The sequence below is a fragment of the Hyperoodon ampullatus genome, assembly GCF_949752795.1.
Source record: "Hyperoodon ampullatus genome assembly, chromosome: 5".
Lineage (NCBI taxonomy): Eukaryota > Metazoa > Chordata > Mammalia > Artiodactyla > Ziphiidae > Hyperoodon > Hyperoodon ampullatus.
The window spans coordinates 145,221,082-145,364,486 of record NC_136918.1 but is presented as its reverse complement, the minus strand read 5'-3'; the positions used below and the strand labels follow the sequence as shown (position 1 = coordinate 145,364,486).

At 51.4% G+C, this 143,405-nt stretch overlaps 2 protein-coding genes and 1 long non-coding RNA gene across 4 annotated transcripts; 1 reads left to right on the top strand and 2 right to left on the bottom strand.

Moving 5' to 3' along the window:
* Nucleotides 1-30,624: 30,624 nt before the first annotated feature.
* POFUT2 (protein O-fucosyltransferase 2) lies at nucleotides 30,625-41,268 on the top strand (the record flags this gene model as incomplete). Its single annotated transcript, XM_079704418.1, has 9 exons — nucleotides 30,625-30,755; nucleotides 32,099-32,349; nucleotides 34,310-34,454; nucleotides 35,011-35,121; nucleotides 37,531-37,597; nucleotides 39,245-39,370; nucleotides 39,657-39,837; nucleotides 39,989-40,112; nucleotides 41,115-41,268. The coding sequence occupies 9 exons, from the start codon at nucleotides 30,625-30,627 to the stop codon at nucleotides 41,266-41,268; spliced, it is 1,290 nt and encodes a 429-aa protein (XP_079560544.1).
* Nucleotides 41,269-62,694: 21,426 nt separating this feature from the next.
* On the bottom strand, nucleotides 62,695-65,038 carry LOC307053628. The gene is made up of 3 exons (XR_013810915.1): nucleotides 64,710-65,038; nucleotides 64,494-64,603; nucleotides 62,695-62,896 (listed from the first exon to the last, which is right to left on the bottom strand). It is a non-coding gene; the product is annotated as an uncharacterized lncRNA (long non-coding RNA).
* Nucleotides 65,039-66,421: 1,383 nt separating this feature from the next.
* On the bottom strand, nucleotides 66,422-128,454 carry ADARB1 (adenosine deaminase RNA specific B1; the record flags this gene model as incomplete). 2 transcript variants are annotated; one of them, XM_079704553.1, is made up of 10 exons in its annotated part: nucleotides 66,422-66,601; nucleotides 67,415-67,586; nucleotides 84,238-84,423; nucleotides 92,021-92,189; nucleotides 93,289-93,437; nucleotides 94,058-94,226; nucleotides 96,196-96,310; nucleotides 99,777-100,711; nucleotides 104,257-104,327; nucleotides 128,408-128,454. In XM_079704553.1, 10 exons carry the CDS (start codon nucleotides 128,452-128,454, stop codon nucleotides 66,422-66,424), a joined length of 2,193 nt encoding a protein of 730 aa, XP_079560679.1. The 2 variants fall into 2 exon arrangements, with proteins under 2 accessions (XP_079560679.1, XP_079560680.1); XM_079704554.1 differs by lacking the exon at nucleotides 128,408-128,454 and adding an exon at nucleotides 116,318-116,345 and having other exon boundaries at nucleotides 104,257-104,331.
* Between the last annotated feature and the right edge of the window lie 14,951 nt (nucleotides 128,455-143,405).

Below are 143,405 nucleotides of genomic sequence, written 5' to 3'. Positions count from 1 at the left end.
CTGGGCAGGCGTGTGGTGGAGGGGGTCCCCGCATTGAAAAGCAGTGGCCCCCGGGGAGGGGTGGCCGCTGCGCAGCCCTGCGCCCGCCCCCAGCTTGGTCACCCTCTACACCCAGCCCCCGGCTCTTCTGTGGGGGGCCTGGGCCAGCTGTGAGTCAGGGAGGAGGGTTGGGGTCCGGGGCGGGGGGACGGAGGCGCCCACCAGGTGGTGTCCCAGCAGGCCAGAGGGTGGCCTGGGCCCCTCTGTGGGACATGCCTTGGGTGGGGGGCACCTGGGGACCAACGTCTCCAGGCAGAGCCCGCCGGACCGCCACTGTGGGCAGGGATCCGGGTGAGGGGCTGGGCCACGTGGGGGCCCAGCGTCCTGGGAGATGGGTGAGAGCTGGTCGCAGGCTGGTGCCGGCCGCTCGGAGATGCCGTCCCGCGTCCCCAAGAGACCGGGGCGACCCGGATGACGCCAGCCCAGGCCAGAGGCCGCTGCAGGGGGCAGAAAGCTTGCTCCAGAGAGAGGCAGGCAGGCTGGACTTGGGAAGGGGCTCGGGGTGTGGGTGATGGGAGGTTATGGGCAGCGGGGAGTGGGCGGCCCCTCGAGAGGAGGCCTGAAGCCCGGGGATGAGGGCAGCAGCGGCCGCCACCCAAACCTGGGGAACATTCCGCTTCACGCAAGGACCTGGGAGCTTCTGAAGTGGGAAGGGGCACTGTGGCCCCCAGGGCACTGTCCACGTGGGCCCCGCCCTGGACGCCGAGCCTCAAGAACCGGCCCCTGGCAGCACCCACAGGCAGTGGGCTACCTCGGAGGCTGTGGGGAGCCCCCTGATCCCCACCAGGACATGCTGCCTCTGGTGGGTTTCTCTCCGGGCCAGCCTGAAATGAGGGTCTGGTGACCATGGCCCCAGCCCCACCCTGGGCACCCTCAGCCTGATCTGAAGGGCCGGGCTTGGCCTCCGTCTCAATGCGTCCATTTCTCTCGGGGGACCCGAGAGATTGGGGTGGGGACACAGCGGCCACCCCAGGTCCCATCTGGAGGTGGATAGTGCTATCAAAGGCACAGGGTGGCAGCGTCTGGGCTAAAGCAGGTCCCCTTGACCTGAAGCCAATCCACACGAGTGGGACGGGTGAGCTTCCGGGACAAGAACTGCTTTTTCACAGCCGTGACCAGCGGGGAGGGGGGCCTGTCCTCCCACCCTCTCCCCGGGATGCTTTCCCACTCTTCCTCCTGCTCAAAACTAGGTTCTCAGGTGCCAAGCAAGAGAAGAGGGGTTCTCCCGGTGAGCACAAGCCCCCACCCCCCACATTTCCTCTTCTGTGCATCCCTCTGGTGGTGGGTATTTGTAAGGCAGCAGCAACAACGGTGGGGGGGTCCCCTTGAGGGAGCCTGGGCCTCCCTGGGGCTGGGTAGAAACGCAGCACCTGGGGTCCCACCCCGACCTGCTGAGTCAGAATCTGCACTTGACAGAGAGCTGGGGCCCGAGCGCCCAAGGATGGACACCCAGGAAGTGTCCAGTGGCACTGCCGCCGCAGTGCAGGGACGTCCATGCCGGCTCTTTCCCCAGCCTGCCTTCTCCGAGCTTGGCAGACCTGAGGGCGCATCCCAGCGGGAGTGCCAGCCCCGCCTGCTCCCCATGTGGGTGGGGCCCGCGTCTGCATTTCTAGCTGCACCCAGGGGTGCGGAGGCCTCTCGGCGCAGCCCGAGGGTGTGGATACAGAAGCTCCATTTCTGTGTCTGGAGCCAAGAACAGCTGGCTTTACACTGAGAATCAAAGAACAGGGCAGGGCAGAGTGTCTGCATGGAGAATGTGGGCACAAACACGGACATCTTTACTGCCCCCGTGGCTCCAGATACCGAGATAGAGGAGGCCCCGAGGCCGCAGTCACGGCCGGAAACCACAGGGCCACCCGACCGCCAGCCACCCGCTCTTGCCAAAGCTTCAGGTGGTCACACTTTTCCTCTGTGCTGACATCTTCCCTTGTTTCCATGAGGTTGAGGGGTCCTCAGTGTTGACAATCATCCCGTCTGTCACCTACCGCTTCCTTTGTTTATGGGGTCTTTTTTCATAAAAGTTTAACCTCTGCTGTCCTCCGGTTCACACATCTGCTCATTCCTGGCCTGTGTGGGTGTGTCCTGGCTTCGGAAAGCTGTTCCTACTCCCAGGGTCAAAACCCGGGTCTTCCCAGTTCCCTTCTGCTAGTCACGTCATTTGTTTTACATATTTTTTGAGTGATGTGAGGAATGGTCTGACTCCACATATAATTATTCCATTCTTCCATCCTCTCTCCTTATTTGAGATGCCCCTCCCCCCGTGTACAGAATTCCCACAGATGCAGGAAATGTTTTCTGCATTCTCGATTCTGTCCCATTGAGTTATTTCTTTATTCCTGTAACCAAAAAACCCTGTTTATTTACTCTGGTTTTCTTATGTGTCCAGATGTCTATTAAGACAATTTCTTCTTCTTAGTTGGTTTGTTGTTGTTGTTGTTGTTGTTTTTGGTTTTTTTTTTTAATAGGCTTTCAGGGAAGTTTTAGGTTCACAGCAAAATTGTGCAGAAGGTATGGAGATTCTCCATAGACTTCGTGCTCCCACACCCGCATAGTTTACCAAATTATCAATGTCCCCCAGCAGAGTGCAGTGTTTACAGTCAATGAACTTATATCGACACATCGTAATCATTCAGAGTCCTTAGTTTACATCAGGTTCACGCTTTTTTTTATGGCAATGACTTTTTATTTTATTTTATTTTATAATCTTTATTGGAGTATAGTTGCTTCACAATGGTGTGTTAGTTTCTGCTTTATAACAAAGTGAATCAGCTATATGCATACGTATACTCCCATATCCCCTCCCTCTTGGGTCTCCCTCCCACCCTCCCTATCCCTCCCCTCTAGGTGGTCACCAAGCACCGAGCTGATCTCCCTGTGCTATGCAGCTGCTTCCCACTAGCTATCTATTTTACATTTGGTCGTGTATATATGTCGATGCTACTCTCACTTCGCCCCAGCTTCCCTTCCCCACCCGCTGTGTCCTCAAGTCCCTTCTCTATGTCTATGTCTTTATTCCTGTCCTGCCACTAGGTTCATCAGTACCATTTTTTTTTTTTAGATTCCATATATATGTGTTAGCATATGGTATTTTTCTCTTTCTGACTTAACTTCACTCTGTATGACAGACTCTAGGTCCATCCACCTCACTACAAGTAACTCAATTTTGTTTCTTTTTATGGCTGAGTAACATTCCATTGTATATATGTGCCACATCTTCTTTATCCATTCGTCTCTCGATGGACATTTAGGTTGGTTCTATGTCCTGGCTATTGTAAATAGAGCTGCAACGAACATTGTGGTACATGACTCTTTTTGAATTATGGTTTTCTCAGGGTATATGCCCAGGAGTGGGATTGCTGGGTCATAAGGTAGTTCTATTTTTAGTTTTTTAAGGAACCTCCATACTGTTCTCCATAGTGGCTGTAGCAATTTACATTCCCACCAACAGTGCAGGGCGTTGTACATTCTGTGGGTTTTGACAAGTGTGCAATGACATGTATCTACCCTTATAGGATCCCACAGGACAGTTTCACTGCCCTAAAAATACCCTGCACTCCACTTGTTCATCCCTCCCTCCCCACAACCCTGTGGTGGCCACTGATCTTTTTACTGTCTCATAGATACGCCTTTTCCAGAATGTCATAGAATGAAATCATAAAGTATGTAGCCTTTTCATATTGGCTTGTTTCACTTAATAATATACATTCAAGTTTTCTCCACATCTTTTCATGGCCTGATAACTCATTTCTTTTTAGCACTGAATAATATTTCATTGTCAGGATGGAACACAGTTTATTTATCCATTTATCTACTGAAAGACATCTTGGTTGCCTCCTAGCTTTGAGAATTGTGAATAAAGCTGTTATAAATATCCTTGTGTATGAACATAGTTTTCAACCCTTTTGGATAAATACCATGGGGCATGATTGCTGAATTCTATATTGAGTGTGTTTAGGTTTATAGGAAACCGCCAAACTGTTTTCCAAAGTGGCTGCACCATTCTGCGTTCCCATCAGCAGTGATGAGAGTTCCTATTCCTCCACAGCCTCACCAGCATTTGATGTTGTCTGTGTTCTGGATTTTGGACGTCCTAATAGGTGTGTAGTGGTAACTCATCATTGTTTTAATTTAATTTAATTTAATTTAGTTTCCCTGATGACTGCTGATGTGGGGTGTCTTTCCATATGCTGATTGGGCATGTGTATATCTTCTTTGGTGATATATCTGTTCAGGTCTTTTGTCCATTTTTAAATCTCATCGTTGAATTTCAAGTGTTCTTAGTATATTTTGGGTAACAGTCCTGTATCTGATACATGTTTTGCAAATTTTTTCTCCCAGTCTGTGGCTTGTCTTCTCATTCTCTTAACAGTGTCTTTTGGAGAACAGAAGTTTTTCATTTTAAGGAGGTCCCACTTGTCAGTTCTTTCATTAATTATGCCTATGGTGTTGTATCTAAAAAGTCATTGCCAAATCCAAGGTCATCAAGAGTTTCTCCCATGTTACCTTCTAGGAGATTCATAGTTTTGCATTTTACATTTAGGTCTGTGATCCATTGTGAGTTAATTTTTGTGACGGGTGTAAGGTGTGAGTCTAGATATACTTATTTTTTATGTGACTTCTGGCTGTTCCAGCGCCATTTGTTGAAAAGTCTGTCTCTGCTTCTTGGTTTTGCCTTTGCTCCTTTGTCAAGGACCGGGTGACTCTATCTGTGCAGGGCGGCTTCTGGTCTCTCTGTTCTGCTCCACTGATCTACTTGCCCATCTCTCCCCAATACCACACTGTCTTGATTACGTAGTTTCGGAGCAGGTCTTGAGTCAGATACTGTCACTCCTCCAACTTGGTTCTTCCCCTTCGGTAGTGAGTTGCCTTCTTGGTTATTTTTCAGAACTGTCTTGGTTCTTCTTATATATACACTTAGTGTTTCGAATTGTTGGGTTCCATCAAAAATTGGGGGGAATTTGGCTAAGGTATGGGGGAATTATTGCTTTTAATGTATGAATCAGTATGGGGAGAGCTGATATCGCTGTAGTTAGAGTCCTGGGCTGTGGAGCAAAGTCCTCTGCTGTCCTGACCACCACACTCCCTGAAGGGAACAAGCCACCAAGGGGACATTGCAGAGTGGTCTTTGGGAGGAGTACTGGGGCAAGTGCTCTGAGCTGACAGGAGGAAGCCCCTAATCTGGACGGGACCCAGAGCTGCAGATCAGTTAGGAACGCCAGTATCCTTGAGGGGCAGGACACTTGCTCTGTTCCAGGTCCCATCGGAGGTTGGAGGAGTGGGTGGGCAGGGCCTCTGATAGGGTCTGGACCCTGAGGCTGGGCTTGTTCAGATGGGCTGGTGCAAAGCCTTCCCGCCAAGTTTCCTGGAGACTCTAAGCCTCCTGGGGCACCTTGCAGCCCCGGAAGGAACCCCTCTGCTTGATCTGATGCTTCTTGCCTCCAGGGCTTGGGGAGCCGACTCCTACTTGCTCCACGGTCAGAAGCGAGTCTCACAGGAGCCGCGGCCCACGAGGTGCCACCCTGCCCTTCCATCGTTTCGTTGTTTGCCTCTGTCTCTGGGGTGGACCAGGGCTTCTGTGGCCAACTGAGCAGCTGATAGACATCTATTTATTTTGGCAGAAAGGATTTTTCAAGAAATGAGAAGTGGACGAGGTTGTTTAGTCTTGTCCTTCTGCTGGCTCTGAGAAAGGCCAGGGTGCTGGGCCACAAAGCGGGGGTCAGCAGAAGCCAGGAAGGGAGCTCCCGGTGTGGGGGTCCTCATCCTACTCGGGACCCCGTCTCTCTCCCCAGGGCACTCAGCCAGCTCCACCTGCACCGACACACCCCGGAAGCCAGTGGTCTGGCCACTTTCAGCATCTGAAGCAGATGGAGCGTGGGCTGCCCCGCCTGCCCGGCTGTGCCCTGCACACCTGTGTTCTGTCACTCAGCCTGGAACGTCCCCTCAGCCACCTCCTCCTGTGGACACGCTGAAGGTGTGTGCATGTGCAGATGTGTGCAGGTGTGCGCAAGTGCATGCACGGGTGTGCATGCACGTGTTCACATATGTGCAGGCTTGTGTGATTGTGTGTCAGCGTGAGAACGTGTGTGTGGTTGCATGTGAGCATGTGTGCAGGTGCATGCAGGTATGTATATGTGTGTGTGTGTTCATGTGCTCATGCATGGTCCTGGAGCAGCTCCATCACCAGGACAGAGCTCAGCATCTCCAGCCAAGACAATGCTGGAGGCCTGGACCTTCCTGGAAGAGGCTGGTTTCCCTTGAGCAGCCCTTTGGCCTCAGCCAGGTTGCTGTCCCCTTTCAGGACCCTGTTCTCCCCACCTGAGGACAAGCAGGTGCAGGATGTGATGCTGGCTGCGATCAGGGACACAGATGTCCACTTGAGTTTACAGCCAGGCGGGTGTCCTGAGCCCAGCCCCCCGGGTCAGGGAGGAAGCTGGTCCACGGGGGTCAGGGGGTGTCGTGAGGCCGGTCCTGGCACCACCCGGCTCTCCTCTGGCACTGGCCTGACCAAAACAGGTCAGCAATTAATTTTCTCACATAAGAGTCAGGTGGGCCTTTCTCTGAGCAACCTGACCATCCCCTTGTCCTGTTACCTTTAGTTTAGAAGAATTCGAGCAAAATGTGTGTCTCCGGTTCAGAGGGGAGAGGTGCTCAGTGACCCACGGTCACCCCCAACGAAGACTACCAACCGCGGCTCAGACCACAGAAGTGGATCCTTGGCAGCCCTCTGTCTGGGTGTGGCGAGGCCTCTCCAGCTCCTGGGTCCTGGGCTGGGGCGTCCTCCTTTCTCCTGAGGACCCTGGTGACAGCGTCTAGCGGCCCCTGGAGAATCCCAGATGAACACATCTTGAGGGTCTTTGCTTAGCCAGGACTCTATAAGGTCACGGTCACAGGTTCCAGGGATTGAAGGTGGATACTGGGGGGTGAGGGGCAGTTTTTGGCCCACCGCAGGCTGAGGACCAGAAAGCTTTCTCCTAAGCACCCTGCTGCCCGCAGATCACAGGCCCCTTTGCAGAGGGAGGGGTGAGGCTGCCTGGAGGAGGGGGCTCGGCTAGAGGGGCGCTGGGGCTGCTCAGCTCTCCCTCAAGGGCCAGACCCCTGCCCGCTGTGCTTCATCCTTTTTCACCAGCCCAGCCGCACGAGGCAGGCGGGTTTATCCGCAGATGGCCTCAGCCTGGCCCAGGGTCCTGAGGGCGCCCACCGCCGGCCTGCAGAGACGCTGCCCTCTGAGAGCGCAGGCCCCCGGGGCCCTCGCTCCCCATGGACATTTGGACGCTGGAAAGCTCGATTTTGCAATTTTCCTGCGATGTTTACAAGAGCCTCTTCCCGTTGCCCCAGAGTGCTGTAAACACACAGGCCCGGCTCTCCGCTGCGGAATTGCGGTTTGGTGGCCGGTTCCAACAATGCACTCCCAGCCCCGTGGTTATCCGCCTCTCCGGGAAGGCGCTGGATCCGCATGCAGGGGAGCGTGGCAGCTCGCAGGACCCCCCCTTCCGGCCCTCCCGCCCCTCCCGCCGAGCCCTGGTGGCTGGGGGACGTTCCGTCCTGCTGGCCTGGCAGCATCTCGGGTCGCACTCGGGTCCCGCTCCTGAGAGCAGGGATGGAGCCTGGCCCCTCCAAGCCCCAGCCCAGGGCAGGGCCGTGCAGCGGGCAGCAGGTGGGGACGGGGCACAGCAAGCCTGATTTCACTGAGACGGAAGCTCTGCTGGGGCTTATGGGGCCGTGATGAACATGTGTGTGTGCAGGTGTGTGTGCATGTGCATGCGCACCAATATCCTTAAGGAATGGATTCCGCACCTGCCAGCGTGCACAGAATGTCCATCTTTTTGTGTATTTGTGCATGTAGGTGTTCTTGGTGTGTGTGTGCAGGTGAGTGCCTGTGTGTTCCTGCTGTGGGTGTGCGTGTGTGCACAGCTCCATCTTCCTCTGGTGCCCTGAGGGAAAGGTGACATCGGGGAGGTGGCTGGGGTTAGCTGGGTGTCAGGAAGCCCTGCAGGGAGCCAGTGCTGGGGAGGCCACCCAAGGCCCCTTTGTCCAGAATGAACGTCAAATGTCAAACACAGCCCCAAGGGAAGTGGTTCCCACAACTGATCCTGTGCTGAGAGCGAGGATGGAGGGGGTCCAGGAGCCGCAACGGGAAGGAACTAGGCCCCACTGTGCACTTGGGGCAGCTGTGGCCACGCCAGAAGCCGAGCGGACCAGCTGTCTGGCCACCCGGCTCTCTTACTTGTCACCTCAGAGTCTGAGGCCCCCCGTCATGCCAGGCCCTGCCCCTGGGCCCGCTCAGGAGCCGTGACGCTGGCTGCGGGCACGGGCCACTCCCTCCCCAGGGGAGCATTTCCAGGCCAAGATGGTCACAGATATGATCATGTCCGGTGGTTGCTCAGAGCGGCCAGAACGATTAGAAGTGGATGATTTAAATTAGCTTTGGCTGAGGCCAAGTCCCAGGGTCTGCAGACCAGCCTGGATCTGTTCTCCCCAGCGGCCTCACGGAGATCGGAGCAGAGTGACGACGTGGCCCTGCCCCTGCCCTACACCTGCCGTCCCCCTGCGGCCCCCAGAGTCTCCCCTCCTCAACTGCCGGCCTGACCGTGGGCTTTCCCGGGACCAGCAGAGCCTCTCACCCCCAGGGGTGGTGTAGGTCTAGCGTCCCCTCTTCCGCACGAGGACCTCTGCCCTCGGGTCCCCAGGTGTCTCCTTGCTGCTGAGAAGTGGGCAGGGAGGGAGTCCAGTGGGGGTCAGGCCCCCATCGGGCGGGGAGGGACGGGGCAGGGAGGAACCTGCAGGGGAGGGGGCCGCACAGACAGGGCAAAGTCAGGGGCCTGGCTACACACAGGTTGAGTGCGGGTGGGGATGCTGAGCAAAGAGCAACGTGTGGAGGCTTCTGGGACCTGGCTTCTCTCTGGTAGAGGGAAGAGTCCAGTGCAAAGGAGGGGGTCTGGGCGAGCTGTGGGTTCGAACCTGGGAAGAAAATGCTACAGACACGGGCACACATTGAAAAGACAGAGAGACCAGCCTGAAGGGACTCCCACTGGGACAAATTCGAGCATCAAAAAAAAAAACAAAGACAGTAACAGATGAGAGCCTATTACATGAAATGAGACTGTAGTGGCATAAATAGATTTAATTATTAATAAATGGGGAAAAGAGAAAGCTCTTCCCTACAGTAGAATTCCAGCTGATGAACGATGGGACTAGAAATTCACTGTCTGGTTTATATCGCATTTATAGTGATGAGTTCATGCTGTGGGAACATCGGAGGATGCTGACCAGCCATAACAGTGAACTGAACCCACCCCACGTGTTCCCGCAAAACCTGCACGAATTACAGAGAGGAGCCACCTTTCCAGGGCCATGGTCCCCACATGGCCAGGGCTGCTGCCCCAGGAGTGACATGGGGACACATCCACAGCCCGTGGACGGGATAGGACACACCCAGATGAGCTGCTACCCAGGGTCAGCCCGGGTCCAGTCTGGGAAGTGTCAGAAAACCCAAATTGGGGACTTTTCACTCTTCAGCAATGTCAAAGTCATGGAAGCCCAGGGGGGACTGGGGACGTTCCTGACTGAGGCAGGACAGAGACACGGCCCCTGGGAGCACCGCGTGAACCCAGGGTGGGTTGTCATGCTGTAAACGACGCTACCGGGACAACTGACAAAACGGAAACGGGTCTCTGGGTGAAGGAGAATTTGGTACTATTCTTGCAATTTTTCAATATGTTTGACATTGTTTCGAAATAAAAATAAAAATTTGAAGAAAAGGCAGTTGCTCTGGCGTCCGGATTCCAGGGCCTGGAATTGTCTGATCGTGCCTGCACCTGCCCGGCCCTCGGGAAGCAGGCCCACAGGGTCCGGAGGACGGCAGGGCTGGAACCCCCTCCCCGGGCCTCTGCAGGAGGAGGGAGTGGGGAGAGGGAGCAGCTCCAGCGGCAGGGACTCAGCAGGGGACTCGGAGCCCAGGGGGTGGCCCGGTGGGGAGCCAACTCCAGTGCCCACTGCCCCTCCGCAGCCCAGATGGATGGCGGGTGGCACTGAGCGCGTGCCCTAGCTCCGGGCCTCCTGTGCTCCTGCCCCACTGCCACGAAAGCCCACCGTGGACACCCACCCACCTGGGGTCCTGCTCTCACACACACACATAAACACACCCACGAACTCACAGGCACACACATGCACACACACACACACATGCATTTCCCTTGCAGGTAAGGCTGGAAAGATGCCCTGGAGAAACGTCCAAAATGCAGTCCCATCTCCAGGGTGTGTAACTGTATGCAGTTTTGATTTTCTATGGTTTGTTTATCAGCATTTTCTAAAGTGAATACACAATATTTTGTGGTGAGAATATCTAAATAATATTCTTTAAAAATAGAAAGAAGGCGAAAGATCAGGTAACAGGGCACTCTCAGTATGCTTTCCAGACGTTTATTTAAAACACAACCTCGGAAAACCCTGGTGCTGTGCCTCAGACACTCTTGGACTTGAAACGTCCTGCCGCGGGATTTTCAGCCTCTAGGAGGCTGAGTCCTGGCCAGGCCACCGGCCGTCCTGACCCTCCTTCCTCACCTTCCTGGGCCGCGTCCCATGTCACCCCCAAGGCCAGGTCCCAACACGCGTCCTGCAGGGCCAGCCAGACAGGGCCACTGCAGGTGAAGAGCACGGGAAGTGCGGAGGAGCCACGGCTCCCGAAGCCAGGGAGCAGGTGGGATGGAGGTGACCCCACGCACCTGCACCGTGAGAGGAGGGAAGGCCTCGCGCTGCAGCGGGGCTGAGACGCCATCAGCTAGACACGAACTGGGGTTTGAGCTGGAGGTCGGGGAAGTTTTTAACTACACACATAAGACGTGTACCTACACACGTACACTCACACGTCTGATGTGTTAAGTGTGTAAATCTGATCACGTCCATGCTTTTTCACAGCAGTGTTTCCCAACCTGAATGGAGGGCTGCGGAGCTGGCCTGGGACAGGACGCTGCAGACGGGCAGGAAGGCCTGAGGTCTGGCTGGCACACGGGGTCAGAGGGCATGGGGGCACACATGGCTAGAAAGGTCGTGGGACCGAGTTTGGACTTGATTCTGCACGTGGAGCGCAGCGCCGAGCTGCCTCTGCTTTTGTTCTGGGTTGTTTGGGACGAGGTGGAAACCCACAGGAGGAGCTGGTGTGCAGGTGCCTGGGACGGACCGTGGAGGCGGGATGGGGACCCAGGTCTGCCAACTGTGGCAGCAGCAAGTCCGCCGTAGGGAGCCCCGCGCTGAGGCTGGCGCCGGCCTGTGGAGAGCACACCCAGCCCCGGCTCTGCAGAGACCGGGGGCGGGGCTGGGGGGGACCGTGATGGCCCTTTGTTCCAGGCGACCTTTTCACAGCTGTCACAGGGCAGGGCAGCCTGTGCACTGTCCCCGGCAGAGTCGGTCCCTGATCCCGGCTCCGCTCCTGTAACAGACACGCGTATGGTGTCGCCTGGCCCACGCCAGGTCACCCTGTGGGGACTGGGCTCAGAGGACAACACAGAAGCCATGACTCCCTGGCTGCTGTCCTGGCTGGGAGGCACGACTGTCCTTGCCCCGGCCCAGCCACCGCGAGCGTGGGGCGGCACGACCTGTCGTCTGAGAGCCGTTGCGTGGCCCTCGGACCCCGCCCACCTCTGGGCACAGCAGACCCTGCAGATGGCGCAGAAAGGGTTAGGGTCCAGGAGTGCACGGGGCGACTCGGCACCCCACGTCTGGGAGAGAGAGTGAAAGGCGCTCGGTCCAGCAAGGGGGCTGGGGTCGGGGATGCGAGCTGCAGTCCAGCGGGGGCGGCCCGGCTGGAGCCTACACCCCTTCCTTCCGCAGACTACACGGGCGGTCCGAAAAGAGCAGCCGGCCGCCGCTGGACGTGAGCACGTTCGGGGGACACGCCAAGCTCACGGGAACAGAAGGAAAATCCATCCGGCCGGCAGACTCTCCACCGCAGACACTGATGGATTCTCCGTGCTCCTCGGGACCCCAGGGACGCATCTGGCCGCCCGCCTCTGATTAGGGAGATAACTGTTTCCCTCGGGATCGCGGAAGGCCAGTCCCCGGAGCCACATCACAGCACCGGGCGAGGCTGGGGGACACTTCCCTGGCCAAGGGCAGAGGCACTTCCTCTGAGTGGGAGGGTAGCTACTCTGCCTCATATTTTGGGGATAAAAGTACCCAGGACTGCTTCCCAGCCCCGCCTCCTGCCCCTGCGTCTGGCTGTTGTGAGGCCGAACTTTATTTTTTTTTAAACATCTTCATCGGAGTCTAATTGCTTTACAACGGTGTGTTAGTTTCTACTTTATAACACAGTGAATCAGCTATACATATACATCTGTTCCCATATCTCCTCCCTCTTGCGTCTCCCTCCCTCCCACCCTCCCTATCCCACCCCTCTAGGTGGTCACAAAGCACCGAGCTGATCTCCCTGTGCTATGCGGCTGCTTCCCAGTAGCTATCTATTTTACATGTGGTCGTGTATATATGTCCATGCCAGTCTCTCACTTCGTCCCAGCTTACCCTTCCCCCTCCCCGTGTCCTCAAGTCCATTCTTTACATCTGTGTCTTTAATCCTGTCCTGCTCCTAGGTTCTTCAGAACCACTTTTTTTTTAAGATTCCATATATATGTGTGAGCATACGGTATTTGTTTTTCTCTTTCTGACTTACTTCGCTCTGTATGACAGACTCTAGGTCCATCCACCTCACTACAAATAACTCAATTTCATTTCTTTTCGTGATTGAGTAATATTCCATTGTATATATGTGCCACATCTTCTTTATCCATTCATCTGTCTAAGGACACTTAGATTGCTTCCCTGTCCTGGCTATTGTAAATAGAGCTGCAATGAACATTGTGGTACATAACTCCTTTTGAATTATGGTTTTCTCAGGGTATATGCCCAGTAGTGGGATTCCTGGGTCGTATGGTAGTTCTATTTTTAGTTTTTTGAGGAACCTCCGTACTGTTCTCCATAGTGGCAGTAGCAATTTACATTCCCACCAACAGTGCAAGAGGGTTCCCTTCTCTCCACACCTTTTCCAGCATTTATTGTTTGTAGATTTTTTGATGATGGCCATTCTGACTGGTGGGAGGTGATACCTCATTGTAGTTTTGATTCGCATTTCTCTAATGATTAGAGATGTTGAGCATCCTTTCATGTGTTTGTTGGCAATCTGTATATCTTCTTTGGAGAAATGTCTGTTTAGGTCTTCTGCCCATTTTGGGATTGGGTTGTTTGTTTGTTTTTTTTATGTTGAGCTGCATGAGCCGTTTGTAAATTTTGGAGATTAATCCTTTGTCAGTTGCTTCATTTGCAAATATTTTCTCCCATTCTGAGGATTGTCTTTTCATCTCGTTTATGGTTTCCTTTGCTGTGCAAAAGCTTTGAAGTTTCATGAGGTCCCATTTGTTTATTTTTGTTTTGATTTCCATTCCTCTAGGAGGTGGGTCAAAAAGGATCTTGCTGTGATTTATGTCATAGAGTGTTCTGCCTATGTTTTCCTCTAAGAGTTTTATAGTGTCTGGCCTTACATTTAGGTCTTTAATCCATTTTGAGTTTATTTTTGTGTATGGTGTTAGGGAGTGTTCTAATTTCATACTTTTACATGTACCTGTCCAGTTTTCCCAGCACCACTTATTGAAGAGGCTGTCTTTTCTCCATTGTATATTCTTACCTCTTTTATCAAAAATAAGGTGACCATAGGTGTGTGGGTTTATCTCTAGGCTTTCTATCCTATTCCATTGATCTATATTTCTGTTTTTGTGCCAGTACCATACTGTCTTGATTACTGTACATTTGTAGTATAGTCTGAAGTAAGGGAGCCTGATTCCTCCAGCTCCATTTTTCTTTATCAAGATTGCTTTGCCTATTCTGGGTCTTTTGTGTTTCCATACAAATTGTGAAATTTTTTGTTCTAGTTCTGTGAAAAATGTCATTCGTAGTTTGATAAGGATTGCATTGAATCTGTAGATTGTTTTGGGTAATGTAGTCATTTTCACAATGGTGATTCTTCCAATCCAAGGACGTGGTATATCTCTGCATCTGTTTGTATCATCTTTAATTTCTTTCATCAGTGTCTTATAGTTTTCTGCATACAGGTCTTTTGATTCCCTAGGTAGGTTTATTCCTAAGTATTTTTTCCTTTTGTTGCAATGGTAAATGGGAGTGTTTCCTTAATTTCTCTTTCAGATTTTTCATCATTAGTGTATAGGAATGCAAGAGATTTCTATGCATTAATTTTGTATCCTGCTACTTTACCAAATTCATTGATTAGCTCTAGTAGTTTTCTGTTAGCATCTTTAGGATTCTCTATGTATAGTATCATGTCATCTACAAACAGTGACAGCTTTACTTCTTCTTCTCTGATTTGGATTCCTTTTATTTCTTTTTCTTCTCTGATTGCTGTGGCTAAAACTTCCAAAACTATATTGAATAATAGTGGTGAGAGTGGACAACCTTGTCTTGTTCCTGATCTTAGTAGAAATGGTTTCAGTTTTTCACCATTGAAAACGATGTTCGCTATGGGTTTGTCATATATGGTCTTTATTATGTTGAGGAAAGTTCCCTCTATGCCTACTTTCTGCAGGGTTTTTATCATAAATCGGTGTTGAATTTTGTCGAAAGCTTTTTCTGCATCTATTGAGATGATCATATGGTTTTTCTGCTTCTATTTGTTAATATGGTATATCACATTGATTGATTTGCATATACTGAAGAATCCTTGCATTCTTGGGATAAAATCCACTTGATCATGCTGTATGATCCTTTTAATGTGCTGTTGGATTCTGTTTGCTAGTATTTTGTTGAGGATTTTTGCATCTATGTTCATCAGTGATCTTGGCCTGTAGTTTTCTTTCTTTGTGACATCTTTGTCTGCTTTTGCTATCAGGGTGATGGGGGCCTCATAGAATGAGTTTGGGAGTGTTCCTTCCTCTGCTATATTTTGGAAGAGTTTGAGAAGGATGGATGTTAGCTCTTCTCTAAATGTTTGATAGAATTCGCCTGTGAAGCCATCTGGTTGGTCCTGGGCTTTTGTTTGTTGGAAGATTTTTAATCACAGTCTCAATTTCCGTGCTTGTGATTGGTCTGTTTATATTTTCTATTTCTTCCTGTTTCAGTCTCGAAAGGTTGTGCTTTTCTAAGAATTTGTCCATTTCTTCCAGGTTGTCCATTTTATTGGCATATAGTTGCTTGTAGTAATCTCTCATGATCCTTTGTATTTCTGCAGTGTCAGTTGTTACTTCTCCTTTTTCATTTCGAATTCTATTGATTTGAGCCTTCTCCCTTTTTTTCTTGATGAGTCTGGCTAATGGTTTATCAATTTTGTTTATCTTCTCAAAGAACCAGCTTTTAGTTTTCTTGATCTTTGCTATTGTTTCCTTCATTTCTTTTCCATTTATTACTGATCTGACCTTTATGATTTCTTTCTTTCTGCTAACTTTGGGGGTTTTTTGTTTTTCTTTCTCTAATTGCTTTAGGTGTAAGGTTAGGTTGTTTGTTTGAGATGTTTGTTGTTTCTTGAGGTAGGATTGTATTGCTGTAAACTTCCCTCTTAAAACTGCTTTTGCTGCATCCCATAGGTTTTGGGTCGTCATGTCTCCATTGTCATTTTTTTCTAGATATTTTTTGATTTCCTCTTTGATTTCTTCAGTGATCTCTTGGTTATTAAGTAGTGTATTTTTTCGCCTCCATGTGTTTGTATTTTTTACAGATTTTTTCCTGTAATTGATATCTAGTCTCATAGTGTTGTGGTCGGAAAAGATAGTTGATACGATTTCAATTTTCTTAAATTTACCAAGGATTGATTTGTGACCCAAGATATGATCTATCCTGGAGAATGTTCCATGAGCACTTAAGAAGAAAGTGTATTCTGTTGTTTTTGAATAGAATGTACTATAAATATCAGTTAAGTCCATCTTGTTTAATGAATCATTTAAAGCTTGTGTTTCCTTATTTATTTTCATGTTGGATGATCTGTCCATTGGTGAAAATGGGTTGTTAAGTCCCCTACTATGATTGTGTTACTGTTGATTTCCCCTTTTATGGCTGTTAGCATTTGCCTTATGTATTGAGGTGCTCCTATGTTGGGTGCATAAATATTACAGTTGTTATATCTTCTTCTTGGATTGATCCCTTAATCATTATGTAGTGTTCTTCTTTGTCTCTTGTAATAGTCTTTGCTTTAAAGTCTATTTTGTCTGATATGAGAATTGCTATTCCAGCTTTCTTTTGACTTCCATTTGCAAGGAATATCTTTTTCCATCCCCTCACTTTCAGTCTGTGTGTGTCCCTGGGTCTGAAGTGGGTCTCTTGTAGACAGCATATATTCAGGTCTTGTTTTTGTATCTATTCAGCCAGTCTATGTCTCTTGGTTGGAGCATTTAATCCATTTACATTTAAGGTAATTATCAATATGTATGTTCCTATTACCATTTTCTTAATTGTTTGGGGTTTGTTATTGTAGGTCTTTTCCTTCTGTTGTGTTTCTTGCCTAGAGAAGTTCCTTTAGCATTTGTTGTAAAGCTGGTTTGGTGGTGCTGAATTCTCTTAGCTTTTGTTGTCTGTAAAGGTTTTAATTTCTCCATCAAATCTGAATGAGATCCTTGCTGGGTAGAGCAATCTTGGTTGTAGGTTTTTCCCTTTCATCACTTTAAATATGTCCTTCCGCTCCCTTCTGGCTTGCAGAGTCTCTGCTGAAATATCAGCTGTTAAACTTATGGGGATTCCCTTGTATGTTTTTTGTTGTTTTTCCCTTGCTGCTTTTAATATTTTTTCTTCGTATTTAATTTTTGATAGTTTGATTAACATGTGTCTTGGTGTGTTTCTCCTCAGATTTATCCTGTATGGGACTCTCTGCATTTCCTGGACTTGATTGACTATTTCCTTTCTTATATTAGGGAAGTTTTCAACTATAATCTCTTCAAATATTTTCTCAGTCCCTTTCTTTTTCTCTTCTTCTTCTGGAACCCCTATAATTCAAATGTTGGTGCGTTTAATGTTGTTCCAGAGGCCTCTAAGACTGTCCTCAATTCTTTTCATTCTTTTTTCTTTATTCTGTTCTGCAGTAGTTATTTTCACTATTTTATCTTCCAGGTCACTTATCCGTTCTTCTGCCTCAGTTATTCTGCTATTGATTCCTTTTAGAGAATTTTAAATTTCATTTATTGTGTTGTCCATCATTGTTTGTTTGCTCTTCAGTTCTTCTAGGTCCTTGTTAAATGTTTCTTGCATTTTCTCTATTCTATTTCCAAGATTTTGGATCATCTTTACTATCATTATTCTGAATTCTTTTTCAGGTAGCCTGCCTATTTCCTCTTCATTTGTTAGGTCTGGTGGGTTTTTACCTTGCTCCTTCATCTGCTGTGTGCTTCTCTGTCTTCTCATTTTGCTTAACTTACTGTGTTTGGGGTCTCCTTTTCGCAGGCTGCAGGTTCGTAGTTACCATTTTTGGTGTCTGCCCCCAGTGGCTACAGTTGGTTCAGTGGGTTGTGTAGGCTTACTGGTGGAGGGGACTGGTGCCTGTGTTCTGGTGGATGAGGCTGGATCTTGTCTTTCTGGTGGGCAGGGCCACGTCCCATGGGGTGTTTTGGGGTGTCTGTGACCTTAATAAGATTTTAGGCAGCCTCTCTACTAATGTCTTGCTAGTTATTTGGCATAGGGTGTCCAGCACTTTAGCTTGCTGGTCGTTGAGTGGAGCTGGGTCTTAGTGTTGAGATGGAGATCTCTGGGAGAGATTTTGCTGTTTGATATTACGTGGAGCCAGGAGGTCTCTGGTGGACCAATGTCCTAAACTCGGCTCTCCAACTTCAGAGGCACAGGCCTGACACCTGGCCAGAGCACCGAGACCCTGTCAGCCACACGGCTCAGAAGAAAAGGGATTAAAAAAGAAAGAAAGAAAGGAAGGAAGATAAAGAAAGAAGGAAAGAAAAAGAAAGAAAGAAAGAAAGAAAGAAAGAACAGAAGTTATTAAAATAAAAAATAATTATTAAAAATAAAAAAAATTTAAGTAATTAAAAAAAGAAAAAAGAAGAGAGCAACCAAACGAAAAAACAAATCCACCAATGATCACAAGCGCTAAAAACTATACTAAAACAAACAAACAACAACAAAAACATGGACAGACATAACCGTAGGACAAATGGTAAAAGCAAAGCTATACAGACAAAATCACACAAAGAAGCATACACATACACACTCACAAAAAAAGAAAAAGGAAAATATATATATATATATATATTTTTTAAAAAGGAGGAAGAGAGCAACCAAATCAATAAAGGAATCTACCAGTGATAATAAAACTAAATACTAAACTAAGATAAACATAAAACCAGAAAAAAATTAGGTGTAGAAAGCAAACCCCAAGTCTACAGTTGTTCCCAAAGTCCACTGCCTGAATTTTGGGATGACTCGTTGTCTATTCAGGTATTCCACAGATGCAGGGTACATGAAATTGATTGTGGAGATTTAATCAGCGGCTCCTGAGGCTGCTGGGAGAGATTTCCCTTTCTCTGTTCGCACAGCTCCCGGGGCTCAGCTTTGGATTTGGCCCTGCTTCTGCGTGTAGGTCACCTGAGGGCGTCTGTTCTTCGCTCAGACAGGACGGGGTTAAAGGAGCTGCTGATTCGGGGGCTCTGGCTCACTCAGGCCGCGGAGGGAGGGGCGTGGAGGCGGGGCGAGCGTGCGTCGGCGGAGGCCGGCGTGACGTTGCGTCAGCACGAGGCGCGCCGTGCGTTCTCCCGGGGAAGTTGTCCCTGGATCCCGGGACCCTGGCAGTGGTGGGCAGCACAGGCTCCCGGGAGGGGAGGTGTGGAGAGTGACCTGCGCTTGCACACAGGCTTCTTGGTGGCGGCAGCAGCAGCCCCAGCGTCCCACGCCCGTCTCTGGGGTCCGCGCTTCCAGCCGCGCCTCGCGCCCGTCTGTGGAGCCTCCTTGAAGCAGCGCTCTGAATCCCCTCTCCTCACGCACCAGGAAACAAAGAGGGAAGGAGAAGTCTCTTGCCTCTTCGGCAGCTCCAGACTTTTCCCCGGACTCCCTCCCGGCCAGCCGTGGCGCACTAACTCCCTTCAGGCTGTGTTCACGCCGCCAGCGCGCTCTGACTGAAGCCCGAGCCTCAGCTCCCAGCCCCGCCCGCCCCGGCGGGTGAGGAGACGAGCCTCTCGGGCTGGTGAGTGGCGGTCGGCACCGGTCCTCTGTGCGGGAATCTCTCCGCTTTGCCCTCCGCACCCCTGTGGCTGCGGTCTCCTCCGCGGCTCCGAAGCTTTCCCCCTCCGCCACCCGCAGTCTCCGCCCGCGAAGGGGCTCCTAGTGTGTGGAAACCGTTTCTCCTTCACGGCTCCCTCCCCCTGGTGCAGGTCCCGGCCCTATCCTTTTGTCTCTGTTTATTCTGTTTTCTTTTGCCCTACCCAGGTACGTGGGGAGTTTCTTGCCTTTTGGGAGGTCTGAGGTCTTCTGCCAGCGTTCAGTAGGTGTTCTGTAGGGGTTGTTACACGTGTAGATGAATTTCTGGTGTATCTGTGGGGAGGAACGTGATCTCCACATCTCACTCCTCCGCCATCTTGAAGGTCTCGTGAGGCTGAACTTTAAAACATCAGCATCTCCGAGCAAATATTTTAACTGCTCAGTGCAGGCGGCACTGCCAGGATTATTAGAATTCACATCGAAACCCAAATTCCCACCCCTCCCCCGCCGTCAGAATCTTCCATTCCCCTTCCCCCCAACCCCCAAGACACATCCGTCCCTTCCCCTTGGCGACACCAATGCCTTGGATGGGCCTTGGTTACGTCCACAAGGCAGGACGGGAAGCGCCAGGCACCCACTGGGTTCACGGTGCCAGCGCTGCTTGGCTGTGGCTTCTCCCGTAGGTGTCCCAGCTGAGGGGGTCACAGCCCCTGGGCTCTGGGCTGACACTGACTCGAGCAGCAGCAGCGGCACCAGGCAGCTCCCACAGCAGGTCCCGGCTGAGCTAAAGGCTGCTCAGGGCCAGCCGGGCCCAGAGCCTGTCCCCAGCCTCGGGCAGACGGGGACCTGGGCGCCCTCTGACCCACCACAGGGCTCGGGCCCCAGCCCCAGCCCCATGCTGGAACCTGCTGGTGGGCCTCCCTGGGGGGAAGTAAGGCACCAGACAGAGAGGGAGGGCCCTGCAGGAGGGGCTGATGGATGGACGGATGGGGCCTCAGGGGGTCTGTTCTGGGGGGACGGGCAAGCTAGATGTCTGGGGGTGAATCCGGGCAGAGAAGAGTCCCAGGGCGCTGACCACCCTCAGCTGTAGGCACAGCTCCTGCTAGCTTTCAAAGGAATTTTCCTGACATTCTCATGATCTAGGCTTTCCCAGTTTCATGAGATGAAGATAGAAAGTTGTGGTTTGCTGTAAGTCGTCTGGTTAGACAATGGAAATTCCACCCCTGTGGTCTCTGATGGGATAATTCTCAAATGCCTCCAGGGGCCCAGATGGACCAGCTAGCTCTGGGAAATTCTCCCAGACCCAGACCCTCATCATTCTGGGGGGTTTGGGGGTCCCAGGAAGCTCAGTGGGGTGGTGACGGTGTGAGTATAAATGCTGGACCCACACCTCCCAGGAGCCCAGGCCCAGACCTCTGTCTCCAAAAACTTCTTATGTTCAGGAGCCTGGTGCTTACGTTACACTTTTCTTTATCTGTAAAACCAGGCGGCTTCTAAAGGCCACTGAATTCTGGCATCTCCGCCTCCTGTACGTCTGGCTCCCAGGGGTTCCATGGGGCCTCTCTACTCAGTGCTCACCCCATTCTTCTAGAAGTGTGTTCTGCCAGCTTATGTGGCTGAGCCGTGAGTGCCCCCACGGGGAGAGGAGAGAGACATGGAGAGATGGAGAGAGAGAGAGAAAGAGAGAAAGTGAGGCGGGGTTGGGGGAGAAGACAGGGGAACGGGGGAAGGGGAGGGAGACGGGGAGACAGAGGCACAGAGGACTGGGCGCGTCAGAGGGGCCCCCAGGCTTCGTTCCTCTCTCCCCCTCTGCCTGTCTGCTCTGGACCCCAGGACATTCTTCTCGTTTTAAAATTGAAGTCGAGTTGATTTACAATATTGTGTTAGTTTCAGGTGTACAGCAAAGTGATTCAGTTATGTGTATATATATATATTTTTCCAGATTATTTTCCATTATAGGTTATTATATGATATTGAATATTGTTCCCTGCGTTATATGGTAAATCCGTGTTGTTATATATAGTAGTGTGTATCTGTTAATCCCAAGTTCCTAATTTATCCCTCCCCCCACGCCTTGGTAACCATAAATTTGTCTTCTGTCTCTTTCTGTTTTGTATATAGATTCATTTGTATCATTTGTATTTGTCTTTCTCTTTCTGACTTACTTCACTTAGTATGATATTGATAATTTCTAGGTCCATCCATGCTGCTGCAAATGGCATTATTTTATTCTTTTTTATGGCTGAGTAGTATTCCATTGTATATATGTACCACATCTTTATCCATTCATCTGTTGATGGACATTTATGTTGTTTCCATGTCTTGGCTACTGTGAATAATGCTGCTATGAACATAGGGGTACATATATCTTTCTGAATTATAGTTTTTTCTGGATATATAGCCAGGAGTGGGATTGCTGGACCATACGGTAGCTCTATTTTTAGTTTTTTAAGGAAGCTCCGTACTGTTTTTCCACAGTGGCTTGCCAAGTTAACACTCCCACCAACACTGTAGGAGGGTTCCTTTTTCTCCAGCATTTATCATTTGTAGACTTTTTAATGATGGCCATTCTGACATGTGTGAGGTTGTACCTTATTGTGATTCTGGTTTGCATTTCTCTAACGATTAGCAATGTTGAGCATCTTTCCATGTTCCTGTTGGCCATTTGTATGTCTTCTTTGGAGAAATGTCTGTTTAGATCTTCTAATTGATATTGAGTTGTAGGAGTTGTTTGTATATTTTGGAAATTAACCCCTCGTCAGTCACATCGTTTGCAAATATTTTCTCCCATTCTCTAGGTCGTCTTTTTGTTTTGTTGAGGGTTTCCTTCGCTGTGCAAAAGCTTTTAAGTTTGATCAGGCAGAACATTCTTCCTTAACCTCGAGTCCGTGGGAGTTCAGGTCTGTCTTTGCAGCCAAGAGGCCTCACCAACACATGGAGGCTCAAAGACCATTGCCTGTGAACACCAGCCCCGCCAGGCATTTGACAAGCCTTTAGCACGTGTTGGCTTTTTTTTTTTTTTTTTTTTTTTGGCGGTACGCGGGCCTCTCACTGTTGTGGCCTCTCCCGTTGCGGAGCACAGCCTCCGGGCACCCAGGCTCAGCGGCCGTGGCTCATGGGCCCAGCCGCTCCGCGGCATGTGGGATCCTCCTGGACCGGGGCACGAACCCGTGTCCCCTGCATCGGCAGGCGGACTCCCAACCACTGCGCCACCAGGGAAGTCCCACGTGTTGGCTTTAATTACTGTATTCTAATACTTGATATTTGATACAAATTCTATTTGATTGTGAAGTCGCCCCAGCACCCTGCGTTCCCCGGTCCTGTCTGGGGCTCTGGCTCTAAGCCCCTTTGGAGATATTGGCCCAGATGTGACTGTCTGGTCCAGAAGGTTCCCACAGACAAGGACAGTGATAAGAGCCTGTCCTGCTTTCTCCAGCTCTGGCTCTAGCGGCTCCTGCCAGAAGCACGCTATCTTCCCCAAAGGAAACAGCTCAGGGCCCATGGTCTGCAGACCTGCCTCACCCCAGGCACCGACCACAGCTAACTGCATGCTCACACTGCCGTCTCCTTCATCTTCTGAGACCTTGTTTGTATCATGGTTTTGCAGCGTGTTAACACCACTCAGTTACCCAGATGCTGCCCAGATTTTGAACTGGTTTAGGTAGACATAACCTATTACATCCTTCTTAAAAGCACCATTCTCAGCACATTTCCATCAATTAACAAAATTCAGAGAAGGGAACTTTTCAAGTAATTTTAGACAGGTTATTATTAAAAACACTGTGTCATCTTTTAAAAATGTTCAGTAACCTCACGTTGACAATTTTTTTCCTCTGTGCCATCAGACACATTCTCTGCTGGATGTATAAGCTAAACTCTGGAATAAAGGTAACTTGGATAAATGCTGAAAACCAAAGTGACTCGGTAATTATAGCAATTTTCCTTTCAAGTTCTGCTGGGCGGAACAGGCATTAATGTGAGAGCACCCACAGAGCCCACTGGCTGCAGTTCACAATCAACCACTGTCCCTGTAACCAAATCTCACTCAGGAGACCTCGGGGGGCCACACCTGGGACACACAAACTATCCCCAGAATGAAGGGAGAAAGGAGAAAAGAAAGTGGGGGATTTAAAAACTATGAAACTATCATGTTCCAGTTTGTAGTGATAAATTTTAAAATCTAGACTAAGTGAATAATTTTCTTGGAAAATATAAAGCACAAAATTGACTCAAGTAGAAATAGGAGATCTGGTCATTCCAATGGTGGTGGGGGGCACAGAAAAAAAAAGTAGCCACAATTTCATCCTTAAAAAGTCACCAGGCACAGGCAGTTTTATGTGTTTCCAAGACCTTTAAGGTATAATCTCTCTGCAAAGGAGAGACAGAATTTAGGAATGTAAGCCCTGGAGACCAGCTGCCGAGTTCTAATTCCATCTCCACCTCCTACCAGCAAGGTGACCTTGGGATGGCCACTGGAATGCTCTGTGCCTCAGTTTCCCCATCTGTCAAATGGATGTGAAAATAGTGCCTAATTCATAGGGTTGACCTGAAGGTTATTAACTCATATAAAATATATAGAAATGCCCCTATTGCAGAGTAAGAGCTCAATACAGATGAATTGTTATAAAGAGTTAACATTATTCCGAGGCACAGAAAAGACAAAAGCATCGCAGTTTATTCTATATAGCTAGTCAAAACCCTGAAAAACCAATGGTGGGGATCACACACACACAGACACACACATGTCAATAGGGACACATGATTTATAAAGGGACGGAATTACTCTAAATAAAAGCATCGACAGAATCCAATACAATCCAATACAGGAGCAAGTAAAGCTTATCTCAGGATTGCAAGGATGAGTCGACATTATAAAATGTTAGTTCGATTTGCTACATTAAGAGATGAAAAAGAAGAAAATCCTCCATCGTCTCAAAAGACAGTCAGTCCCCCCAAAAGCATTTGGTACCAGTTAACATTCTTTACCGAATTTCAAGCATACACAGCTGCAAGATCTTCAGGAAGCCAAGAATGGGAGGAAAATTCCTCAACCTCTAACAAACATTGTGCTTAATACATTAGAATAGAAGTTTAAGAAAACTTCCATAAAGGGTCAGATAGCAAACATTTTAGGTTTAGGGGGCCACATGGTCACTCTCCCAACTATGTGACATCACTGTTACAGCACAAAGCATTAGACAATATGCAAATGAGTGCAAGTGGCTCTGTGCCAATAAAACTTCATTTAGAAAGAGAAACTACCAACCGTGGGCTGGATTTGGCCTTTTGGCCATAGTTTACAGACCCGTGCATTAGAGCCATTCACGTTACAGTCAGAAACAAAAGAAAGATACTCAATTTCATGTTAGAGTCCTAGTGAATATAATAATACCAGAATATATATATGTGAAGTACAAATACTAGAAAGGCAGAGATAAAAAATATAATTATTTGCATAATGATATGACTATTTGTCTAGAAAATCCAAAACAATCAACTGGCAAACCATCAGAATCACAAGTGACCAATTTTAAGGTCAACTTACAAAAACAATAGCATTTATTAAAACGGCAGTATATAATTATAACCTTTCATGAGAAAAAGGGTCCCATTTGTAATAGCAGCAAAACCCAGGAATAAACCAAGAAATGAGCGATTCTGACTTAAAAGAAAACTAGAAACATTACTGAAGTTCTAAACAAGTCGCCAGACAGACCCCTTCCTGAGCAGGGCTCCCTGTCACACCAACGTCAGTTTTCTAAATTGAGCCCACACACTGAGTGTGATCCCAATAAAACTGCCAACAGGGTTGGTTTGAAACAGCTAATTCTAAACTTCATGTGGAAGAGAAAATGTGCAAGGTCCATTGAGACATATTTTTAAAATGACATGAGAAGGAACTTGCTGTAAAAACCATCGTAATTCACGCACTGTCATTGTGCAGAAATTGACACATTGGTCAGCATTGAAAGACCAGAGACTGAACCACGCTTGTGGGAAGTTAGCTCATGATGAAGGTAGCGGTTCACGTCGGTGAAGAAAGGATACCTTTTTCAGTGAATGATGATATGACAATTGTCGGTGCGTCTGAAAAAAGAAAATTATAAACCCCAGAAGCACACAGGGCCCATGCCGAAGGTACCCTTCCTCACAGCCCCTGGCAGCTTCTTGAAGCGCAAGCTCGGAACCTTGAGCAAGGTGGGTTTTCTGCTGGGGGGCAGGACCCCGAAAACATCTGTGTCTCCATGGAAGCCTCCCTTCCGGCCCAGCTGGGAGGTGGGCTGCAGCGGTGGGAAACCGTGTCTCCCCCAAGCAGAGGGCTACCAGGTCGTGGGGGACAGGGGACTGTGAGAATTTGTCCTACAGCCTTTCTGGGATAAAAACACCGGCAAATGTCAAAAAGTGCGTAATTTGTTTTATCTAACAGGCTGCTTATTTACGTTGGGAGGACGGGGTTCTCTCAGATGATTGTGTCAACGGAAGCACAGGCAGAGCCAGGAGGGGGGTCTGGGGCTCCTGGCCCCAGAAGGTGAGCCTGGACCTCCAGCACCTATAGAGACAAGGCTGAGCGGGGGTGGGGACACGAACTGATGGAGAAGGGAGATCGATGGGGGGACACGGGGATGCGATGGGGGGTTGCCACGACACCAGACAGTGACAGCCACTCCATCTGGGGTGAGGAGGGAACAGAGGGAAGGAATGGGGACCATAGTGGGGGTCACCTGGGGGGTCTGGGGGGATTGTGTCTCAGCTGCAATGATTAGGCCGGGGATTCTCGGGACAAAGGCCCCTCCAACCCCTGTCCAAGTTCTCAAGGGCTGGTCTAAAAGCTGCCCCCCAAAGTCCACCCTCTGAGTTTCTGGAACTCAGCTGGAAGAATATGCAATCCAGGCCAGACGGAGAGCACAGGCCAAACAGGGCAGGGGTCACGTGGAGCTGTCACCCCATGCTCTGCGGTAGGGCCTCCTCGAGAATCCGCAGAAGTCCCCGTTCTGCCTCATTCCAAGGAGGAGCCCCAGACCCCGCTCCTGGCTCTGCCTGTGCTTCCGTTGACACAATCATCTGAGAGAACCCTGCCCTCCCAACGTAAATAAGCAGCCTGTTAGATAAAACAAATTACGCACTTTTTGACATTTGCCGGTGTTTTTATCCCAGAAAGGCTGTAGGACAAATTCTCACAGTCCCCTGTCCCCCACGACCTGGTAGCCCTCTGCTTGGGGGAGACACGGTTTCCCACCGCTGCAGCCCACCTCCCAGCTGGGCCGGAAGGGAGGCTCCCATGGAGACACAGATGTTTTCAGGGTCCTGCCCCCCACTCCTGAGGCATGGACAGGGATCCGGCATCCAGAGCCAGAACTGGGGACCCAGAACGTGACTAAATAACTTTCTGAGTCACCTGTGTTGGGAGTGACCAATTTTTGTTTCCATGAACTGACACAGCACAGCCTCTGTTTTGGGGGGACGTGACAGGCTGACTTTCACACTGGGTCTAGCTTCTCCCAACTGCACCCCAGGAAAGAGAGGCCCTTCCATCCCATGGAAAGGCCAGGTGGGGAACCCAGCCCAGCCGGGGGGCTTCTGAGGCTGCAGCATCACCCCCAGGTGCAGCATCCCTGCAGAATGGCCAGCGGGACAGCACTTCGTCTCGCTCTCACTGTGGACCCCCGGGAAGCCCCGGGGCACCCTTCCTGCACATGCTGTGAGCTGCCACCCTGGAGGGCAGGCCCCTCTGTGGGCAGGCCACCCAGGGATGCTGGGCCCACGTGCTGACCACAGGAATCCACACGCCCCCAGGAAATCCCCGGCAGCCTCACAACTTGGTCACCTGGTGGCCTGGGTCATGCGGGCGAGGTCGGCTGTCCCACTAGGGAGGTCCTGGCAGGCGACCCCCAGGTGCTCCTGTTAAGAAATGCTTCTGGCACGTGGCCTATGGCCACAGAACCCAACCCAGAAGCTCCCTGCCCAGAACTGACTCCGACAGCGGTCAGCTGCCCTGTGCCCGTCCAGGGACAAACGCCAGGACTTTGTTTCCAGGAATCGTGATGAGCAAGGGAGGCAGGATTCCACACTAAGTTCCGAAGCTCGTAACACGTGGATCTGGTAACTCACTGTGTGCCCTGGAAAGCATCGGTGAGAAATGTGTGTATTGGGGTGCCGGCGACCCCAGGAGAGCTGCTCCTCGGGATCCTGGCACCCTCCACCAAGCCTCAGGCTTCTCAGGGGTGGGGCCTAAACGTCCAGTCTCCTCCACGGGAGGAGGCTGCCCGTGTCCCGCGTCCAGGTTCACGTTATTGCAACCTTGGCATGTTCTCGTCCCTGGCTGCCTATCCTGCTCCCGGCGCCCGGCCCCGCCTTGTTCTCACTGACCCTCGGCGCCCCTACCCCGTGCAGGGCCAGGCAGCCCTGAGGCTGCCCCCTCCCCTGTCACCTTCTGCACCCCCCCACCCCTGGGCTGCCCCCAGGTGGGCTGGGGGTGTTTGTGAACATGGCCAAACTGCGGACACGACTAGACAAAGCTGGGGGGCGGTGCAGGGCACTGGGCTCCCCCCAAAGCACCATCTGCTTGCTCCCTTCTCTGAAAAGGGACCTCCCCCCACCGCGGCCGTCTGCTCGGAGCAGGGTCCCCAGCTCTGGGCAGGGACTCGCCCTGGAATCTGGTTTCCAGAAGAATCTCTCCAACCCCCTTTGGAGATTCCCAGCTCGGAGTTGCTCTTGTGTCTTCCCCAGCAGTGCCGGGACCCAGGGTGCCCAGGACTGACCCTTCTGAGACCTGTGGTGGCCCCAGAACTCACAGGACACACTTGCCTGGACCCCACGCCAAGGGCCTTCCTTCTCCCACCTCAGGTGTGGATCCTGGGCTCCTCTTTGCGGTCCGCTGGACTGGGCCATGGGGCCTGGAGTAGCTCCTGGGTTCGCTGGGCAGGGAAGACTTGGGCCAGATGGACTCACCTGGGTTCCCCTGCTGGGCCCAGCTCCAAACCCCGCTCCTTCCTCTGTGTCTGGAGGCTCCCAGGAGCCTCAGGGCGGGGCCCTTCCTCTAACTGCCTCCACGCCCTCCGACGGCCTTGGGGAAGGACTCTCTTGCCCTCTTGTGGCCAAGACGCTGTGGGTAGACAGGCTGCCGCTGGAAGGGTGGACGCACCTGGGGATGGAGTGAGAGGGAGCGCTTTCTCAGAGGTGAGGGGTCCGGAAACCTGACACCCAGTTAACAAACCTTAACCACTGGGAAGAGTGTGGTGCAGGGGGAAGAAGGAACCTACTTTCAATTACTTGTAGAAAGATTTCTTTTTTTCTCTTAAAGACTCATAAAACCTCTCCTGGGTCATTCCTGGTAAAGACCATAATCCAGGGGTCAACCAGGAGATACAGGAGGAGAGAGGAGGGGAGAGAAGGGGAGGGGAGGGGAGGGAGGGGAGGGGGAGGGGAGGGGAGGGAGGGGAGGGGGAGGGGAGAGAAGGGGAGGGGAGGGGGAGGGGGAGGGGAGGGAGGGGGAGGGAGGGGAGGGGAAGGGGAGGGGAGGGGAGGGAGGGGAGGGGGAGGGGAGGGGAGGGGAAGGGGAGGGGAGGGAGAGGAGGGGAGGGGAGGGAGGGGGAGGGGAGGGAGGGGAGGGAGGGGAGGGGAGGGGAGGGGAAGGGGAGGGGAGGGAGAGGAGGGGAGGGGAGGGAGGGGGAGGGGAGGGGAGGGGAGGGAGGGGAGGGAGGGGAGGGGAGGGGAGGGAGGGGAGGGGGGAGGGGAGGGAGGGGAGGGAGGGGAGGGGAGGGGAGGGAGGGGAGGGGAGGGAGGGGAGGGGAGGGAGGGGAGGGGGAGGGAGGAGGGGGGAGGGGAGGGAGGGGAGGGGAGGGGGAGGGGAGGGGAGGGGGAGGGGAGGGGAGGGGAGGGGGGAGGGGAGGGAGGGGGCCCATGCAGAAGAGGCGCCCCTCCCTCAGATAACGAACTGGGCAGCGGATGCCTGGCGCCCCGCGGGGCTCTCCGGTTCCCAGGACTCTTTCACCAGGGGTTGTTTCCAGAAGAAACAATGGTGGAGGGGCCAAAGAGAGCACCTAGACCTCCGCGAATAAACAACGGGGCAGTCACCATGCTGGCCCCAGGGTTCTGCAGCAGGGCCAGGACCTGCACTGGAGATCACAGGTGTTCCGGCAGCTCCGTCCCAGATGGAGCTCCAGCTCCCAACGTCCAGTGGGAGGGGTGGGGGCCGCCCTGGTCTTGTGGCCCTTGCTGGGGAGCGTTGATCTTTGGTTGCTGGGTGTTTTGTGACTCTCTAAAACCTGCTTTGGCTTCAGTTTGGGTCCAGAGCAACAGAAAAAGTGTATCCTTCATCCCTTTGCATTCAAATCTTTTCAAAAGAGCAAATATTTGCCCACAAAAATATCTGTTGCTCTTCCGACATGGCCCAAATGCCCAGCAGTGCGGGCAGTGCACTCCTGGGCAGCGATGGAGAGGGGCCAGCTGCCCTTGGCCACTTGTGGCCCGGTGTGGCTGCAGCGCTGTGGGCACCCGGCGAGGAAGGCCGGGCAGGGAATCCCACCTTGCAGGCCTCTGTGCTCTCAGGGGTGAGGGAAAGGCCCTCCCTTTCCCGGGGGGTTGCATACAGGCCACCCATCCTGGAGAGAACATGTAGGTCTGTAAGGGGGTATCTTCGGTCTTGTCCAAGGGAGGAATGTGGGTTTTGTTTGTGTCCCTGGAGAGGGGAACTCAGGGTGCTGGGGGGTTGCACACTGGAGGCTTCTGGACTTCCCAGAGCCCCCGTGGTGGTCTTTCCCGGGCCAGGGGGCTGTAGGGGCCTTGGGGTCAGGCCTGGTCTGTGGCGAGCGAGCAGGTGTGGAAGCTGCTTTCGGTCTGCATACGGCCCCCCAGTGCCCCCATCAGAGAGTGAAGCCCTGACAGGCAAGGTGGCTGCACTGGCTGGAGTCGCTGGGACCCATCCGCCGGGTGGGCCTGCCGGATCTGCGGCTCAAGTAACCCACCTGGCCAGCCGTGCGGGCCTGGGGTCGGTCCTCTGGCTTGCTCTTCCGCAGCCCGCACGCTGACCCTGTGCGCGTCCGGCGCGAGGGGAAGCAGCGGAGCCCAGGCGGAGACCCGCGTGGCCCGCCGGTCAAGGGGTCTGCGCCCTACGCCGCGTGACCCCGCCCTCGGCGCCAGCCCCGCCCCGGCCTGTACCCCGCGCGGCCCCGCCCCCGTCTCGGCCCCGCCCACATCCCGGCCCAGTCCACCCGCCCCTCGGCCGGGCCCCGCCTCGGCCCCCAGCGGCTCCGCCCGTTCTGCCGCAGCAACGCCCCGACTCGGGATCGAGCAGGACTCTTGACCTGGGTGGGCCCCGTGGCGTTGCCGTGGTACAGACGACGCTCTCCAAGAGGGCGGGCTGCACTTCCGGGGCGGGGAACGGCCACCGGAAGTACGTGACCGCCCGGGGCCATGGCGGCGCTCGGCGTCTTCTGCTTGCTGCTCGGGGCGGTATCCTGGCCGCCGGCCTCGGCCTCGGGCGAGGAGTTCTGGCCCGGCCAGTCAGCAGCCGACATCTTGTCGGGGGCGGCGTCCCGCAGACGGTAAACGTTCTCGGCTGGGCCGGTGGGCAGGGACCGGCGAACCGGGAGGCGGGGCTCGGAGGGCCGGGAGGCGGAGCCTCGGTCTCCCCTCGCCTCTCGGGACCCCTGGCCTGGGGCCGCGAGCCCCCCGGAAGGGCAGGCTGCAGGTCCGCGTTAGGGGGCAGGCCGGGGCCCCCTGTTACATGATGCGGGCCTTGCCTGGAGTTCGAGGAGCCCCCGAATCAGATGTTCGAATGGGTTGGTTCTTAAGAAAGCCCAGCTTTGTTTACCTGCAGGAGAATATCCGTCCCATCCAGGCGTTAGTTGTTTCATAGATAAGTCTCAGGAATAAGAGACAAGCGTCAGTGCCATTCAGCACTTACTGAGGGCTTGACCGAAAACAGACTGCTGGGCGCGGGATGTCAAGATGGTAGATGGGCCTCTTCCTGGCAGGCTTGGGGGATTGGAGGCTCAAGCCAGGGATCACAGCATGGCCTCGTTTGCAGTAACGGAGATGCAGAGAAGGGGGTGGTGAGGACATAGCAGAAGCTGAGGTCTCCTGCCTGGAGCTTGTGTAGAGAAGTCTTGCTTTACATAGGGCAGCCGTTCTCAAAGTGTGTCCAGGGATCCCTGAGGTGCCAGGCCATTTTTGTAGAAAGGCCAGGATATCATCTGCCTTTTGCACACACTCTCTCGAGAGTTTACTGTGGAGTTCTTCCAGAGACCACCTGGCCTGTGATACCATAACACAGGGAGTGAAGAAGCAGACGGGAGGATCCAGCAATCACCAGACCAAAAAGAGATTTTGCAGAAATTAAAACCAGTGCCGCTCTTGTCCCTCATGATTTTTGTCTTGAAAAATATACTTACTTTTCATTTGGAAATTTGGAAATACTAATGATAAAGGTAATACGTTTACTTTTGTTGTTTTTAAGGGAATTCATAAATACTTTTCTAAAGTTCTTCCTTTAAATTCTAAATCAGGAATTATCGATAGATTTAACCCACATAAACAGTAGCCTTTGGGGTCCTCGGTAATCGTTAAGAGTGTGCAGGGGTCTGTAGACTAAGAAGTTTGAGAACCCCTGGAGGGTGAGTGCTCAGATTCTGGCTGTGAGACTCTGCTGGTCTTAGCTGTGAATTATTAGCTGGTGGTTAAACGGATGCTGAGATGTCTTCTGCTGCTACTTGCGGGCTCTTTAAGTGACTGGTCCCCTAGAAACGGGTGGGCCGCTGCCTCCACATTACAGACCAGAAGCTACTGACTGTGCCTGGAGGCGGGCGCTAGGCCGTGGACGTGGGGTGTTGGGTTTTCTGTGCAGAGCCCTGGCCCTGAAGAAGCACTCTCCTGCCCTCCCTGCCAGGTATCTTCTGTACGATGTCAACCCCCCGGAGGGCTTCAACCTCCGCAGGGACGTCTACATCCGAGTTGCGTCCCTCCTGAAGACTCTGCTAAAGACTGAGGAGTGGGTGCTGGTGCTGCCCCCCTGGGGCCGTCTCTACCACTGGAAGAGCCCTGACATTCACCAGGTCCGGATTCCCTGGTCCGACTTTTTTGATCTTCCAAGTCTCAGTAGAAACATCCCCGTCATTGAGTATGAGCAGTTCATTGCAGGTGAGGCGGGTGGCGGTCCTGTAACTGGGGCTGTGCGGGCGTTGGTCTGGGCGTGAACGTCAGGCCAGGCCCGAGACCTCGGCCAGCTGGGCCGTCTCCTCTTGGGCCTTTGCTCTGCCTAGGGGCCCTGCTTCCGTTTCCCCCACTACCAGCAATTTTGACCTGTCCATAGTTTTTCTAGGGAAATAGATCTGAAGCATGTGAGCTATGTGTCCCCTTGCCTCTGAAAACCCCGGCCGCCTGGTGAGCTGGAGCTGTGATTGGGGGGGGCAGGACCACAGGCCTCCCCCTATGCAGGCCAGGCTGTTCTTACCTGAAGGAAAACATGTTGCGTGTGTGGCATTGGCTGGGTGCTGAAGGAGACGTGTGACCACACGTCCTGTCTCATTTGGTTCTGGTCAACCTTCTCCTTTTAATGTTTTTAAGAGGAAAGAGTTGACGATTTCTTAGAATGAAGGTACTTAGAGCTCACGTGTGCTTTATTCAGAGGACGTAAACAGGCAGGGACACCTCTGCCCCGATCCCTGGAGCAGCCCGGGAGAGCAAGTCACGGTTCCTGAATGGCGGCCTTAGCGCTTCTGCTGCGCGAGGGCCTGGCAGCCTGAGCGTCGCTGCTCCCGCCGAGGCCAGGCCCACGCGTCCTCCTCGTCAGGTTCTGTTCTCACCACGCCGCAGACCCTGTCCGGCGGGGACGTTCTCCGTGTGGGGCTCCGCTGTGGCTGCAGGGCCACCGGACGACCTGCTGCCGCCTGCGCTCCTGCTGGGGAGGCAAACCCTGAGGCTGGGGAGCAGCCTTCCTGACCCGACTCAGCCCTGGAAGCAGGCTCGGTCTCGTCTGCGCGGGCCCCGGCGCCCAGGGCACCGGCCCCTGGCCTGCCAGCGCGAGGTGATGGCGCCTCGGCCACGAGGGGTGCTTAGTGACGGCGGACAGCTGTCATCCCTGCCGCCCTGCAGGCCGTGTCCCTCGGGCCGGGCCGTGGGGGTGGGGACCAAGTCCCCAGGTGACACTGTGGAGGTGGCAGACCCGCCTTGACCAGCTCAGGTTTACCGCTGCAGAGGGGACAGGCATGGGGCGTCACACCCCGAAGGCCTCCAGGCCGGCGTGTCAGCCCCGGTGTTGCATCCCCCCGCCCCGCCGTAGGAGGAGCCCCAGAGCCCGGGCCTCGTGCCCAAGCCAGAGAGAGTGTGGACGAGACACCGGGTCACTCACTGTGGCTGTCTCGTCAGTGCGCTCCGTCGTTGCACCTGTGAGCACATCTTCACTTGTTGCCGAGTCGTGGCTGGGAGGCTCCAGGTGTGGGAGGAGCAGTGGGTGGGAGGGACACAGGCCCCTGCTCTCCGGGGCCTCCTGTTGGGGGCGGGGACACGCAGCGCTCGCGGCAGTGACCAGAGCCTCAGGACGAGAAAGCAGGGAGGGGTGCGGAGTGGTGGGCAGTGGCCGTGGACTGGGAAGGCATCCTTTTTGGGGAGATGCAGTTGGAGTGGCCTCACAGGGGTCAAGAACGAGCCCCGGAGGGGACGGTCCAGGCAGGTCAGCTATTCAGTGGTCCCGGGGAAGGAGCACCCCCATGGGCTCCAGGCATGACGGGGGGGCAGCTGTCGGAGAGGAGAGGGGCAGGGTGAGGGCAGCCTGCGGCCGTCGGGGGGACTGGCCCCGCCCACAGCGAAGTGGGGGTGTGGCTGGAAAGAGAAGGGGGCCCAGGCAAGGCCGGATGCTGTAAGAGGTTGGGGCGCTGAGCGGCCCAGAGGAGATGCTGGCTCCTAGACACCCACCCCAGACAGCCCTCCCATCCCCTGAGGGACCCCCATGTCCCGAGGTCACTTGTTCCATCATCTCTGCTTTTATGAGCTTCCTCCAGTCCTGTTTGGGAAGACGGTGGCGTTAAATACAGTGGTACTTCTCTGTATCGCCGCAGTGTGTGCTGTGGTCACCGTTACTGTCGGTCCTTGTCTCCTGCAGAGTCCGGCGGGCCCTTCATCGACCAGGTCTATGTCCTGCAAGGTTATGCAGAGGGCTGGAAGGAGGGGGCCTGGGAGGAGAAGATCGACAGCCGGCCCTGCATCGAGCCGCCCCTTTACTCGCAGGACAAGCACGAGTATTACAGGTGCCACCGCGTTTGGGGACTCAGGCTGGTTTAGAAATACCTGGCTGAGACACACGTACCTTTTCCCGTGTTGTTTAATGCACTTGAACGTGGTCGTGGCGGCGTTGTCACCCCAGACTGAGCTGCCGTCAGAAGAGCTGCCTGTGGAAGTGCTGCTGTGTCCTCCCCAGCCCCGCCCAAAGCGCCCCCCGCACGGGGGACCAGAGTAATCCGGTTCTAGACCTGGAGCAGCTCAGGAGCTCCTGAGAGCACAGCTGCCTTAAGGACAGTTACTGGCCCTGGCCCGTGAGCGTTCGTTCCGCCGGGCTCCTTCCGGCCCCCCCTGCTTTCCCGTCACCGTACCGTCCAGGTTCCTGAAGAGAGCTTCCGTGGTCTCGTCAGACCAGATGAAGTTTGTGGTTTCTTTAAAGATTTCCACGAGGTCACCACCTGTGATCACAACCAGTGAGCTGTGAGCTAAGAGAACTAATAGCTGGGTTTATCCAGGTCAGGCCGTGCGTCTAGACGTCACTCACTGCCCGCTCACTAACCGGGTGCCGTGGGTCTTGTTTTCCAGAGGATGGTTTTGGGGTTATGAAGAGACGCGGGGTTTACACGTCTCCTGTCTGTCTGTTCAGGGCTCGGCTTCCGTCATCGCCCCTGTGCTCCTGAGAAACACGTCTGCACGGTGAGTGTGTGGTCCCCGGGGGACGGCTGGGGCGAGCGCACGTGTGAGCGTGTCCGCGTGTGCCTGTGCCCCGTCCTGCCGGCAGGGTCAGGCCTCGGCCGCGCCCCCCCCGCCTCTCGAGCAGGGGGGCTGGCAGCTGGGATCCAGGGGAGCCCCCAGGCGGGGCGGCCGCGGCTGTTCTCCTCCCGGCGCTGCTCGGAGCGGCTGTGCTTTTGAGCCTCACGACGGGGGTCTCTGGTCCCACCCCTGGTGGGTGGTGGAGTCGGATTTACACCCGGATCCTGCCGGAGGTGGATCCTGTCGGAGGTGGTGGGGCGAGCCAGGGCCTGCTGGACGCAGCAGGGCGTGAGGATGGGCGTAGGGGCGGGGGGCGGGCAGTAAGAGAGGGACGGGGATGAGGGCCGTGGGGTCGTGAGGCTGCAGCAGGGGGAGGGCCGGGACAAGAGCGGGACCAGCGGGGCCAGGAGGGTTTTGAAGTGACCACTGAGCGACCGGGGCTGGGGCGGCAGCCCGGAGCTGGCCTTGGAGGTTCCGCACGGGCGAGGAGTGCTTCCCCTCGGGGCCACCCCTGACATCAGCCTCTCTCGCGGCCTCCTCGAAGCCTGAGCTGCGAGTGGCCAGAGGAACAGCTCAGGCCTCTCCTGGTCACACCTCCCTGGCGGCTGCTCCTGGCCTCGCGTGTTGGGAGTGTGTCTGCGTGGCCGGTTCCTCCTGGAAGCAGAGAACCAGCCACACGGGCCCCGTCCGCCCGCCCTGCCACCAGAGGGTCAGCAGGGAGGGCTGGGCTTCCGGGTGAGCGGCAGGGTTGGTGCGCCAGGCGAGCTCCTCAGGAGGGGCTCGTGCTGGGTCTCTAGGCAGGTGTCCTAGGAGTTCCCTGCGGGCGTGAGCTGCTGGGGACATGGGGACCCTGAGAGGGCCCCTCCTGGTAGCCACCTTCAGTGTCCCTGAGCCTGCGCACGCACAGGGCAGGCCTCCTGTGCTCTCCGGGGCCCAGGAAGGTGCAGACAGTCCCAGCCCAGCCCCGGTGTGCCGGAACGCCAGGCCGGCTCCCCCACGGGCCCGTGTCAACAAAACGCACGTGGGTCCACGGAGGCAGCAGACGCCTGCTCTGCTCGGTGGGTCCGAGCTCCACGTAAGAGATGAGGCTGCTGAGGGTACCGCTTGCTGGGGCCCTGCGTTACTCGTCTTACAGCTGTTCTCATTTCAAAAGCAGATCTGGCTGCAGCTTTGGCTGTGGGACCGTTTCTTCTGAGTCCCACTTGTGCGTAAGGGGAGCTGAGCCCAGGACGGACCTGTGCCCGGAGGCCCCTCTGTTGAGAGAGACGCAGGGGGCTGGACAGCGGGGAGATGGCGGCGCTGAGACCCCCGAGGCTGGACGGGGGTGGGGGGAACCCCACCGGGCAGAAAACTCAGGATGTGAAAAGCACTAACCAGAGAGAGAAGGTTGATACACTCAGTTACATTAAAATTAGTAAGTCTTGTCCATCAATAGAAAGCGTTAAAATGGAAAGACAAACCACAGAGAGGGGGTGATTGTAGCACGTCGGTCACGTCAGTCACAGGGCTGGGTCAGATACAGGCAGAGCTGCTAAAGAAAGATCAGTGAGTAAAGGGCAGGCGGCCTTGTAGCATATTCAGCAGAAGACGCTGTCGGGTATACCGCCGAGGGAACACGCTGCTCTTAGACCCCAGGGGAGACGCAGGCCGCCGCCTCCCAGATGTGGCCTGTTTCTGGAGGGTCCTTTCCACGTGTGCTGATTCTCCAGGTTGCTTGATTAGCTCAGGCAGACCACCTTTCATGCCCCTCACTTTGCAAGGAGGGAGTTGCCTTCCTTTAAGAAAGGGCTGGCTTTGGCTGGAGAAATACAAACATGATAAGGAGTCTGCTTCATTAAGGTGATTTTTAAAAATAAGAGTAAATACTGAGTTTTGTTCCTTTGGGGTAGCCATCATTATATGGCTTTGCCCTTTATCCAATAACATGATGAGTTAAGCCACAGATGTTCTAATACTGAACCATTTTTGCATTCCTGGTGTGAACTCCATTTGTCACGTGTGTCACCCTTTTAATATATTGCTGGGTTCTGTTTGCTAATTTTACGTTTTGTTTACTTGTGGGTTATTTTGTGTTGAGAGTCACAATAGAGCTTGGTAGCTCAGCCAGTTCAGTGGCTGGGACAGGAGAGAGTCCATCCATGTTTAGAGTCACTTAAGAATCAAAAGCTTCTGCAGGCAGCTGCCTGTGAGAGGCTCAGCAGAGATTTGCCCAGACGCACCCAGGCGACCCAGCAAGGTTTGACCCTCTCAGAGTTCGTCCCTGATTGTTCCCTAGCCCGGGGCCTCCCACATGACAGTGCTCTCTGGAGCGTGTGAACATAAAAACCTTCTTTTCCTGTTGTTTAAAAACAGGTCCGTGATGTTAGACCGAGCCGAAAACCTCCTTCACGACCACTATGGAGGGAAGGAGTACTGGGACGTGAGTGTTGCGCGGCTCGCATCTCTGTACACGTGTTCAGTTTTGGAAAACCCGAGACCCTCAGCAGCTCTTGTTTTCCACCTTGCTGACTAGCCTGCTGAGGCTCTTAGCAGGCGTGGGGGAGGGCCCGCCGGTGGGCGTTGCCCCCTGCCCAAGGAGGTGCTCCAGGCAGCGGGCTGGGGCGTCCCGGCCCCTCCTGCGCTGCATCGGCTGTCCTTTCCTGCTGACACGTTCAGAACCTGGAATTAGAGCTCCGGCCGCGTGTCCGCAGCGTTGAAAGGCGGGGCGTTCTGTGCCCTGAGTCCTTAATAGTGGCGTCGGACTCTGCTCTGACGGGGAAGGGCTGGCTCTGGGCGCACAGACAGTGACAGTGAGGCAGGTGGGCGGGAGGTGTCTCCCGTCCTCCTGTGGGTGGGGACGGCTTAATCGTCAGGCATCTGGTTTGGAAAAGAGGCGCAGTTCTGCCGACGGGGGCCCGGTGCCACAGTTTGGCCAAAGTGTCAGACGTTCCCTGAAAAGAGCCTTTGGCTGCAAGGTGGGGACCCAGGTGAAGTCGGCCTGGCCTGTCGGGGGCTCTGCCGGGCGAAGGAGCCTCCAGGGGCATCAGGGTGGGTGGGCTGCAGGGGACACAGGGCCTGCCCCACTCGGCTCCCATGCTCCCCCGGGTCCTGGGACCTGCGCAGAAACTGATCTTAGAAGGGCCACCTGTGTATTGCTGAAGTGAAGTACAAGTTTTTAGGCAAATTACAGCTTTCTTAAATTAACACTGAGCACTGAGCTCCCTCAAGGCAGATACTTTACAGCCTGGTTTCTCCTCCTCCCCCCCACCGTGGGGATTTGCGCCCCGTCTCACCTGGGGCTCCCGGGGGATGTGTTGCTTCTCCCGAGGCCCCTGTGCAGGAACCGGTTTCCCTGGATCTCTGCACCTTGGCGCTGCCGACGGTGTGGACAGAGCCCCGTGGCCATGCCCCCCACCCCTGTTTCCACATGGTGGGCATGGTATTTTCTGCCGAAGGGGCTCCCAGGTCTGTTAGTTGAGGTGCAGGTTTATTATTTATGGCAGCTAGTATTTGAAAAAGAAAAACATGGTATTTGCTGTCAAAAAAATGCAGTTGGTATTCTGTAATCTCTGCACCTGATTCACGATGAGGGGCAGCTCCGCACGTGGCGAGGTCCGTCCCTGGACCGCGTCCTGTCCTGTCCCTGCAGGGCGTTGGTCAGTAATCGGTCCCTAGATGGACCCAGTCAGGCCCCGCAAGTCCCCCCCAGTCGTCACCAGCCTCAGCCTGTCTGGTCCTTCCTCCACCTGGGGAAATGGGTGTCATGCCCCCTCTGCAGTCCCTGACCCCCAGCTCTCAGGGTCTGCCCTGTCTGGGGGTCGTTGATGCCTCCTGTGGGCGGGCTGGGCAGGCAGAGGCCCCCAGGTGGGACCCTGCTCCCTGGACTCGCGACCTGGGTGCCTCCTGGGCGGGTTGTTGCAGAAGCGCAGAAGTGTCAAAACGTGGACACGGTGGTTCTGTGCCTCATGACAGCACTGTGGTCCCCGCCAGCCCTGAAGGGTGATGACCCCCCTCGGCACCTGCAGTGGGGGGAGGGGTGACGAGCGGGGACCCCGGGGCAGGGGCTCACGGCCCGTTGCACCCGCAGACCCGGCGCAGCATGGTGTTTGCCAAGCACCTGCGGGCCGTGGGGGACGAGTTCCGGAGCAGGTACCTCAATTCCACGGACGCGGCCGACAGGATCCCCTTCGAGGAGGACTGGACCAAGATGAAGGTAGACCCCACCTCTGTAATCCTTGGCGGGGGGGATGCATTTTATCTCTTTAGACACCTCACAACTAACCCCCTCATTTAGGAAAGGGCAGAACGGGGCACCCTTGTCTGTCACAGGGCTGCCCGGCCCACTGCCCCAATTACCAGAGATGCTGCTCATCAGCAGGGACCCCCCTGGCCTGGTGCAGGTGTAGGGACGTTGGCCAGTAATTGGTGCCTAGATGGACCCGACCAGGCACCCACGTCCCGCCCGATCGTCACCAGCCCGTCTGGTCCTCCTCGACCAGGTCAAGCTGGGCTCTTCGCTGGGGGGCCCGTACCTGGGCGTCCACCTGAGGAGGAAGGACTTCATCTGGGGGCACAGGGAGGACGTGCCCAGCCTGGAGGGGGCCGTGAGGAGGATCCGCAGCCTCATGAAGACCCACCAGCTGGACAAGGTGTTCGTGGCCACGGATGCCGCCAGGAAGGGTACATGGCTTCCATCCGTCTGTTTCTCCCACAGTTCACGGGAGGGGGTCGTGTTTCCGTCCTCCTCGCCCCCCCCACCCCGTGGTCCTGCGGTGTGAGCGCGCGCACACACGTCTCCCATGGCCACGTCACCTCCCTGATGCACCTGCAGAGCTGGACGGGCTGCGGAGGCTGCTGCCCGAGATGGTGCGGTTCGAGCCCACGTGGGAGGAGCTGGAGCTCTACAAGGACGGGGGCGTCGCCATCGTGGACCAGTGGGTCTGCGCGCATGCCCGGTGAGCGGCCCCTCCCGCCGTGCACACGCCTAGACCGTGTCCGAGGCCGAGTCCTCACGTGCAGACCCCCAGCTCGGCCCTCCTCGCCTCACCCGGGGCCTCTCCTCTGTCGCGTCTTATCTCGGGGGAGGGGCCATCCCGCTCCGCCCGCCCTGCATCCTGGTCCCCAGGTACATCTCAGGCACCCGCGGGGCACCCTGCCCAGTGTCCCGTCCTTGTCATGGGAGGCAAGCTGCCCACGGGGACTTGGGCCCAGGCCTCGGGGGTTCCTCTGGGGCTCATCTGCCCACCGGCGCTGGGAGAGCAGGGCTGGGGTGAGTCGGGCACTTGGAGTAAAGTGGAAACTCAGAGCAGAGTCGGTGGTTTTCCTTCTCCTTCCAGAATCCTCAGACATGCTGGGTGCAGGGGCGTGTGTGGTTTACCAGGTAGATGTGTGCCCTGTCCTGTTCCAGGGGACACCTCCTCCAGGCTGAGCAGAGGGCTGAGGGCGGACTCAGCCCCACCAGGGGTGCAGGGGGCAGCCCCAGCCCAGCCCTGTGCTCTGGGCCCTGCCCTTCGGCCCCGAGGTTCTGCTGGTGGGGGGTAGGGGGATGGGGTTCCGAGCTTCGCTCTTCCCCACCCGCCTTGGGCTCAAACCTGGCGGTGACGGGGAGCAGACCTCCGGCACGTGTGTTCCAAGGTGCCGTCCCTGGAGGGGAGTTTCCTCCTCCTCCGGCTGCAGCCCCGCCCCTCCGCGGGAAGGCCCGCGTGGCAGGTTGAGCTTGGCCCTGAGCCCCTGCCCCGAGCAGCCGAGGTCTAGCAGCGGCCCGAGCCTGCCCCCGGTGCGGGACCCGTCACCCGAGCCCCTGCAGCTGCCACAGCCCAGACCGCTTGGTGGCGACGGGCCACGGGGAGCCCCGGCCGAGGAGACTGGGCCGGGGGGCTGGGCAGGCGCCTGGGGTCATGGGTGGACGTGGCTGGTGGGTTTGCTCCGCAGCCTGGTGACCTCACGTTTCTCAGCAGGTTTTTTATCGGCACCTCGGTCTCCACGTTCTCTTTTCGAATTCACGAGGAGAGAGAAATCCTGGGGTTGGACCCCAAGACGACATACAACCGGTTCTGTGGGGACGAGGAGAAGGCGTGCGAGCAGCCCACGCACTGGAAGATCGCGTACTGAGCCGGCCCGCGGGCGCCCCACACGCAGGCTCGCAGCTGCCCTCAGGACAGGTGTCGCCGCCGGGGCAGGGACCCCCCCCGGCTGGGCAGCAGGCTGTCCCCTCTCTGGTCTCAGGCCCGGGAGCGCCTGCGGAGTCACGCTGCATCTGTCCTGCCTTCCCCAGGCCCACCTGTCTGCCGTGACCCAGTGCCACCACTTCCCCGGGATGTGGGTTGTTGGCTCCGGATCTGGAACCGTGTCTCCGGGGCTAGCGAGGCCCCCATGATGCCTCGGAGGTGCTGGCTTGTCCTTGTTGACCTTGGTCTGGAGGGTTCCCCACAGCGTCGGGCAGGCCTGGCGCCTGGGCTGCTCCTGTCCCGTGCGGCGGGCACAGTGCCACAGAGCAGGGCCCTTGGTCCTGCCCTTCTCCCCACGTGGGACCCCGTGCCAGCTGGATGGTGGGCGAACCGCCACATCACAGGGCCAGTCTGAGGCCTTTGAAGGCCTGTGACGCCCTTGCCCCATCCGTCCCCCACTGCCTGGGTCAGAGCATCGGAACATTCCTTGGCGAGTCCCAGTGCTTTGTGTTCTCACGGGGACGGGGGGCCCCCGCCGGTTGTCTGCAGGGTCCATCCAGCTGTCCAGGCTGTCTGGTCTGTGATGGCCACAGCAGTACGAGGGGTGGCCAGATGCTCGTCGAAGCCCCTGTGCTTCCCTCGCGAGGGCAGGGGTGCGGCCGAGACGAGTGGGGTCACTCCAGCCTCGGAAGGCACCTTGGGGACCAGCTGTTGCACGCGGGGCAGAGGCTGGTCTGCAGAGCCCTGTGCTGGGACTTCAGCACGGCCGCCACGAGGGAGCTACCAGGAGGGCGCTGCTGGGGCCCCACCCCGTCCCCTCTGACTAGGCACCCAACTTCCCACGACACCTGGGGTGACTGGCGACATGGGCGCCGGGAGCCGTGCAGAACCCATGAGTCTGGGCCCCGGCCGCCCCGCGGCTCCTTCTTGAGCTCTAGAGAGGCCCTGATCACACGGCGGGGTCCTGCGGTGTCACTGCCGTGCCGGGTGAAACCACGAGATATTTATTCTTTGTACATCAAGTATTAATAAAATACGTTTTCTAGAAACGGTGCTTTTTCCCACCCTGCATTCTCTTTCGGCTGAGCACTGGTCCAAGCATTTGGACTCGGCCGTTACCTTCCTTTTCAAGAAAAGCTGCATTGTCGTCGTCTGTGTTTACGGGTGTGAGCATCGTGGAGGCACCAGCCTGGCGCCGCCTACCCCGCCGGCTCTTCGTTCTTTGCACGTTGGCCGCCAGGCTTGTTTGGGAAGAGCCTGCGGTTCTACGGGTTTGAGAACCGCTGTCGTCTAGGTGCCGAGGGGGCAGCAGTAGAGCCTCCCTGGGGGGCTGCATCCTGCTGGGAGAGGCCAGCGAAACCCCACCCTAGAGGGCAGGGCGCGGCGGGAAGGCAGGGAGCTCCGGGAGGGGCCGGGGGTGAGCCTCAAGGGGCAGTGAGGGTGGGGGCCGCTGGGGGGTCTGGGGAGAAGCGGGGGACAGCCTGGTAGCCGGGCTCCAGGTGTCTCAGCTGCTGGAAGGACGGGGGCCGGGGCCTGTGGTCTTGGTCGTGTGAAAGGGCCGAGGGGGAGGGGCAGCAGGTGGGGACCCTGACGGCGGGCGGGGCCGGAGGAGGAGGAGGCATCCGGGCATCGCACCCCCGTCCTGACGGAGAGACACGGTAGGAGCCGTGGCCTCGTGGGCCTCCCCGGCCCAAGGTCTGTTGTGAGTCCAGCTGTCGGGGGGTCAGGGCGGTGGTTCTCCACTCGCAGGACAGCCTGGACAGGGACGGGGACATGGATGGGGGAGGGCAAACCTGGCTGTCTGACCTTGAGCCAAAAGGACCACGCGAGCCCTGCGTCTCGGCCGGGCCCTCCCAGGACGGGGGGGTGGTGAAGTGGATGCGGACAGCCTGCAGCCTGGGGGCCTAGCCTTCCAGCACAAGGCCCTTCACCCATCCAGTTTGGGGGTGCTATCACGATGCAGTCTAGGTTAGGAAAGCGGTCACAGAACATTCCCAGCTTCACCTGGTGTAAGACCACCCACGTGATCCCGAGGTGCCCTCTGGGCCACAGGCGGACCCCTCATTCACCCCGTGGGCACTGAGCACCCCCCAACCCTCTGCCCCGGGGCCTGGGTGTCCTGATGGAGTCGGGAGAGTGGGTGCTTGGGAGGCCTCTGCTTGAGGGAGGACCAGGGCCTTAGGTGATGGTCAGGGAGCATGTCCAGCACACAGGGCCAGCCAGTGCCTGGCATGGCGGGAGAGCCTTAGAGGAGGGCGGCACTGCTGGCCCAGAGTTTGGAGGGGCACCTGCCTAGCTTGTTGGAGAAGGAGAGGCAGGTCCCAGCCCAACGTGGTGGGAGCCCCAAGGTCTCGGAGCCCCGAGGCCATCAGCAAAGTTTCCTGCTGTGGAGTGGGCTTGGGTGGCTGTGTGTGTGTTGGGGCAGGAGGGACCCCCGGCACGGGCCGGGCCAGGCTGGGGGCCCCAAGACAGACCTTTGTAGGTGGAGGGCGAGGGAGACCCAGATGCCAGAGGTGCCTGGTCAGAAGGTGGGGAGGAGCAGATGGGAGATGACCAGGGCTGACGGCCGCCCTCCTGGAGGACTTGGGGGCTGTCGCACGGGGAGGAGGGGCCTCAGCAAAGCCCCTCCCCGCCCCCCTCCGGACCCCTCAGTCCTGCTCCAGCTGACGTCTGACAAACCCACTCATCACTCATCGTTAACCTTTTAAAAACAAAGGGCAAGTGTCAAACCCGGACTTTGAACTTTCAGGGATTCATCTCCTCATCTGTGGAGAAGGTCAGGGAGGCAGGCGCGTGGGCAGGAGACAGCGGCTGATGCTCTAAAATTGTTCCCCTGACCTCGAAGGCAGGCGGCAGCTCAACCAAGCAGTGAGGCCCGGCCTGAGATAAATATTCACATCCCTCCCCGCCTGCCTGTCATCTCTGTGATTAAGACAGGTCCTTGTTCAGTGAGGCTATGACACAGCCAATTTACTATTGCAACACCGTCACCAGCACTCAGAGAAACCCAGGACAGTCACTTGGTCCTTTCCAACCAAGCAAGGAAGGTAAGGGACTGGAAAATTCAAAGATGTTATTTAAAGACTGACTTCCAGAGGAGATTGGCTCAAGATGGCGGAGTAGAAGGACGTGCGCTCACTCCCTCTTGCAAGAACACCAAAAGCACAACTAACTGCTGAACAATCATCGACAGGAAGACACTGGAACTCCCCAAAAAAGAGACCCCACATCCAAAGACCAAGGAGAAGCCACAGTGAGATGGTAGGAGGGGCTCAATCACAATAAAATCAAATCCCATAACTGCTGGGTGGGTGACTCACAAACTGGAGAACACTTATACCACAGAAGTCCACCCATTGGAGTGAAGGTTCTGAGCCTCAAGTCAGGCTTCCCAACCTGGGGGCCCAGCAACGGGAGGAGGAATTCCTAGAGAATCAGACTTTGAAGGCTAGCAGGATTTGATTGCAGGACTTCGACAGGACTGGGGGAAACAAGAGACTCCACTCTTGGAGGGCACACACAAAGTAGTGTGCACATAGGGACCCAGGGGAAGGAGTAGTGACCCCATAGGAGACTGAACCAGACCTACCTGCTGGTGCTGGAGGGTCTCCTGCAGAGGCGGGGGGTGGCTGTGGCTCACCATGCGCACAAGGACACTGCCAGCAAAAGTTCTGGGAAGTACTCCTTGGTGTGATCCTTCCCAGAGTCTGTCATTAGCCCTACCAAAGAGCCCAGGTGGGCTCCAGGGTTGTGTTGCCTCAGGCCAAACAACCAACAGGGAGGGAACCCAGTCCCACCCATCAGCAGACAAGCAGATTAAAGTTTTACTGAGCTCTGCCCACCAGAGCAACAGCCAGCTCTACACACCACCAGTTCCTCCCATCAGGAACCTTGCACAAGTCTCTTAGGTAACCTCATCCACCAGAGGGAAGACAGCAGAAGCAACAAGAACTACAATCCTGCAGCCTGTGGAACAAAAACCACATTCACAGAAACATAGACAAGATGAAAAGACAGAGGGCTATATACCAGATGAAGGAACAAGATAAAACCCCAGAAAAACACCTAAACAAAGTGGAGATAGGCAACCTTCCAGAAAAAGAATTCAGAATAATGATAGTGAAGATGATCCAGGACCTTGGAAAAAGAATGGAGGCAAAGATCGAGAAGATGGAAGAAATATTTAACAAAGACCTAGAAGAATTAAAGAACAAACAAACAGAGATGAACAATACAATAACTGAAATGAAAAATACACTAGAAGGAATCAATTGCAGAATAATTGAGGCAGAAGAACGGATAAGTGACCTGGAAGAGAGAATGGTGGAATTCACTGCTGCAGAACAGAGTAAACAAAAAAAAAAAAAAAAAAAGAAAAGAAATGAAGACAACCTAAGAGACCTCTGGGACAACATTAAACGCAACAACATTCACATTATAGAGGTGCCAGAAGGAGAAGAGAGAGAAAGGACCCGAGAAAATATTCGAAGAGATTATAGTTGAAAACTTCCCTAACATGGGAAAGGAAACAGCCACCCAAGTCCAGGAAGCGCAGAGAGTCCCATACAGGATAAACCCAAGGAGAAACACGCTGAGACACAAAGTAATCAAATTGGCCAAAATTAAAGACAAAGAAAAATTGTTGAAAGCAGCAAGGGAAAGACGACAAATAACATACAAGGGAACTCCCATAAGGTTAACAGCTGATTTCTCGGCAGAAACTCTACAAGCCAGAAGGGAGTGGCATGACATATTTAAGGTGATGAAAGGGAAGAACCTACAACCAAGATTACTCTACCCGGCAAGGATCTCATTCAGATTCGACGGAGAAATCAAAAGCTTTACAGACAAGCAAAAGCTAAGAGAATTGAGCACCACCAAACCAGCTTTACAAAAAATGCTAAAGGAACTTCTCTAAGTAGGAAACACAAGAGAAGAAAAGAACCTACAAAATCAAACCCAAAACAATTAAGGAAATGGTAATAGGAACATATATATCGATAATTACCTTAAACCTGAATGGATTAAATGCTCCAACCAAAAGACACAGGCTCGCTGAATGGATACAAAAACAAGACCCATATATATTGCTGTCTACAAGAGACCCACTTCAGACCTAGGGACACACACAGACTGAAAGTGAGGGGATGGAAAAAGATATTCCATGCAAATGGAAATCAAAAGAAAGCCGGAGTAGCAATTCTCATATCAGATAAAATAGACTTTAAAATAAAGAATGTTATAAGAGTCAAGGAAGGATACTACATAATGATCAAGCGATCAATCCAAGAAGAAGATATAACAATTATAAATATATATGCACCCAACATAGGAGCACCTCAATACATAAGGCAACTGCTAACAGCTCTAAAATAGGAAATCGACAGTAACACAATAATAATGGGGGATTTTTAACACCCCACAACACCAATGGACAGATCATCCAAACAGAAAATTAATAAGGAAACACAAGCTTTAAATGGCACAATAGACCAGATAGATTTAATTGATATTTTTAGGACATTCCATCCAAAAACAGCAGATTACACTTTCTTCTCAAGTGCGCATGGAATATTCTCCAGGATAGATCACATCTTGGGTCACAAATCAAGCCTCAGTAAATTTAAGAAAATTGAAATCATATCAAGCATCTTTTCTGACCACAGCGCTATGAGATTAGAAATCAATTACAGGGAAAAAAAACATAAAAAACACAAACACATGGAGGTTAAACAATAAGTTACTAAATAACAAAGCGATCACTGAAGAAATCAAAGAGGAAATCAAAAAATACCTAGAGACAAATGACAATGAAAACACGACGATCCACAACCTATGGATTACAGCAAAAGTAGTTCTAAGAGGAAAGTTTATAGCAATACAATGCTACCTCAAGAAACAACAAACATCTCAAACAAGCAATCTAACCTTACACCTAAAGGAACTAGAGAAAGAAGAACAAACAAAACCCGAAGTTAGTAGAAGGAAAGAAATCATAAAGATCAGAGCAGAAATAAATGAAATAGAAACAAAACAATAGCAAAGATCGATAAAACTAAAAGCTTGTGCTTTGAGAAGATAAAATTGATAAACCATTAGCCAGACTCATCAAGAAAAAGGAGAGGACTCAAATCAATAAAATTAGAAATGAAAAAGGAGAAGTTACAACAGACACCACAGAAATACAAAGCATCCTAAGAGACTACTACAAGCAACTCTATGCCAATAAAATGGACAACCTGGAAGAAATGGACAAATTCTTAGAAAGGTATAACCTCCCAAGACTGAACCAGGATGAAATAGAAAATATGAACAGACCAATCACAAGTAATGAAATTGAAACTGTGATTAAAAATCTTCCAACAAACAAAAGTCCAGGACCAGATGACTTCACAGGTGAATTCAATCAAACATTTAGGGAAGAGCTAACACCCATCCTTCTCAAACTCTTCCAAAAAATTGCAGAAGAAGGAACACTCCCAAACTCATTCTATGAGGCCATTACCCTGATACCAAAACCAGACAAAGATACTACAAAAAAAGAAAATTACAGACCAATATCACTGATGAATATAGATGCAAAAATCCTCAACAAAATACTACCAAACAGAATCCAACAGCACACTAAAAGGCTCATACACCATGATCAAGTGGGATTTATCCCAGGAATGCAAGGATTCTTCAATATATGCAAGTCAGTCAATGTGATACACCATATTAACAAATTGAAGCAGAAAAACCATATGATCATCTCAATAGATGCAGAGAAAGCATTTGAAAAAATTCAACACCCATTTATGATAAAAAAAAAACTCTCCAGAAAGTGGGCATAGAAGGAACCTACCTCAACATAATAAAGGCCGTATACGACAAACCCACAGCAAACATCATTCTCAAGGGTGAAAAACTGAATGCATTTCCTCTAAGATCAGGAAGAAGACAAGGATGTCCACTTTCACCACTATTATTCAACATAGTTTTGGAAATCCTAGCCACAGCAATCAGAGAAGAAAAAGAAATTAAAGGAATACAAATTGGAAAAGAAGAAGTAAAACTATCACTGTTTGCAGATGACATGATACTATATATAGAAAATCCTAAAGATGCCACCAGAAAGCTACTAGAGCTAATCAATGAATTTAGTAAAGTTGCAGGGTACAAAATTAATGCACAGAAATCTCTTGCATTCCTATAGACTAATGATGAAAAATCTGAAAGAGAAATTAAGGAAACACTCCCATTTACCATTGCAACAAAAAGAATAAAATGCCTAGGAATAAACCTACCTAGGGAGACAAAAGACCTGTATGCAGAAAACTATAAGACACTATAAGATGAAAGAAATTAAAGATGATACAAACAGATGGGGAGATATATCATGTTCTTGGATTGGAAAAATCAATATTGTGTAAATGACTATACTACCTAAAGCAATCTACAGATTCAATGCAATCCCTATCAAATTACCAGTGGCATTTTTTACAGAACTAGAACAAAAATCTTAAAATTTGTATGGAGACACAAAAGACCCCGAACAGCCAAAGCGGTCTTGAGGGAAAAAAACAGAGCTGGAGGAATCAGATGCCCTGACTTCAGACTATACTACAAAGCTACAGTAATCAAGACAATATGGTACTAGCACAAAAACGTAAATATACATCAATGGAACAGGATAGAAAGCCCAGAGATAAACCCACACACCTATGGTCAACTAATCTATGACAAAGGAGGCAAGGATATACACTGGAGAAAAGACAGTCTCTTCAATAAGTGGTGCTGGGAAAACTAGACAGCTACATGTAAAAAAATGAAATTATAACACTCCCTAACACCATACACAAAAATAAACTCAAAATGGATTAGAGACCTAAATGTAAGACTGGACACTATAAAACTCTTAGAGGAAAACATAGGAAGAACACACTTTGACATAAATCACAGGAATATCTTTTTTGATCCACCTCCTAGAGTAATGGAAATAAAATCAAAAATAAACAAATGGGACCTAATGAAACTTAAAACCTTTTGCACAGCAAAGGAAACTACAAACAAGACGAAAAGACAACCCTCAGATTGGGAGAAAATATTTGGAAATGAATCAACAGACAAAGGATTAATCTCCAAAATATATAAACAGCTCATACAGCTCAATATTAAAAAGACAACCCAATCCACAAATGGGCAGAAGACCTAAATAGACATTTCTCCAAAGAAGACATGCAGATGGCCAAGAAGCACATGAAAAGCTGCTCAGCATCACTAATTATTAGAGAAATGCAAATCAAAACTACAGTGAGGTATCACCTCACACAATTTAGAATGGGCATCATCAGAAAATCTACAAACAACAAATGCTGGAGAGGGTGCGGAGAGAAGGGAACCCTCTTGCACTGTTGGTGGGAATGTAAACTGATATAGCCACTATGGAGAACAGTATGGAGGTTCCTTAAAAAATTAAAAATAGAATTACCATATGACCTAGGAATCCCACTACTGGGCATATACCCAGAGAAAACCATAATTCAAAAAGACACATGGGGGCTTCCCTGGTGGCACAGTGGTTGAGAGTCCGCCTGCCGATGCAGGGGACACGGGTTCCTGCCCCGGTCCGGGAGGATACCACATGCCGCGGAGCGGCTGGGCCCGTGAGCCATGGCCGCTGAGCCTGCCCGTCCGGAGCCTGTGCTCCGCAATGGGAGAGGCCACAACAGTGAGAAGCCCGCGTACCACAAAAAAAAAAAAAAAAAAAAAAAAAAAAAAAAAGACACATGCACCCCAATGTTCATTGCAGCACTATTTACAATAGCCAGGACATGGAAGCAACCTAAATGCCCATCGACAGACGAATGGATAAAGAAGATGTGGTACATATATACAATGGAATATTACTCAGCCATAAAAAGGAATGAAATTGGGTCATTTGTAGAGACGTGGTTGGATCTAGAGACTGTCATACAGAGTGAAGTAAGTCAGAAAGAGAAAAACAAATATCGTATATTAACGCATATATGAGGAACCTAGAAAAATGGTACAGATGAACCAGTTTGCAGGGCAGAAATTGAGACACAGATGTAGAGAACAAACGTATGGACACCAAGGGGGGAAAATGGCGGGGGTGGGGGGGTGCTGTAATGAATTGGGAGATTGGGATTGACATGTATACACTAATATGTATAAAATAGGTAACTAATAAGATAGATAACTAATAACTGCTGTATAAAAAAATTTAAAAAAATAATAATAAATTAAAAAAAAAAGACTGACTTCCAGAAATTCTGTCTCAGCCCGTGTACCTCCTTCTGGCCATGGATGTCCTGGAGGTCAACACTGATGATGTTCTGGTGTGGATTTGGGGAGAGTAGGAGCCCCTCTTTGTGCACCGAGAGCTGGAGACAGGGAACTCCCATCCAGGCATCCCACCCTGGGTGACATATTTGGGAGAAAGAACCAGGGGCTGAGCTTGTACCGGAGGGAACAGATCTCTGCTGAAGGAGTGTGTCTCTTGGCCCTGAAGACGTCCCAGGGGAGGGGTAGCAGATGGCTGTGCCTGGGCCCTCTCCAGATGGAATTCTCTTCTCAAGGCCAGGCATCAATCAAGAGAACAGAAACCCAGCCAGACTTCTTAAACAGTTCGAGTACATAAAACTCCCACCACTCAAAAGGCCAAGGGTGACTGCCATTAGGCACAGCTGGATCCAGGGGCCTGAACAGCCTCGCTGGGCTCTGGTCCATTCCTGCTCCCCATTCTGCTGTCTACTGGTGACCCCAGTCTCCGCAGGGCCCCCATCACAGTGACAAGATGGACAATGTCTCATGTCCCATTTCCACATCCAGCGGGTGAGAGTGTTACATTCTGGATGCCCCGCAAGCATCCGTCACACCTGACCCCAAACATGGCCTGTGTGTGTGGGTCAGTCCAGCTCCCACAGGTGGGTGGAGCCCCTCCCAGCCCAGCTAGGAGTGGGGAGGGGAGGCCAGCCCCCTCTACCTGAGCAGGTGGGCTCTGCACCTCGGGACTCGGCACTTAGTCCTGCAAATGGTCCTGAGCAATAATCCGGGAAGCCCTTTTCATGCCTCCCGATGCCACACGTACGCACATGCGCACACACACATACACACATGCACATGCACACACGCACACGTACAAGCTCGGGCAGGAGTCCTCAGGACACAAGCTGCTCCCTCTGCCCTGGGCACCTGGGGTGGGGGCCTCAGGCATTCCCCTGGGTCCAGCAGCCTCCCTGCCCAGGTGCCCAGTCCAGATGTGGCTGCCTGGGCCCTGCTTTTGGCCACACAAGCAGGGCCTGGGTCCTGCGGCCTGGGACCCAGGGAGACTGCTGCCACCAGGACCACTGACACTGACGGTTGGCTGAGCAGGACCTATAATGCCCACTAGCTAATGGCCACACCCTCACCCTGCCCCTGTTACACCCTGACCCCTTAGGTTTGCTGTGAGCCCAGGAGGGTCCCAGAGTGGCCGAGATCCATGCTGCCATCAGCTCTTTCCACCTCCCCAGGGCCTGTATATGTGAGATCACTTTCTACACCAAAGTTCAGGAGAACTGTTTCCTAGAACCTGGCTGGCCTCCCCTCCCCCACCCTAACTGACCAGCCCTGGTCGTCAGGCGCCTGTTTACCTTGGAGAGGGAACACTCCCCAGGGTTCTGAGCAGTCAGTCGTGGCCCACGGGACACTGGCGCTCGGAGGCAGAGATGTGGCACCCTCACAGCCATGGAGGGCCTGCCGCCTGCTCTGGGCCCACGTGCCAGCTGATCCTGGAACAGTTGTGGGGCACTCTGCTGGTCTCTGAAAGCTTGACCCGAGCCTCCCAGCGTTTCCATGGGGGTTCCTCGTTTGTGCTGCAGTGCTGCTTTTGGTAGCAAGCAGAGGGCACAGTGTCCAAAGAGGGAAGGTGCCAGGCAAGAGGTGTCCTGCCCGTGATGAGGTCTGTGGACAATGTAGTGAGACAACCGGCCCCCAACACCACAGGCCGCTGGAGCTCTGGGGCCGCCTGGCAGGGAGGCCAGTCTGCCAATGCGCCAAACCTTGTGCCTGTCGGCACTGAAAGCTCATCGTGTCAAAACGGTGTGGACTTTCTGGAAAAGGCACAGGAGAGACGGCCTCCTCAACTGCCCCAAGTGACCGATGAGAGACCCGTCCCCAAAGCACCAGAGAACAGCGGGGAGCAGCCTCAGCAGAAAGCAAGGGATGATTTGAATGAAAACACTTTTATTCCAGAAAGTCCGGAGCTGCTGGCCCAGGAAATTGCGAGATGGAGGCAGAAGAAGCAGAAGAAAGAAAGGCTGGGGGAGGCGAACGCCCGGAGGGAGCAGGATGTGGAAGCCGAGGTCGGCCAGGTAGAGTCCCCGGCTGAGCACCTGCTGAGGTTCTGACTGGCCCCAGGTCTCCCTGGGGGCTGTGGGGGTGGCAGGGACATCGATCTGTCCTGCCATCCACCTGTCCACGGGCCAGAAGGTGACCTGAACAGGGTGAGGGGTGACGAGGACTTCAAAGTGTCCCTCCCGGACCCCGAGCTGGAGCCTCAGGGAACAGCCAGACAACCATGGGAAGAGAAGCAAAGGATCGCAAGGCTCGTGGGACAAACAGCCAGTCTGCAGAGGGAAGAGGTGGCTGTGCAGGGTGTGACCTCCCGGCTGGAGAAGTGACAGTGACAGTGACCTGACACCAAATGGAAACACTTCCCCCAAATGGTGCAGATGGGGACATTGAACTGAAGGCGCTGCCCTGAGCAGTGTCAGGAAGAAGGGAAGGACCAAGGATGGGGCCCCAGGTGCCAGCAACAGGGGGGCTGTCCCCTTCCCCGGGTCTGGAGGGAGGAGGGGAAGAGGTGTCCTCCGAGCCACAGAGGGACTTCTCAGGAGCAGGGGAAGTGCCCCCACCCTGGGTGCTGTCCCCGCATTGACGCAGGAGCAGAGGGCAGCCCCCGAGGCCTGGGTAGTGCCGGCAGAGGGAGCCTTGGGGACAGAGCTGGCCTGAAAAGGACCCCTACATGATGCGGGGAACGACCAGCACACTTGACTCTCTTGGATCCAAAGTGTGTGTGTGTGTGTGTGTGTGTGTGCACGCGCCTGTGTGGTTTGTTGCCTTTGTTTCTATCCATTTGTTTAGTTAACATCTATGGGTTCCTACGATGTCCTTGGCACTGTTCTGGATGTTCGGATCCAGAGATGGAAACATCACCTAAGCTGAATCGTCCTGGGGACACAGCGGTCACGCTCCAGTGAAGGACAAGGTCGGGTAAGAGGACCTTTACAAGGGGGTAAGGACGGTCATATGTGCTCTGCAGACAAGTCCAGCAGGGTGACGGCTGGGGTGACAGGCTCACACCAGGAGGGACATTTGTGCTGCTGTCTGAGGTCGGAGGAGTTTGCCTGGAAAGTCGGGGCACAGTATGCCAGGCAAGAGAGCACAGGCAGTAGGAATTCCTGGGATCCAGGGTCAGGGGCAGGGAAATGGGGCAAAGATGACCCGGAGGGAGGGGGGCGGGGCAGGGCCTCTGCACAGATGTCCCTCTTGCCGTGACCGACACCATGGAGGGTGCAGACCCAGAGGGAGGGGGCTGGGGGGAGGTGGGGTGATGGGTGTTCTTTGCAGGTCCCCCTGGCTGTGGGCAGAGTGGAATGTGGGGGGAGGGGCCGCTCAGGGGTCTTCGGGGAGCTCTGGGGCAACCCTGGGGTGGTTGTCTGGATGGAGGAAGAGGAAGGGTGGGCTGTGTGGGGCGGCTGTGGGGTCAGAGAAGAGGGGAAATGACTCAGAGCTTTCAATGACCCTGTTGTCATCGGGACCTAAGTAACCTGTGGTGACATCTCTGCAAGCGAGCCTGGGGAAGCCCAGTGAGCAGGAGCGTGACTCCGCGAGAGCCGCTTCCCTGGGGCAGATGTGGGGCAGGACGCATCCGTCTGGACCCCACGTGGTTCCTCCCGCCCTGCATCCTTGGCATCAGGGTCTCCCCTCCCAGGAGCTCCCACCACAGGGGCCTCCCAGGGCAGGAAGGAGGGGCTGGAGTGCAGGGTGAGGACTCCCGCGGTGATGCACTTGCCCCCCGAGTGTAGTGGGTGACGCTCCTCGCGAGGACACAAGATGGGCCAGGTGTCCTCCAGCACGTGCACAGCCATGGGAGAGACAGGCTCAGGGACCACAGGTGCCCACGAGCGGGGCCTGTACCCTCATTGCTGGGGCTACCCATCTCTCCACCTGTCCCTGCAGCAGGCTGGGCCGAGCAGGAGGTCAGGAAGGGCTCCCTGGGGGAGGTAGCCCTGAGCTGAGCACTGAAGGAGAAGCAGGAGTTCTCTGCAGTGCTTTTCACCCCTTAGGGGCACAGGGATCGCCTGGAGAACTTGCTACCAAGCAGCTCCTGATTCACAGGTTCTGGGCTGGGTCTGACCCTGCACTGCTCCCTGCTGACACCCAGGCTGGGACCAGGCAGGAATGACAAGGATCTTAGGGGATGATGGGCCAGGAGGGGGAAGTGGAGGGGCTGGGACATTTCTGTCCAAGGGCAGCCCAGGCACAGACTCGAGGCAGGAGGAGCCTGGCAGAGCAGGTGTGTAACATGTGCAGGTCACCCCTCCAGTCATCCTCCCAGAAGCTCCCCTTTACCCTGGACCAACGTGGTCCTGAGGACACGGCCTGTCTCAGAGCAGCCCAATGAATCTCAGACCTCTGGTCATCCTTGGGGAAGCCGGCCATGGAGGCCCACTTCCCTCCAGATCCCTGTGGTCCGCAGATGGACCAGGTCCACTGGCTCGCTCAGCCCAGTCCCCCAGGACCCCTCCTGACCTGTCCTTGTCCCTTTCCCTCCATCTGACCCATCACCCAGTCCATAGATTATCCTTCAAACTCCCCATTTTCTCTCACCTCAGCCACCAGCCTCCAGGGCAGACCATCCCCTCTGTCCCCTGGATTCCTGTCCCTCTGGTGACTGACCCTCCTACTGACCCCACTTCACCAGGCTTCCTCCCGTCCATCTCCTCCTGGCAGCCAGAGAGGACACCGTGTCCCATGACCCGAGCAAGGCAAGAAGAAAACCTGGACCTGGGCACACTTGGGGTGAAGGTCAGCTGACCCCTGCCCTCGGCCACGGTGTCCTGGCTCTGGGTCAGCAACAGCAAGAGTTAGCATCGCCCCTGTGGGCCCAGGACACTCTGGTGGTGCCTGGTGTGAGCCTGTTACCGATGGTCCCTTTTCACTCAAAAAATTGTTCAAGTTAGGGCAATATATTATATGGTCACAAAATTAATGGGCCACCTGTGTTCACAATTCCCAGAGAAAATGCAGCATTAAATATATATATATACTGTCCTAATAAGAACGAAAACACGAGGCACTGAATCGTAAGTGCAGCCTCGGGCAGTGGAAGACACACCTCACTTTTGCCAATTTAACCAACGTGAGGACAGTACTTTTTTGGTTGAGATGATCCACATTCTTGAAGGTCAAATAGAAGCCACCTTAGACTTGAGAAGATCCCATAAAAACCGAGTAATCCATGGGATAAGCGTAACTCCGGTGTCCTTGGGTTAAAGACAAGCCCCCTCCTGTGACTGCAGACCTGGAAAACATTAAACCTGAAAATCTTTCCACCAGAGCCCCTCTGATGCCAAGTTCCTGAGATGCAGCGTTCCTGGAAACCATGGACAATAGATTCATCTGTTCGCTCAGGTCAAGGGCGTTTGTGATGCAGAAGACATGGAGTCTCCAGACAGAGTGTGAGACACGCAGCTGCTGTGTGTGGGAAGGGCCCGGAATCAGCAACTCCAGGAGGATGAGGCAGTGGGGACGGCCCTTCTGCCACCACCCCGGCCCCACCCCCCGACCCCACCCCAGGTGAGCTCTGGCCTCACCGGGAGACTCTCCAAGACCAGCAGGGCGCTCCGACCCAGGCTCCTTTGAATTTCCATATACATTTTTGGATAAGCTTGTTAGGGGGTTTAGATTGGGATTGCATTTCTTCTATACGTAAATTGGAAGAGAGCTGACCTCATAACAATGTTTTCTTCCAATCCTTCCATCCCCTGCCTTCTACCCGTAGTCTTCACTTCCCCCCCGCCACCTTCCACTACTACCATCCACTATTCCCTTCTACACTCCACCATTCATTTTTCACTGTCCACTGTCCTCCATCCTCCAACCACCTTCCATCTCCCACCACCCACATTTTACCACTCACTGCCCACTGTGCACCATCCCCCACTCACCATCCGACACTCAGTGTACATCATCCACCATCTTCTATCCACCTGGTACCATCCACCTTCCACTTTTCACCTACAACTTTCACCTCCCGTTCCACCTTCTCAAACCCATCTTTCACCATCAATCACACAGCAGTCACCATTCACCATCCACATACCACCTTCCTCTTTCAAGCATCAGAATCCACCTTCCACCAGCCACCTGTGATCACTCATTATCCACCTTCCACCATCCTCGACTATCCACAACCCGCCATCCACCCGCCACGTTCTACCCTCCACCTGCCTCCTGCCACCTTCCACCAAACACCATTTATCTTACATCATCCAGCCCAACCGTCCACCGTCCACTTCCTACCACACACCACCCACCATCCACAATGTACCTGTTACATTCCATCCACCATCTACTTCCCACCATTCACCAGCCACCATCACCATCCATCATCCATTTCCACCTTCCACCATCCACCCTCCTCCACCCTCCTTGACCATCCACCGCCCACCCTCCACCCACCACCTTCTACTTTCCACCATCCAGCATCTTTCATTCTCCTTCACTTATCCTTCCTTTTCATTCCCTCTGTGACCAACAGACTTTACTTGTTAATAATATCTCCTGGATTGTTATTTTTTTCAAATACTCTCAGTTCACAATTATTCAAACAACATAAATATATAACAACATTGATAGGTAACTATTACACACAAAAGCAACATTTTAGTGAAAATGCTTCTCCTAATGAGATGAGGAAGCCTGTTCTTCCAACTAGATGGTTCCCATATGCAAGGATCAGGGACAGTCTGCTGCAACAAGACCAGCTTCATCTTAGCTATGTTTCTAGTCTTTTTAAAATAGAGGTACATCCAGGACACATGGTTTGCAGAATACATAGGTAAGGAGGTGTATTATAGCAATGTCCCTCAATTGTTTATTGAACTCCTACATAATACCCTTTAATCAGAGGTGATCTGTAATAAAAATTATAAACATTTTAAAATGTTTTATCAACTGTCAACAATATTACACTTTCATTCAAATTTTTCTGAAAGCAAAGGATTAGAAACTATGTACTTGGAGGAGGATGTGTTATCCTGTCACTCTCAATTTCTGGGACATTACTGGAGAGGCCTCACATCGACTTATCAAGGGACTATGGTTTATCCCCGCTTCTCCGTCACCTAGTGGTACCTTGTTTAACCTGATATATTCTGAGACGGTTGGGAAAGTTGAAATGTTCATTTCATTGCTTTTTAACTACTTCAATATTTTTCAATAAAATGCTTTTGTCATACTGTTTTTTAAAATATATTTTCATCAAAGCTTGGAGTTGCAGATTTAATTCATTCCACTTATGGCCAGTGTCCTTCATGTAGCCTGACCCTCCTTCTCAAACCAGTGAACCAAATTAGACTTATTTTCTGTCAGACAAGGTCTGACCCACTTTTCCATTGAAATAAGAGTGTTAACATGATTTTCCAGGGATTTTCAGAAAGAAAATCGTGAGAAATAAAATTATAGGACACACCTTATAAGATAAATGGCTGAAGACAGTGAAGTCAAGATTTAAAACATATAGATTTAATTAACTGACCCACTTTGTAATATGCCGTTAAAAGAAAATGAGTCTATACACTGTTTTTCTAACTTAATTTGTAACAATTTAATGAAGTGTGTAGGCAAGTGTTCAGGTTATATACTGAGTGAGGAGAATGATGACAAATGCATGTAATGGTCATTATTCCCAGGAGCTAAAGACTAAACAAGAATTAAGTATAAAAATCACTTGAAAAAAATTTTTTTGAAAAAGCCCTTCCTCACTAATTCTGATAAGCATCATGATCAAAGCCTCCTTTGTGTTTAATGAAAAAGGTGGGAAAGGTATGAAGGCTTAATGCAAAGAAAGGCAAAAAACGAAATCAGTCTCATAGCTGGCACTTTGCAATGTGTATTTGCAGTGTTATTTAAGAATATTCAATTCCTCCATATAAAACAAGAAATGAGTAGAGAAGCAAGTGGTCTATTTGACTCGTGAAACCGTTTACAGGTCAGCCGGACGTGGGGAGGTACTGGTATTCACAAGACACTCGTCTTCACGAGGCCAGACATTACCCACCCATAGTTGACTTCCAGTTCGGCCCCAGAGTTTCCTGCCCAAGGCAAGCAGATAAAAGGCCAAACGCATTTTATCTAGCAGCGTGACTCAAACTCCCAGTGGAATCGGGTTTAACATCTTATTAGTCTTGTCATTAACTAGAGTTAACTAAAATCTTTGACATGTGTTCATATAAAGACCTACTTGAGAATGGACTTGAGGATATGGGGAGGGGGAAGGGTAAGCTGTGACAAAGCGAGAGAGTGGCATGGACATATACACACTGTCAAATGTAAAATGGATAGCTAGTGGGAAGCAGCCACATAGCACAGGGAGATCAGCTCGGTGCTTTGTGACCACCTAGAGGGATGGGATAGGGAGGGTGAGAGGGAGGGAGACGCAAGAGGGAAGGGATATGGGGACATATGTATAACTGATTCACTTTGTTATAAAGCAGAAACTAAAAAAAAAAAAAGATAATGGATGCTCGTATTCCACCCCAGTAAGTCAAACACCTAAATGTATTCTCACACCCTCTACCCTTCCCATCACTCCAGGCTTTGCCCCACTGACACAACCCAGACCTTAAACTCTGGGTTTTCAGGGGTATGTGCTCTCTTACTTTCAGCTTAGCTTTTACAACCACCATAGACTTACCACTGTACTGATAAGTTTTACGTTGTAGGCCTCTTGCAAGATTTCTTAAATGTTGTTTCTCCATTTAAGCATTTCATCAAAACTGCTTTCAATGCCGATTTTTCTGTGTCAAAGCTCTGAGGCACCATTTTTAACAATTAATCATTTGCTTTTGTTAATTCAGTGGGTATTTATTGTCTGCAGCATGGCAGGGCTGTCCTAAGTGACAGGGAACAGCTGTGAACTGATGCCTCTGACCTACAGTGTTTACGTTTCGTTGGGGACAGATAAACAAACCCAAGTTACGTCAGAGCAGTGTCAGGAAGAAAAATCAGGCAGGGTGAGCGGTGACAGAAGACTCAGCGGATGCATGAAATCCTTATTTCCATGAAGACACCCTTAAAACGGTTCTCCAAGGAAGTAAATGATTGCGATTTAAAAACCGTTCTATGCCCCGCCTCCATTTTTAAAACTTGGAAAATTCACATTTTACAGTGGTAAAATTTTTTGTGTGTGCATTACCTGCTTTTGCGTAAAAAATCCCAGAGCACTTAAGAGTACCATAAAATGGTAGTTTTAAAAATCTATGTTTGGGCTTCCCTGGTGGCGCAGTGGTTGAGAGTCTGCCTGCTGATGCAGGGGACACGGGTTCGTGCCCCGGTCCGGGAAGATCCCACATGCTGCCGAGCGGCTGGGCCCGTGAGCCATGGCCGCTGAGCCTGCGCGTCCGGAGCCTGTGCTCCACAATGGGAGAGGCCACAACAGTGAGAGGCCCGCGTACCACACACACACACAAAAAGTCTATGTTTGAACTTTTTAAATTCCTTATGAAAAATTTTAAAGACATAAAAGTAGAGAGCAGAGTATAGTGCATTCCTATGTGCTGGCTCCAACAATCTCCTGCACTCGGCCAATACTGTTTCAACTAGACCTTTTCTCCTTTTACAGTCCTTTTTTTGTTGTTTTCATTTTTTCTTTTAAGGAAGCCCCAGACTTACCATTTCATCTGCAAGGGCTTCACTGTGCATCCTAACGACGCCCTTGCGAGGGTAACAAATGGCACGGACGCCCCATTTGCCAGATGTGACACTTTACTGCTAGCGTCCAGATATTTTAGTTTTTCTTTTTCTTTGTCTCTTCCTCTTTCCACCTGGTTTTCTGATTGTAAATTCATCCTATTATTTAGCTTGTCTATTGTGTTCACTGTTTCAAATTCCGCTTGGTTCTCTTGGTTTCTTTTCTATCTCTTTTAGAAGGTTCATTAAGCTAATTTTAAATTCTTGGGCTCTCTGTTCTAAAATATTAGCACATATTCTGACAGAATCTCTAATTCAATATTCTAACTGTCAAATAGCTGTACTCTTCAGATGTCTTCTTTCTCCTCAGGAGGTCATTTTTTGCGGGGTGTTGGCTACTTGGTCAGCTGGCCTCAGAGGCCTCGGTCCCAGGGAGCTGAGGGGCGGGGAGAGGTGGGGGGCCCCGGCCCCTGCAGCCCTGCCGCTCTGGGCTGTGGGCAGATGCTCCGTGAACAGGGCCTTTGCCCACCCGGAGCTGCCCTACGGACCCAGGCCAGCGGTGCCGGTCGATGCTTAGCCACGCGCCCCCTCCCCGTCCTGCGTGCATGTGTGTCCATGAGCTGACGGTCAATTTTATGGCTGTGAGGACTGCAGCCCACGCTGAATGTAACAGATAACAATAAAACACACGATACTCTGGCAAGTCCCAGGGCCCGCTGCCCCCGCAGACGCCCGGTGGGTTCTCGCTGCGCCCTTGCACCCAAAGCCAGCCCAGAGCGGGGCCGCTGTCACCCACGTGTCTGGCGCGGGAAGCAATGGCGATGCCTCTCGCCGCGGGCGTGACAGTTCTCAGAGGCCGCACCAACACGTTCTCAACTTCTGGCGCCCTCACAACCTGGCAGGCGCGTTTCAGGTGCCCTCTGCACAGCCTGCGACCCTTTCTCGGGCCTGGGGACAGCAGGGCAGCGGAGGGGGCCCCGGCGGGGGCGTCCAGCGTGCACAACTCCCCCGCAGGCCGACGCCAGGGCCCAGCACAACAATGCACACGGCGAGGGAGGGGCTCTGGGGATCTAGTACCTTGATCTGGATGACTGAGCGCGCATACGGTGTGATTTTAAACATCGGCTGGGTTCGACCTCTCCCCACATGCCCGCGCCTTCGCTGCTGGGCCAGCGCCCCAGCTGGCCAGGTTCACTCGGCTGGTCCCTCTGCCTTTACTAAAGACATTATTAGTAATATGACTAACTCAATGGTAATTAATATTAACCATTAACTGATGGCAGTTTATGAAGTAGCTGCTCCCCCCGCCTGCCCCCACTCCTCCCCCTCTCTCCACCACGACACCCACCCCGACCCCCCTCCCATCCCAGGAATGGGTCTGTAGTCTTTCCTGCAGGAGAACAAGAGCTCCGTGTCACGTCAGCCCCGTCACAGATCACGGGGTCTTGCCCGCCCCCTCGATGGAGCCACAGGAAGACCCCACGAGCAAAAGCCCTTCTACAGACTGAACCCGTAAAGAGGAGGCTGCCCCCAACCTTTTCTCTGAAGCTTAATCTGCCCTTTTTGATGACACATATTTTCATTTGAATGTGGCTTTTATTGTGGGGAAAGAAATGAAAACAGAATCGAAATGGATGCAAAAGACAGTAACTCACTTGTCTGTAACAGTGCTGCTTTTTATTTGTATGGGACTTCTGACTTTTCAAAAGGTTTTCCTGTTTGCTTTTCATGTTGATATAGAAATGTTGGACAAAGAGATAAAATTTTTAAAAAGGAAAATAAAATGAAAATGACTCCCAATCCCATCGTTCACACACGGTGACCAGACTCAGCCTCTTCCAGATTGTTCCGTGTGTGCTTGTACCCGTCTTACATAAAGCATCCGAATTTCTCTGCAACCGCGAACTTCAATGCTGCTTTGCAGCCAGGTTTCCACTTTACTGTGAACGGCCCTCCAAACGCCAGCCCTGAACACTGCCGCTCCACCTGGTAACCAGGTAGCTGCCTCACTGTGGCCAACACCCAGTCTGGCCAGCGATGAGCTGGTGTGGGCTCTCCCTCTGCTGTCACGTCCACGGCCCTCCACACACCTCACGCCATGTGGGCTCACGTCACCCTCCCTCTCTATAGCTGGGCAGGAGCAGGGGCAGCTGTGCAAGTTCCACTCCTCCGCCTAACATGTGGGAGTGGCCGGCGTGTGCCAGGAACCCACGTGGGGGGTGGGTGGGAATCAGAGGGCCCAAGCCCCAGGGGAGGTGCTCAGGGCCACGCACAGCTGACAGGAGTGGAGCGTCGGCCCGGTGCCCTCGGCTGGCGCCCATCCACACCTACCCAAACCCTACTCCGGACCAAGGAGGGAAATAACCAGGGAGGAGAGAGAATCTCAGCGAGGCTGCGGTAGTGAAACATGGTTTTATTGAGAACATCTCAAGTCCTCTGTCTGAGTGACAGGGTCTCATGCTCGGTTCTGGCTGGTCTTGGTGCAGGAGGAAGCTCATGCAGGGGGTCACATGTGGCCTGTACATCAGTGGACACACAGGGGACACCGAGGAGTGTGCCTTAGTGACAGCGTTCTCGGCTGAATTACATTCATATGAAGTGTCCGAATTCTAGAATAAAATTAAAAGCATATAACCCAAAGTTGGAGAAGCAAACAGCTTTTGGGGCTCATTCCACGAACATTCCACACACCGCCTTTAACTGTTCATGACTGGGTCCGTGATGCAACATCAGCCCAAGCCGTGGCCAAAATGAGAGTTCTCGGGGCTGGGGGCGTGTACCTCCACACACTGAACGAGGAAGCGCAGACGCGCTGCCAGAAACAGGAGCTCAGAGCCCAGGTCAAGTCAGAGCCTCTCCCTCCCGCCATGTGGACACAGAGCCCCAGTGACCCGGGCTGGCCTCTGGCCGGGGAGAGACAGGACATGCCGAGGACAAGGACACGCAAAGCTGGACTCACATGATCACGAACACTCAGCTCTTTCCATTCGTACAGTTTTGATAAAAAGAAAACCTTCTGAGAGATTCACTAATTTCACAGAATTTAGAGATGGGAATGCCAGCTGATTTTACTTCTCGTGCTGGATCAAATTTAGAGTTGGGGCAGACCTTACATTTTGGTGTAAAATATTTTGGAAATGGAAAAAACCCATCTTTTTTGTTTCTGGAGAAAAGGGGCAGGGCATGCTCGCCCCTCCCAGCACCTACCAATTCCATTCTGGGACCTGCCTACCCCAGGAGACTGGGAGGCTTGGCCACGTGAAATTACAAGGAAAGCAGGGATTCTATAGTCCGGAAAGCAACAAAATTTGTTCAAAAAAAATAAATTCCAGAGAAGTTAATACCTTGTGAAATGTGGGCTTGTACATTTTAAAATAAAATAACTGTTTTTGATTATAATAAAAATCTCCAAATAGAAAAAGATGACGAAAAGCCCCATTAAGACTCAGAGTCAAACTGCAGGGAGGAGGTGAGGCCTCCCGACCCCGAGCAGGGGTGAGGGCTGAGGAACCAGCGATCACGGCCCCCACCTTGGCCACCCTCTCCACAAGCCCTGGCTCGGGTCACAAAATGAGACTTCTCTATGGCGGACCTTCCTGCCAGCAGGACAGCTGCCCAGTGGCCCCAGGCACCGCAGCAGGGCCAGTGTCTTTGCAGAATACATACTACAGGCTTAGCTGACAAGACAGAACAGAAACCCTCCCAAACCCCACCGGTCAAAATGTCCTCAAAGTTTAAGATTTTTCTCAAAAGATCAAGGGCTTGGTTGTGTCAGATTTCCAAAGTTTCTAAAACCCAGATTAAGGACCCTGGATGCAAAACGACACCTCAAGGAAATGCCTACGTGGTGATGCACGGCGCGCTGCGCTCCCTGATTTGTCTTTTGGGGGGTGTGCATTTCCTCCTTTTTCCTGCTTACAGAGGAATGTGCCAGTTGCCCTGTCCCAGGAGCAGGGGCTGTGCAGGCCTCCTGCCCCAGCCCGGCTCCCCGCAGTCCCACCTGGTCCTGCCGCCCAGCGGTCCCCAACCCCCTCTTGCCCGCGATCCTTGGCTGCCTTCCTCCCCAGCATCCTCCTCAGGCCTGGGTGCTCTCGGGGCAGGAGCCCCGCGTCAGGTCCGTCCTGGACGGTCGCACAAATGTGAGCCGGGAAAGGCAGCAGGGCACAGCCACGCGGCATGGACCCACGCAGTAGGGCATCCGTTTACCTGGGCTGGGGGCATGGCAGGGGGATCATGCTCAGGTCCACAGTCGGCTGACGGAGGGGGGCCGGGCGTCCTGGTTTGCTTGTGTGCATGCGCAGGATCATTCCTCTGGACTTTGTAACCAAAATCCACATATTTTTTAAAAACTAAGTCCATCTCCCAATCCCCATTAGAAAAAATACCATTTATAGAGATAAGAATAAAAATGCAGGGACTCACAGATGTCTTTTCTGAGTGTGCAGGAGACTGCTGTGGTCGGGGGGCGCCACCAGACACCTTTCTTTTCTTGGGTGAAACCACAGCAGGCCCCGCCAGGCCACGCGGGCCGGAGCCCTGTGCCGACGGGGTCGGGACAAGAACACGCCCTGCAGAGATGGTGGTGTGGGCAACCCTCATCCTCTGACCCGGCCAGGCCCAAGCAGTGTGGCCCCCTCCCCCCTGCCCTGCACGCGCCCACAGGGCGCAGCACCTCAAGTCTCCATGCGGACGCGAGGAGACACCTGGAGACGTGACCTTCTGGGACCACGTCTCCCACTCTGAGCGCCCGGGGTCTGGGCCGAAGTGCCAGTGGCTGTCCTGCTCCTGCTCTGAGTTTCCAGAGCCCATAAAGGACACGGGACACCCAGGCACACAGCCTGATGCCTGGACTTGGCTGGAGGGCCCTCTCCGCCTATGGCGCCCCCAAGAACCCCCAGAAACAGGAACTGGTGCTGACTCAGCAAAGGGCACCAAGCTCCTCTCCGGTCCGCCATGGAAGCGGGAGCAGCGTGGTGTGGACCTTTGCGTCAGGGTGGGGCGGCCTCCCAGGGTCCCCGTCTGCCCGCCTGCCCTGACCCCCGGCTCGCTCAGCCCACCTGGGACTGGCCTGTGTGCCGAGCAGTGTCCCGGGCACCCCCGACTCCAGACCACCCCCCCTTCCCTGCCGTGACATCAACATCCCAACCTGGTCGAGACCCCACCAGCAACACGCTGTCTCGCCAGCTCTCAGCCTCAACACTTATACTTCAAACGTGTCCTTGATAAAGCTGGAAAGAATAATTAGGAAATACGCCTTAAGCGGCATTTTCCAAGAATGAATACCTACTCACTCAGCTCTCCTTCCATCCTGTGAAGATCTTGGGACAGTCATTCACATCCAGGAGGTTCAGAGGAAGGACCAGAGGGAATTCTAGGTTATTTACGGTGCAGTAGCCCCTGTGGACCCCTTGTAGTCTCCAGAAGTTAAATACTGCTTAAAAAACCCAAATGAATGGCCAGGCTTCCTGACCATGTTTGACCTCTGATTATTTAGAAGTCAACCGAGAGACGATTTTCCATGATATGGTCCTACGAGGAGCACAGAAACTTCTAGAGGACGCTGGAGGCTGCAGGGACCTGGCTGCGACCCCAGGCGCCACGCCACGGGTCGCTGTGCTGTGGACTTGGGCTCCGTGCGGGGAGTCCTCTCCCAGGGAGGCGCCTACGGGGAACAGGGACCTACATGTGGACAGGGGGACAGTTTCTTTAGGTTACTGCTTCCTATCTATTTCCTCACTCCCTCCGTATAGAAATGCTTCTTTGCAATCAAAATAATGTGGCATAAGAGTGACCTGACATAGTTATTTCTTATTTTATAAACCATATTCCTAGTTCTGAATAAATTAATTATTCAAGAATTTCACACAAAGTAATTTCTACTTTTCCTAAACTTCAGGAAGCCCTACTCAGTAGAACTCAACTTCTAAATGTAAACTGAGGTTGAAAGCAGTCACTGGATGATTCAAAAGGGGGGACACTGCTGTAGAGAGACGCCAGGTGGCGACATGGGACCCTGACGCCAGACCCCGCGCCCCGCGCGCCTGCCCCTGGGGACGGTGCCGCGCGCCCAGATCCCACACATCCCACACCTGCCCCGGTTCAGCTGCGAGGTTTGGGGCCGCGCCGCACGGCCGTCAGGGTGTGAGTGAGAACTGGTCCTGTTCCGTGGGCTTCTCCACCCAGGCACCCAGCCCAGCCTTGATGAAGGCTCTGAACAGACAGGCCTTGGCGGCCTGGTACTCCTTGGCCACCAGCTTGGACTCGTGGTACACGTTGGGTTTAGTGATCTTGGAGCGCAGTAAGTTGGAGGGAACCTGTAAAAAGATTAAAAAAAAAAAACAAGTGCAACTGTTTAAGCAATAACGGTAGAAAATGAAACTCAGTATGATGTTCAAAAAACGGCGTTTCAAACGGTGCCGCTTCTGGGGGGAACCAAGGGATAGTGCCATCCCCAGGGACTGTGTCACACAGAGCCACGCTGGACACCCCCTGAGGGTCTGCATCCTCAGCCCCAAGTGGCGGCTTCCAGGTTAAACAGACAGGGGCTGCTGGCCAGCAGCGGACTCCAAGGTCGGGTCTCACACCAGCAGGTCTTTAACAAACAACACCTCTGCCGTTTGGCCACAGGGAGAACTCGAGGCCCCCCCACCCCACCTCCTCCAACCCAGTTTATGTGCAGATCTTAGAATCAGCAGGGCAGCCACCCAAGGCCCCCTGCGGGTGAGGGTCCCGCCACGGGGACGCAGCAGCCTCTGCCCATCACAAATAAAAGCTACTGACCCGACTTACAAGTAAATGGAAACTGGTAACATACTGACTCACTAGAGGACAGTTTACACGGGGAAGAAGGGCCGTGCTGCTGCCAAAGCCCCAGCCCCCAGCCAGAGCCCTCTAAACACACAGGTTTGAACCCAGGGCGCCCCAGAGCTGCGGGCCCCGAGGAGGACTCCGCGGGAGTGCCGAGTCCCAGGTTCCGGGGGGGCTGGGGTGGGAGTTTGGGGGGAGGGGGGGCTAAGCCTGCTTTGAATCTGAGGAGCCAGGGCCAGACTGTCAGCCGAGAGCACCCAGAAGCGACCAGGTGTGGGGCGGCCGCCCGGGCAGGCTGGTGGGGAAGGGCGCCTCAGTACCTTGCCGTGCACACGCATCCAGCGACAGTACAATGCGTGCTTACACAGGCGAGAGGCGCGGCCCAGCTCGTCCTTTCCTGTGGTGGCGTTGATGACCTCGATGGCCGAGTCGCCCACCGTCCAGTTGACACTGAAGTTGGGGGCCTTCCCCGGCTGCCGCGCCTCCGCGTTGCTGATGCCTGGAACGAGACGGGGGCGGGTGACGCGGGGCCCAGCGTGGGTGCTGCGGGGACACGGCCCGACAGTGGCCGGCCAGGCGCGCCTGCCCTCCCAGCAGCCCGGCCCAGTCCCGGCCGCCCAGAAACACACCTGCCTGTGCAGGGAAGCGGGTGGGCCCGTAGAAACCCCCAACCCCGAGACTTCACGCACTCCCGAGCTCACTCGGGGCCAAAGCTCTAGCCGCCTGGGTGTAGAGGGGCCCCACTTCTGGGAGCGATTCAGGTCCCACACGACTGTGCTCCTTGTTGGCGTGCCTGGCGCTCAGACACTGCCTGCCCGCCGGGGCCAGGCGCATTCAGGCCCCGCCTCACATGCAAGACACGAACGATCCAGGTAACCAACTCTCAAGGAGTGTGTACGAGCGTGATGGTGCCTTCTCAGCAGGGTTCAACCCTCCCGTCTTGACCAACGGAGGCTCATGTCCTGGGGCTGAAAGTTGGACACACTCAGATCCCCGCCCCCCTTGCGTGTAGAGCCCGGTCATTCAACCCCGCAGACGGCAGACACAAGGCCACGGCGCCTACGCCGGCAGCTGGCCCGCACCTGGACCCTCCAGGGGGCTTCAGCCCGGCCCTCGCTCTTGGCGACCATCTACTCCTCCCTCGCACAGAACGTTAAAGCCAGGACAGCAGGTCCAGGCAGCCCACAGTTGGCGCCCAGGCCTTGCTCAGAAGCCTCACTTCTTCAGGGCAAAACAGCAGCTCATCTGAAAGCAGCATGAAAAGACAATCAAGAAAATTCATGTTTACCGGCCACCAACCTCAGGGAAATTCACTTAGAGGGATGATACACGCTTAATGGGATGTCCACGCTCCCCTCCCCGCAGGGCGTGCCGGGGAGGAAGTGGGCACCCGCTCTGTCCGGCCTCCCCTTCACCCCTTCACTGGCTGGTCGCAGGAGGAGGGGTTGTTGGTTCTGAACTAACATCCGGACGTGCTGGAGAAGCTTCTTGTTAGCAGCACTGGCCGGGGCTTCTTAAAGGGCCCTGGCATTCAACACAGACCCCACCCCCACGGACACGGCGGGGAGCTGCTGCCCCATGGGGGGACCTGCAGATGGTCGCCCAGGACTTCTTCCAGGGGCAGGCGGAGGTGGGGGACTCCCATGCGGGGGACAAGCCTTGGGCACAGAGCGGAGCTCGCTCGGGCCGGGAGGACCACACCCTGGATCACCTGCTCTAACACAGCTTCTGAGTTGAATCGCAGGGTGACCTCAGGTCACTAAATGGACACTCAAAAAATGACTTGTCCACAGGAGGAGTGCAGATTAAGAGGTGCATTCTTCCCTGGTGTCGCGGTGGTTAAGAATCCGCCTGCCAATGCAGGGGACACGGGTTCGAGCCTGGTCCGGGAAGATCCCACATGCCATGGAGCAACTAAGCCTGTGCACCACAACTACTGAGCCCACGCATTGCATCTATGGAAGCCCACACGCTCTAGAGCCCACGCTCGTAAAAAGAGAAGCCACTGCAACAAGAAGCCCGTGCACCACAACGAAGAGACCCCGCTCGCCGCAACTAGAGAAAGCCTGTGCGCAGCGACGAAGACCCAATGCAGCCAAAAATAATAAATAAAAATAAAATAAATTTATAAAAAAAAAGAGGTGCCCTGCCTTCTATTCATTCAACCACAGAACTGCCTAGTCCCTACTGATCTTTCGTTCGAACACCTAAGTCCTCCTGGCCACAGTGGCCACCTCTGAGGTCTTCTTCTGAGCCCCATGGAGGCGGTCCACCTGGTAAAGCCAGCTACCGACTGGCTTCACACCATCCCCCGAAAGACAGAGAAGAGTCTGAACGTGGAAGGGGTCGGAGTCCCCCCCGTGAGGCTGGGTGGAAAGCACACCCCGTGGACAGAGCAGGGAGCGCAGGTCCCGCCGCCAGTCCCGACCTCTGGCTGACCTCTCCTCCGGACCCCAGGCCCGGCTATTCGCCTGCCTTCTCAGATGTACACGATGCCCGCCCATGGGAATCCTCCTCAGAGCAAAGCCAGCACCTGGTGCAGCCCCTCTATCTGTGCCCCAGGGCTGCCCCTTCCCCAGCAGCCAGCCTCGGGGCTCAGCGCAGGGACTTGCTACCTGGCTGACAATTTAGAAACTACCCCCTAGGGAGACAGACCCAGTTCTGAGAAAAGCTTCAGGGTTCCTTCAAGGTTTCTGCCTTTTCCATTAAACTGCTGAATCATTTTTTCATTCCAAGACGTGAGCGCTGAGTTATTTCACCTTCCATGAAGGTTTTAACTGAAGTATAACAGAGTGTGCAACTTTTCACAGAGTGAGCAACCCGTAATCAGCATCTGCTCGGTAAACTGAGCCTGTGGCCCCAGAGGGGCCCCCCACGGCCTCTCCTTGTCACTGCCCCTCCCCCGTGGCAGCCACTGTGCCGACACAACCCCCCCGCACAGCACTGACCGGTGCTGCCTGCCTCGATATTCATTAAATGAGTATTTCCCAGACCTTCAAATTAATATTTGATTTCTATACTTACTAAATACTCTCCACAAATTAGTAAGGTTTATTCTTTCTATCTTCTTCTGTTTTCGGAGTCACTTCCTCTTAGCTGTTCTATTTTCTTACATAGATCACCTGTTTTGTGTTTACTTTCCTCAAAAGTTTGACAGCAGCTGTTCATTCGTGTTTCGTGAGTAAACATCTTGGCTGATTAATAGAGGCAGTCGGCATGGCCTCTTGTGCCTCTTTCTGGGATGGGCCTCCAATTCCAGGGAGAGCCTGGAGGAAAAGCCAGGACCCAAGTCCCTCCTGGACCAAGAGCCCAGAGTCCAGCCTGGCCCTTGCCTGGAAGCCTCACCATGGGCAGGACTCCAGTGGAGGAAGCTCTGGCCTCCTCCTAGATGTCCCCAGGGCATGGGACAGCCAGCCTGTTAGGAGTTAGATGCAGTCCTGATTTCAGCATCTCCTCGTTTCACTCTGCTGCCAGGATACTCCTGCTCTGAGCTCTGGGGTTTTCCGCCGGCAGTTCTGTCAGGTGTCTGGGTCTTGGGCGGCTGTCACTAGCACACCTGCCTGGCGTGCAGTCAGTTCCTGCAGGTCACCGAGCTGCCGCTTAGCTTCTTCAAGGCCACAGCCTTTCAAGTCCGGAGTCAGGGAGGGGTTTGCGGGGAAAGGGGGGGACTCTGTGCAGGTACAGTTGGTGGGGGGACCTCTGACCAGAATAGAGTTGACTCGCTCAGGAACACATGGATGCTGCTTATATGACATTAGTTTCCTTTGCAATGCCATTACTTTTCTACAACAAGGTCAAAATCAAGGGTTACTGATGAATGATACTTAAACCTTAGAATTATAACATTTTGCATTAAAACTAGAAATGGTCAATTAACTAATTGTTCCATTTTTTTTAAATTTTAAGCTGAGTAAACTACCATCTTTAGCAAGAATGGAGAAAATAAGGCAAAAAGTAAATAGGTAGCCCAAGGTTCCAACACTAACCATACACGTTTTCTGGAGCAGAGAGCCCCAGATGGGCCCAAGAGCTTATTTCTATGAGTCTCTGGGGCCAACACTGCTGTAGTACGGACACCAAGAAGAGCTTATCTTTCCAGGGCTGCAAAGCAAGAACCAGGGTAGTAAGTTAATCACAGACCATGGTGCAGAAAACAATAAAAGAAGAACAACTTTGTCTGGTAATGAGAGTCCCTCTGTCGCTGTAAATTAAGTGTGCTGAATCAGAACTTTTCGAGCAAAAGTACAGAGAAACTGTGAATTGGCCTACTAACTGATACAAGTCAAAACTTAGAAAACTCAGCTGGCACTGATATTTTTCTTACTTCCCTTGTAAAGATACTTCCTACATTCCTCACGTAGTAACATGTAATCAAATGCATTACATATATAACAAAGAGTAACAGATATCCAGGGTGACTATGGGTTCCCGTTACAGAAACTGCCAGCCACTTGCTAGATGGTCAGGAAAATGTGTAGTTACAATCTGGACTGAAAGTGGTCTTTGTTCTGCACATACACAAAGACCTGAGTCGAGCTGAAGTGGAAGGAAACCGAGTACACAGCGCCCGACAGTGATGGCGACACGGGCCGTGTGGCCGGGGCCGTGAGCCCCGAGCCTGCAGCCCCCGGAGCGTAGCACCTTCGAGACTTCCATTCTGATTTTCGTTAAAAAAGGCCCCTGAGCTGACGGCGCGGGGGTGGAACCAGCGGGCGGCACGCGTCTGGGAGGGCGAGGTGGCCACACACACCTGTCCTGCTGTCTTCCTGCTCCCGAGTCCCAGACGGGGCCACGGCTCTGCGCAGAGGACCTCGGGCCGGATCAGACTCCCTTCTTACACGAGCCCAGGGTCGGGTGGCTAAAACACCCACTCCAGGAAGGAGCCCAGGCGCTGTGGTCCAGAAGGGGACGTGCGTGCTGCTGCCGAGCCAGCCGGAAGGTGGGCCCATCACACAGACGGGGGTCAAGCCGGCCTCGCGCCGAGAACCACACAGGGCTGGTGCGCGAAAGGGAAAGTCCCTTCCCCACCAACGCGCCTGGGGGAGCCAGACGGGGACTCAAACTGCTGGTGCAGACGGTAGGAAAGGGGGACACCGGGGCGGGGTGGGGGCGGCAGACGTCCCGAGGGACACGCGGCACTTGCGTCCTGCAGGCGGCACTTTGGGCCAGGTTCATGTTCTGAGCAGCGCATGACCTTCCGGGGGCCCTGCTGCAGCAGCACCTGGAAGGGGGTGGGCAGGGGTGACGGGGACCACGCCGCACGGGTTGGGAGGATCCAAGGGCAGGTGTGAGGGGTCGGGTTCCGTGACAGGAAGGAGTACATGCCTGCCCTGAGATACGACTTGAAGACGATGCTCGGTGAAGCTTAACAATTATTTCTGAAAAATCCTCAAAAGTGTCATCAATAAAATAGGTAAAGACACCCACACAGAGAGAATTTTAAAAAGCAACAGGCCAATCACATCCCACAGGCTCTCAAGTGCTTAGAACACACTTTGAGGTCACGTGCATCCACAACAGGCAGTGGCCATCCACTCCACCTGGGACACCTCGTCCTTCTCAGGAAGCGTCCCTAGACAGTTCAGTTCAGAAACCAGAAGGCTTCTCTCTTTGGCCACAAACTGAAAACCTAATTGGAGACGTGGCGCGTTCTCCCAGAATGGGGATCAGAGCCAGGAGAAGGCGCCTGTGAGCGAACAGCTGTGACAACGCCCGGTGGGTCCCGGGGTACCGGCCTCCACACGGTCTCGACAGCTCCCCCCATCAAAGGCTGGTCCCTCAGAGCACGAGGCCCCTGGCACGGCCATGAGCGAGCAAATTGGGGGGATCTCTATCAGGGCAGACCAAAGGACACAGTGAAGCAGGAGGCTCGGGACGAGACCTGTGAGCTCTGCCCCAGGAGAGGATGGAGACAATGGCAAAGGATAAAACGGAAGAAAATCTCTCTAACCTGAAGACTCCATTACCCAGATCAAAGTATTCACAGTCGTCAGCAGGAAAAAGGAAAACCGGCCACACACCTAGGCTTTATCTGTTGAAACCTGTGAATTTTAGGGGAAAGCGATAAATTTAATGCTCCAAGGGTAAAACAAAAGGGGGTCCCAGGAAGGAAAGAAAATCGAGGTGGCTCAGTGACACAGGAGACAGGAGGACGGCTGGGGTTCTCAGGGCAGGGCCAGGCTCCAGATGTCTGCGGTCCTCAGACAAGGGGATGAAGGCGCATCCCGACGCAGAGCACCGCCCGCCCGCGCAGGCATTTTCCCAAAAATCAAACAGGAAGTAATCAACAAACAACTCAAACAGGAAGCAATCAACAAACAACTCAAACAGGAAGCAATCAACAAACAACTCTACTCTGTCCACTAAATTAAGGACATATTTCAGCAAAATGAAAAATAAACCTGAGTGTGGAATTAAAGAGAGGGGAGCCCACGGGTACAGGAAACAGTGATTACAGGAGGACGTGTGGCGCTTCCCTTTCTGTCCAAACAACTGTTGATAATAGGTCTGGAAGGCTTATTACGAAGGGCTTTTTGAAAGTTTCTAAAGTTCAAGATGACATCAGAATCTAGAAGGATGAGGGTGAGAAGAACGTGGACTGAAAACAAGCCTGAGGTTGTAGTTCTTCTCCAGCTGTGACCTTTACAAATACTGATTAATTTTTCATGCTAAATTTTAATCAAATATATTTAAACCACTTTTAAAAATTTAAGGGTGGGCTTCCCTGGTGGCACAGTGGTTAAGAATCTGCCTGCCAATGCAGGGGACACGGGTTCTAGCCCTGGTCCGGGAAGATCCCACATGCCGCAGAGCAACTAAGCCGGTGCACCACAACTACTGAACCCACGCACCTAGAGCCCGTGCTCTGCAACAAGAGAAGCCACCGCAGTGAGAAGCACCACAACGAAGCGTAGCCCCCCGCTCGCCGCAACTAGAGAAAGCCCGCGTGCAGCAACAAAGACCCAATGCAGCCAAAAATTTAAAAAATAAATAAATTAAAAAAAATAAAAATTTAAGGGTAATCACTGGAGAAAACAAAATAAGATTTAACACGTCCAAACCACAAGCAAAAAAAAGAGAAAAAGACAATTTAATCAACTCAGCAAAAGTAAGGGGAAGAAAACAACAGTGAGAAGGTATAATGGCCAGAAAGTATATGAGACAAAAGGAAGAATGAAGAATTCACACCCTGGGTCCAAACCTGGTCCCTCCTGTTTCCTCGGGGGGTCATTCTGTCCTAAAAGGATGCGTACGTAGCATGGGGACCCCTATTCTAGATACCGGGGCAAGGAGGAAAAACATCCACACCTATTCCTGCCTGGAAAACACATACACACTCATTCTTATTCATATTTATATTCTCTCTTATTTAAGGCTTCACTGTCTCGACACAAAAGCAGCTCTTTTCACCAATTATCATAAAGAGTCACGTGCTTTCCCCTGGCAGGTGGTGCAGCTTTCTGTCCTGGTCTGACAGCACCACGCTCCACAACCTGACTCCCATACCATCTCCCCAGAGACCCTCGGAACTCAGACCAGATCTGTCAGGATTCGCTCCCCAACGCTGCCTTGTTTGTTACTGTTTTTTTAAAAACATGTATTTGGTTTATTTAAGATGTTAGCTCTTATTTTTAACTCTAAAATTTTTTTTTATAGATTACTTTTATTTATTTATTTAATTGAAGCATAGTTTATTTACAATATTATGTTAGTTTCAGGTGTACAGCATAGTGATTTGGTATTTTTGCAGATTATACTCCATTATAGGTTACTACAAGATATTGTGTATAATTCCCTGTGCTATACAGTTGTTCATCTATTTAATACATAGTAGTATGCATCTGTTAATCCCATACTCCTAATTTATCTCCCCATCCCTTTCCCCTTTGGTAACCATACGTTTGTTAGCTATGTCTGTGAGTCTATTTCTGTTTGTGTACAGATTCACTTGTATTATTTTTTAGAGTTCACATATAAGTGATATCATATAATATTTGTCTTTGTCTGACTTACTTCACTTAGTGTGATAATCTCTAGGTCCATCCATGTTGCTGCAAATGGCATTATTTCATTCTTTTTTATGGCTGAGTAATATTACATTGTGTGTGTGCATGTGCGTGTGTGTGCACGTATAGACGTATATACGTATATATAGCACATCTTGTTTATCCATTCATCTGTCAATGGACATTTAGGTTGCTTCCATATCTTGGCTACTGTAAATAGTGCCGCTATGAACACTGGGGTGTATATATCTCTTTGAATTGTTGTTTGGGTTTTTTTTTATATATACCCAGGAGTGGAATTGCTGGATCGTATGGTAGTTATATATTTTTTAGTTTTTTGAGGAACCTCCATACTGTTCTCCATAGTGGCTGCACCAATTTACATTCCCGCCAGCAGTGTACGAGGGTTCCCTTTTCTCCACATCCTTGCCAACATTCTGTATGTGTAGACTTTGATAACAGCCATTCTGACAGGTGTGAGGTAATACCTCATTATGGTTTTGATTTGCATTTCTCTAAAAACTAGTGATGTTGAGCATTTCTTCCTGTTAGCCATCTGTATGTCTTCTTTGGAAAAACGTCTATTCAGGTCTTCTGGCCATTTTTTGACTGGGTTGTTTTTTTGATATTGAGTTGTATGAGCTGTTTATGTATTTTGGCTATTAGCCCCTTGTCAGTCATATCATTAGCAAATACTTTCTCCCAGTCTGTAGGCTGTCTTCTCATTTTGCTGATGGTTTCCTTTGCTATGCAAAAGCTTTTAAGTTTAATTAGGTACCATTATGTATTTTTGCATTTATTTTGCCTTAGGAGACTGATCCAAGAAAATACCATATAATTTATGTCAAAGAGTGTTCCACCGGGCTTCCCTGGTGGCATGGTGGTTAAGAATCTGCCTGCCAATGCAGGGGACACAGGTTCGAGCCCTGGACCAGGAGGATCCCACACGCCACGGAGCAACTAAGCCCGTGCACCACAACTACTGAGCCTGCGCTCTAGAGCCCGCGAGCCACAACTACTGAGCCCGTGTGCTGCAACTACTGAAGCCCGCGCGCCTAGAGCCCGTGCTCCACAGCAAAAGAAGCCACCGCCATGAGAAGCCTGTGCACTGCAAGGAAGAGTAGCCCCCGCTTGCTGCAACTAGAGAAAGCCCACGCACAGCAATGAAGACCCAACGCAGCCACAAATAACTAAAATAAATAAATTTATTAAAAAAAAAAGAGTGTTCCACCTATGTTCTCTTCCAGGAGTTTTTTGGTTTCAGGCCTTACATTTAGGTCCTTAAACCATTTTGAGTTTATTCTTGTGTATGGTGTGAGGGTGTGTTCTAACTTCACTGATTTACATGCAGCTGCCCAGCTTTTCCAACACCACTTGCTGTAGAGGCTGTCTTTTCTCCATTGTATATTCTTGCCTCCTTTGTTGAAGATTAATTAACTGTAGGTGTGTGGGTTAACTTCTGGGCTCTCTATTCTGTTCCACTGATCTATGTATCTGTTTTTGCGCCAATACCACACTGTTTTGATTGCTGTAGCTTTGTAATATAGTCTGAAGTCAGGGAGCATGATTCCTCCAGCTTTGTTCTTTTTTCTCAGTATTGCTTTGGCAATTCAAGGTCTTTTGTGGTTCCATAAGAATTTTAGGACTATTTGATCTAGTTCTGTGAAAAAATGTCATGGGTATTTTGATAGAGATTGCATTATATCTGTAGATTTCTTTGGGTAAAATGGTCATTTTAACAATATTGATTCTTCCAATCCAAAAGCATGGGATATCTTTCCATCTCTTTGTATCACCTTCAATTTCCTTCATCAATATTTTATAGTTTTCAGGTGTTTCACCTCCTTGGTTAAGTATATTCCTAGGTATTTTATTCTTTTTGATGTGATTTTTAAATGGGATTATTTTAAAAATTTTCTCTTTCTGATATTTCATTATTAGTGTACAGAAACAAATGATTTTGGTATAGTAATCTTGTATCCTGCAACCTTGCTGAATTCACTTATTAGTTCTAATAGTATTTGGGTGGAGACTTCTAGGGTTCTCTCTAAAAATTATCACGTCATCTGCAAATAGTGACAGTTTTACCTCTTCCCTTCCAATCTGGATACCTTTTATTCCTTTTTCTTGTCTGACTGCTGTGGCTAGGACTTCCAATACTATATTAAATAGAAATGGCAAGAGTGGGCATCATTGTCTTGTTTCTGCATTTAGCAGGAAGGTTTTTAGCTTTTCACCACAGAGTATTATGTTGGCTGTGGGCTTGTCATAAATGGCCTTTATTATGTTGAGGTATATTCCCTCTATACCTACTTTAATGAGAGTTTTTGTCATGATGGATGGTGAATTTTGTCAAATGCTTTTCCTGCATTTATTGAGATGATCATGTGATTTTTATCCTTCATTTTGTTGATGTGGTGTGTGATGTATTGCACTGATTGACTTGTGACCTTTAAACCATCCTTGTGACCCTGGAATAAATCCAACTTGATCATGGTACATGATCCTTTTTATGTATTGTTGGATTTGGTTTGCTAATATTTTGTTGGGGATATTTGCATCTATATTCATCAAAGATATTGGCCCATAATTTTCTTTTCTTGTGGTGTCTTGTCTGGTTTTGGTATCAGGGTAATGGTGGCCTCGTAGAATGAATTTGGGAACGTTCCGTCCTCTTCAATTTTTAGGAATAGTTTAAGAAGGATAGGTATATGTTCTTTGTATGTTTGGTAGAATTCCCCTGTGAAGCTGTCCAGTCTTAAGACTTTTGTTTTCTGAGAGATTTTTTTTTTAATTACAAATTCAATTTCACTTCTAGTGATTGCTCTGTTCAAATTATGTTTCTTCTTGACTCCGTCTTGCCAGGCTGTATGTTTCTAGAAATTTGTCCATTTCTCACTAGATTGTCCAATTTGTTGGCATACCATTTCTCACTAGATTGTCCAATTTTTTGGCATGTAACTATTCATAGTACTCTGTTATGATTTTTTTTTGTATTTCTGTGGTATTGGTTGGTATTTCTCCTCTTTCATTTCTTAATTTATTTGGATCCTCTCTCTTTTTTTTTCTTGATAAGCCTGGCTAAAGGTTTATCAATTTTGTTTATCTGTACAAAAAACCAGCTCTTGGTTTCATTTATCTTTCCATTTTTTAAAAAAATCTTTTTTATTTATTTCTTCTCTCATCTTTATTATTTCCTTTCTTCTGCTGACTTTGGGCTTTGTTTGTTCTTCTTTTGTAATTTTTTTAGATGGTAGCCTAGGTTGTTTACTTGAAATTTTTCTTGTTACCTGAGGAAGGCCTGTATTGCCATGAACTTCCCTCTCAAATCACTTCTGCTGCATTCCATAGGTTTTGGGAAGTTGTGTTTCCATTTTCATCTGTCTTGAAGTATTTTCTGATTTCCTCATTGACCCACTGTTTTTTTAGTAGCATGTTGTTTAGTCTCCATGTGTTTCTCCTTTTCCTGTTTTTCTTTCAGCAGTTGATTTCAGAAACAATACTGTGGTCAGAAACGACACTTGGTATAATTTCTATCCTCTTAAATTTGTTAAGGTTTTTCTTGTGACCTAGTATGTAATCTATCCTGGAGAACATTCTATGTGCACTTGAGAAGAATGTGTATTCTGCTGGTTTTGGATGTAGTGTCCTATAGATATCAATCAAGTCCAAGACCAAGTCTGGTCTATTGTGTCATTTAAGACCACTGTTGCCTTACTGATTTCTGTCTGATCTGTCCATTGATGTGAGGGGAGTGTTAAAGCCCCCTACTGTTACTGTATTATTGTCAATTTGTCTCTTTATGTCTGTTAGTATTTCCTTTATACATTTAGGTGCTCCTGTATTGGGTGTGTATATGTTAAGGAACAGTATATCCTTTTCTTGTATTGATTCCCTTCATCACTATATAATGCCCTTGTCTTTGTTACAGCCTTTGTTCTAGTCTATTTTGTGTGATATGAGTATTGCTATCTCCTCTTTCTTGTCGTTTCTGTTTGCATGGAATATCTTTTTCCATCTCCTCCTTTTCAGTCTGTGTGTCTTTTACCCTGAAGTGAGTCTCTTGTTGGCAGCATATTGAAGGGCCTTGTTTAGTATCCAATCAGCCAGCCTATGTCCTTTGATCAGAGGATTCAGTCCATTGACATTTGAACTATAAATATTGATAGGTATGTACTTATTGCCATTTTATTACTTGTTTTCCAGTTGTTTTTGTAGTTCTTCTCTGTTCATTTCTTCTTTTCATTTCCCTTGTGTGGTTTGATGATTTTCTTTAGTAGTATGCTTGGGTTCCTTTCTTTTTGGTTTTCGTGTACCTATTGTAGGTTTTAGATTTGTGGTTACCTTGGGGTTCCCGTATGTTGACCCATAATCATAACTACTTGATTTAAACTGAGTCATTTAAGTTCAAATGCATTCTAAAAGAGCTACATTTTTTACTCTCCTCCCCCACATTTTGTATTTTTGATATATTTTACATCTTCATGTTTATCCCTTTACTGTTCATTGTAGTCACAGCTGCTTTTACATTTGTCTTTTAATTACATACTGGATTATTTAAGTGATCTTCAATCCTTACTATGTATTTGCCTTTCCTATTGGGATCTTCTCCTTCCTACATATTCTTACTTCTTTTTCATTTAGAGAAGACCCTTCAACATTTCTTTTAGGGTAAGTTTAGTATTGTCAAGTTCTTTCAGTTTTGGCTTGTCTAAGAAATCCTTTCTCTCTTCTTCTATTCTAAATGACAACCTTTTTGGTTAAAGTATCCCAGGTTTCAGCACTTTGAATATATCATGCCACTCCCTTCTGGACTGCAAAGTTTCTGCAGAGAAATCAGCTGGCAGACCTATCAGGGTTCCCATGTAAATGACTCCTTGTTTTTCTCTTGCCGCCTTTAGAATTCATTATCCTGAACTTTTGCCATTTTAATTATATATCTTGGTGTGGGTCTGATTGGGTTCATTTTGTTTGGGACCCTCTGTACTTCCTGTACCTGGATATCTGTTTCCTTCCTTAGGTTTAGGAAGTTTCAGTCACAATTTTGATACCCTTCTCTCTCCTCCTTCTAGAACCCCTAAAATGCGAGTGTTGGCATGTTTGATGTTATCCCAGAGATCTCGTATGTTCCTCGTTTTTTGGTTTTGTTATGTTTTCATTTGTCTGTCTACTGTTCTGATTGGGTGATTTCCATTATTCTATCTTCCAGATCTCTTATGTGTTCTTCTGTGGCATTTAGTCTATTACTCGTGGCTTCTAGAGTGCTTTTTAATCTCAGATACTGGATTATCTATTTTTGATTGGGTCTTTGTTGTATTTTCTAGTTCCTTATTAAGAAGATCTGTGTTCAGAGCAATCCTCTTCCCTAACTCAGTTAGGATTTTTGTTACCAATGTTTTGAATTCTTTGGTAAATTGCTTATTTCTGTTACATTATTTTTTTTTCTGGGATTTTCTCTTTTTTCCAATGGAGAGTAGTTCCTCTGCCTTTTCATTTTATTTAACTTTCCCTGTCTCTATGCACTTACCTGAAGCAGTTACCTATGGTGGTCCTCAAAGGATGATCCCACGTGCGGGCATCACTATGCAGACTGTTTGCCCAGTGTCTTTGCTGTGAGAGCTGGATTTGATATGGACACCAGTCACATCTTTCCTCAGGGTATGCTGGCCACTGTCACCTTGGTAGGGGATGTGGCTGGAGATGGAGGGGCTAGAGCCTGTGCGGGGCAGGGTACGAGGTGGGACTTCCTCTCTGCTCAGTGGCCATCGCCACCCTGTCAGCGGTGAGGTCAGCAACCAAGCTGCTGGAGCGGAAGCCCTGAGGGTTGGGCTCGAGTTGGCTCTGTGCCCTTGAAGTGTGTGTTTTTCCGTCTCCTGCACTGAGTACTTTGCCCCAAGGGAGGGGAGTGCTGAAGCCAAAGGGGCTCGTGTGCTTACAGAGGTCTGATGCGCTGCCTGTGTAGGCGTCTGCAGCTCTGTTCAGATGCAGCCCACGGTCACATCTTTTCCCCTGTCTAGTGCTGTGCTATGGAGTGGAGTGGGCAGGGCCGGGGTGTTCACTCAGCTTGGGCTGAGGCATGTGCCGAAGCGGTCATGGGAATTCAGGTGGCCACCTGAGTAAGCACCAACAGTGGCTGACATCACCCCACCCAGACCACACCCCAGGCCTTTGGGTCACCTCTGCATCCTCAGATCAAGTCTTTTCCCAGGTCCTGGCTGCCCTAGGTCCAGTGCCGAGGTGTGGTGTGGAGTGGGCAGGGCCAGGGTGGTCGCTCAGCTCAGGCTGGGGAGCGCAGAACAGAAGCAGACACTAAGGCAGACCTCTCCCCTCCCTGCCTGGGGTCAGCCAGCATCCACTGTCCTCACCAGCGGGGAGTCCAGGCTTCTCCAGCCCTTCCATCTGTCCCAACGGCTCTCCAAGGAACAAGAGGCTTGTCTCCTACATGCAGGACCCCAGGATTAGGATGCCCTGTCTGTGGCTCTCACGACTCACTCCCCAGGGCTGGTGTCGGCCCTGCGATCTCCCTTTTCCTCTGAGTCCCCTCCCGGGGGCACAGGTCCCGACCCGCTGCTCTTCTTCCCGTCCCATCCAATTACGTGTGTCTCCTTCTTGCAGCCTTGGATGTCCAGCCATCCTCCTGCCAGTTTCCAGCTAGTGTTCAGTGAGGAGTGCTCCACGTGTGGAGGTATCTTTGTGGAGCTCACGGGGAGGCGAGCTCACACCCTTGCTTCCCCACCTTGGCCTCTTCCTCTGTGTGCTCCTGTTTTGTGACATCGCTGGCAGTAAAACCAGCACTGTGGGGGGTCCCACCCCGTGACCCCGGGCAGCGTGGCTGTGACCACGGCCCCTGGAGCTGGGGCACCGGGCCACTCCAGCACCTTGGTCTTTCTTCTTGAGTTCTCCCAGTGCACATGGACAGCAAACTGGGCCAGTCGAGAAGCTCAGACTCAGGGGTCCAGTGGAGAAGCCAGAACTGAAACTGAAACGTGCAGGTGCTGGATTTGAAACTAATCTGAAAAGGAGAAACGAGAGAGCTCAGGAGGCCGGTGAAGAGCATCACGTGAGTGTCCAAGGCAAAGGCTCACCACCAAGAAATTCTTCCTGAAAGTAAACGCATGCTGTTTATGCTGAAATTAAAATAAAATTCTCATTTTAACCTCGACAGCATCTTCAAGAACAGCCCACTGCTAAATCTTTAAATAAGTCTACCTAGATTTGCTCTGGTTTCCAGGAAACCTTGTTTAGTTACGCCAGCCTCTCTCTGCACGGCGTTCAGGTCCGTTTTCCTTGCTCCCTTCCAACACTATGGTTCTCTCGCTGCTGTCACATATCGTTCTCTTTTCAACGTGGAAATGATCTGCGATAAACCGTGAAGTGAAAAAGAAACGCCAAACACGACGTGAACTGTTAAACACAGGTGCGCACCACGTGTGCACAGCCAGAGGACCAGAATGGGACAACCCACCTGTGCTGGGTGCTCCCGTCCCGGGCACTTACTAACTGCGGGACCTGCTGTGAGAAAGTTTTGAGGGCTTTGCTGTGGGGCCCATTTCAAAGGAGTGTGACCTCCCAAGACCTTAAGACACTGACACCCAACCCGCTCCAGACTTCTGCTGTTCGAATCCTTTCATCTGTGATGACACCCGCCGTGGTACCTGTGGGCCCCAGGCTTTGGGGTCAGAGATGATACCGGGGAGGAAGAAGGAAGAGCAGATTCTTTCCTTATTTATAATTTCACATTTTTAACAAATATATGTGGTGCAGCACCAACTGAAACACTATTTCCACATGTTCTCACAGATACAGATGCACTTCATATACCCATGATGTGATAAAACACATTTGACTTTCACAGGTGAGCTATCCTTTCAACACCTTGGAATATTCCTTTAGCGAAATGGTCCTGTCTTTTTAGGTTGCAGTGGTGGAGCAACACTGCTTAGTAAGTACCACGCAACAGGGCACTAGTCAGCAATGATTTCTGAGCACCTCCTGCATGCTGCGTGTTTCACACCTGATGTTTTCGGTGGCTGTGAACGTAAGAGACAAGTGACGGCTGTAATGAAACAAAGCACTCTCTCCTCAAATGTAGAACACAGACTAAGCAGGGAAAATTATTTTCTGACTCGTGAGAAATTTACACACCAACACACACCAAAATACACTTACGTCGTATCTACCAGTGGAAGTTCAATGAGTGTGGATGCTACAATTTCAACCATCAAATTTTATCAGTCTGTTTTTTTTTTTTCTTAAAAGATAACGGTTAAAGTTAGAGAGCTGTAAAATTTGATCCAAAACAGCTTTTGTTTTTCTCCGTTCCTGTGTAATTCATGTGCTCTAAGAGATATGCTTTCAAATAAAGTTCCACATTGCTTTGCTTAGTTAGAGATGGGCTAGTAGCAAGACCACAGACCACGGCAAAACACACGCACACCAAGAGGCATTCTAGTTCAGGGTTACGGTTTTAGTTCTAGCTTAAAAAAGTAGGTAAAGCGATATTTCCAAAAGGATAAAAATACCTTAACTGTGTCCTTTTAAATAAAGGTGACCTGAGCAGTTAGGACCCTTGAATTCAAAAGCTCTTGTTCACTTTACCGTTAGCCACTGACATTCTAAAAGAGAAACAACAAACAACTGGTAGCATGGGGCACGCTGGGCAGGGGCAGGTCCCCACTGAGAGACACCACTGCTCGTCATGGGCACACACACCCCAGCGCCGACCTCTGCGAGCGGGCCTGGGAGTGCGGCGCCGGCCGCCTGCCGGGCTCATCACTGTGCTGACGTATCCCGCGGGGCCCGGCCCAGCTTCATCTCGGGCGGCCGCTGCCTGCGGGGTCTTCACAACATCTGTGAGCCTCTGCTACTGACACAGGACTTGAACACACCGGTACGGGTGAGAGGAAGGCACACAGGTGCCGAGCCTGGGCTCTAGTTTCCCCATAAATGGCAAGGTTTTCAATCAGCTAGAGAGAGAGTAATCTCGAGGGACTCACTCAAATGACCCATCGCCTTCCGCTCTGGCCCGGGCTCCCCCATAGCCTCAGGGCAGCCTCCCTCTGGTGCTTCCCTCCTAAGACTCAGAGGCTGCAAAATCAGGTGCGTGGGACAGAGGAAGGAGGCCGCCCCGGAGATACTTGCCGCTGAGCAGAGGCTTGTTGAGGGTGTACAGGGCGGGCAGGTCCTCTATGTTGGAGATGCGCTGGTACATGGCCCTGGAGAGGTGGTCCCCGTGGTAGAGGCTGCCCAGGATGATGCTGGAGAAGTAGATCGGCTCCACAAAGACGCTGAGCAGGGACCCCTGGATGCCCACCACGTTCCACCTGAAGGCAGAGGGACAGGCTCCTCAGTGCGGCCCCCCGGCCCGCGCCCTCCACAGCGGTGTGCTTAGGCGGCACCGCTCACTCTGTGCAAGTGTCAGCCAACTGCAAGGGGGCAGCGGTTAAAATTACCCACTTTGCAGTTTGAAATTTTAAAAAATCTGCTTAAAAATTATCTTCTGCAGGCACGATCTTTGCCTTTATGTTTCCCACGATGACACATTTCCTGAATATAAGCTCTGAAAAGGTATCAACGAGCCACGTTTCTGGTGAGAAAAATCAAGGAAAAATAAATCTTTATTTTATTACTTCTAATAAATAAGGAGGTAGCTGTAGAGGAGCCTCCGGAGACCGGGAGCTGATTCCCTCCTGCTCCCTGGCGGCGGGGCCGAGCGCCCTGACCCTGCGTTTGGCTGGCGTGTGTGAGGCACCCCCCACCCCGCCCCGTCACACCACCAACCCTCCAGGGCTTCACTCTCGACACCACCAGACACGCCGCTGCCCGAGTCCCTACACACAGCAGGAGGGCCGCTCTCCGCGGCCTTAGGGGTCCACGTCCAAGCACCCGCGCCGCCGGGTGCTGAGTCTGGGCAGCTGAGGGGCACAAGCCCACGCGCCCGTGGAGCCAGTAGGCCGTCCTATGGGGACAAGCAGCAAGGCAAACACGTGAACCAAGAATTAAAAACTGAGGGAAATCAACCTGAGGGAAGGCAGAGTCCCCGAGGAAGAAGGTGGGTGCCGACTTCAGGGAGGGTCCCGGAGGGGACGCGGCCAGGCAGGCAGGGAGCAAGCGACAGGGAGGCTCGCCGGTCCTGGGGGAGGGGCAGCGGGGGCTCTTCCATCTCAGGCAGGGAGCCCAGCACAGGTCCCACGGGGTCCGCACCCCAGACCGCAGGTAGGAGGCCGCAGGGGAGCTGCTCCTGCACAGCACGTGTCAGCAGTACGTGGGGACAGGGCTGAGGCCTGGGGGGCTGGCAGACCCTGAGAGGACTGGGGGAGTGAAGGCAAGGCCCAGGCTCTGCCCTCAGAGCCCCTGCCCGGCCCTGCCCGGCTCCATTCTCACCAGCTGCACCGCGGTGCCCAGTGGATCCGCACCAGTAAGCAGGGCGGCCGGCCCAAACTCCTGAGCTGCCCAGCCTGTGCTCCGTGGCTCAGGCCAAACCCCTGTCACCGGCCCGTGGCCAGCAGACCTGCGGGACCTCCTCTCAGAATAGATCAGGGGCTGCCGCCACGGCCTCTGCTGGACCCAGGTCAGGTCAGGTCACCTCCCTGCCCCCCTCACTGCCCCCTCCCACGGGAAGCCCAGCAAACACACCCCCACCCCCGGGGCCCCTCCCGGACAGTCGCGCGTGACCCTGTGGAAACCCAGGCCACTTCTCAGCGCAAGCCCTCCCACCCACCCCATCTTCTCCCCAGGAAGCGCCACCTTTCTGGTGCCCTCCAGCCTGTCTGGCCTGGTACCTCCCCCCCGGCCCCCACCCCGTGCTGGGCTGCGCGGCCGCAGTGCCCCCACCTCGGTCTCTGTAGAGAGCCCCGCTCGCGGGGGCCCTCCCTCAGCTGCCACTTGAGCCCACCTGGCCCCCCCGCCCCCCCAACCTCCTGCAGCACTTAACATGCGCCACCACCCGCCCTCCCGTACATACACACCACGTGGAGGGGGACTGGACTGTTTAGTTCACTGGAAATACCCCAGCACTTAACCTACACGCCTGGCATACACAGATCAATACGTGCTGAATGGACCAATCCTCAAATTGCTACATCCCATCCCTCCCACCCTCTAAAGAGGAAATTAAAATACACGTTTTCCTATCTAGCGAGGAAAAGCGAGAAACATTCGGTGCTTACAAAAACCACAGGGCACCCTTTCTCATGTAAATCAGAAGCTGCTTTGTGGGTTTAGGCCATACTGAGCTGAATTCAGACCCCTGGGGCAAACTTGAAAACAGCAATCCGGCAGAAACCTATACTTGTTACAAGCCGTTAGCTCTGAATACATGCTTCGTGGAGAACTCCAGGCGCAATTGCTCTGCGGAGGCCCTGGTGGGCAACGGTCTGGCACACCAGCCACTCCGCTGCATCTCCCGCCAGTGACCTTCCAGGGAAGAGCGAGGATGTGCACGCGTAGCATGTGCACGCGTAGCGTGTGCGCGCTGCAGCCCGCCGCCCCAGGGCAGCCCTCTGTGAAGACTAGAAACTGGCCCCACCCCACGACCCTGCCTCACAGGGGCTGCAGTGCTGGCGCCCCAGCACACAGGCGTCTGCACACAGGCGTCCCTCCTGCTCTGTCACTTCTCAGAGGCCGGGCTTCAGAGCATGGTCGTGCTGTCACGTCCCGGGCCCAGCTCCCCTGTGCCGACCTACAGCCTTCCCCCCGATCCCGGGGGGCACAGCCAAAACCCCCCTTCGCCCTCCTGGCCCACCTCTGAGTCTGCGCTCACACAGTGAAGGTGGCGGACCTCCAGCGCTCTGAACAGTCAAGCTGCTGCCCTCGGGCAGGTGGTCTCTGCTCCCCCGACCTCTGGGCTCAGCAGTGCCGAGAACTCCCACCCTCCCTCCCTCCCACCCCCAGCCCAGCCGACAGAACTCACCCAGAGGTGGGGAGCACCCCGCAGACCCCTCCCACCCCGCGCCCCACGCTGCTCCCAGGACTGCCCTCCAGATGGACCCCCGGCAGCAGGGCTCACCTCCCCCACCCCAGCCCACCGTGGCCTCACTCCAAAGCCCGCCCACTGCCCTTGTCCCCACCTGGAACCATCTGTGGGAGGTGGCCCTGCCCCTCTGTAAGAGCCAGGTCAGCCCTCCCCGTACCTGCTGTGGGCCTTCCGTAGGGACGGGACGGCCCAGGGGACTCTTCACTCTCCCACGGAGGGGACGGGAGCTGGCCGCCTCGTGGCGCCATCCGGCCACTTGTTGGTGTGATACTAACCACGCCGGATTCATGCTGACCAGGTGACTCGGGAGGAAGGGGCTGGCGGCCAGGGGAACCAACCACAAGATTAGAGGGTGGTTCCGGGAGGGGAGAGGGGCTGGGGTTGAGTTAATCACCAAGGACCAAGGATTCAATCCGTCTGCATAGAGACCCCTGAGGACAGGGCTGGAAGCCCCCTGGCTGAAGGGTGGGCCCCTCCTCCCACGTACCCCTTCCATCTGGCTGATCGGTGAGTCTTCCTAGCAACCTACTGAACCCACGGATGGTCAATCAGGGACCCTCGATTTGCAGCCAAGTCAGGGGCGTGTGGGAACCTGACACCCAACCCCAGCCCCCGTGTCTGAGCGGGGGCAGCTTCACGGGCCGAGCGCTAGCCCTGGGTGGTGGAGCCACAGGGTTGGGAAGGGGGCAGGCCGGGGCACTTGTCCCCACGCTGTCCCCTTCCTCCTGCCTCACGTCTGCTTATTCTTCGATGTGACGACCATCGTACACAGTGAAAGGCACAGATCTTAAGGGTCTGGGTCCCCGAGTTTTGACTTTCATGTGCATGGGTGGAACCCCCATTTCAGTAAGATGGAACGTTCACAGCCCCCCAGCAAAGGCCCTTCCAGTCCATGCCTCTGACTTGCTGAGCTGTGGGAATTATCTTTATAAACCTTTTGCTGGTTATGTGAGTCAGATCTCTTTTCCCAGCGTGTGGCTTTTCTTTCCAATATATCTATGGGGGTTTTGGTAAATAAGTTTTAAAATTTCAATATGGTCAAATTGATTCATGGTTTTCTTTCTCATTTGGGCTTTCTGTGCCCTGTTGAAGAAGCCTGCTGAGGTGGAGGCCCGCCAGCAGTGCTGCGCACCACGGTGCAGCCCCGGGTCTTTATCTGTCGGCAGGTGCCTCTGCGCACATGGCCCTGGCTCAGGATGGATGCCAGCGGGGTCACCTCGTCCACGAGTCCCCCACGTGGCACAGACCGCAGCTGCAGCCCCGCGTCCCTTCCCTTCTGAGCAACAGGGCCTCCATCCCCCTCCAGACGGCAGCTAACCCAGGCTCCTCCGCAAGGAGACGCGGCCGCACACCAGGTCCTCGGTGGTGAAACGCAGCTGCCCTGCCAGCCCGAGCCACTGGAGGCCTGCCCGTCTGGCCCTCCTGCTGCTGGGGATTTGGCCAGCTCTGGGCACCGGGGAGACCCTGAGGACAGGCGACACAGTGGCGGTGCAGGAGGACAGAACCTGGCCTCGGGGTGACCAGCCGACCACAGCAGCTCCGGGTGACCTGTTCCCAAACTTGATTTCCATGAGAGATCAATAAACTTCTATCCAGTTACGTTTCCTCCTCGGTGTAGGCGAACCTGCTCACAACTGGGGCACCACGTACCCGGATGTCCCTCTCCAGGTCTGTGCTCTGTGACACCTCCCTGCTGCCTTTACCACTCAGCTTGACGCGGTTACTTTTCCACTTGAGTGTCAAGTGCTATGAAAAATGACGAGACTTTGACTGAAGTTATAGATTTGGAAAAAACCGATCAAGCTATTAAAAGTACGATTGGATTCAGTGTAAATGTGAGTGTTTTTATAATTGGGGATGGCTTGCCATTTTGTTTTCCTTCCTGGTCTGGTTTGGGGATACAGGTGGTAGGCAGCCCACAAAATGAGCTGCGGTTCTTTCCCTACTTTCCTAATCTGTAGAAATTATATAAACAGGGATTGCTGCCCCCCACTGCCCCCCAAATGCAGAGCCTCTCACAGAAAAGCCTCCTGGGAGACCTGCGTCCTCTTTGTCCACAGCCACCTCTTTGACTTGCTTCAATTTATCTATTTCTTGGGAGTGGGGGGTGACTGGTTTAATTAATGGCTAGAATTCCATTCAAATTTTCTACCTATGCTTGAGTTAGTTTTACAAATGTACACTTTTCTAAAAAGTTTTTATTTCATCTCAGTTTTAAAAGATATCGGTAACGCAGTGTCCGTAATTCTCACTGTAACTACCTGAGCACACTTCCGTTCCTGCTGAATCCCTGACCACCCGCTTTTCTTCCCCTAATCTGGCTTGGCTGGGCCTTGTATCTTGGTCAGACTTGCCCAAGTCCTGCCGATTTCATTATCTTTTTCAAAGCAGCAGCACTGGGTTTCGTTGCTCCGCACCGCTCATCTCTGTTGCATCTAATAATAATTTCTGGTCTTTATCGTTTTTTCTACTTATTTGGATTTGCTCTATTGTTCTTTTCTGACTCAGTGGCTGTGGGGCTTTCTGTCACTTACTTACAAGCATTTCCTAACTTCCACTGCGACCTCTTCTTCTGTGAGCTGCTGAGGGGTAGCTGACACACAGCGCCCCGCACGTGGTTAAAGCACAGGGTTTGGGGAGCCCTGATGTTTATACACCCCTGAGACCACCCCAGAGTCTCCTCACACCTTGCTCTAGGCCTTCCTCCTGCCCCCTCCTGCTCTGGCCCCCTATCCCTGGGCAACCACTGATCTGCTTTCTGTCACTGTGAGGTAGTTTGCACTTTCTAGAAATTTACAGACAGGGAATCACACATAAGCACTCCTTTGGTTTCCCATACTCTGCATAGCTATTTTGCGATGTGCCCATGTTGCACTGACTGTACCTGTTTATTCTGTCCCTTGCCTGAGCAGTGCCCCGTGGCACAGACACACCCCCTGCTTACCCTGTTTATAGACTGACAGCAGTTCGGGCTGCTTCCAGCTTTTGACTTGTACAGGGAAGCTGCTATGAGCACTCCTGTGTGAGTCTCTGGGGACACTGCTTCCCTTTCTCTCGGGAAACAGGAGTAGAATGGCTGGGGCACACGGCTGCCAAGCCGTCCTCAGAAGTGGCTGCAGCATCAGTCCCCAGCCTGGGAGGATGGTGCTCCAGCTCCTGGGGTCCCCGCCGTGCCGGGCAGGGGTCCAGCCTCAGAGTCAAGCAAGTGCCTTCACAGCCCTCCTGCACTCCCTGTGATCAATGACGTGGAGCGTCTTCTCGTGTGCTAATTTGACATCTTTTTTGGTGAAGCGTCCATTAAAATATTTTGCCCATTTAAAAAATTGTTTTTCCCCCTTGTTGGGTTTAGAGGGTCTTTATATATTATGGATACAGGTCCTTTATCAGATACATGATTTGTAAATATATTTTTCCAGTCGGTGACTTTATTTCTCATTCTTAACAGTGTCTTTCAAAGAAGTAATTTTTAATTTGACGAGGTCCAACTTATCACTTTTTCCTTTCATGGAGAGTGCTTCTGGTATCGTGTCTAGGAAATTGCCTATCCCAGTTGCCAGGATTTTCTCCTGTTTTCTTCTAGAGCTTTTATACATTTAGGTCTATGACACATCTTCAATTAATTTTTGTATATGGTGCAAAGTATCAGGTTCATTTTTTTTGTTTCTACATAGGGATGTCCAATTGTCCCAGCACCATTTGTTAAAAAGACTGTTCTTTCTCTACTGAATTGGCTTTGAACCTTGGTCAAAAATCATTTGTGACCGACAATGAACATGTAGAACTTGAAATTAAAAACACAATACCGGGCTTCCCTGGTGGCGCGGTGGTTGGGGGTCTGCCTGCTGATGCAGGGGACACGGGTTCGTGCCCCGGTCCGGGAGGATCCCACATGCCGCGGAGCGGCTGGGCCCGTGGGCCATGGCCGCTGGGCCTGCACGTCTGGAGCCTGTGCTCCGCAGCGGGAGAGGCCACAGCAGTGGGAGGCCCGCGTACCGCAAAAAACAAACAAACACAATACCATTTACATTAACACCTCCCAAAATCAAATATTTAGGTACAAATCTAACAAAACATATTCAAGACCTGTATGAAGAAAACTATAAAACTGACAAAAGAATCAAAGAACTAAGTAAATGGAGAGCTATTCCATGTTCATGGATAGGAAGACTCAATATTGTCAAAATGTCAGGTCTTCCCAACCTGATCTATAGATTCAACACAAACCCAATCAAAATCCCAGCACAGTATTTTGTGGATGGTGACAAACTGATTCTAAAATTTATATGAAGGAGCAAAAGACCCAGAACAGCCAATACAACACTGGAGAACAAAGTTGGAGAACTGAGACTATCTGACCTCAAGACTTACTACGAAGCTACAGTAACTGTGATATTGTGATTCATGAGAAGAGTATACTTGGTCATTCAGATGACCAAAAATATATTTTTCTTATATGTATTTGGTCTTCTTCTGGGGTTCCTGGCTCATAGCTCCCAAACCCTTGGAATTTCCTAAGTGATTAGAGCCATAAGGTGTCTTATGTTAATGAGGTGAATTCTGTCACCCACCTAAGGATGGGGGCTGGTTGTCTGTGGGGCCAACTACATGATTATAGAAGGTGGGAACTTTGAGTCCTGCCCCCCTGATCTCCTGGGAGGGGAGGGGGCTGGAGGTTGAGTTCAAATACCAATTACCCATGCTTTTAATCAACAGTGCCTTTGTAATGATGCCTCCATAAAAACCCAAAAGGACAGGGCTCAAGAGCCTCTGCCCACAGAGACCTCACCTTTATCCCCTCAGGGTGACCCCCGAAGCATCTGTTTAGAACCTTAGTCCTTCAGAGAATCTGTGGAACCCATGAGGTAGGAAACGGGGGCGAAGCACCAGTGTTTCTGGAAATGGCAGCATACACCCCAGGTACTCGGTGGGGTGGGGGGGGTGCTTACCGCGCCATCTTGTCACTGCAGGACATGGTGAGCAGCCGCTCCCCTTGCAGCACCCCATCCCACGTCTGGATGCTGGCATTCGAGCGGACTGGGATCGTCCCCTCACCAGACTCTATTTTCGTCCGCAGCTGTCCTCGGGCTTTACGATTCGGATGTCTGTCTGCTGGTTCTAAGACAGAAACATAAGATCCTCTTGAGAGGGTCCACCGGTAGTTGACCATATACTTAACTCACTGAAAAGCACATCTAACAACACCCTATTGATTCAAAATACACTTTACACTTATGTGTGCACATGTTTATGTTATATACACATAAGATATGTGTGTACAATGTAAGTACATAAAAGTGGACAGGAGGGTATACTACAAACCAAATTCAAGAAGGTGGTCTCCTTAGTGGTTGGGAGAAAAGAAGGCTTCCATTTTAATCAAAATGATTTATTTCTATCATTAGAAACGAGTTGAAGCAGACAGGACAAAATGCTAACATTTGCTAATTCTAGGTGATAGATATTTGGGTATTTGCTATATTTCTTCGCTGTATATTTAAATTTTCAAAAATAAATCTATAATGATGCAGAAATAAATTCATAGGAAGCATTCACAAACATCCAGAGTGATTATCTCCAGGTTATATGAATATGGAGTGATTTAAATTTTCTTTTTTATGTTTTAAAAATATTTAGAAACTTTCTTTTTTATGTTTTAAAAATATTTAGCAACTTTCTACAATGGGTATATGTTGCTTTTATAATTAAGAAAAATAATGTAATCAGATGTTCTATTTGGAATAAATAATGCTTAAGCTTGTGAAAAGGGATGTGGGCACAAACTCCTATGAAACAAGAGCACTAACAAAAGTGAGAACAAGGGGGGATGGAGGGCACGTGGTGGCCACCAGCCTGCACCTGCTTTTCTAATTTGATTACACACTCATTAAACTACGACTCCCCAGAAACATGGATGATGACGTACACTTCCAATTCAGAGACAGGTATTACCCAAATTTAAAAACTGAAAACAATTTTGATCTAATATCCTCATTCTATTCTAATTTCTCATTAGAATCCACATTTTCATTCATTAAAATTTCAACTTACTGAGAAGAAAAACCTCATGTTTTTATATATTCCTACCAGGTCCACATCCAAGGTTGAAATTTTTAAAGAAGAAAGGGTATGAATGTAGGTTTATTCTTTTCTCTGTTATAGCACGGTCATGAATTTTCTTGAGACACTGTGGCCATGGACGAGCCTGGTGCCATACCTTCCAGGACGGGCTCGTGTGGCGAGAAGATCCTGGCATCTCCACAGGGGGAGGTGCTGATGTACAGATGGAACCGGACGTTCTCCTTCAGCTTAAAGCCTCCCCGCTCGGATTTCTCAAAGATGGATCTTTTTTGATCATCTTTGCTACTGAAAGGAAACAAGTTGCAAAGATAAACTTTAAAGCTGAATACAATCAAAATTTAGTCTGTCATAGCTTACGATGATTTGCAAAGGCCAGTGTTTTCAACGGGGTAAGATAAGCTTGGAGTGGGGTATTTATTTTATATGTTAATGACAATTAGCACAGTTCCTGTCTGGTCACCAGTGGGACAGGCCATCAATACGCAAGTAACCTCTCCTCCTCATTCATGACCTCAGAACAGAAAGGAAGCGTGTCGGATGTGGCCTGTGGTGAGAAGCAGTCAGGTCCACGGTCAGCCGTTCTGGGCACAGTGACTGGGGCAGCACTGCCCACCTCCCCAGCACTTATTTCTGCATAAAATGAAAGCTCGGGGTCTGAAACACAGACATGGCCCCTCTGACTACACGTGTGGCATGTATGTACATGCAAGTGTGTGTGTTATAATTCAGCTTCACGGGGAAATGGGATCCAACCTCACTGTTACCCAGAAAGTTACCAGGTTGAGAATTTTTCAGTGCTTACAAAAGCAGTGGAAAGTTTTGCAATACATTCTGATGAGAGGACAATTAAAAACAAAAAAGGAAAAAAAAACAGCTTCCTTTACTTATTTACTTGTTAAACTTACTTTAAGTAAAGCTCAAGTTGTGTGTAAAGAAACCTAAGCAAGGATCTTCGAGATATGATTTCTGCGTGGCAGTCGTTCAGCGCAAGGCCGCGATCACTCATGTACTCGCCGTTAATACACTTTGTTCCTGTGGAAACACTGATCACCTTGGCATCCTTCACATCTGTGCCTGAAAAACAGAAGAGAAATCGTTCCTCGCTATTCCTTGCCACGCCCGGGCTGGACCCACATTCCTAGGGACTGATCTGGGAGACGTCAGCTCATTTTCACACCCTGCCACTGACCCTCACCTGGGCATGCTAACGGGCCCCCAGAGCCTTGCTTTGCACATTCTGGGAGGGTAACCCTCCCCACTCTTGCGTGTACAGATTCTACTTGGGAAGTTACTTCACCTGGAACGCACTAGTCTTTTCTTGAACACTCCCCAGTGGACACGGGGGAGCACTGTGTAGAGGTAGACAGACTGGCCTGGTAATGAATCCTGGAAGTAACATCAAAGCACTGCAGAGGTTGGGAGGACTGCCTGACACTCACCCCGGGGGCCCAGGAGTCATGCAGGGGGCTGTCTAGCGGTCTGGCACCGTTTAACTGCACGGGGAGTGAGTGCAGCCGTCAGCACTGGGGAACCTTGGGAGCCATCACTCTGATATGCAAGTGTCGACAGACAGACCATGTAGGACAGGGTGCAGGCCCTGCGCGCGGCCTGCCGGGGAAGGTACCTCACTTTCCTCCCATGTCCTCCGAGGCCCATCCTACCACTGTCTCCATTTGCAGATGAGGGGACTGAGGCACAGGGCCAGCAAAGTCGGCCTGGGGATTTGAACCAGGTCTCCTGATGTCAGGACCACATGCCACGCGCAGTGTGGTGCTGCCTTCAGGCGTAAACCGTGGCTTCCAGCGGAGGGTCCCAAATGCAACACACACTATGGGGCAAAATGCCCCCACGAGGTAACGTGCCCCTTCTGAGGCGGTTACAACACCTGGATGAAACCCACAGGCTCGCTCACTCCCGTCGCCGGGAAGGGCAGTGCCTTGCTTAGGGAACTACGTCATCCAGCAGCACACGCGCTCACCGTTACGTGTGTACAGGATGACAGCAAGGAGACGGAGGGAGAAGAGGGAGAAAATACAGGCAGCAGAAGAAACACTGAAACCCACGTTACTGTTCAGAGCATCCATCCCACCCGCCAGACAGCTCTCGGCTGTGCCAAGGGAAAGACACAGCAGGAAAATGAGATCCTGTCCTCTAGGGCATGGAGCGTGATCAGCGCCAAGGAGCACAGAATCAGGTCCTGTCCATGATCAGAGGTGAACTACGCCTCAGGAGAAAGGGACGGGCAGTCACACCATGGGAAGTGGGGTTGCCCCTGCCCGCCGGGTGTAGACAGATCAACCACCCCCCGCCACCCCTCTCTCTGGCCTCTTCGTGGCTTCCTGCACACGGCAGGCCAGGCTTGGCCAACTGGGCTGAGCAGATGCTCCGAGAAGAAAGGGACGGCCCCAGACTCCGCCCCACGGAGCAGAGGGTCCTCCCGGCCACCCAGGGATGCAGGCACTGGCCGAGGCCGTGCTTCCCTGCTCCCAGGAGGGGTCCACGGAGACGCCGCTTGGCGGGCCCACTCCTGGGATGTGGGGAGAGGACTCAGGGAGGGTTCCCTTCGCTGCTGGGGCTTAGACACAAATTTAATAGGGCTTCTTCTGCTATCCCAAAGCGTGCTGTACCCCCACAGATTTTCTACTCTTGCTAGGGCTTCCTCTCTCCCCCATAAAAGTCACACAGAAACTTATCTGGCAGCGTTAACATTAACGGATAAATCAGATTAAGTCCTACTTTCAAGTGAAGTAAGAACTAACAGCTCTCCTGCAGGTTTCCAGGGTCGATCAAGGCATTCACATAAGATTACAGGGAGCAAATATTAATACAGGACTCTTTCTCCAGATGAAAACCTTAGGTTAAAAAGATGAACCTGTAGGGGAGAAATATAAGCGCAGTTCCTCTGTTTGCACATGGTAAACATTTTGAAGGAGAATGAAAAAGTGACCTCCTGCTGGTGTCACAGAGATTTTTCTAGACTGAAAGCATTTCACCTTCATTAAGCATGAAAACAGGCAGGTGCACACACCGCCAACACGGTTACCTGTTGTCATGACGATTCCAGCAAGAACTTTCCTGCGCGCGTGGGGGGCGGCGAAGTTGTCCGTCAGGTCCCCAAACTTCTCCAGAACCAGGCGAGCCACGGCATCGGCTAAGACCTGCGGACCAAGCAGAGGGTTAGTGCTCCCCTCGGGGCCACGTTCTGGGGCCTCTCCTCTGGAACCACACAGGTAAGTCTGGCAAACGAGTGTGTGTGTGTGTGTGTGTGTGTGTGTGTGTGAGTGCGCGCGCACGTTTTTTCCTCCCAGACATTCCTTGGAAACAGACGCCCAAGGGGTGTGCGAGGGTCTCTGCAGAAGGGCAGTCTGGAGCCCGACCGCATGGGAGCCAGCACCTGAGCAGGTGAGGCCTCCTCACACCAGCCCTGCCCCGGGGGAGGGACCCAGGCCCAGAGGCGAGAGCGCCTGCCTGGTCACCCCCCTCCCACCCTCTGCGGCTCTGAGTCCCGCAGCCACAGCCCCCGCCCGAGTGGCAGGGCTTCGGGAAGAAGTGAGATCACAGGAGGTGCGGCCCAGTCAGCTCAGGGCTGGCGAGGCCCCATGGGGGACACGTGGGAAGAGAAAGAGGAGGTCTGAAGGGCGGTCACACTGCAGGATCACTAAGCTCACAGCACCTCCCCCCCAAAGGTGCCCGGTCCATGTGTGTCTCAGTGATTTCAACATCTAAAACTAATTACCGTGGCCCAGTCACTCAGAAACCAGCACCGCTTAGAGCCTGCAAGGGCATTTGTCACTTAGATCGAATGACACCAGAATGCACCAGAGGCTACACTTGTACAGGGCAAGTGTAATGTGATTTTAGAAGACTTCTAGTGGTGCATTTCCAGGTCAGGGAGCCACTGGACTGAAGGGAGTGCTTCTCAGAAGCAAACACATTGGTGAGATTTTGGACATGGTCCTACTTTCACAGCTTATGATTCATCTTGGATAGAACGGACCCTCGGTGTTTTGGGAAACGATGCCTGATGGGAGGTGTGTTCCAGGAGCCACGCGGGACCCACGTCCCACCAGCTCACAGTGGTCTGGAGTCCCCAGCTGGGCCCTCAATAAAATACTGCCAAATGAACAGAAAAGCCACCTGTCCTAAATGGTGGCTTCTCTGGGAAGAAGCGTCATCAGGATGTTTTCACCTGCCACTGCACCAGCAACAAGCCCCAGAAGGCGGTGCTCAAGGCCAAAGGCACAGAGTGTGGCAAGAGCAGGGGATGGGGCCCCACTCTGCATCCTAGAGAGAGGCACAGAGGGCGGAGGTGTGCAGGCAGGAAAGGTAGCGAGGCCATGGACAGAAAGTCAGGATGTGCAATCACACAACGGCGACGATGCCCTCCGGTGGGAAGAGAAGAACAGCAGGAGGGGAAGGGGAAGCCAGAGGAAACAAAGGCCCGCTCCATGCGAGGTGAGACGGGGCTCCGAACTCTCAGAGAAAAGCAGAAAAGCGTGGAGTCGGGCACTTGCACTGACAGCCTCTGCCCAGGCCAGCCCTCCCGTCCCCCGAAGGGACTGGGTGTGAAGCAATCTCCCTCTAGATTCGGGGCAGATATGATAACAAAGGGTACATGCTCTCAAAGTCAGCTCGAGGCTGGGCCCCGCGGAACGGCTCGGTCCAGCCACGTCCACCAAGTTCACTGACAGACTGCCCTGCACACACCACATGGGCAACACTGTCTGATTTTAAACCCTCTGATGCCGCCATGAACGCCATGGAGGCAAAAAGTCCTGAGACCAGGGATGGCCAACCCACGCCCTTCAAGGGCTCCACCCGCAAGACAGCAGGACGTTTCGCCCCCTCTAGACCGTGCGTCTGGAAATTCCCCAGGGAAAGAGTGTAAGGACTGACCCTCTGGAGGCCGGCACAGGTCCTGCGAGGAGGACACGACTACTTCCTGAGGTGCCGCTAGGGGGCTGGGAGCCACCCCGGGGGCCCTGTGATGGGGCGGGCTCGGGCGGGGGGAGAGACGGCTCCACTTCCCCAGACTTGGCTGGCCTGGGCCACAGAGGCCACTGGGCAGGGCGGAGACGGCCCCTCCCGAGCAAGGCTCCACCAGCCAGGGGCTCTGGCCACTGCTCCCCACTGACCCCACAGCCAGGGCAGAGGCAGGCTGCCGGCGCACACGCACACGCGCACACCCGCGCACACGCACACGCAGACCTCCGCCCGCCTCCCTGCCTGCCCCCCGAAGTGTCACCCACGCAGAACCAAGCACCGGGGGTCACGGCCTTTGATGAGTCCGGTCTCTTCACATGACAGCCAATGGCAAGGGAAGACAGGGCCACTGTGGCTCAGGCTGAAATACTCTATCAAACAGTAAACCTGAAAACAAAAAATCCCTTGGGAGCTAGTGCCACCGATGTGTAAAACGATAAAGGGACTAATGGTTCTTATGAATAATATTAACAAGAAGTGAATACACGGGAAGTGGTTACTTGGCTCATAAAAAATCAGCGAAATACTTTGAATATGTTACTTTATACTGATGCTGTATTTGGTTGCTTTAAGCGAAAAAAAATAAATTTTCTTTTTTTAAAACTGAGAACTACTGGTCCTCTCGGGTGACAACTGCACAGAGGTCACAGAAAGGCAAGACGGAAGCGGAGTCTCCTGTGGGAATGTGGGCTGTCCTGTCAATTCGGAGTCCTTCATTTTTTCTCCTCAGATCAGTGTGTATTTTATCTTCAAAGTGAATAATACTTTGACAGAAAGGAATAGAGAAGAGGGTCAGACTTTCTCCCTGAAAGAAACATTTTTACAATAGACTGGAATAATTTTGGATTTCCAGGAAAAGAAGCAATAAATAACCGAAGGGTTCTAGGGTGTTGAGATGACAACTAAACATCATTTCCTCCTTCCTTATCCTCAGAGCCCACCCTGAAATGTCCCCTCTCTTCACCCTGAAATTTCATCCTGATATGCCCCCTTCTCGCCCTGTCCAAGACCAAACTAACAGGGGTGCCCACCTCCGGCTGAGCAGAGGAGCCCCAGGGACCCCTCGGGGAACTCCAGGTGCCGAGACACCCGGGCACCTGGCGGGCTCTGGAGCGCTCGCAGAGGCCCTGACGCCCCCCTTCTGACGTGTGCTCGCCACTGCTGCGGCTCGGCCTCTGCCTGGACAGGATCCGCGAGGCGCTGGCACTTGACCCAGACTTGGGTTTCAGCTGCTGACCCACCAGCCTCACCTGTCCCGTACCTGGGTCCCAGGTGAGACATGGAGGGGGGACCCTACTGAGCTGGGGCAAGGTGCCAGGGCTCCGGCCCTCCCCTCCCCTCCCGTCTCCTCCACGACAGGCGGCCGTGGGCTGTGGTCGCCCCAGGGGCAGGCGGCACAGGGAGGGCACCTCGGCCCACCCACCGTGGGCGGCACTGACCACACCGCACCTGACGGCCCTGGCTGGGCTTCACAGCGGCCACACAACCGGCACAGTCACGGGAAGGCCGCCCGGCAGCCAGACTTACCAGGACCTCCCCGTGCCGAGGACAGAGCGACGAGAAGACACCAGTGACCACGGCCACCGCACCCCGTCTAAGAGCATGAGCAAGCTGCGGCCGCGCCCGGGCGGCTTTCCTCACCTGTGGCGAGTGCAGCTGGAGGCCCTCGCTGGGGACAGGCTGGCGAGACGGGGTCTGGTCCAGGCGCAAGTTAAAGACAGTGGCCAGGGCGGACCGCGCGGCCCGGGCCTTGGCGAGCTTCTTGCTCCTCCCTGAGCCTTCGAAGAACTGCCCGTCCACAACCACGGACAGGACGAAGTTTTTGGCGTGGCTCTCCCCGCTCTCCGAGAGGAAGTCGTACTTCAGTCCCGGGCGCAGCTCGTTCAAGATCATCACGGGGTTCTTCCCGCTCGGGGGTGGGAACGGCGGGGGCACGGGGAGGGGCGGCTGGGCCAGGCTGGCAGGCACGGGAGATGCAGCCAGGCTGAGGTCCCCACTCGAGCTGAAGGAGTCGTCGCCATTGGCGCCCAGGTAGAAGGGCACATCCGGCCTGTCCGGGGTCTCAAAGCCATTGAAGAGCGCGTCGGGGAAGTCGGCCTGGTCGGACGTGAAGTCTGCATTGGCGGACAGGCTCCGGCCCATGGCCAGGTGGGCCTCAGAGGCGTTGGGAAACTGGACGAAGGAGCGCAAGGCCTTCTCGGCCGCGTGCAGCTTGGCCTTCTTCTTCGTGGGCCCGGAGCCCTCGAAGACCTGCCCGTTGACCTCGACGGACATGACAAAGAGGGGAGCGTGCACGGGTCCCGTCTGCGACAGCAGCGTGTACTGCAGGCCAGGCTTGATCTCGTTGAGCTGCATCAGCGCGTTCTTGGGCAGCGCGGGCCCCGGCGCCCTCCTCCGCTTCTTCAGGCGGAACTTGGAGTGGCCATTGCTGCTCTCGTCCAGGGCCCGCTTCCTGCTGGCGCCCCCGCCGCCCCCGTTGGAGAGCGGGGCACCCTCGCCAGGCCCCGGGGCGCTGCCGTCCTTGGGGGGCGCGCCGTCCAGACTGCAGTTTTCCTTAACATCTGTGCTGCTCGAACCTGCGGTGCCCAGAAAGAGTAACTTACAACGCCTTCGTTGCAGGATCTTGTAAATGCAAAATTTATAGATTCCTTTATCGCCCTTTGTAACTGGTTAAGTGATGTGTGCTTATACATTTTGTTCCTGGCTGCATACGTGTGGAGCTGTGCATTTAACCACAGAGCTATCCACCTAAATTGGAATAATTGGAGTAATTGGACGTTCTGAGAAATAATGAGAAATAATAACTAACCCTGTTTCTACTTAGTATCACGGGACTGCTTTTGCATTAAAAGGTGAATTTTTAAATCATCTTTTTCTAGGAGAATATTCCGAAACATCTAGAGGAATTTTATTCAAGTTAATCAAAATGTGGGATGATAAACTAACCCAGAAAGACCTTACATTAATAAATCTAATATCAGTATTGACAAATGTACACTTTATTTTAGCATTTTCTTCCTTTTCAATGCCATCTACTCTCATACTATACTCATGTTGGGCTTTCAATTGCAGCCTTTCTCAGAAAAGAAGACATTATTTAAAACATGCATTCACAAGTTACTTAGTTTTTCTGGTTTAAAATATGCAATTAATATGTGCAGTTATTTGGTTTGGTTCATGGATCTTAGAAAACCGCTTATGTAAAGTATTCTGGCCTTTTAGAAATTATTAAGGATATAGCTTCACTTCTAGTATTCATTTAACATTTTCTCATTATGGATGGGGACTGATTTGCCTCTGAATCCTTAATACATCCCATGATAGAAAATCATATATAAGGCAATATAGGAAGAGAGACACTGCAGACGGCCACCGCGCTCTAACTTCCCAACTGAAGGTGGCACCTTTGTCTTTTTTAGAAAAACAAATAGTTGATGGATTTACAGAATAATTTAGTTATCCTACCATTTAAAGGTAGTTTATTTTTAAAATTAATAAAGATAATTTTAGAACTCTAAAAGTTCATGGCAAAATAAATATGATTTTAATTGCAAAAAGGGGAATAAAAAAGCATTCACCCTCCCCTTTAAGTTTACCAAATAAAGCTTTTTTAAAAAGAGAAAAAGAAGTAACTCCTTGTTTTCCTGGTTAGTTTGCACACGCTGTTGGCCGCAGGAAGCTCAGGGGTAACTATCACAGGGCTTTACAATACTGTTGACATGAATGTACTTGAAAACCTACCACTAGTTTTTGAGAATCCACATAAGTCTTTTAAGCAATGGAAATATTTTTCACAATTGTAAGCCAGTTTACAAGTACCCCAATACGGTGGCCCTCGGTCCGTTTCTACTACATAACATGAAAGTAGATTCTGACTATGCTAAGGAAACTGAGAAAAACAGTGAAAACGCTCATTGGCCCTACCCATGGGAGGGTCTTAACGTGGCAGCAAGTCTGGGTCACCGGCTGCCGGTCCCCACAGTTCAAGCTCTCAGATTCCCAGGGCTGTCACCACTCAGCTGAGATGTGAGAACAGCCCTGGTTTAAACACAGGCCATGGGAAGACTGCCACCACACGGTGGCAGAGATTGGGAGATGGCCAAGCTTTCCCTACAGACTTCATGCCTCCTACGTACTCCTGACACACACCACTTCTCCCAGTTGACAAAGCTGACGGAATGGACACTAAATTTTCATTTATAACATCCTCCAGCAAAAGCTCAATAGGTTACTCCTTTCGGTGCTCAAGGGAAACAAAAGGTTAGAAAGGGTGGGGCAGGACAGAATTGAGATTAACAAACGAGCAAGAACAGCACACGCTACATGACTGCTTACGTTCTGACGTTACCGCTGAACGGAATTATCACCACAGAAGTCAGATCATGATAAATATATGCTGACATGCATTTAATCAAATGTTTATCATCTCTGGAACAAACAAATGCTTTCTTTTAAAAAATAAAAATAATCCGTATTGATTATAGAAAAATACACTTTCTATAAGATAGTTCACATAGATTCTAAGTTCTTATTTGCTTCAGAAGCATGGAAATACTGCTCATGTTCTACTTTACTAAAAATGTTACTATGTAAAGGAAAATAAAACACTAAAATTGGAGAAAGACCTCCCACTGTCATAACTCTTCTTAAATAGATGCTTTCTCTTTCCATATCATGCTACTTTATTTCATAAATGTGAATATTAACCATGATGAAAATTTTTCATCGCTTTCAAAATGACAGAAAATACAGGACTGGCATTTCAAAGTTTCAGCACTGGAACCAACGTTTATCTTTCCAGAAAATGTATTCAGAAGGATTCTTTATCTAGGTAAGAGACTACCGGATCAGTCTGGGGATAGTCATATCCCTACACACACTGTGACATTTCCTCCCATACCTGATGACCAGTGCTATGGGTGACAGCAGGAGTGGGGAGTGGGCTGACCCCCGAGAACACAGGCTGGGTTCCAAAGACCCCGAGAGCAGCTATGCTGGGGGCAGCACCAGGGGCAGCCAGAGGCCTCGGGAGGACGTGCTGCCACATGGACTGAAACCACGCCTGGTCATGTCTTCTCACACTTGCATCCCAGGAATGGCCTCCAGCCTGAGGGCACACGACTGCGGGGTCACCCAGCAGAGACCCAGCAACTCCACAGCACCCACTACACTCGTGGAGCAGAACCCCTGGCTTCTGCGCGCAGACCAGCCAACTCCGAGGCCTCGGCTGTGGGTTCTGGGTGAGGCCGAGGCAAAGTGGTGGCCTGTATCCTCATCCTCGGGGACCGTGCGTCACTCACGCCTGCGGGTTCCTCCTGGGACCTCTCAACATGGACAAGTAACAATGCACATTACACACATACCAGAACACTGATGTCTCTGTCGTGATTTCCCTACTGAAAGCTCCCAACCTCTGTGGGAGCGTTTAACCTTATGCAAATGCTCTGCTATCCGGGATTAAAGACAAAACAGAACAGAGAAGTATAGTCACTGAACCCTTCATCTGTGAACATCTAGGAACAATGTCGAGAGGGGGAAAGCTGAGGCTCTCTGCCCCTCCGTCCCCTCCATCCCAGAGGGCAGCGTGGAAAGGGGTTTCAGGCCACGCCGGCCCGAAGGCCCACCGAAGTCTTTGGAAACAAGATCAACAGGCTCATGCGAGTCCCCTTCCTTCAAAACGCACGGACGAGCCACCGTATTTGAAGGGAGGATTTCAGGCACTGTCACCCCAAAGGACCAATCTCAAAGGTTATCTCAGATTTACACACATGGAAATCGGACCGTGATTATGAGAACCACGCAGTGACAGAGCACGAAGCCATGCGGCTTTATGACACGTGCACCTGGAGGCAAGCCTCCCCCTTCCAGGCATGTGCATCAGGACCCCAGGACGACAGCAAGGAATGAAAATCCAGACAAACGGCTGTAAGGAAATGCCCACAGTAGACACCGATACCTACTGTAGAGATTACATAAAAATTAAACACATGCCACCGTTAACAGTCTGTATCAAAGGAAAAAAATCACCCTCCCCAAGTTGGTCCCATTCAATAAATTTACAAAACTAAGATTTTAATAGAAAATTAGTCACTTGATACTACGTGATAGGCCTAGATCTTACTCATGTTTTCTTCATCTTCTACATCCATGGCAAAATACTTTTGAGGGTTTCTTGACTGGCGGAGACTGTTTCTGTCTGAAAGACAGCAAGAAAACGACACTGAGTGTACCAGTCATATGAGGTGAGTCTCCTCTGTGGAAAAAATCGCAGAACAAGGACGGTTAGGTCTGCCCTCCGGACAGAACATTCTCCCACCTCTTCAGCATGGTACAGGACCCCCAGCGTCCCCCCAAGGATCCCGGCCAGGACTCTGCTGTTGGGGGGGCAGCTACCATGGCACGGAAGATTTCGGGCCACGCTGCGGAGGATGGCCTGGATTCCAGGGGTCAGGACCATGGAGAGCTCCACCAAGGGAAGGGTGACCCATTTAAATCTCAGAAAGACACCTCTCGTCAAGACAAACCCCAAACAGAACTCCAGCCCATCTGCCACTTGATCTCTGTTCTGGGGAGACTTTGGTTTGGGTTATGAAATAAAGCTGTGGAGCAAGAACACGCCACAGCGCTCACCCTACCACTCCCCTTCACCTCGACTGAGTAGCATCCCGTGGACGAAACTAAAAAGCACATCATTGTTCAAATCTGATCTAATTTCTTAGCCACGTATAACTTATTATTCTGTTCTCAGGAGAAACCACAAGAAATCCTCAAAGAACAATTATTCCAATTATATAATTATTAACAAATTTAAGAGTTTCCTCTTCCTAAATACCTTAGCTATACTTTGCAGGACTGTACTAACATATAATCTGTAATAAAGAATCCCATCAAATTGCTATTGAGGAAAAAATTCTGCAAATTTTGTAGTCACATTTTTTTATAGAAATTAAATTTATATTATAAATCAGTTAAGAGGCAAATTTATTGCTTTTAAGAAAACAGTGGCTAAAATGTGCTAAATCATGCTTATACCTTATATATCTCTCTCATATAACATATATGTAAAATAGTTTCTGTGACAATCATTTGTTAATGACATCAACCCTCACTGTATATCTGGTAAACATACAGTTAAATGAGTTAAAAGTTAAATGAGTTTTTATTTAGACTCGTTTATTTAAGAAAGTGTTCCAGATAGTTTTTAAAGCATTAACATTATATTCATGAATTACTTCAACATAAATTTCTGAAAGTTTATTATATGAAAAGCACAGTACTGGATATTATAAGAACCTAAAATGAATCAGACTGACTCTGCAATTGAGAAATTTAAATAAAAATATTGTCTGGATAGCTGATTGTATTAAGGAATAACTTTCAGTCATTTTAGGTGTGGAAATAGTGCTTATCTTTTAGTGATATACACTGAAATATTTACAGACGAAATGATACCTGGGATTTATTATTATAAAATGATCCCACGTGGTGGGAAAAAGTGGATACGGATGAAACTGAGGGGCCATGGCTGGTGATGCTGGTGCTGCCTGATGGGCACTCGGGCTCACCACACAGTTCTGTATCGGTGTGTGTTTTAATGTTTCCACTATGGACTAGTTTCAATGAAAGTAATTTGCTTGAGGCCTGGAATGGGCACAAGTGCCAGACCGGCCCACGCCCTCAGTGAGATGCAGGTGCTCCAAGGGTCCTCTCGGCCACGGTCAGGGCGTGTGATGGTTAAGCTGATCCTGGAGGAGAGGGGCGTGGGACACACCGTGAAGACTAGGAACAGGTAGCATGCGGGAAGCACAGAGGCTGTGTGAGAAAGGCACTTAGAAAGCACTTCTGAGAAACTCAGTTATCAGTTATCGGTTCTGGAAGCAACCACACAAGCTGCCCAGAGCACTCGGTTCTTACTGGCTGGATTCAAAGCAGGCAAAGGGGCTTGTGTGGTGGGAAGACGGAAGGCATGTTCCCCGCTTAGCCCAACTGAAAACCCTGGACGGCACAGACACAGCAAGCACGAGGAGGCTCGGGAGGGCGGAGGGGAGACGGCAGAGCAGCAGGGGACCCGGGGACGGTGTGGCGGTGAGACCCTTGCGTCTTCTTTTTGCATCATTATCCCAGACTTGGAGCTGAATAAGCCGGCAACCTGGAAACACCAATGGGCAGACCAAAACACCCAACGAAAACTGTCTCTCTGGCCAAGGGACCAGGAGAGGACCTCCCAGCAGGACAGGAACCTGACAGACCGAACTGCCCTATTCAGCCAGACCCCAGCCTACCACCCAGCAAGGACGTGGGGTGGGGGAGCCTCGCGCCTCATTCCCTCTGGGCTGTGACGACCCCCTCCCCCTACCCTCCCCCCCGGCGATGCAGAGTCAGGGAGAACAGGCGGGGAGCCTGGACTTCCACCCCACCTGGCCGTACCCAGGCGCCTGCCCCCTCCCCACTGCGGGTGTCACAGGAGGCCACCACCCAGCAGTGCCAGTGGAGGCCAGGGAACCTGGACGTGCACCCCCGTCCGGCAGCAATGAGGCGGCGTCTCCCTCCCCAACAGAGGGCTGTGAGAGAAAGCCAGCTGAAGCAGAGGTCCAAGTAAGACTCAGGTTCTTGTAACGTAATATGTCCAGGTTTCAATCAAAAATCACTCATCACGGGCTCCCCTGGTGGCGCAGTGGTTGAGAGTCCGCCTGCCGATGCAGGGGACACGGGTTCGTGCCCCGGTCCGGGAAGATCCCACATGCCGCGGAGCGGCTGGGCCCGTGAGCCATGGCCGCTGAGCCTGCGCGTCTGGAGCCTGTGCTCCGCAACGGGAGAGGCCACAACAGTGAGGGGCCTGCGTATCACAAAAAAAAAAAAAAAAAAATCACTCATCACACTGAGAGCCAGGAAGATCTCAAACCGAATGGAAAAAGACAATTGATGCCAACCCAGAGACATCAGCATTATCTGAGAAAATTTTAAAGCAGCCATCATAAAAAAGAAGTGGGAGGAATCAGTAACTGATCTCAACACTGCCCATACAGTCTGAGTCATCAAGACAGACAGGCAGACCACACAGAACAAAACAGAGGACCCAGAGACAGGCCCCCACAAAACACCCGCTCATTGTTGACAAAGGTGCACAAGCAACGCAATGAAGGAAGGACAGCCCTGTCAACAGACAGTGCTGGGCAGCTGGGCACCTAGAGCTCACACCCCCCACACACATTCACCTGTAATGGACCATAGGCTTTATTAAATGTAAAGCATGAAACTACAAGGCGTTTACAAAAATCATAGGAGAACATCCGTGGGATCTAGGACTTGGCAAAGAGTGTGCAGATTAGCCACTAAAAGCACAATCCATAAAAGGAAAAAATGATGAACTGGAACCCATCAAAATTAAAAAACTTTTGCTCTGCTAAAGACCCTGTTAAGAAGATGAGAAGACAAGCTATGGACTGTGAGCAAATATTTGAAAACCACACATCAACAAACAAAATATACAAGAAACTCTCAACAATAAAACACACACTCCCATTAGGAAGAGACATTTCACCAAAGAACGCACACAGAGGGATGTTCACACATGAAATGATGTTCATACTCATTAGCCACTAGGGAAATGGGACTTAAAACCACGTGAGATTCCACCACACACCTACGAGAATGGCTAAAATAATGACAACCCAAGGGCCAGCGAGGATGGGGAGAAACTGGATCACTCACATGCTGCTGGTGGGGATGTAAAATGGTACAGCCACTCTGGGAACCAGTCTGGTGGTTTCTTAAAACTCAACATGGGCATTTATTCCAGAGAAATGAAGACTTACGTTCACATAAAAAACGTATACAGGAACGTTTATAGCAACTTTATTCATAACAGCCCCAAACCAGAGACAACCCAGGGCCCTTCAGCAGGTGACTGGTTGAACACACTGTGGACCATCCACACCATGGAGCACCACGTGACAATGAAAAGCAACAAACTATTGACACACGCAATAACCTGGATGAATCTCCAGAGAATTAGGCTGAGTGAAAAAGCCAATCCCAAAGGTTACATATATTACAGCCCATTTATACGAAGGTGATCCTTGAGCAACACGGGTTTGAACTGCATGGGTCACTGAGACACAGATTTTTTTTCACTAAGCACGACCTACCCCACTGCATGGCCTGAGGTTGGCTGAGTCCAAGGATGAGGAAACAGAGGCCCGACTATCAGTTACACAGGTTTCCGACTGCACCTCACGTCAGCACCCCAACCCACGCGCTGTTCAAGGGTCAACTGTACAACATTCTTGAAACGAGAAAACTAGAAATGGAGAGCAGAGTAGTGGTTGCGGGCGGGAGGGTGTGGGTGTGGCTATAAAAGCACAACGGCGCAGCGACGGATGCTCCGGATCTTGCTGTACTGGGGTCGGCACCCCGGCTGTGACAGTGCACTGTGTAAAGGGAACACCGTTCTCCCCGTATTGTTTCTTACAGCTACACGTGAATGTACGTTCTCTCAAAAAAAAAAGGTCAATTTAAAAGCAGGCAGAAGGCACACAAAATAGTGGCCGGTGCGCTGAGAGGCTGGCTTCCCTGGAGGTCTGGGACGAGGAGGCCATGCCTGCCGTGACAGTGACGGGGAGTCTGGGCACAGGAGAACGCTACACCGCCAGAGCTCACCTGGTTTGTAGGACATGCCTCGTTTTCCTGCTCTTTCATATTCAAGTTCTAAAAAAGGACAGGGAAAATGTCTCACAGTAGAAAATAATCAGGCTGTGCACAGGGTGGGTGGGTACATGTACATTAAAAGTGGAAGCCAGAAATCTCTTGCAGAGCAGAAGCCAGTATTTTCAGCTTCTACAAATGCCAACTCTCGTACCGAAGGTTATAAAACAAAGCAAAATAGCAAACGCAAGCACTTTAGAGCATTTTACATAACCATTTTTCTTTCATTCTGAAAAGTACCTCATATGGCCTGGACTACAAACACATAAGAATTAAACCCCCATCCAAAATCCCATATGGAACAAAATTCCAGGAATGGCCAGGTAAAGAAAAGCTTTACTTGACAGCCGTATGCGAATGCCTTCTTCGTTTTTCAGGGTCCCGTAAGCATTAAGAAGTAAGCAGAACTGGGGGTGCAGGGAGGCATGAAAAGACCATTAAACTTGGCATCGAAAGACCTGGGACTTAAGTTTAACTTGATTCCAGTTATAATTTCAACTTTTCTTTTTTTAAATAGAACTAGAAAAGCTGATCTTATGTGGAAAAATAATCAGGTTTGAATAGTCAAGAAAACTCTGAACTAAGGAGCAGTTAGGTGGGGCTGGTCCTCCCAGACTGGAAAGGATGGGGCGCCAGCATCCAAAGCACGCCCGCGGCTCATGGACTGTGGAGCAAGGAGACGGACTCGGGACAGAGCAGCTTCCCACACCACTGACCAATGCGCTTTCTAACACGTGGGCCTGGAAAGGGGTAAAGCCCGGAGGAAGAGGAGGCTGAACCCGCCAGTGCCACTCGGTCAGTGTCGGTTTTGGTTCCCCATGGGTTCGCGTCTGACTTCCAATAACATGATCCGATTGACCATGCTTTATTTTCTAAATGGGTGGTGGGTAAATGGTCATCTGTTGTGTGATTCCTTATACACTGTAGATGTTCATGATGTAAGCCAAGGTGTAGATATATATGTAAGATACAACATTCCTATCTGCTTCTGACAGCACCCTTATCCTCATTGTGGAAACGTCAACCTGCACACATTCCTCCCCTTCCCTTGGTGAAAAAAAGGTTTTCTGGAATAAAATACAGAGAACATAACTTACTAATATTCAGGATGCATCAGAACATGAATCCTCTATTGTGCTGGTGAAAAATGCTATCTTTAGGAATTCACTAAAAAATTATAGATTAAAAAATGTTTAAGACAAGCAGTAACTTGACAAAAATTACTAGCAATTATTACTGGGTTTTATCCATGTTACTCTCCGAACAGGATGGTTTTAAGAAAAGTTTTACATATTCTTTTTTTTTTTTTTTTTTTTTTTTTTTTTTTTTTTTTCTGTACGTGGGCCTCTCACTGCTGTGGCCTCTCCCGTTGCGGAGCACAGGCTCCGGACACACACAGGCTCCGCGGCCATGGCTCGCGGGCCCAGCCGCTCCGCGGCATGTGGGATCTTCCGGGATCGGGGCACGAACCCGTGTCCCCTGCATCGGCAGGCGGACTCTCAACCACTGCGCCACCAGGGAAGCCCACATATTCTTAATGACTGTTAAGGGTTTCAGTTTTAATAGCCATACACTACAAATTTTTAAAGAGCCAAGTGTTAAAATGAAGATTCTTCATGTAAATTCTCTACTATAAATCAAGCAACTTGCTAAAGGCTCGACTAATTTCGCAGCTATAGCAAAAAACTGAATGATGGTTTTATTATTTATTTAACAAATGTAACTGAAGTATAAAATTCTTACATAATTTGAAGAAAAATAATCTGAAATTCAATAACTTAATCATGCATGTTTAGAGAATGCATTCATGATTTGTGTTTTGCTTCCAATATTTTGCTTTCTAAACAAACTAATATCATTAAAATATTCAAAACATTCAATTTATAATATTTTACAAAGAAATAGTTTCCTTCCTAGGAAACCATCCAAATAATAGATATTCAGTTATCCTTTAGAGATTTTGTACACATTGAACTAAATACAGCAGACTGTGCATAGCAAATAAGGTTCAAGCATTACTTTTAAAACACATGGTTTTTTCTAGTGAAGTGCAACATGGAATAATTAAAATAACCATATCAATCGACAAAAAAACTCTTGGAACTAATAAGCAATTATAGAAAGGTTGCAGAATACAAGGTTAATATACAAAAGTCAATTGCTTTCCTACATGCAAGCAATGAACTGGAATTTGACATAAAAAACACAACACCATTTACATTAGTACCCCCCCAAATGAAATACTTAGGTATAAATTTAACAAAATATGTACAAGATCTATATGAGGAAAAGTGTAAAACTCTGATGAACGAAATCAAAGAACTAAATAAATGGAGAGAAAATCCATATACATGGATAGAAAGACTCAATAACGCTGATTTTGGCTCTTCCCAACTCAATCTACAGATTCAATGCAATCCCAATCAAAATCCCAGCAAGGTATTTTGTGGAAATCAACTAATTGATTCCAATGTTTATATGAAGAGGCAAAGACCCAGAGTAGCCAACACAATATTGAAGGAGAAGAACAAATTTGGAGGACTGACAGTATCTGACTTCAAGACTCACTATAAAGCTATGGTAATCAGGACAGTGTGGTATTGGTGAAAGAAGCACACCCACATAAATACTGTCAACTGTCCCTTGACAAAGGAGCTAAGGCAATATAATAGGGCAAAGAGAGTCTCTTCAACAAATGGTACTGGAACAACTGGTCATCCACATGCAAAAAAATGAATCTAGACACAGATCTTACAAACTACACAAAAATTAACTCAAAATGGATCACAGACCTAAATGTAAAATGTAAAACTCCTAGAAGATAACATAGGAGAAAACCTAGATGACCTTGGGTTTGGCAATGACTTTTTAGATACAACATCATAGGCATGATCCACGAAAAACAGAATCGCTAAGCTGGACTTTATTAAAATTAAAAACTTCTGTTCTGTGAAAAACAATGTCAAGAGAACAAGAAGACAAGCCACAGACAGGGAGAAAATTTTTGCCAAAGAAATAGCTGATAAAGGACTGTTATCCAAAATATACAAAGAACCCTTAAAACTCTACAATGAGAGGACAACAACCTGATTAAAAAATCGGCCAAAGACCTGAACAGACACCACACCAAAGAAGATACACACATGGCAAATAAGATGCTTCACATCAGCTGTCATCAGGGAAATGAAAAGTAAAACACCAATCGGATGCCCCTACACACCTATCAGAATGGTGAAAGTCTAGAACACAGACAACAGCAAACGCTGGCAAGACTGCAGAGCAACAGGAACCCTCATTCACTGCTGGTGGGAATGCAGAATGGTGTGGCTGCTTTGGAAGACAGCCTGGCGGCTTCTTACAAAACTAAACAGACTCTTACCATAGGATCCAGCAATCGCTTTCCTTGGTATTTACCTAAAGGAGCTGAAAACTTATGTCCACACAAAAACCTGCATGTGGATATTTATAGCAGCTTTATCCACAGTTGACAAAACCTGGAAGCAACCACGTTGTCCTTCAGTAGGTGAACAAATAAACTGTGGCCCGTCCAAACAATGGAATAGTATTCAGAGCTAAAGAGAAATGAGCTATCAAGTCAAGAAAAGATATGCAGGAAACTTGAATGCATATTCCTAAGTGAAAGAAGCCAATCTGAAAAGGCTACAGACTGTATGATTCCAACCATATGACATTCTGGAAAAGGCACAACTATGGAGACAGTAAAAAGATCAGTGGCTGCCATGGGGTGGGAAGAGGGGAGGGATGCATAGGTGGGGCGCAGACGTTGTGTAGAGCAGTGGAACTACTCTGTAGGACACTATTGTGAAGATTAATAAACAGAAACTCCATTATTTTTATAACCACACTCTGTCCTTCGAGATGAATGAAGAGGAACAACACATTTGAAATACGGTCCATGCTTGCTCTGTTCATCACGGCCTAATTAAAATCTGTTTATCTGAAAATTATACTTTATTTTGTGGAATGAAAGGGGAAAAAGAGAACACTGTGAGCTGTATTTTCAATATGAACACTAATAATTACACTAAGAATAGGCACTGTTAAGATTTGATCCAATTCCCATGTATTTCAAGTACATTCCACAAATCTAACTCCACACATTTGCTTTAGAATCTCAACTGTCAAACCAGGGTGACTCTGCCCATCCCTGGAACACATCCCCCGCTGAAGGAGCTCCTTCCCAGGGAGCATGGCCTCCACTTGTACTGGGAAGCCCATCTGTACAAGTGCAATGAAATGTACCCACACATCTGTCACAGGAGATTCTGGGAGCCCCGGGCCTTCCATCCATAACTGCTGTCCACCAGGGGTCAGCAACTTCCCTCACTTGTGCCCCTCTCCTGGCAGACACAGTATCTCCTACTCTTGCCAAAGATTGGTTAAGATCCCTTCCTTCCTGATATACACAGCACAGCAGCAAGGCACCACAGAAATCCCCCTCCTCACCCACCAAATGGTACTTCAGGTGGCCCATTCCAGAGCGAACTCCAGGCCTGAAAGCTGAAGCTATCCCTCTGTCACTGCCATCCCGTCACCCACACCTGTCCCATGGGTGTCCAAATCCCTGGTGCTGGCACACAGAAGGCTCTAATGGCTACTTGTTGCATAAATGGATGGACGGATGGATGGATGGGTGGGTGGACTGGATGAATGGGTGGGTGGGTGGGTGGGTGGATGAGTGGGTGGATTGGATGAATGAGTGAATGGGTGGGTGAATGAATGGATGAATAGATGGGTGGATGAATGGATGGGTGGGTGGATGAACCGATGAATGGGTGGGTGGGTGAACGGCTAGGGGGATGGATGGGTGGATGGGTGGGTGGATGAACAGATGGATGGGTGGGTGGGTGAATGGTTAGGTGGGTGGGTAGACGGGTGGGTGGGTGGGTGGACAAATGCCCTCCCGCCCTAAGCCTCCAGCTCCCACAGCACTCTGCCCCTCACGAACAGGCAGTCTCTCAGCGAGGTGGAAGCAGGGAAGAAGCCTGGCATGACAGCTGCCTGCTCCCTCAGGTACTGTCTGCATCTCCTCGATGGCACAGAGTGTCCATGCCCCGTCCTCCAGCCCTATCAGAGGTGGCTCACCTCTACAGGTCTGGGCCTCCATTTCTGTAAAAGGTCCCCACCCCCCATTCACTTCTCCATCCTGGAAACGTGGGGGAGCCCAGCTGGACTGCAGCACAAGCACAGTGGCCATCACAGGGTGTACAGAATGACTGAGCACAGACAAGGGTGCTGTCACACTCAGGACAAAGTACTCACTGAGAAAGCCCTTAATCGCAAAATACAGGAGGGCATTCATAAAGTGGGGGGCGGGGGGGTGAAGGAGCCTTCTGGGTTCTCCATCCCACCCCTCCCACTGTCCCGCGACTCCGCAGCAGTGCCGTGAGTGGAGAGAAGGCGACAGCGTCTGCACTGGTTGGGCCCGGGGAGGGCTGGTCTAACAGTCCCCGGGAGTGTGACCTGGGCTCCAGACCCACCTTGGGCCTCAGGGGGCGGCACCTACCAAGACAGCAGTGTCTGCTGTATGGGGTCCTGGTCAGTGTTTACATTGCACATTGCTCTCTTCTAACCGTGATTTCCTGACAACTAAGCAAAGCCATGTGCCTCTCATCCAGAGTAAACAGCCAGTACCCTGCCTTGTGGAAGGGAGTGACCCTTCGAACTAAATTCAAAAAGGCACATGTTATACCAGTCTTTACACAGGATTTGGAGCACTTTAAAATTATACAATACTAAAAGACTACATTTCACATCTTGTAAAACTGTCCCAATTTGGTATAAATGGGATGGCCAGTCCTAATAATACTCATAATTTTTAAAGGCATTCTTATTAGTTTCAAATATAGGGCATGTTATAAATAGGAACAGGTATCAACACATACCTAATGTTGTTCAGCAGTGTTCACAATGAATCTACACACACAGGAATGTCCAGTGAGCACGACTCACTTACTTGACACATGGGGCTGCATTGCTACATCTCGTAACACCCAATTTCTCAAGATGTTGGTCTTAAACCGCAACGTACTTGGGAATGGTTTTCCTACTGAAGAATAAGATTCTAGAGTGTGTGAAGACATTTAGAATTTGTATACAGTGGGACTCATACAAACCAAGTGAATTACAATAAGTTCCAAAAGAATGATGACAGAATTGTTCTTACGCCTCTCCAAGTTTTCCCGAATTTATGCTTAGTGATGAGGAGCCATGGAGAAAAAATAGCGGCGAGTCTAAATTTAGGGGATTTGCATGAAAATTTCTTGCAGTTTTGGCTTCTGCCTTTGTCTTAATCTCCTACTGCTCGTCTTAATGCCATCTTGCTCCTTCATGCCTGACTGAGGAGGGCAAACACACCGACGCTGTAACCAGGTGCAGGTCGGGAGCAGCAGGGACACGCCGAGGAGGCTACGCCCACGTGCCCTGGGGACAGTGCCTCTGTCCTGGACACACACGGTGGGCATGGTGCCCGCGGGGGTCACACATCACAGGGCCCCGCCGCTCCTAGACACAGAGCTCCATTAGGACAAGCGTCTGCGTTACAGTGAGCAAGATGCTCTTACCCCAGATTGCTGACTCCAAAATGAATTTCTTCCTCTTCTTGGGAAGCCGCACTAAAGAACTGTGGCTCATTTTATTTCCTGGAGAGATGACTGTCTCCTGCCGCAGAAGACCCCAAAGATGCGGTGCTGGAGAAAGAGCCCGTTCCAGCCCTATCAGCTGCTGGGTAACGAGGTGGCACCCGGAAGACAACTGGCTACTGCCTCAGCAGGAGCATCTCTGCACCTCAGACATTTTCTGTTGGTTAACGCACAGTACGTGGAGACAGCAAACTCTCAACACCCCTTAAAGCAACAATTCACCCCAAAGCCAGCAGTCTGTGACTTTTATAGTCACAGGCAACTTTTAAATCTGGTGTTAAGAAAAAAATATTGATCTTAACACATCAAGTTGAATTAAAGACTGAAATTATCTGGAGTGTTGAATGGAAGGAATTTGCTCTCCGTATTTTTAAAAGGAAAAAACACTGTAACGGCGGCAGCCACAGGCTTACCACGGCATGAAGAGTAGTTTTGACGTTAGAAACGTCAGTCAGTAAGGAAGAGTGGCAGCAAAGGAGAAACTACACAGCATCTGTCTCTAGAGGGAAAATCTCCTGGGACTCAAAGCTACGCACTTCAAAGATTTCATAAATGTCTTCCTAAAAAATACTTTAAACCTTGAAGCTAATGTGATTTCTAGACATGTTTAGAGACATGTTTTTAAATCTACCTTTGTGAGTCCCTAGCTAAAACTCTACGAAATGCCAACAGAAGAAAAGAGACGCACTCTAGAGGGAAAGCAGAAGTAACCGGCATCCACAAGATACACTCACAGGCAGGTCAGAACACGTTCGCGCACTGCACCGCGTTGGAAGCCCGGTATTTGCACTTCAGGATGAAAGACAAAGGAGTTACCTTTCCTCTCAGAGCGTCTCTTGCGCCTCCTTTTACACCAGCGGGTGCTGAGCACAGTCCCCATGGCCAGCATCCCCGCGATGAGCGGGGCCAGCCCTGGCCAGCCCGGCCCCGTCCCAGCCCCTGGCCACTGGGGTGGGCGCTCAACCAAGCATCCGAGCCGCGCGACTGCGACGGCCCTCATGGACACGTGGGAGGGCGGCTCCTCCCCCGCCCCAGGCTCACTCTTCAAAGCGCAGATGGAGGGGCCCTCAGCCCTTCAAAGTGGGCAGGGACATGACTCCGGGGGCGGGGGTGTGGGTGACACCATCTCCCCATCAAACAGAGTCCTGCCTAAAAAACCCCAACGTCTCCAGAATATACACAATTCCTCAAATAATGAAGTAGAACCACCAAGAGTCCAGTTCACAAAATAACACTGCCCAAAGTAATGCTCCCACGCAGCACTGCTCAGGGGCGCAGGACCCTGTGGCTTGGGGACACTGTTGGCCCCACCTGCACGTGGGCACCTGGCGCCAGGCAGGCACGACCTCCCCTTCCCACCCAGCCTGGCTTGCTGGGGGGTGCAGAGCAGGGCACACACACGCACGCACGCACACACACACACATGCACGCACACGCACAGGCATGCGTATGCACAGACACACGCACACACATACACATGCACACACACATGCACACACAGACACGCGTATGCACAGACACACGCACGCAAACATGCATGCTCACAGACACGTGCACACACACACACATCTCAGGGCGCGGGACCCGCACTTGGACTGGCCCAGCACAACCCACAGCCCTCAGCCCCCCTCATCCAGACATGCTGTGTAGATGCTCTCCCACATCTTAGGGGCTCTGTCCTTGGCACAAAAGGCAACTGCATCCGAGAGCCCTGAGGACAGGGGTGTCTTGGGGGGGAGTCAGCGTGCAGGGAGGGTGTGAGTAGCAGAGCCCTTCAGCAACAGAAAAGTTAATCGATGCGTCAAAATCTTTCTCACAATCTTTCCACACAACTGACCGTGTCTTGCATAAAAAGTGTTCCTTTCCTGGTAATGCCAGCATTGCTTTTCCAACTTATTATTCCAAAGGTGCAAATGAATTAACGCCGGCTTCACCACGATTGCACGTGGAGCCTGAGCCATGTTTTGTCACATCAAGCAGCTCCTATTACTCTTACATTTGTGTGTGTGCCCGTCCGGACATGCTCCACAGAAGACGCGGCCCTGCAGAACCCCTTCCCCGGGGCTCCAGGCAGTGGGCACAGGTGGGACAGAACCCACCGCTTGCCCTGGGGAGGGACCAGAGTGCAACCCTGAGAGCATGCCCTCCGACCCCGTCCCCAGCTGCAGGTGCAGCTCAGCTCCTACTGGCAGTCTTTCTAACTCTGCTTTCCTGGGTTCTGTACACTAGTTGTCTATGTGGCATCCATATATCACACTGCAAATTATTTTAACTGTATTTTCTTTTTGTTGATGCTCTGGCATTTGGGGGCCTTGCAGACCCTGGGAAGGAGAGACTGCCCCTCCCGGATGAGCTGATTTGCAGAGACAGCAGAGGGCTCGGCCAGGAGCAATGCAAACCACAGCCCACACTGAGATCTAACCTCCCGCCAGGGCCCTGCTGCCCGGCCCCTGCCCCAGATCACTCAGGCAGGGACCAGGCAACCAGAAACCACCGCTACAGCCCAGAGCCCGCCAGGGTCACTCAAACTGGCCAGTCCTAAGTGGTTTACTCTGCCCTGCCTGGCTGTTCTCATGGAAACCCCCAAAAAGGCCTCCTCACTCCCTTCTCCCTCCTGACCCAAACGGGTGCTCCATGTCCTGCGGGGTGGGGCATGTGGCCCGGCGTCTCCACGGCACCTGCAGCACCTCCACTCACGACTACCCCGCGGGTGCAGCAGGGACAGCAGCACGGTTCTCAAGACGCCTGGTTTGACAACATCGAGTCTGTTTAGGTTCCTTCTAACTAAAGAGCACCGAATAGTCTATGAAACACAAGGACAAGCTGGCTTCCTACTATCACATCATACAACCCGATTTCACATTCGCTCTACATTCGTATAAAAAGTCAGGTAAAAGTGGCAGTTACATGCATATAGCCTTCACTTCATAAAGTGATCATTTGTTTTTTCTCATCAAATGACACGACCGAATGCACAGTTAATCTTCCTCACCTAATAAATGCCATGTTTTCCGCTTTCTTGAAAATCAGAGTGAGTCAGAACCCACAGGAATGACAAGGCAAGTGGTGCCCTGATGCAGCATCTGTGGCCGTGGACGGGAGGGGCCCTAACAGAGCACCACCCTTCTCAGTGCGTCTTAACTTATCTTAGAGCCATTCCACGAGAAGTTCCCAAAGGTGAAGCAACGTCCTCTCTCTCCATCTATCATGTTCTTCTTTTTTCTTCCCATTTCTTTCTGCTACCTTTAGGATTATTTAAGAGGAGCATAAAAATGGAATACCTGTATTCGTGGGAATCAAGAAATTCACAGCAGAATGGCAGTGATTTGCTGCATCAGATATGGTTTCTAGAACCACTGAATTGACAGTTAATAATCTAAAAGAACACTTTAAAGCTTTTTCCAATTTTAAAAGTACACCAATTTCGGACTTCAGCTGTCACATCTTTGCAAGTTAATAACTACTGAATTCTAGGAGAATGTCAGAAATAGTTGTACACCATTTAGCATCTGACATTCCTGGTACCTTATTAATTTTATTTATCTATGTCCTAGAGTAAAGACTCCAACATTTAATGTTCCTGGACTATTAATTTAGGATAAGACTCTTGAAAACTTTTTCTACCCTTTCCAGAAGGAAACAAGGAGTTTATTCCATTAGAATCCTACAGTCTCTAAATGAGTCAGGTCTTCATTAATTATTCACATATAATCAACACACAGGAAACTAATGGTATTTGATTTAATACCATGGTGCCTCAGAAATACCTCTTAATAAGAAACACAGCAAACATTCACTCACTCATCCAACTGGGAGCAAGCACCTACTATGTGCCGGGACCATCCTCGGGGCCAGGGCTCTGTTGGTGAACAGAGGACGTTCACAGGCTCGCATGGGGCTCACGTCCAACAGGAAAAGAAACCCAGTCAGCAGTGAGCGTCACCAGCAGTTAAAGGACTCGCGTGTCAGAGGACGGTACACGGCTCCAGGAAGACAGTAATGAAGCCAAGACTAAGGCGCTGAGGAGGCTGACATGAGGCCCCGGGGAAGAGCGTTCCAAGAAGACAGAGGGCGAAGACGCCGAGGCAGAGCCCGGCGTGGCCCAGGAATAGCCAGGAGGCCAGTACTGGAGGGTCGGCTCACTCTGCCCGGGAGTTTTCATGGGGCCTGGCCTCTGGCCTCTGGCCTCTGGGGAAGGACGGGTGTGGGGCAGGGCCGACGCAGGGAGACAGGTTAGGAGACCAGTGCAAACAGATCCAATGGTCAGCGCCTGACGGCCGTGGACAAGGTAAAAAATAACCAGACTTGATGCACCCTAGTGGCACAGTAGGCAGGCTCTCCTGATAGCTTGGATCTGGTGCAGAAGGGAAAGGACAGCCCCGGCTTTTGGCCTGAGAGCCCAGAAGGACAGAGCTGCTGAGATTGGAGGCCTGTGGATGGGGGGGCCGCCGGGAGGTCAATCTGATGTCCCAGGTTGGAGATGAGGTGATTCCCCAGAAGATGCTGGGGGACCCGGGGTCTGAGCCTAGAGAGCAGGAGAAAGGTCTGGGCTGGAGACTCAGGTGTGGGGCTCACCTGCACAGAGGTGAGAGTGGGTGAGCCCTGAGTACTGAGTGTAGACAGAGCCGGGAAAGGCACTGCAGCTACGCGGTTGGGGGAGGGAACAGCCACTGAGGTGGTGTGCACAGGACGAGTGTACTGAGTGACCATCACCTGCCGGTCACTCGAGTTAAATGTCACCAAATCTTAGTAAAGGAGACTCTGCAATGACCGCACGAGGGGCGGCCTGGACACAACCACCACTTGTTTTACAACCAGCAGGGATGCCATTCAAGCGTTTCTGTGCAGTGTAAAACCTGCACGGCCGTACAGCATGGCCATGGTTACAGCACAGGGGTCGTCAGCACAAAGCCCAGAGCAGGCCCCCTGCTGAAGTCCTGCTCCACCTCCTTCCAGCCTGGGGCCACGGCAAGTTCTCACCCTCTCGGCTCCAAGGTGACAGCGATGGTTCCCCCCAGGCTCGCTGGGGAAACCAAGTGAGGACAGTGTGCAGGGCACAGGAGGGGCCACCTTGGCTTCAGCTGCGGCCGTATCATCAGCACCACCACCTTCTGAAGAGGAGCAGCTAGCTGGAGAGGCTAGGTGACCTGTCCAAGGTCACAACTGGGCAGGCGGCAGGACACTGTTCAGAACCCAAGACACTCCCCGCTCGGAACCCAAGCTCTTCACCCTCCACAAGGCCACCATCGCGGCAAAAGCCGGCCACTCAAGTTTACTTTTTTAATCTGTTAAGATTCCTCACAATATTAGGTCAAAGTAACACGCGCGTATTTCTTCAACTAAGCACATTTCTACTTTCTACGGCAAGACAGTTCCGAGGAGATTAGGCTGAATGTAGCTTGCAGGACACCTGCAAGCTTCCTCCACTCAATTAAGATCACGAACTAAAGTAAGCTTTTTCCATTTTCTTTTGAAGTGACTTTACCAAGGAACTTTGGATTAAAATAAAAATTTACATTGATCAGATAAGTACAGGTGTTGGATTTGAAAAAAACGGGGTGGGGAGACACTTGAATTGAAGGCCCTAAAATTAGTTCCAATAGCCTAAAGCCACCCAAAACAAGGAAGCAGCCACAGATGATGGCACACAGACAGCTCAGGTGGCCCACGGAGGCCTAAGGTGACCCACAGATGGCTCAGGTGGCCCACATATGACTAAGGTGGCCCACAAATGGCTGCGGTGACCCACGGATGACAGAATAGCCCCAGATGGCTTAGGTGGCCCATGGAGTAATGCCGGCAGCAGAGGCCATCTCAAATCTGAGAGGCCTGGGCTGCACACAGAGAGCTCTGATTCCTAGCTACAGACTGAAGGAAAGTTTGAAACAAATAGTGTCATCAAGTCTGAACGTAAATTTGAAACTGAACTGGGTGTACAATTGATAGCCATGGTTTAGACAGGTATTTCTTTAAAGATTATTTTTGAACCATCCTTTAAAAACAATGTTTTCTATTACTGATTATTAAAAACAAATTAGAATATATACTTTTTTTTATATATATACTTTTTTTTTTTTTTTTTTTTTTTTTGCGGTACGCGGGCCTCTCACTGCTGTGGCCTCTCCCGTTGCGGAGCACAGGCTCCGGACGCGCAGGCTCAGCGGCCGTGGCTCACGGGCCCAGCCGCTCCACGGCATGTGGGATCTTCCCAGACAGGGGCACAAACCTGTGTCCCCTGCATCGGCAGGCGGACTCTCAACCACTGCGCCACCAGGGAAGCCCTAGAACATATATTTTTTGAAGTATAAAGTAAATCTGGTTGGGCCTTTAAAGAAGAGAGTGATTTTGCTCAGTCTAGAGTAGAAAAACCTCTGACCCAGTTAACCTATGTATACTTGATCCCACGGTTCGTTTTTTTTTTTAAACCGGGTATGTGTACATGAAAGAACCAACATAAACATGCATATGTACAAGCAATGTACAAAAGGACAAAAATGGTCAGATCTGACTAAAAACTCAAACAAGACCGAATGGAAAAGAAAAAACTTAAAAAGAGATCAGAGGCATCACAGCCTGGACCTGCAGGGTGGAGAGCCAAAGGCACAGGACTCGTGGGTCTAAGGACCAGACACACGACCAGGGAACACACCAGAGCTGTGAGAGAAGAGAACTCCCCAGAAATGAAGGTCTGAATCTGCCACCAAACGGACACCATGTGCACAGAGAAGGTGATAAAAAGCAACGAAAACTCACATTTTTCTCAGCAGTATCACTGAAATTCATGACTAGAGAATTCAAAGGAAGTCTAGCCCAGAGCAATCTGGTTACTGAGGCGATGAAGCCGGGCCCGAGGGCGGCGACGGGATATCCCCCAGTCTGAGAGCGGAGTACGATCCCAGCTCAGGTCCCATCAAGCTGGTCAACTACGGAGGTGGGGGGCCTATAAAATCCCGAGTCCCGGTGCAGGGCAGCCCCCAGGCCTCACCTCCACAGACCCGAGGGCACAGGGGCTGGAGGACACACCCCCACCCCAGATCTGTATCCCCGAACTGCTGGGAGGCTCCCAGGAGAGGTGGGTGCCGTCCTGGGCGGATGCTCAGCGGGACGCGCGGGGGCAGGTCCCTCACTCTGCCCGGGCCCCAGAGAGCCCCGCTGGACAAAGTCTACCTTCACTCTGAACGTCTAGCTCTCTGGGACCCTGTGGGCAGAGTCTGAGCCAGGGCTTTCAGCCCCTGGATTCCATCACTGATCCCGGCCGCCGCCTGGCCAGACCCACCCCCCGCCCCGGGACCCTGTCCCAGCGCACACTGCTGCACAGTCAGCCTGGGGAGAGCAAGTGGCGGCAGGGACAGAACACTAGATGGGCGTGTGGGTCAACATGGCCGTAGGGACGAGGAGCTGCAAGACAAGGGCTCATGGAAGAGAAATTTTAAACCTTAAACATTCACATTATTTCTTCACTTTATGTTGGCAACTCTTCACTAAAGATCAAACACACATATACAAATTTGGGTTAATTTAGTCTTATTAAAATTAGCAATCTGTCACCACACATTCAGAACTTGATAGTATAGACTAGTTGGGGTTTTTTTGCTTTTGTATTTTATCTTAATTATAAAACCTATTTGAAATATTAAGCTAAAATAATGAAACTGTAAAATTATATTACACGTAAATAAGCAAAGCAATAATTTTTTAAAGATTGGAACAGATGTATGAAACTGCGCTTTCCAATTCCGTACCAGGAACTCAACTTATTAGAATTAAGTTTATAAATTATTTGATAAAATTTAATTTACAAATCAGGTCATTCACTGAACTAAACCAGCTGTAAGTATTCCATACCACTGCCTCACGGGTCCTTTAAAATGGCTAAAGCAAAGCCAGTGAACAGAAACCTTTCTGCAGGAAGTTGCTCTCTGGGCTCGGGGTAGGAACGCAGGACAGCCATGCTCAGGATGTGAGACAGGCTTTTTCTTGCTGTCTCAGCGTGACCTCACAGCGCTACCTACCCCCGTCCGCCCGGGGCTCGCGGCACGCTTGACGCGTGGGCGCCTGATGGCGTGGGCGCCCTGTGGCCTGCCCTCACCCCTCACCGCTGCATCCTGGTGTCCTGTCCAAAGTAGGCAATGACACAGGACGCCAACGCCGGACAGGGCCACTCTGTGGTCAGGATGGATCAGGACACCTGAGTGGGCAAGAGGGAACCTTTGGGACGAAGGACACGGGGGTGGTGCCGTGCTAACTGCACACACTGCCAGAGCACATCTAACTGAACACGTACAAAGGGTGATTTTTACTGCATGTAAACTGTACCTCAATAAAGGCAGCTTTAAAAAAAATCCCAGAAAAAAAACCCCACAAATAGTAAGAGAAAGTCATAGTCTCAATTTGAAATAAAATGGAAAATACATAGATTTCAAGAAGAAGGAATGAATGGATTCCAAACACAGAATGGATCAGCTGGAAAAGACGAGAAACCACACGGGTCTCTCAACAGGACTGCAGAGGAAGGCTTACAGCACCTCTTGCTGCCACCGCTGACTCGTGAGGAGACCAGAGCGGGGAAGCGAGCAAACTGCCCCAAGCTCAGGCTGCAGCCACCTCTCACCACCCCACTCTACCACCCCAGGCAATGCAAGAATGCAGGAGAAAGACAGCACTGAGCAAAAAAGACACAACCCAACTATAAAGCAAGTTAAAATGTGGCATGACTTTCGGCAATTACTGTAGTGTCCTAAAGCAGAAATCACTTAAAAATTTTCCTTTGCACGCACAAGTGTGACGGAGGAGGAACCATCACCTGCATCTTACCTGGCTCTGTAGTGAACACCGTCTGCTAATCATAATAACGTAAATGCCATGTACGGGTTTGAAACCGAGTGAACCATGGTTACAAAACAGAAAATAAAATTTTCTACTTTGATAACATTAAAAAGCCCAGAAAACCAAATCTGACAGAAGCTGAACAGTGGAGAGTGAGAAGGAGGTAATGGGCAGGGTAGGGTAAGTGGCCAGGTACACCTGACACAGTGGGGAGCCAGGAAACGGTCCAAGGTCCAAGAAACTGGCTAAGAATCCGCAGTTCCTAAGACAACCAGCAGGGAACATGGCTGTCAACCTGGCTGGCTGACCCAACGCTCCTCCCCAAGACCCCTTTTGCAGAGATGTTACAAGAGTTAAATACTCGTTTTCTCAGTCTCCTTTGTGACTACAGCTGGCCACACAACATGGTTCTGACCAACGAGATATAAATGAAAATATGCAGAGGCTTCTGGAATGCCCCTGATGAAAACGACAGAAATGGGCTGCACTGCTTGCTCCTTTCTTCCCAGTTGTTATTGCCTTGAACATAGATGTGATGGCTGGAGCTGCAGCAGCCACACTGCAAACATGAATGGTTAGGAGAACTGCAGAGACACTGAACCAGACTCCTGATGTGGTTGTGCTCTGAGCCAACTCTAGCAAAAACCTACCTTTGCTTTACTTATGAAATGAATAAATCCCCAGTTGTTTAAGACACCATAGGTCATAGTTTCTGTTACTTTCAGCCAAAAGCACTCCTAAATGACACAGGAAAAGAAGGGAAGGCAGAAGTGTAAGTGAGCTAAATCCTCCTGTATCTAAACTGAAAGTCAATAGATATTGTCCAAAATTAACAAATCAAATAATTGCAAGTGTATTATTAAGGAACAGGAAGCATGGCAGAGACTGCCATCTGCACCAACAGCACAGCACCCACCCAGCCAGCCACGGAGAACGACCTTTCCTGCCCTCTTGCCACTGGTCATGGCCACGTGACGACAGTTCTACCCACTGGGATGGAAACCGAAGCGTCACGTGGCAGCTTCTGGGAACCTCCCCAAGAGACAGCACACAGGTGCCCTTTATCACACCCCCTCCAGCACCTGCCCCAACTATGGGTGGGTTCACACACAGAAGACCGAACACCAGGACAGACAGTCTGGGCCTGGACAGGCGCTGCTGCGTCACCTTCCTCCTGGTGAAGCTCCTCACGCCGTGCCTCTGTCCCCGCAGCCAGTCCTCACGCTGGCCAATCCAGAACCACAGGTATCTACAACTCTTTAGAACAATCAGGGCTGCCTCTGGGGAGGGCGAGGACTGTGGACCGCTGCTTTCCACCAAATGCCCTTCTAAATTACGTGGCTTGTCTGACTTTGACGACATCGCTGGTAAAAACTGAAAAACAAAACCCAAGCAGGCCTGGTCTCCTCTCCCGCACCCCCACGTGCCTCCGCCCAGCCGGCCTCGGCCCTGCCCCTGCATGCCCCCACCCACCACAGTCGCAGCCCCTCTTGGGCCCACCAGGCTGCTGGGGTCCTCTCCTGCCCCTGCCCCCCTGCCCCCTGCCCACCTCCCCATGCCATCTGCCTGGAAAATACACACCTTTCAAGACTCCTCCCGCCCCCACGAAGCCTGCAGCCCCTACCGCAGCGGGGAGAACAGGCCACCTGCCTCTGGCCCCTACGTCTGTCACAGCAGCAGTAGACACCACTGTGGTCACCTGCTCACTTCCCTTCCCCCCAGCCATGTCTCGCCCCAGTGCCCGCCTGGGCAGCGCTGCAGAGGCCTGAGTTCCACCATGATCCAAGAGACCCACCCCTTCCTCTAAGCAGCTCTGGGCTTTGTTCTTCCAGAACGGGCCCCACGGAGCTCTCATCGCCGCTGCCAGCTGCTGCCCCACAAACTTGAGGGAGTGATGGAGAAACCACATTGAATGCCCTAGCCCACGTCCAAAACGTCATCCGTAGACCGTAAGACCAGCAAGGGCCCACAGCACCCTGGTAATAGGGCGGTCAGGAGACAGCCTTCCAGAATTCTCCATCTGCACAGGAGGGGCAGGGGTTCTCTGATAAATTCAGCATTTCGAATTTTACAGAGGGGTGACTACACACCGAATCTGTCCACAAGAGGGCACTGCTGGATTTCTACAAGTCCCTCCATGAGGAAGCAAGGAAAGAATACCAGATTTTTCCTGTATCTGTAAATGAATCTCCCACTTTTCTTTTACATATTAGTCTTAAGTATCTGGATCCATTATTTTGTATTTAGTCATGACCAGAGCACAAAACAGCTCCAAGAAAATCAGCAACCAACTACTAAGAGCAACAGATACTACTCTGCATCCAACACTGCAAAGGCAATTGAATTTTTATTCACTAGAGTCATACTTTTGAGGTTAACTGTGCACTATTTTGCTTGCAGCCACCCTCGGGCAGGGGTGTGGAGAGAAGGCGTGTGAGGGTCCCTCCAGGGTCCTCTCTGCGACACCACCCCCTGGGAGAGGTCCCTACCCCTGTCCTGAGGGTCCCCCTCACGGCCGACGCTGCCTGGAGCGACAGTGACTCTTCTCCACTCCCACCAGCATCAGCGGTGCTGTCGGCCGGCCCCACTCTGGTCCCGAGGGCCTCGGTCAGTGCCTGCCCACAGATGCAAGGCGCCTATTTGCTGGGTGAATGAAAGAGTCGGGGACGCAATACACATCTTTCTTGAGCACTGCTGCAGACCCGTGACCTCACAACCAGGGGCGCTTCTTCCTGGACGCGCTTTGTGGAGCTGACACCGATGAGTCAGTCCGGATGACACAAGGACACTTTCTCAGTGGCAGTGACTCACGCCAGAAACTCACTGAGAATCACTCTTCGTTCTCAGCCCAACTTCGTTTTATTTCACTGACCTTCAGGAACGTTTATAAACTGAAGTGTCATCTGTGTTAAATAGGTTATGTTAGCCAGTAAATCACATTAAAGGGGAAAAATGTAAAGTTTTTGCCCCCGTGGAAGGACTCAGCCCCCTGCATAAGCACTGGGTGTCCCTGCAGCGATGCCTCTCCCCACCTCGGGGCTCTCCCCACCTTGAGCCCTGGAGTCGCTTGCACTCGCGGGGGCCCACACCTCACGCTGCAGGGGGCTCCTCCCCGGCCCACGACTGCTCCAGCCTTCAGGACACCCTGCAGGCCTGTGAGGACCTCGACGTCACCCTGTCCCCGACAGCCCCTCCCTGCCACATTCTCCTCTCGGCCAAGCCTTCTGTCAGTGGCCGCGGGGCATGGCGGTGGTGGCCACGTGTGGACGTGGTCTGGTCGTCGCAGGTCTGGGGCACTCTGGCACCATGCAGGGAGAGGGAGTGTGTGGGACAGCAGGACTGTCCCAGAAACAAAGAACTGTCCTGCCTGAAGCACTAACATGCAGGCGACAAAGAGGTTCATGGTTACTCAAGACCCGTTTCATATATAATCAACTTTCAACACACCCAACCAGCCAGAAGTGTAACTGCCAAGCGAAAAGCAGGGAGCACTGCATCGCGCTTCTCCAAGAATGAATCCATGAGCTGAACACCATTCCACTCAGGTCTACACCCTCGGTCTGTGTCACCCATGCAGCGCCTGCGTCTCTGCATTTACAGGCGTGCGTGCACAGGGTCCTCCTGAGAGCGGCGGTGCCCGGCATTCACATGACAACACGACAATTATTTCGTGGTACGTTCTTAATTTCTCTTTTATTACATTTGAATACGGTTATAATTATATAAAGTGGTACCTTCTATGATTTCATTTCAGAATAAAAAGGGGAGTTAATCAGTATTTGTTATAAGCAGAATGCTGGGGTTGGTGGCAGTGAAACACACCAAGGAAAAGCATCAGCATCTGAGCAGACTCAGGGCTTCCCTGGGCCTCCCTCAAATGTGTGCAGCTGAGTAAATGCTGCAGAGGTTCCACAGCGCAACCCCCGAGATGCCCCAACCTCGGAAGATGTTCTCACCTGTAAGACACAAGAAGCAACTTCAATCTTTTTAAGGAGCAAGAGAGGCAAAAGCAGCAACTGTGCCTGAAACTAAAAATACAGGCTCCCTCCAGCGTCACCGTCAGATGGCAAATGAGGCTACTGACAGGAGTGCTTCCACCAGTAGAGACTTTTTCTGGCCACTTCCATGTTTTTTTTTTTTTTTTTCTTTTTCAAACCACTCTGAAAAAAAGACTAATACATCAGATTACTGTTGCCAGAATTAGCTCTCATTTTATGAAACAAATACAAAATGTCTGTTCTGCAACTAACATCTATCAGCACAGAACCGGTAGGAGACATGATTCACGATGTTGTGGTATCTGATCATTCCCAGCCCTCCGTTCTGCTTCAGATGCCACCTTTTGTCCTTGGTTATGTTTTCTATGTCTTCAAGGACAATTTACTTGTGCAAAGGAGCATAAATAACTCGCTTCTCCGGTGCATGCTTACATTACATAAAAAAACACTTTCTATTTCACTTAAACAGTATAATTAATGAGGCAGTTTACATCTATGGCACCTTGGATGTAGGCGGCCATAAATCACACTTCACTTGCAGCACTAAAGCATGTCTCACTCTGGGATTCTCGCCGTCTCTCAATAAACTCCAGCTACAGAGAAACTGATTTTACATCACTAATCGAGCTGAAAGATGAGCTGTGGTTGAACATAAAACTCCACCCCTCTGGCACAAGCAGCGGTAAAAGTAACCTTGGTTTTGCCCTCCCCATGTGCCAAAAAAAAAAAAAAAAAGAAAAAAAGCATCATTCGAAGAGTAAGCAAAACCTCTTTTAAAGGTCTCCCTGGGAACCAGGTGCCTGACATTCCTGACGTTTACAGACACAGCAATGGCAGGTGGGGCCTTTCCAGGCGCACCTCTCCTCCCCCACCCGACCCCGTGGGCTCCACGTCTGCCCCGTCCAACGTCCCCCAGGCCCAGAGGGTGCTGTGATGTGGCAGACACTCCTCAGCCCCCACCGAGGGAGTGAACGTACACAGAACACGCTCCTTCTGCACTCAGCAGCCTCTGGCGGCCACTTCGTATACTTCTTCCCCAAGAAAAAACCTCCTTGAAAGTTCAACGCTAGACCTTCTGCAGGCCGCAAATTAACCTTACATCACACTAGCGGGATTTTAACACCTGTCTCAACGCCTCTCAAAAGCAGACGCTGAATCATGTAATAGTCACAAAAATAAGTACTAACGAAATTTTCTTTTAATCACCTCAAGGAAAATAATTTGCAGCAAAGGCTTTACAGCAAAGCCAGCGTGGCGTCCCCTCTGCAGGGACCGCGCCGGCCGCTGGGGGGCAGCAGAGCACCGGCCGAGAGACCGCAGGGACGGTAACAAACCGTCTCTGCTGGAAGCTAGCCCATCACACGCATTTTAAACGGCAAGCCAAAGGCTTAACTAATGGTTGACGGCAAGCCAGAGGCACTCTTGTTAGTCAAATGTTAGCAGAGTTGCTCTTACCTCGCATTCAACGTGTTTGTTTCCTCGGCCCTTTGGTGCAGGTGGGGCTGAGAGGGTCTAAGTGTGGCGTCTGGTTGGCGCGCTTCCTTCAGGCCCCTCTCCAGCTCTCTGTGCCCAACCTGAAAGCCTTCCCTCTGTAACAGAAGCATTCCATTACTTTGCATTAATTTAACTCAATAGTAAAGCTTTTTCACCAGTGCAGGAGCTAACTCTAATAATAAATATTGTTAATTAAAAGTCCTCTCCTTGGGAGATGATCCTGCAGGCCACACAGCACAGGCCAAAAAAAAAAAAAAAAAAAGCCCTCTCCTGAACATGTTTCACTTACTTTTACTGTACTCTTAGGATTTTCAAAGCAGATACCCAATGATCAATCACGCCTTCACCCTCGCGACGACAGGAAGACAGACGCGCACGTGACACGCACCACCGGATCTCTGCCGGCGGACGTGCCAACGCAAACAAGCACCGACCCACGCGCTAAGGAGGGGGGTGCCTCAGGCAAAGTCCTGTACGGACCTATCTTCTGAAAAAGGGAACGTGACACGCACGGGCCTGTGCACGCGTGTGAGTGCAGACAGACCCAGAGCTGCACATTCGGCCTCCTCCCTGCCCCCTCCCGCCCAGGCTCAGGAGCTGAGGCCAGCCCTGCGTCTGCATCTCCACGTTATCTCCCCGCCGACCAGCAGCGCGACCGCAACACGCTAAAACACCTACAGAACCTGAACATGGGCCAGCTCTAGTTTCTTTTCGAAAAACAAACTGATATGCAAATGACGTCTGTGCTGGGCTCCTCCTGTCACCCACCCACAGCATCACCCACCCCATCACCACCCGGCGGCCCACCTCCACGCCCAGGGCAAGATAGTAGAGGGGCGCTGCCTCGGTGCCCACTTCCGCGGCAGGTGGGAGTGGGTCGCAGCAGCTGGGACACGACCCCCCGCACTCCAAGGAGAAAGAGGAAGGACCAAGTGCGAACCACCAAGGGGTGAAGTGCCACTCCAGGAGCTTCACAAAGCGGAAGTCCACAGACTAAAACAGAGCCAGGAAAACACGGCAGGAGCAGCACGACAAGAGGTACAGAGCTGCACTCGGACACACAGAGGAGTTTGTCAACTGAGACCTTTAAATACAAAGTACTGGAACGGGGTGATGGAGACGGCCATGCTCCCGGGGGACCGCAGGGCCGTAAGGGCGGCTTCGGAGCAGGGCCCTGGGCCGACACCCTGGCTCTGCGAGCGGTGACTCGGCCTCTCCAGGTCGAGTCAACACGCTCCAGACAACACAGCCCCCTCCAGACCCACGCTCCAGACCCACGGTCCCCTCCAGCCATTTGGGTGACCCCAGCTGAGGTCCCAGTCACCGTGGAGCACAGACAGGCCATTCCCTCACACGCCGCCAAATCCCTGACCCACGACATCAAGAGCACAACACAACTGTGGCTGTTCTCAGCCCCCAAGTTTTGGGGTGGGTAAGGTAGGCAGGAAGAGACCACCGAAATGGAACCATCACTGCAAACCCTGACAGCACTAACGTAGAGTAAGAGGGTACTAGGAACTTTATTCCAAAAATCTGGTAAACTGAGGCAAAATGAGCAAATTCCAAGAAAAATGCAACTCATCAGAGCTGACTCAGGAAGAAACAGAAAATCTGACTAAACTACCAACATTAAAGAATTAGAATCAAGAAAGAAAAATTGTACAAAGCACACTCCACGCCTAGATGGCTTCTCCAGAAATGCCCACCCAGCATTCAACAAGAACACATCTGTGAAGAAGATGAAGAAAAAGTATGGGCCAAACTCACGCCTGAAGACAGATGTAAAAATCCTCAACAAAACGTCAGCAAACGCAATCCAACAATATTTTAAAAGGCTGATGCAGCATGATCAAGTTGGATTTGTGCTGGGAACACGAAAATGACCGTGTGCATGAAAATCAACGAATGTAATAATCCACCACGTTAATAAATCAAGAGAGACATAAGAGAATATACCCACGACTCCGTGTGTGAAGCTCAATCACAGGCACAGCTAAGCTGGATGCTGAGGGGTGCACGCTCCGTGGTAAACTAAAAAGAACGGCAAGGACAGTGTTACTCTGAAACACAGGACAGCGGCCATATGGACAGGGAGGGCGGGGCCGTGGTCAAGGAGACGGAGACACAACGCTGTTTTTAACCCGGGGGGCGGCTGCACGGACGTGTCATCAGAACTACTCTCTTACACCTGAACTCTTCTGCAGGAACCACACAGCTCACAACACAGAAGCTTGAGACAACAACCAGGCACAGAAAACAATCCACGCCTGCAGTGCCCACAGTGTCCAGGAACACCATCGATAATGACGGAGCCCAGCACAGCCAACCCGGGAACCACGCAGGCGAGGGGCACTGCCCGCCCGCAGTCAGGCTGGGCTGCCACATCCACGCGCGGCCCCTCAGTACCCGCGGGTCCTCTGCGTCCGCAGGTCGCGCAGCACCGTAGAACCGACTGCGGAGCGAAGTCCGAGCGGTTCACACCCACGTTGCTCCAGGGCCAACTGCAGCTGCCATACAACGAACCAGACGAAGCCAGTGGCAGCGGCAACCAGCCAACCACCTGCGGTAGCAAAGAGGGCTGTGGTGGCAAGACGTGAGCAAAGCCAGGAGAGGCAGCTAGAGGTTTCCTATTTCCTGCAGAAGAGAAGAAGAAAGGCCCTGTGGGGAAAGGAGAGGAGCCTGGGGAGCCGGGCTCTGGGGGGAAGAGGCCAGCTGGTGAAGCAGGGTTGGGTCAGGATACTGCCCCGTCTCGTTTGCCTGGACGCACCACAGGAAACGGGCAGGGCACGGGACACCCTTAAACCCCCAAACGGGGTGGAGGTGGGGCGGGACACACAGAGGAGCCCCGCCAGCTGGTGGCTCCGTGGCCTCCGGCCCTGACACGTTCAGGCACCACCGCCTTCTGGAGTCTTCTCCTGGTGACTGAGCCTGGCTCGGGACACCCTCCTCTGACAGCAGCATGACCCCAAATTAGTTAGGCTGGAGGGGTTTCTACGGCGGGTTCCAGCCGCCTCTCTGCTGACAAGAGGAGTTCAGATGCCACAGCGATGATTATAAAACAGGGGTCACGTAAGATTTAGCGCACCTAGTACTAACTGTAAGTCCAGAACTAGTTGTATTAAGATAAATGCCTCACTCAGCACTCGATGGATTGCTGTGCCCGATAATCCCATTGATTAAATGAAGCAACTGCATTTCCTTTTAAAGTGATATTTATCGTTATAATTTAATGAGACTGGAAATTAGGGCTTAACTCTGCCACAAAACAAGTGCTCTCATTTTCTACCTTGGAGCTGTGTAAACCTGTTACGTGAGCGTGCAGTTAAACAAAGCAGATTCTCCGATGTGCAGAGACACCGATTATTCAAGGTACAAGGCCTGCTATGCTCAAGGCAAGTGAACAGGTGAACGACCGCCCGAGGGACACCGAGACAAGGAGCGGCCTCTCCTCATCACTGACGGCGGCCACTGTTTCAAGTGCGTAACTAGTCCTGTGAACAGGTACCCACCCAAGAAGGATGGCGAGCGGACGGGCACCGGGAAGAGAGGCTGCAGGTGGGGCCCGAGACACGGAGCCAGGGCGGGGAGGGCACCGATGCCCCTCAGCTGACACAGAAAGCAGGCGGAGTCCATCAAGATGCTTTTGGCGAGACGGAGAGGGGAGGCCTCTCAGGAGAAGTTGGCATGAGAACGAGGAATCCAGGCTGTGTTTTCAGAAAGATCACGCTGACAGCTCTGTGGGCAAAGGCCAGAGGGTGAGGCTGGGACAGTTAGGGGACAGAGGGGTTACAGAGATGGAAAACGTCAGAGGTGTCTCACCTCAGAGGTGCAATGGACAGGCCTTGGGAATGAGGCCTGCGGGGTAGAAAGGAAACGAAGCCGGAGTGACTGCAAGGATGCTGGCTCCTTCAAAGGGGCAGAGAGGCTTTTCAATAACCAGGGTGAGAAAATCAAAAGAAAACAGGAAATTTTAGAAGATGGGTGTTTTTCAATTGTTCTGAACTATGAAAACCTCTGAAGTACATTAACTGTGGTCATTGATATTTCAGCTTCAACAGGGACAAAACCTTTCCTGGCTGAGATTTCGTAAGAATAAAGTCAATCCTAGTATGTGAACTACTATGGAGAGAAGTGAAAGCTTCACATGGTAAAACTGCAATGAACACTTAAATACAAGAACGTTCAAATAATCAGTACAAATCCCAAGGAAGGGGAACCGCCATTAGACAAATATCACGCAGTCAGGGCTTGATAAACGGGGCAGGGAGGGGGGCACTGGCCCTCAGTTCCTCTGATACTTCTATGAAGAAAGAAATGCCCAAGGAAATGGTAGTCTAGTCCAGAGGTCTTGGTTTGATTTAATCTTTTTAAAATTTTTATTTATTTATTTTTGGCTGCGTTGGGTCTTCATTGCAATGCGCTAGCTTCTCAATGAGGTGGCTTCTCTTTCTGCGGAGCATGGGCTCTAGGCGTGCGGGCTTCAGTAGTTGTGGCTCGCAGGCTCAGTAGTTGTGGCACATGGGCTCAGGTGCTCCGCAGCATGTGGGATCTTTCCAGACCAGGGCTTGAACCCGCATCGCCTGCATTGGCAGGCGGATTCTTAACCACGGCGCCACCAGGGAAGCCCCCGATTTCATCTTTTTTGTATGCTTTAAACTCCATTTGGAATTCCCTGGCAGGCCAGTGACTAGGACTTGGTGAGTTCACTGCCAGGGCCCGGGTTCAAACCCTGGTTGGGGAACTAAGATCCTGCAAGCCGTGCAGCGCAGCCTAAATAAATAAAGTCCATTTAGGAAGCGCTCTACACGGCACAGTTTGTTCTGTGACGTCCGAGAACCACACTTGTCACTGCTCCCGCGCAGGGTCCACTTTGGTGTGAGTCAACGGGACTGGGTCCAGGTCGAGAACACTGGATCCACCTCGTCCTGAAGGCTCAACCAAACACGTTTCTCACGTGACCTTGGTACCTCCCAACAGCACCTCAGTTTTTTTTGTTTTTTGTTTTTTTTTTTTTGCGGTACGCGGGCCTCTCACTGCTGTGGCCTCTCCCGTTGCGGAGCACAGGCTCTGGACGCGCAGGCTCAGCGGCCATGGCTCACGGGCCCAGCCGCTCCGCGGCATGTGGGATCTTCCCAGACCGGGGCACGAACCCACGTCCCCTGCATTGGCAGACGGACTCTCAACCACTGCGCCACCAGGGAAGCCCAGCACCTCAGTTTACCAACCTTTTATTTCCCCTGCATTTTGGGCTCAACAGACTAACCAAAATGGACTTGTCATTTGTTCTACTTAGTGAATTAAATACATTCCAGGCTCTGAGCAAATAAGAATAACGTTACTTCCCCTCGTAAGCAAGATTCCTTTGGAATGAAGCACTGCAACAACGTGGCTGGGTCTCTGAGTCATCACGCCGAGTGAAACAAGCCAGACCAAAAAGGGACGTGCTGCCTGACCCATCCACGTCAACTCCGGAAGGTGCAAAGGATCCACTGTGGCAGGAAGTGGCCAAGTGGGGTCGTGCTCGTGACCCTCACAGGGCGGTGCTCCCACGGGGTCTCAAGACTCATCCAGCTGTACACGTTACAGGGTACAGGGTACAGGGTCTGGACACGTGTCAACCGCACCTCAAAAAAAGCTGTTTTTAAAAGAGACTACTTTGGGAGATCAGCTCAGTGCTTTGTGACCACCTAGAGGGGTGGGATAGGGAGGGTGGGAGGGAGGGAGACGGAAGAGGGAAGAGATATGGGGATATATGTATATGTATAGCTGATTCACTTTGTTATATAGCAGAAACTGACACACCATTGTAAAGCAATTATACTCCAATAAAGATGTTAAAATAAGTCAATAAAATAAAAAAGACTACTTTGTTCTGAATTTTAAAACCCCTCTTCCTATTTTTTGAAGTGAATTGGTTAACATTACTGGACATATTTTTATGACCTGAAGGACATGTTATTTTTTCAAACTTTCAACAATCAAATACTTCATGGGAAATTAACACGTGTTGCAAACATTAAAACAATTCGTTAAATAGGTGGGAGACTTCTCCCTATCTCTCTATATATTTTATTGTTTTCTGATGGTTTTTAGAGAAACCCAATGTTCCCACCAGAAGGAATGAGCCCTGCATCTCCACAGGAAGAAAGCAGGGATGGAGTGGGGGAGAGAGAGACTGAGACAGACAAAGAGAGGGAGAAACACAGACACACAGAGAGAGGGACAGAGAGTCACAGAGAGAAGGGGAGAAAGGAACGGAGACAGAGGCGGGAACAGAGCGGGCGAGCAGGGCGCGGCCACTGCGGCGCCCAGAGCACAGCCGCCCCCTGCCTCTCCCGCGCTCAGGCCCAGGACCATGCTGACACACAATGAAGGCAGCACCGGCGTCCCCCAGCACAGAAAAGGAGCGACTCAGTCCCGGGCACAGCGGGGACTGCCTGAGTCTCCAGGACGGCAGGTGCAGCAGATGGGGAGGGACAGGTGCTCTGAGCCCTCCCTGTCCTCGGCTCCTGTTCCCTTCAGGACAAACCAGCAAGGCCAGTGGGTGAGCAGAAGAGGGGTCTTTGCCAAGGGGAGCCCAAAGGCATGCCGGCCTAGACTCCCCCATCCCAGCCGACAAAGCACAGGACCAAGAGAAACGTGAGGAGGACCCAGAGCAGCAGACAAGGGGGGCCTGGCCCAGAGGATGCCCGCCGCCCTAGGGCCGCAGCCGCTGCCCACAGATGCCAGGAAACCCACCACGACGGCCCCGCCCACCTCCCCCCAGAAACCTGGACTGGATCATGAAGAGAACAGCTGGAGAAAACGAAAAGCCCTCCAGACTGAAATGCAGGAGCCAAGTACACAAAGGAGAGTGACAGGAAGAATTAAATGCAAAGGAACACTCAGGGGCCTTCCTGTAACCGAAAGAACAAGGACCCGAGACCCGCACAGGCCACAGCAGGTGAGGAGAGATGTTAGGGGCAGTGGCCCCAGGCGGGGGAGCGCTGAGACCGACCATACACTTCAAGGTCTAAAAATACCAGTAACGCGGAAACTTCCCTAAGGACGTGTGTCCCTGGGTGACAACAGCGCCCGCTTCTGCCGTCACATCCTGCGTTACATAAACTCGGGACATCCACCAGCCACACTTCGATCAGATTCATGTCAAACTAACACGTTCTCAAAAGCTCTTAACTAAAATCCAAACAAATGTGATCTCTGTATTTCTTAAGTAATGTTATAATTTTTAAAGTATTCGGTAAGGTTATTTATCAAATACTGAAAATTAATATATTCTGTTATCCACTGCAAGGAGATGAGCTGTCTAAATAGGAAAAAACCTTTAATCATTTTTGATAGAAAGTTCTCAAATCTGTCTCCTTGTTCTTACATAAGATGAACTAAATATAAGTTTTTAACCAGAAAATGCCCTTTGGTTAGGGAACGGAGAGGAGAAAAGGGCAGGTCCTTAGAAGGAAGGAACCTCCCTGGGTAACTAAATGAAAGTAACTATTATAAGCTTAGACCCCAGAGAGCAGGAGGCCCGGGCCCGGGAGGGACGGTAAGACCCCCGCCGGTGGGAGGGGAGGGGGCGGGTCCCCTTCCACGGTGAGAAAAGCCAAGACGTCTCGAACGGCACCTCGGGCCCCTGCCAGCAGCGCCACACGAGGGTCCATCTCAGAAGGAGGAGGTGGGGAGGGTCGCAGAGAGAGAGTAGCGGGAAAGAAGAAAGGTGGGAACAGGCGCTGTGAACCTCACAGACCCTCAGAGGAGGGAGAGGAGGCCATGCTTCCTGACTCTCCTCACAGCCGCTGTGACCTTGGCTGGAAACCCATCAAGGACGTTGCAGGAATTAAAAACTCCTGCCAACTTCTCTTACGAACAGAGACACAAAAACGTAACCAAAATACGAGCAAATTCAAACCCACGCACGTACGGAAAAGAGCACGTCACAACCAAGTTCAACGTGTCCAGACCAAGAAGGGGTGGTTGGCTGAAGTTTGAAAGTAAATCAATATTCCACGTCGCCAGTGACATTTCTACTCGAGAGCGCTTTCACTCGGACTCCTCAGTCACCCAAACTGGCATTTCCCTCAGTGTCCATCAGTGTGATGGACCCGGTACTCTGCTCAAAAACCACACCCCACCGAGGAAGAGAACTGAAAGCAAGGAGAGAGGAAATAAGGAAGCTGGGAGGATGGAAAACAGTATTTCTGCCAATCATGAAAATAAAGGCCAAGCACATAAAAGCCCCCGCCCCCCGCTTTCTTCCCTGGGGAGGAGGAAGGGTGACAGGGCTCGGTGTCCTCGGAAGATCCCAGGGCGTCCGTCAGGAAATTGTGAGAAGAGCCACAGGGTGAGGCGGGGGGACAGCCAGCCGGCCGTGTAGCCTCTGTCCTGTCTTCCACACGTGGGACGGCCTCCCGGTGGGCGCCGGGCGGAGGGAGAAGGCTGCTCCACACCTGTTCCTAGAGCAGGGGTGCAGTGGAAATTAGACACAAAATGGTGTGTCTGCGTGTCCAGGTGCATCTTCCCAGTGAAAATGGACAGGGCTTCAGTCAGATGCCCAAAGCGCCCCTGGCCTGCATCCTGTTTCGGGCGAGGATCTAAGCACTGGCTGTGACTGACCCCAAGCCCAGTCCCCTCTTTGGCACTTAACCAACAAAACAGCAGAGCCTTTCTTTTTCCAGTACCAGTTGATGGTAACCTATAAAGTGAATTACTAAGGAGCACTCCAATTTGTAATTCCCAACCCACACCTGGGGCGTCCCCGAATGTGCAGACAGAAGTGTGGTCCCCACACCCAGCACAGGCGCCCGCAGAGGGCCACGCGCCCCACGTCAGGAAGAACACTTCATTTTCGACGACAGCTTTAATTTACCATGGATTTCAATGGCTACTATTGTTATTTTTATCGTTATAACTTTAGCTTTGTTTTATCATTTCATATTGGTTTAATATGGGTTGTTTGTATACACAGGGATGAGAATTTTGTCAGCTTTTTGGAACGAGAATTTTTCAAAAACTAAACTTAACCAGTATCATAAATCATCTCCAACTTTACTGCAAAACACATGCACAGAACCCCTCCGAATTGCAGGGGCACAATGGGGTAGAGATGTCTCCTTTATTGGCAATGTGCTGACTCCCAGTACATGAAATTTAACTAACTTGCAACACACCATCAAGGTAAGTGTAACAAAATTACCCAGCTATTTTTAAGTTTATGGGGCACTCTTACATAATACAAAATGACAAGTAAAAGTACAAAACGTTTCTTAAAAGATTTATATATGCTGCTGACAAATTTACTGGAACTGGCTCATTTAATTTCTTCCCAGTTCTATGATAATGTTGAGCCATTTTTCCAGTGGAAAGAAAACCCCCCCCGTTAAAGATGTTCACAGGCACAGAACCTTGCCACTAACAGGGATCTAAACACTTTTAATTGTAAGTAGTGACAAAGTCCACATCTTCCTTCCTTTCTTCCCAAGGCCCCGTTGAAAGGTCAGAAGAGGTACTTCCTGGCCATGAAGGAGTCGTAATAGTGCTGAAAAATTACAAAGGGGGCTTGCAGCCCCGGAAGCTGGGACGGGCGGTCACGGCGGAAAGCAGGCGGACCCAGGCTGACTCGCGGAGTGGAAGGAGCCGTGTGCAAGACAGCAGGGCGGGGCTTCCCAAGAGCAAGGAGCCAAGGGCAGGGCTATGACTCCCGGGCCACAACTTGAGAACACTCTCCAAAGACAGTCTGAGGTTTCCAAGGTGCGGGGGGGGGGCGTCCAAGTATGGTCACTTGGACCTGGAAGAGAAATGGATCAGGGCGAAGAGTAATTCTAAGTCAAATAATCAGCACTGGAGGCCACGGGCAGGGAGAGAAGGAGAGAGCAGGAGAGATCTACCTGCAAAAGAACGAGGATCGAGCTGCCATCTGACTTCTCACTAGCAACACCAGACTCTGGAAAACACTAGCGCATACTTTCTGAGTTCCAAGGGAAAATTGTATGAACCGAGAATTCTAGACCCAGCCAAATTACCAATCAAGTATGGGAACAAATAAACCACGTTTGAACACTGCCCGCAGGAACCTGAGAAGTCTCTCAGCCATGCGTTCCATAAAGAAGTGGATTAAGCTGGGGTGAAGTGAGAGTAGCACTGACATACATACACTACCAAACGTCAAATAGTTGGCTGGTGGGAAGCAGCAGCATAGCACAGGGAGATCGGCTCGGTGCTTTGCAATGACCTAGAGGGGTGGGATAGGGAGGGTGGGAGGGAGGCTCAAGAGGGAGGGGATATGGGGACATGTGTATGCGTATGGCTGATTCACTTTGTTGTGCAACAGAAACTAACACGGTATTGTGAAGCAATTATACCCCAATAAAGATCTATTTTAAAAAAAAATAGAAGTGGATTAAGGAGGTGCTCCAGCAAAACAAAAACGGAATTTAAGAAACAAACATCATGGGATGTGAAAAACCACAGCAACTGAAGCAGCCAGAGGTAGCACCAAAGCCCGAAAAGAAATCAGGAGGCTCCGTCCGCACATCCTCTTTCCTGGGCAAGAGCTTTGTGATGCAGAATTACGTTTTCTGCCTTCTCCAGTCAAGCTATTTGGCTCTGCAGTAAAATATATTTATATTATCATAATACTATACACTTTGCTTTCCTTACGTTAACATTTCTGGACTAAAGCTGTAGAAAAAGCACAGAAAGCCTAATGATAAATGAGAAACAGACTACAAATGTTTTAAGTTTTGTCAATATAAATCTAAAAATATAACCCATAAAAGCCAAGAACTAGAGAGGCACTGCTTGCTGGTTCCCCACATGAACAGAAGTGAAGCAAAGTGACAGGGGTAAAGATAAGAAGGCCGTGAAAGCAGAGGGAGAAGACACACATCATCAACTGCTCACCTCTGGGGAGAGCAGAGAGGAAGAGGGAACGTGTAACTTCACTCTTGCTCAAAGGCTGGGCCGCATGTAAGAAGATTAATATTTAGTTAAAATTACCTTTAAACACCTGTTAAAGCACCAGAGTTCTTTTATAAATTGAGTACACTTTTATACCATGTGCAGATATCACTTCAGGGTTCTTTTTAAACAGTTAAACGGAAAGGACACCTTTATCCATCAGGGTGTATTAAACAACGCAGTGCATCTGTAGGACAGAATAAGCTCTCCTTGTCACAGGTGAAGTAGCTACGAGCACTATATTAGTTACATAAAATTGAACGCTTTTAAAACTATTTTTTACTGTGAAAGCAAAAAGATAAAATGTGTCAGTCCTAAGAAGAGGAAGGCACCTCTGTACTAACACGTCCATGGTGTAATGACGAAGGTATATGACAGAATGGTGCAGAGACTAAACCAGGATTTCACAGAGAGCCTCCACATCCGCATCACACGTATATGGTAAGTATGTACACAGATCTCAGAAATCCCATGTATGCAACAGAAGTCCGGAGCACATCACGGAAATGCCACATACGTAACAAAAATCCCCCACGTCTACGGTGGAAGAGTCACACACAGCACGGAAGTCGGGGCTGACAAGCGCTGTTTAGTTGCCTCCTTCCGCATTTCTCCTGCGTGTCCCCGCCACACACACTTTCACACGCCCAACACGCCGGCCCGGAGGGTGAGCAGTTGTTGCGGGAAGACGCCCCGGCGCTTGGAGACGACCTCCCTGGAAACTCAAAAGGGCAGCGGGCAAACCGTCCTGGGAGAAGGACGTGGCCAGGAGCAGCGCTGCATCGAGGCCGCGTCCTCTCTGCTGTGCCCCCGTCCTTAGAGGAAGAAATCCCGGAAGCATGATGCTGTCCATTCCACGTGGGATCATAAGAGCAGGGACAGAAAACATCTTCAGTAAAGTCCTTACTAAATGTTGCTATACACTGAAAACGAAAACATAAACCATTTCTCCGGTTGTTGCTGTTAATTTGTACCACATCTTGCTCCAGTGATCTAAGAGGCCCGCAGAAATACGCAGACGAGCAACAGCCTATCAACTGTGTTTAGGGAAAAACTAAAACACGTACAAAAGGAGCTCAAAGGACACAGACAAATGTTAGCAGCAACAGATGCTGTCAGGCAATGGGATCGATGCGCCGCCTTCTTCCTAGTTTTGCATCTCTGCTAAGTACACAGAGTCCACAATGAGCATATTTTGTTTTTGAATAAAATATAAAATCTTACGTAAAAGAAACTCAGAAATGCAAGAAGTGTTCTTCAAAGACAGCAGTTGAGGCAAAGGGACAGTGGCTGCCTGAGAGCACAGACACCGGTCCCGCCAGCCCTCACCCTCGGACAAGGCCAAGTCTCAGTCTGACCCTGTTTATATGACAAAACTGGCTCAAACAAGCAGCTGTTCCTGTGCTGAACTGGGAGAAGCCTGGTCCTGGGGCACCCTCACCAGCACCTCTCCCCCCAGTATCCACCCTCACGCAAAAGGGCTGAGTCTCCACAGTAAAAATGCAGAGCACGGGTCCTCGCATAAAGAGGTGACAATGGAGAAGTCATTAGTTGACAGATACATATCTCCTCAGCTTTTGGCTTTGCAGAAAATGACAAAGTAAATTCCCTTAATGGATAAGTCTGTGTCCCTAACACTTAGATCAGGGGATGCCCTTGCCCTGGAGTTCAGGTGAGGCACTAGACACCCCTGACGAGGCCACGGCTCTGGGCTCAGCCCCAAGACATATGTGTTACACAACAGCACTGCAGACCAACACTGGAGTTTCAGAGCAAATGAATCGTCCTCACCTACCAAAGCTGATGACTGCTGCAAGAATCCTCGGGTTTAACTGACACAAATAAAAAACGATGTCTCGACTCTTAAACATGTGAAGTTCAAAACCCAAGGCTTCAGGAGAAGGGGGATCGTGCTGAGGTCAAAGGCGCGCAGGCACCGCAAGTCAGCACCCTCATAACAACGGGACTCAGAAAACGCACACGTGGGAAGGCCCACCACCCAACCTGAGCTCCAGCGAGGGCACCACTGCTCCTCAGTTTTCACATGCGATGACGGGCCCACCTGTCACTCACTCTGACCAGCCAGAGGATGAGAGCGGACCACCTCCCCCTGAGCACCAACACATGAGATGAATATCCAAAAACATGTATTTTTGCATTTCTGGGATGAAGAGATAGAACTCAGTTCAAAATGTTGTTTGTCACCAGATGGCCGGTCACTTGACTTTTCTCCTGAGCCTGCACAGCTGGGTAAGCGACCTGGGAGCTGGAAGAAGCAAACCTCCCAAAGATCCTGCTTTGCTGTGGCTGGACCCTCTCCCCAGCGAGCCAGCACAGGGCCTCTGTGCAGATCGGTGTGACCCGCGTGCCGGGTTAGGAACAGAGCTGGCATCGTGCCTGCTGGAAAATCTAGCTCCCCAGCCCTAGAGGCTCCAGGCTTTCCCTCTTGGATGCCCACCTCCCGGGGGTGCACAGGGAGTGAATACAACAATCCAGGCAGAGGACTCCGCAGGGTTCATGCACTGCGGACGGAGTGGGGGACGAGGATGCCCAGGTGAGGACGGAAACTACCTGTTAATAAACCCCGATATGCTCGTAATCTAGAAAAATTAAGTGATGTTGAATAGTTTTAA